At 43.6% G+C, this 144,179-nt stretch overlaps 3 protein-coding genes across 5 annotated transcripts; 2 read left to right on the top strand and 1 right to left on the bottom strand.

The window, feature by feature from the left end:
- Positions 1-46,056: 46,056 nt before the first annotated feature.
- On the top strand, positions 46,057-64,558 carry LOC130385532 (glycogenin-2-like). Of its 2 annotated transcripts, none has more exons than XM_056594054.1 (5): positions 46,057-46,383; positions 46,970-47,108; positions 47,741-47,915; positions 63,109-63,243; positions 64,232-64,558. In XM_056594054.1, the coding sequence occupies exons 1-5, from the start codon at positions 46,377-46,379 to the stop codon at positions 64,556-64,558; spliced, it is 783 nt and encodes a 260-aa protein (XP_056450029.1). In that variant the 5' UTR covers positions 46,057-46,376. The 2 variants fall into 2 exon arrangements, with proteins under 2 accessions (XP_056450029.1, XP_056450028.1); XM_056594053.1 differs by having other exon boundaries at positions 47,741-47,921.
- A 43-nt stretch (positions 64,559-64,601) lies between these two features.
- LOC130385531 (uncharacterized) lies at positions 64,602-82,508 on the top strand. 2 transcript variants are annotated; one of them, XM_056594049.1, is made up of 3 exons: positions 64,602-64,658; positions 72,627-81,145; positions 81,593-82,508. In XM_056594049.1, the coding sequence occupies exons 2-3, from the start codon at positions 80,898-80,900 to the stop codon at positions 82,344-82,346; spliced, it is 1,002 nt and encodes a 333-aa protein (XP_056450024.1). In that variant the 5' UTR covers positions 64,602-64,658; positions 72,627-80,897; the 3' UTR covers positions 82,347-82,508. The 2 variants fall into 2 exon arrangements, with proteins under 2 accessions (XP_056450024.1, XP_056450027.1); XM_056594052.1 differs by lacking the exon at positions 64,602-64,658 and adding an exon at positions 71,868-71,890.
- Positions 82,509-100,516: 18,008 nt separating this feature from the next.
- Positions 100,517-106,077, bottom strand: LOC130386414 (sterile alpha motif domain-containing protein 3-like). Its single transcript, XM_056595328.1, has 5 exons — positions 103,895-106,077; positions 102,623-103,611; positions 102,199-102,360; positions 102,014-102,109; positions 100,517-101,269 (listed from the first exon to the last, which is right to left on the bottom strand). The coding sequence occupies exons 2-5, from the start codon at positions 103,589-103,591 to the stop codon at positions 100,985-100,987; spliced, it is 1,512 nt and encodes a 503-aa protein (XP_056451303.1). The 5' UTR covers positions 103,592-103,611; positions 103,895-106,077; the 3' UTR covers positions 100,517-100,984.
- Between the last annotated feature and the right edge of the window lie 38,102 nt (positions 106,078-144,179).

Below are 144,179 nucleotides of genomic sequence, written 5' to 3'. Positions count from 1 at the left end.
TTCAACAATTACACAGGATCAAAGCCAACTTCATGGCAATTGTAGGTATGCCCGGTGTGGTCGGTGCTATTGACGGGACGCACATTAAAATAATTGCGCCATCAAAAGACGAGGACGTGTTCGTCAATAGGAAGAAAATGCATTCCATCAACACGCAGGTTGTTTTTGATGCAAATGTTAACATAGCCTACTGGATGTTGTTGCAAAGTGGCCTGGATCTTCAGCTACCCATGATTCGCGCATTTTAATGGTGAGCGGTCTGAGGCAGCTTTTTGAGATGTACCAGTTGGGTGTCACTTGCTGGGTGACATGTGACTATCCATGCAATACGTGGCTCTAGACACCCTCTGTCATGTCACGCAAAGTTTGTTAATTCTGTTGAGCCAAGTTAAAATCACTCATGTCTTGTCATTCACTTTCTGTTTTATTTTGTAGTTCCCTTTTCCCTCTCGTTTCAGGCACTTGACTTTCTCAACTGTGATTGCCTCCCCGGTCTCTGATTCGTCTCACCTGTGTTCCCCTCCCTCATGTATAAATAGCCCTTGTTTTCCTTTGTCTAATGTCAGTTCGTCTTGCGTCCCCAGCGTATTGTCAAGCCTCAGGATTTGTTAGTTTTTGACACTTGCAGATACTACTGTATTTAACTGTGTTTTGTATACTCCTAAGCGAGCACCTTTTGGTTATAGTTTTGTGTCCTCCATGAGAGCGTTTTTTGTTACCTTTTTCTAGTAAAGCGTTTTTGGTTTAAACATACTGCCGTCTTCTGAGTTTTGCTTCTGAGTCCTTGTCCCTGAGTCAAGTCGTGACACCCTACCTCAATCCACAACCGAGAGCACAGTTAAAGTATAACATGTAAGTGATTACACCTATTATGCTTAGTCCTATGCTTAAAACACATCGTATTGGCTCTTTCACACCTTTTATTTGTTGAATCCATAATTATTATTGTTTACTGATTCCTTCCATAAATGCTAGAGCACACAAACATACACGAAATGTTGTGGAGAGAGGAATTGGGCAGATGAAACGTCGGTTTCATGTCCTCCATGGCGAAATACGCCTCACCCCAGAGGGCAAGCACAGTAATCACTGTATGTGCCATTCTACACAACCTCTGCAAGCGGAGGAACATTCCACAGCCAGACGATGATGATGATGGCGATCAACATGACAAGGAATTTGGCCGTGTGGAACCGAGTGGACAGGCATTTAGGGATCACTTTGAAAAACACATTTTAGGTAAACACCTTGGCACCAATCAGTCAACACTTGGGTAGTTCATAACAATTATTTTCTTTAAAATTGTACCTATTTTTATTGTTTGCTTTCTCTCTCTCTTGAACGTGCAGGCTACAACGTCATTATCGTGGTCTGCACAAAATTGTCATCATGTGTGTATTCTGCTAACTGCACTAACTACTTAATAGGAATTCATTTCTAGCCTAGGCTAGTTCCTTGTTTTTCGGTGATTCAGTGGCCTCGTCTGAACAACCAATCACTGACCGCTTCTAAACTCGTGCACGAGAATTGACGTAATCCATAGCAACGGCGCGTCACTCTTAGTTCACTCTTTGTGATTTATCCTTAGTAAGAGTGGGTCTCAGCGGCTTTGTGAATAACTTTTAAGAAAAAACTCCTACGTAAGATGTTTTAGCGCGAGTTAGGAGCACTCCTAGCGGTAAGATAAAATGCTTTGTGAATACGGCCCCTGATCTTTAATTCATTATAACAAATATACATTTGTTATCTAGTTTAGTTAAGCAATTACGTATTGAACTAATATCTCATGACTTTTACAGATGACAAAACCGAAGACTATTGGAGAATGTCCCATTTGCAGGAAAGTATTATCTTTTGTGGCAAAGCATCTCATCTCCTTTGCGTGGAGAAACACCTGAGGACTCATTCAGAGCTTCCCAAGGTAAACGTGGATCGGGAGATCAAGGCCCTCAAGCGCACTACAGCCATTAACCAGCTGGCGGCCTTGAGGGCCACTGATCCCCATCCACCCATGGTCAGCACACTCGACCAGCCAGTGGACCAGGCGCAGCAGTCTGACCCGGAGGCGGGAGTAAGCATGTGCAAGAAGCGCACTTGTGTCAATGCCCGCCTCCGGGTCCGTGAGCTCGAAAGGGAGCTGGCAGACCTCCGTACTGTGAGTGAAAGAAAAATACATGGCAATTATGCATTCTTTCCATGATCAATTTATTTCAATAACTCAATCATTACAGTGTCATTAATTTGCTGTCCTGTTCTGTTCTCTTGCCGTTAGTTTTTTCCCTGAGCAGAGGTTGGTCCAGCTCCAGGCCAAGCGCCGGCCTCGACGTGAGTGAATGAAAAATACATAGCACTTGTACATTCTTTCCGTGATCTATTTATTTCAATAAATTACATTACAGTGTCATTAATTTGCTGTCCTTTTTTCTCTTGCTGTTTGTTTTTTCTCGCTGCAGAGGCAGCCCCAATACCGGCCCCGGAGGAGGAGGAGGAGGAGCCTTTGTCCCTGGAGGAGGAGGAGCCTTCGACCCCGGAGGAGGAAGCCCCGGCCACAGCCACGGAGGAGGAGGAAGCCCCGGCCCCGGGCACAGCCAATGAGGATGAGGAAGCTCCGGCCCCGGCCGGAGCCACAGCCACGGAGGAGGAGGATGCCCCGGCCCCGGCCACAGCCACAGCCACGGCCACGGAGGAGGACGAAGCCCCGGCCACGGCCACGGAGGAGGAGGAAGCCCCGGCCACGGAGGAGGACGAAGCCACAGCCACGGCCACGGAGGAGGAGCAGGAGAAGCAGCAAACCGTGAAAGCGGTCAAGTGGAAACTCCCATTTGGCACTGCTGGGGTGAGAAGATAATTGATTAGTGTAATACATAATCATTTTGCCCAAGGCTAAAGTATGTAACTTAATCAGGTCTTGTTATTGTTTTTCTCTCTACCCAGAAAAAAAGCAAGCTGCAAAAGCAATCTGCTGCTGCTAAGGAGGAGGAGGAGGAAGAGAAGGATGGAGGAGGAGGAGGCACCAGGGATGTGGTGAGTGGGATGGATTAGTTCATCAATAATTTTACAAATCTTTACCAAGTGTAGAACCAATGAGGAAATGCGGTCATGCAAAAGTGGCGTTAATTATGTTTGTTTTTCGCGCAGTCTGCCTCACGGGTGTTGTCGTCCCTCCTAAAAGGGAAGAGCAGGGGCTCAACGCTGAGGAATATAAAGTTTGGGACCTCCATGGGTAAGAAATAATACATTGTGAATTTGTGCAGGTGTGTCAAGTGTTTTCACGCTACATTCCGCATCATGTGTTGCATCTTTACAGACACTTACCTTGAGGAGTATCGCAACTACCTCTTCTGCCCGGAAGGAACGATGAAGATGAAAGAGAATGGTGTGTCGAAGGCCAGCCGAGCAAAGCTGTTTCTCAAATTCTTTTCGCTCGGCTGGCCTTCCATAAAATATTGGACTTGGCAATTCCTTTTTAATGTCCCCCTAATAAAGACGTAAGTAGTTAATTTTTGATGATGATAATGATGAAGTAGTACTCAAAACATATGACTGAGACTAATTACAGCCTGGTCTTTCTACAGCTACCCTGCTGAGAGCGGCTGGCCTGGCCCCGACCACAATCGTTTTGTATGTGGGACAGGCAATCTCCTTCATGGAGTACTTTCGTGATACCCCGGCTAAATACTCTTGGGTGACCAACGGCCAGCTGGTCATGGTCACCCGGGAGTTGAGTAAACTCATGAATGATCTCAACAGGAACGTCCTTGGCCACCAGTCCCTGGTGAAGCAGGGCAAACAGTTGAGACTGGTGGCCAAGGAGGACCTGGCCAAGTGCCAGCTCCTGGCCAAGGAAAAGTCTCTCTCTCTCTCTCTCTCTCTCTCTCTCTCTCACTCTCACTCTCACTCTCATTGAGCGGAAGGTGCGTGATTTTCGGAGCAGAGCGGAGCGTGTGTGAGAGCGATATTGAGAAGTTTATGTGAACTTTTTTCATTGGTTTTTTTCGGTAAATGTTGTATATATGGTTGGGTGAAGGTTTTGCGAGTTGTTTGGTGGTTTTTGGTGCTACTTTGGGGTGTTTTTTCGCGATCGACCAGCGGCCGCTGGTCGGTGCGCCGAGAATATGGCGGCGTTCGAGGGGCTCAGCCGCAAGCATGGTTTCAAGATCTCCACCACCTTCCCGTGTTCAGTGGAGGACTGCAGTCATGGAGTGGCAGACGTTGTCGGGCACAGCAGCATCAAGTCCGCGGCCCGGATGAACGGAGGGGTCGTTATTTTTGTGGACAGCGTGGCCAAGGCATACCAAGTGGTAGAATCTGGGATCGTTGTGAATGATTTGTTTGTGTCCGTGTCTCCGCTTACAACGCCGGCAGCGAGGATTACTATTTCTAACATCCCTCCGTTCATCGGCGACGAGGTTCTGGTTCGGGAACTATCGAGGCACGGGAAAATAGTGTCTCCAATCAGGAAGCTGCCGTCAGGCTGCAAGTCTCCCCTGCTGCGGCATGTAGTGTCGCATAGACGGCAAGTGCACATGATTCTGAACAAGAAGGACAGTGAACTGAGTTTAGTTTTTCAATTAAGGGTGGATGATTTTGACTATGCTGTGTTTGTAAATTCTGGAACTCTGAAGTGTTTTGCCTGCGGGAAAGAAGAGCATTTAGTCAGAGCTTGCCCGGAAATAGCCCCCAAAAATCGGCCTGGGCCTAGTGAGGCGCCAGCAGGCCCCTCCAAAGATGTGGAAGCTGCAAAACAGCAGGCTGCAAGCATTGAGATCACAGAAGAAAATGTTGTAACTACAAAGCAGTGTGGGGAAAATCCAGAAAAGGCTTTTCTATTATGTGTTGACAATGAAAAAAAGAATGAGTGTGTTGTTCAGGAGAAGGGGGACAATGTTACAGAACCAGCAGAGAGTGTAGAGGCTGGGCCCAGCTCTGCTGCAGTAGAGCAGAGGGACAGTGAGGGTGGGTTGATGGAGGAGGAAAAAGGTAGGTGTAAGGCTCCCCTTCTTAAAAGGAAACAGACCAGTGAAACCTGTGGCTCTAAAGCCAAGGAAACAGCAGAAGGGGAGGAGAAGGAGGTGCAGACAGAGTCTAGTGGTGAAGAGACAGAGTCCAGTGAGGAGGAGATGGTGGACTGTGTAACAGACAGCCAGCCCCTCACTGACTCACCACTGGCTTCTGCTTCACAGCTGGATGGGATGTACTCAGTACATAGTATACAGGTGTTCTTGAAAAGAACAAAAAATATGAAGAATGTCCAATATGATAAACATTTTGCAGACAAAAAAATGCTGTTGCTATCTGTAAAATCTCAGATGAACATCAGAGGGGAGGGAGGTTTCACTGAGAAGGAGTATTACAGATTGAAAAAAATTGGGCAGAGACTAGCAAAAGAGCTAAGCAATGTTGAAGATGCAGAGGGTATATAAAGCATTGTGCCTGCTGTCCCTCATAACGTCAGCTTGAACGAGTCACTTTACACCAGGGGTGTCAAACTCATTTTCGCTCAGGGGCCACATGGAGGATAATCTATTCCCAAGTGGGCCGGACCGGTAAAAATATGGCATAATTAAAAATAACGACAATTTCAGATTGTTTTCTTTGTTTTAATTTCGTACAAAATAGTAGCACATTCAGAAAATGTATACATAACAAATAATCCCATTGCAAAAACACTTCAAATAAGTTGAAAATGGTGCAAAGTGTGCAATTTCAAGAACAATACCTCAGCGATTGGAACTTGTAGCCTACTTCGTCTCAGTGTATCTACAAAGGCACACAACTTTGAGTCTCAGCCTATCTGAGATTGAACAAAAAACAAAAATCTCTTCTAGGTATCAAATTAATTTAGTCATTTCCACATATTAATCCTGGGCTAACCAAACCATACAAACGGAGGTAGAAACTATTCAATAAGGTTGATTTACTCCTTGCCTTGTAGGCTACACTTTATTGATAGAAAAATAAAAGCTGTGCAATGCATGAAAAATGTCAATCAACCAAACTTATGAACTGAAGTGACTGACATTAGTATAGTAAATCCCACACGATACACTTTCATTAAATCTCCACAGAAGACATTCATGTTCACATTTATATCAGGGTGCAGTGTCTCATGCAGCAATTTTAAGTGGCGTTACCCACTGTTTATTTTACTCCTGAAACCTGGCATCTTTTAGCTTTCACAAGTGCATCAATATCAGGCGTCACATCCTGAGTGGCAGTTTCAGAATTTCATTCAAGTGCTTGTGCGTGAGCTTTGAGCGCAGCTTTGTTTTATTGATGCTCATTACAGAGAACACTTGCTCACAAAGATATGTGGTTCCAAACATGCACAACACCTTTGCAGCAAGGGCTGTCAAGTTGGGGTAACCGGGCAAGAGATTCTGATAGAATGTGTCCAAGCCAGCTGCGGCAAATTTGCCTTTCAAATCGGAATCACACTGCAAGTCTATTATTTCAAGTTGAGTGTTGACGGGCAGATCTGCGGCATTCGCGGTGAATGGTGAGCAAAAAACTTTGAAGTCTTTTTCCAGTTCACCAAAAATCTGAAAGCGTTGTTCAAACTCCCGCAATAGTCCTGTTATTTTGTCTTTGAACCGCTTCATGTTTGCAGCATGTTGGGTCGCGCATACATCTTTCAGACAAGGAAAATGAGAAGCGTCACCACCCGCGAGTTGTATCTCCCACAATGACAGCTTCAACTTGAACGCACATATACTGTCATAATACTGTGTGACAACTCTGTTGCGCCCTTGCATCGATTTATTCAAGTTATTTGCGTGATGTGTGATATCCACCATAAAGGCAAGGTCCTGTATCCATTCTGTGGACTGAAATTCTACCACTGGTTTTCCCTTTTTTTCCATGAACTCTTGAATTTCCCCCCGTAAATCAAAGAAACGCCTCAGCACAGCACCTCGGCTTAACCATCTTACCTCGGTGTGGTATGGCAGGCCATGGTTGTGGTCGTTCTCCCTGAGAAGGCTGTCAAACTGACGGTGATTCAGGCCTCTCGATCGGATGAAATTAACAGTTTGGACGACCACCTTCATGACGTTATCCATCTTTAATGACTTGCAACACAATGCCTCCTGATGCAAAATGCAGGGAAAAGTCCAAAAATCACGTCCTCCATTTGCAGTCTGCACTTTCTCTTTGAATTTTGTCACAACACCCGCTTTTTTCCCAATCATTGACGGAGCACCATCTGTAGCCAGGCTGACAGCACGGGACCAGTCCACTCCGACCCTGTCCAATGCTCCGATGAGGGCGGTGAAAATATCAGCCGCTGTTGTGGTATCCATCATTGGCACCAACTCCACAAACTCCTCTGTGACGGTCAAAGTGTCATCAACTCCGCGAATGAATATGGCCAGTTGCGCAACATCTGTAATGTCCGTGCTTTCATCAATTGCAACTGAAAACGCAATAAATGATTTTACTTTGTGCTTCAATTGTTTGTCCAAATCCGCCGAAAGATCAAAATCCTGTCTGCAACTGTGTTTCTTGTCAGGCTGATATTTGCAAAAGCCTGACGCTTTTCAGGGCACACGAGCTCTGCAGCCTTCAGCATGCATGTCTTCACAAATTCACCATCAGAAAAGGGTTTTGAAGTCGTTGCAATTTCATAAGCAATAAGGTAGCTGGCTTTCACTGCAGCATCATTGATTTCTCTGCTGTGACTAAACACAGACTGCTGTTTCTTCAGAGAGGCTAACAGTTCATTAACTTTATTTATTCTCTGTTGTCCTTGCAAGTGGTGGTATTTGTCAGCATGAAGGGTCTCATAGTGGCGCCGAATGTTGTATTCTTTCAGCACTGAAACATGCTGTGAGCACACCAAACACACTGGTTTCCCATTTACCTCCGTGAACAAAAAGGACGATGTCCATTTTTCTTTGAAAGCTCTGCACTCTGTGTCCACTTTTCGTCTTTTGGACAGAGACATTTTGGGGCAATGAGAGTTCCAAAGCGCGACAAGGTATCTCCGGGCTAGCTGCACTAACTGTTTACACTTGCTCCCTGCTCAGCCCAGGCATAAATAATTGCTATTGCGACATCTAGTGGACACATTAAGAACAGCAGTTTCTTTCATTGAAAAATAGCAGCTCATTTTACGTTACATTCCAAAGCGACTTCCAGTTACACACAATTGTCCAGTAGTTCAATGTACAAAAAATTAATCAGTGCCAGTCAATGCAATCCATGTAATGCTAGGAAGGATTTTTATAAAAAAAATATTATTATAATTTTTTTTTTTTCTCTCTCCATAAATATATTCCCATATTCATTCATTCAAGATCCATCTGTTTCAAATGATAACAATTTTGGCAGCTACTTATTCAGCCAATGGTGCAAGTATAATTGTCACATTTCCCTAGTCAATAGCTGGAGATTGTATATTTCATTCCAATATTTGAGGTATTTAGTTTGATTTTGATTTAAATATCAATATCTAGATCATAACTACAGTTTCCGCACGCGCATTAAGTGCCCTCATCCTCTACGTATCATTAAATCCTTAGCAATAAGTTGGAAACCATCGGAAATGACACTAGTTTCTGAGCACATAATATTTTGGCTATAATTTTGTAACTAATAGAATTCAACATCTTTGGGAGAATAATATTCATGTATACATGTGGTAATATCTGTAAATCCACTTTTTTTGTACAAACATATTACTTTTGGGCAACATACGAAAAGGTTGTTCCACAGTTTCAATATGGAATATTGAAAAGTAATTACAATCTTGTAACTCTTGCTCTCTCTAGCTCACACTCTCTCTCTCTCTCTTGCTCTCCCACTCTCTCTCTCTAGAGATATGTTCTATCTCTCTCTCTCTCTCCACGCACACACTTATTGAAGGCAACAAGTGTCATTTTGGCCTGGGTGCTCCTGGCTGTTTGGTAAGGCAATGGTAGCCTTCACAACGGGACCCACGGTGTGTTATATCCGTCTGTCTGTCTGTCTGTCTGTCTGTCTGTCTGTCTGTCTGTCTGTCTGTCTGTCTGTCTGTCTGTCTACCTGCCTGTCTAAAGGTAGGCCCTCCCTCACCCCCCTCATGAAGACACCTTCCCATCTGCGTTACAACCCCCCCCCCCCCCCCACAGAATAGCTTTGTCTTTCATGCCCCACTCTGGCGTCGTTTTGAGTACTCGTCGTTAACGATTGTTTATGGTTAAAGGTGGGAGGCAACCCAGACAGCAAAAGAGCGTTGAATCAACGGTGAATCAACCTCCGCATTTTCAACCAAAACATGTTGAATCAGCGTTGAGACCGGGCGTCGATTCAACGTCAGTTTGCTCATACTGTCCACCGTCGATTCAACGTTGAATGGGAGGCGACCGACGACGGCGCGTCGATCCCTTTTCAACCTTTATTCAACGATTATGGTCGAATTTTGGTCGATTCAACGGCAGTTTGCTCATACTGTTCCAGGTCGATTCAACGTTGAATGGAAGGCGACCGACGACGGCACGTCAATCCCTTTTCAACCTTTATTCAATTAATGATTATGGTTGAATATTGTGGTCGATGTTGGTTCTTCACTCACTGATTTATTTAAAGGACATCATGATATGACTCTACAATTAAATTAGGATTTTAAGGTTACTGAATCTCCTTCAAGGCTCTAATGAATATATGAATACACAGAACATAGGCTATTGTTGTCAAACATATTGTAGCGGCGGCCAAGAAACGCACAGTCAGGCTTTATTTAACTAGTTCTGTGCCCCGTACACCCCTCGACGCAGACTACTTTTATTAAAATCCTCTCACATAGAGCACCCAACAAACAAACATGACACAACAACGGTGGCGACAATAATGAACAACACAACGTGATAACCGAACACGAACAACCCAAACCCAATTAACCCTACTTATTCTAACGAATATACCGTATTTTCCGGACTATAAGTCGCGGTTTTTTTGTAGTTTGGCTTGCCCTGCGACTTATATTTCGAAGCGACTTATATGCCAAAATTGTGCGTACATAATCTTCGGCCGCAAGATGGCACCGTCATTCATTAGGCCTACAACTGAACGCTGCAAGCCTACTGCACCACCGAATAAATTATATTCTCGTCGTCATCGTCCTCAATGTCCTCCGGTTCAACCAAAGCTACCCCAGCCTTAGCTGCAATGTTGTGCAACATAGCTGTCACACATATCACAGCGCATGACTTGGCCGGCGAAAACTGGAGCCCTCCGCTGGACTTGTGAAGGCATCTAAAGCGCAACTTCCACCTTCCGATCGTGCCCTCAGGTTTAGGACCGCGGCGCATACGCGTCCGATGGAATCCCGGTGTCACTGAATTCGGTATAGTCTCAGAACTACGAGTGGGACCGACACACCTATATTGCTATTGCAATTTTATTCAGTCTCTCCAGACTAAACGTTCTTGTTTAAATGTTTAAAAATAAATGCGACTTATACACCGATGCGACGTATTTATGTTTTTTTCCTCGTCATGGAGCATTTTTGGACTGATGCGACTAATACTCGGGAGCGACGTATAGTCCGGAAAATACGGTAATTATTATTCACACACACACATTCATTCATGGTCGAGGATCCTGCGGCGCCTGAAAATAAATAGAGGAATATTAACATAAGCGGTATACAAAATGAGTCCAGCAATACGACTGAATGAGGTTTGTTTCAAACTACGCCATGCGCCCGTGACTTGCATTGTATGGAGCCAGTTTCCTGCCATAATTCAAACCTGAAACCTGGGTTTGAAAAACTCAACACCTTGTAAAAAAGGTTTTGCAACATTGAAAAAAGACATTATGACCTGAAAAAAATTCAACATGTTTTCAAAGTTCAAACAATATCACCAGCGCATTTGCAGAGTTTCAAATCTGGCACTGTTCTAACAGTGTATTTCATTGTTTCCCGGTTTTGAAACCTTGTAAATGGGATTCTGCAAACAGGTGTTCATACATTGAGAAATAAGTTTTGAAAGGTTGAATATTTATTTTTAAAAACTTGTAAAGGTGTACGTTTACGCCATTGCAATGTATTTTTTCAGAAGTGACTTCTCAGCACTGACTTTTCAGAGATTCGACCACACAGGCGCAAGCTTTGAGTCACGTGAATATTGGCAGTGTTCTGTCGCGCATTTGTTTTGAAACTCCTGACAGTCAAAAGTCTGAAGAAAAAAAAACGTTCCTGGGGGCGGGACCATTTAGCTCTAAACCTATTGGTTGCTCTCGGCTGACGAACATTCCAATCACATTCTTTTCATCGGCAGAGCACTGTCAATCACGCACAGGCCGGTGAACGGCACATGTACATCCTTCGTCCCTCCCCATGCGGGTGTTGGCGCGGATGGGGGAGTCTGGGCGGTGGACTGCGACGGTATGATAGTTGTCTGACCGCTTGGAATGTACTGACGTACATTCTAATCACATTCTTGTCATTGGCAGAGCATTGTCAATCACGCACAGGCCGGTGATCAGCACATGTGATTGGAATGTACGTCAGCCGAGAGCAACCAATAGGTTTAGAGCTAAATGGTCCCGCCCCCAGGAACGTTTTATTTTTCTTCAGACTGTCAGGAGTTTCAAAACGAATGCGCGACAGAACGCTGCCAATATTCACGTGACTCAAAGCTTGCGCCTGCATGGTCAAATCTCTGAAAAGTCAGTTCTGAAAAAAGACATTACAATGGCGTAAACGTACACCTTTACATGTTTTTAACACCTGTTCCCATTTACAAGGTTTCAAAACCGGGAAACAATGAAATACACTGTTCGAACAGTGCCAGATTTGAAACTCTGCAAATGCGCTGGTGATATTGTTAGAACTTTGAAAATGTGTTGGTGAAAATGATCAAGATAAAATAGAACACAAAATCATGTTTACAGATTTTGTTATAAGCCTTTGAAACTTTTTTTTTCAGGTTGGAATTATGGCAGGAAACTGGCTCCATAGCATTGCGCTCTCGAAATGCATTTTGGGTCCGTCCGTTCAGACCTGTCCATCCATGGTTCAGAGTCGCAGTCGCGACGCTCATCCGTCGAAGGACGCATGGTGTGTGGAACAAGCGTACATAGGCCTACCTGATCGCGTTCATTTGTTCGCCTCCCTCCACCTCCCTCTCTCTCCGGTGCATATTTAAGCCACTTCTTCAGTGTCCCTGAAAAAACAACATGGGTGGTCCCTGGCAGCTGTTTTTGGAGTGCAGCAGAAAGAAAGAAAGAAAGAAAGAAAGAAAGAAAGAAAGAAAGAAAGAAAGAAAGAAAGAAAGAAAGAAAGAAAGAAAGAAAGAAAGAAAGAAAGAAAGAAAGAAAGAAAGAAAGAAAGAAAGAATGAATGAATTACCAAGATTGCGACGGTAAGCTATAACATGGCCACCATGGCCATTTTTTGCATAGTGCACCAGGCAAAAAGTCAGCAATTTGTTTCCTAACCACAGACCCTTAACGCTGGTGCGCAGTGCAGTGGTTTCACTGTCCTCTCTGTCTTATTTTACTGCACTATGGGTTACCACATCGACTCCATCCCAGTTACTTCTTTGATTACAGAATGCATGCATGCAGGGTTAAATTGGTAGGCTACGGGCATGCATGCCCGTAGCCCGACATACCACGAGTAGCCAAGGCTAGCGGAGTAGCGCGTTGTTACATTCTTATGTGAATGTAGGCTTTCGGTGCAAGATAGCTAGATAGTAAAAGTAAAATAACGTCAAACTAAAGTGTTCTAGTGCTGACGGATAGTCCAAGAGTGCAGTGCAGAATATTGTCAGTGTTAAAAGCATTGCTGCATCTGGACACAAAACTGAGATCGCATAGTAGCCTATAAATGGACTTTTTCTGATTTTACATGAAATAAGCATAGCTCAGGGGTCTCATTTATAAAACTGCGTGGGATCGTTACTAAAAATGTGCGTGCGCCCAGAAGTCAAGTTTTGCGTGCGCCAAAAAATATTCGGATTTATAAAACACTGCGTACGCACACCTGTACGCAATCTTTGCTTTATAAATCACATACTGACTATAATTGTGCGCAGCTGAATCAGCTTCACGTTCCGCCCTCTACACGCCCCTTTTTAACCATAAATGGTCAATGCAAATTACCTCATGAATGCGATCTGCATATAAAACAGACTCAGATGCCGGTATTATGTCTTGTTGGAAACAATGGCAGAAGTACTGAGAAAATCAAAAAAGCGAAATTTCACGGAGGTTGAAGTGGAGACACTTGTGGGTGAGATGGAGGCCCGAAAGGTAGTTTTGTTCGGCGGTCACGGGATTGGAATCGCCAACAACAAAAAGCAGAGTGAGTGGCAACATGTTGCTGCAGCAGTGAACTCTGTCAGTAGCACGGAGCGCACAGTCCCAGAATTAAAAAAGAAGTGGTCTGACATAGAGTTACATATTTTTATGTAGCCTACCAATAAATCGTTATGGTCCCTAAATACCCTCTCCCTCCGAATCCTGCATGGTCCGCCAGAAGTGCCATATGGTACAGCATTACCACGGCGCTCACCTCTGTATTTATAGGGTTACGGTAATAAGACTGACGAGAACGCCTTGGATAATCAGTTTGTAATTACCCACGTAAAATGTTCTTGAACATAACCCCTTTTTAATGCCTGATTTGTCATGAAAAGCATCAAGAGTAACGGACAACGATTGTGATGAGTGTGGCTTGGTTTTTCACACTTGGGATTTAATTGACATTTGATCATGTGTTTACAGTGTCACATAAAAATATTATGTTATTGACACATGTTGGACAGATGCTTTATTCCATGCAGTCGCGCCATCAGTGGACATTATGGAGTGACGGGATTAAATATAGAGAATTTCTTTTTATTTCTATTCTAAGGAGATATTTCTGGAGTTATAACTGAGAAATAACGCAGTGGATTTAAATTATTCTGATTAGGATTTAACGCATGATACGGGTTGAAATTAAATTGATGAAGGGCGATGATGAAACATAATCGTTCTTCTCACTCTGCAATTCTTCGGTCTGACTTCAGTTCACCACCACACCGTCTGTGTCGCCAATTCTCCTTTTCCTCCAAACCATGCGTACGCATGGGTCAGAGTTTGCTTAGGGCTGCGCACATTTTCCCGTCAAGTTGGTTTTTTATAGATCACAACCTTGGCGTGAAAAGTCACGTACGCAACTTTCAGCCCCGTTTTGTGCGTACGCAACGGTTACAAATGAGACCCCAGAAGACTACCCATAGTGCATATTAAAAAATCGACTTGCTGTTTTAAAAGCATTTATTTTAATCAGTGGTATCTGTGTCTAATGCTTGTGTGGTGTGACTGAGTTTTGACAAACATACCGAACAGTACATCACTAAGGACAGTGCTTTTAAAGGCTTCCTTGAAGCCTTTCCCTGCACAGTTGAAGCGACACGCCAGGTTATTGGTTAGGCCACTCTGCAACATCCTTCTTACGGCCTCTTCTGCAGTGTGCCCTCCAATTAGACTGAATGTTAAGATCTGACAAGACATAATAAACCAACAAACAAGTGAAACATTGATAATTATAACATGTATAATTACAATATCTCCCAAAAGTGAATAGGCCTACACCCCTCCCATTTTTGCAAATATTTTATTGTTTCTTTTCATAGGATAACCCTTGGCATGAAACTTTATTATAAGTTAAACTAGTCATTATACATATTGTAGAGAACTATAGATTTATTGTCCTCAGAATATGACTAAAAACACATCCATTAACAACTAAACAGCTGGCCACATAACTGAGTACACTTAATTATGAACATGACCATTGCGCCCATAGTGACAATAAATCTATCGTAATCTACAAACTCTACACTGACTTCTTTAAGTTACATCAAAGTTTCATGTATATGGAGTTATCCCATGAGAAGATACATTAAAACATTTGAAAAAATGGCATAGGGTTTTGTGAGATACTGTATGTACCAATTTAGGTTAGGTGAACTCCTCACTGTTTCACATAATGAGTAATGCGTTAATTTTGTTTTGAAAGATACTTCCTACAAATACTGAGTGATGTAGTGGATGGCTGGAAAGAAGAGGTATGGTTTTATTAATTTACACATATACTTTGACTAGCTTTTGGGTAGTGCAGATTTGTACCTACCATCTTTTGTTTTTTGCAGGGGGTTTCTCTCATAACAGCCTCTGCTAATTGAAACTCCTCCATTGTCCTCAGAGGCAGCTTGATGGACGAAGCGGCAGCTTCTGGTGCTACCGGCCTCACCATCTCTCTCCTAAGCGCCCTCACTTCACTCCCCAGGTTGGTAATTTCCGCTTTCATCAATTTATTTTCTTCCAGCACTTTGGAAAGCAGCTCCACGACTTTAGATATTCCCATATCTGTTCATGTAAGTTACTTATTAGAAATGTTTTCTGGGGTTTGGTGTACTTTCCCATTTCATCTTAATTATAATGTGTATGATAATGATAAACAATGGTTAGAATGTTTGTCTCCTCGATTTACCATGCAATAGCTGGTGGCTTGGTTGGACTGTATCCATATTCAAAAGTCATTGATTAGTGTCAAGTGCCAATGATTATATATTTTTTTCAAAGTAGTGTATTTAAGGAAGAGTTTGTAAGATTTACCTTGTAAGAAATTAATATAAATACATGTTCAATCAATACATGTTGAAATTAGGTGTTCTACTGACGCCAACACTTACCTAGATGTAGTAGCTCAAGTCTCTGGCTGCCATTTGATTGAGCTGGATTAAAAAAAAAAAAAAATCATGTAATTGTGTGTAAGTTAAAATATTTTAAGTTTTACTTGTTCAACCATCAGTTCGCCTGATATCGAGGAAGTTTGGCTTGGTCCTGGGATGCCAACAACAGAGGTGTGTGTGTGTGTGTGTGTGTGTGTGTGTGTGTGTGTGTGTGTGTGTGTGTGTGTGTGTGTGTGTGTGTGTGTGTGTGTGTGTGTGTGTGTGTGTGTGTGTGTGTGTGTGTGTGTGTGTGTGTGTGTGTGTGTGTGTGAGAGAGAGATATTACCTCTTTGGGTGGTCGATGGCCCAAATAGCCACTCACTATTGATGTCTGAAAAAAATGAAACACTTCAAAACTGAATAAGTACGGAGCCCCTCTGGTGACATCTGGGAAAAATATATATATCTGTTTGCCCGACTTAGTGATCTGTTTGCATGACTTGATAATCTGTGGCCACAATTTAATAAATTGCGGGAACGAGATAATTAATTTGTGGCCACAGTTTAATAATTTGTGGGAACAAGATAATTAATTTGTGGCCACAGTTTAATAATTCGTGGGAACAAGATACTTATGTTGTGTTTTATGTTTTGGTTGTCTATTGTTGCAGCAGGGGTTAGACGCATGTCGTTCTATTTTAACCTCGGAATGAATTACAATAACATTCTAAAGTCACTTGCTGTTAGGCAAGGGGTTATAATAAGTAAGAGGCACTTAATTAGGCTGCTAAAAATGCACGGGTACAGCCGAAGACAATATGATGACCTCGGTGACGTGATAGAGGATGGACCTCGTTTTGACAGCTACACCAGCACCAAGTGTCGGGGCGGACCTTAGAAGCCACCGAACTCCTCTAGGCCTCCATAAAGTAGCCTCCAATGACATTTGGATCACTGCTGGTGTATGCCGCTTTAAGCCAAATTATTTTACGGGAAAAGCTGTCTATGCAACCATTGATGCAGATTCCATATGGTTTTCATTTATCATATGAATCGGTATGCCAGATATAATTATAATTTGCAAGGATGCCAAATGATAATTAATAATTTCATGCATTTGCTGTACATCCATCTGTATCCATGCAGGTTTCCATTTCCCTTCAGCTGTTGCATGATAAAGTCTATCTCGTCACCGAGGTCATCATATTGTCTTCGGCTGTACCCGTGCATTTTTAGCAGCCTAATTAAGTGCCTCTTACTTATAATAACTCCTTGCCTAACAGCAAGTGACTTTAGCATGTCATTGTAATTCATTCCGAGGTTAAAATAGAACGATATCTCTTATATCTTGTCCATAGCCGACATGCGTCTAACCCCTGCTGCGACAATAGACAACACAGCCACACTCGAATTATTAAACTGTGGTCGCAAAATAATTATCTTGGTCCTTCAAATTATTAAACTGTGGCCACAAATTAATTATCTTGTTCCCACAAATTATTAAACTGTGGCCACAAATTAATTATCTCGTTCCCGCAATTTATTAAATTGTGGCCACAGATGATCAAGTCATGCAAACAGATCACTAAGTCGGGCAAACAGATTATTTTTTTTTTCCCAGATGTCACCAGAGGGGCTCCGTATAGAGCCAAATGGTATTTCTAACATTTGTGTTAAGCATGGTGTTTTTTCAAATGGTGCTTCAAAGTACCATTTGTACTGGCATTAACCAGTAAACACATACAACATTTTTTAGCCCCTCCTACCTGGCCCTACATCTACAGATTGTCGTGCTGTTTTCCTTAGGGGGGGTGGTGCCTCGTCATCAGTGTCCACACCTTGAAGCATAGTAAGTGCCAGTTTAATTTCAGACTAAATGGGCAGTCAAACAGCCGTTTCTGAAATATTTATATTTTAATTTCTAAAATGTTTCATTGCTGTTCAGTTTAACTCTAAAGGTCTGCACCTTCAAAATAGTGTTGCGGCGGGCCCCTAGTGGTCTGGGCTCTTCCAGCTGGCTCCTGCAGGTAGCGTGAGTTTGGCCTTTGGAACAAAGCAAGGACAGTCATGGCAGTCAGTGGGTAACACCAGAAATATTAACAGAGAATATATACGTTTATGCATTTAGCAGATGCTTTGAGCTGAAGCGATTTACAACAAGAGGACTAACATTTAAGCTACAACACTATTTTTAACACCTTGCTAAGAGTGCCAAAAAGTGCCACTAGTCACCTGAACACTGTCTGAAGTTTAAGTGCAATAGAAAGATGGAAGAGTGCATTGAAAGTTGAAAAGTGTTAGGACAAGAGTCATTCTAGGAAGAGCTGAGTTTTCAGGAGCTTTTCGAAGGTAGTGAGGGATGATAAGTTGCCTGTGGATGGTTCAGAGAACTGCCTGCTATTAGCAGCCACTTTGTCAGTAAAGAATGAAGCATAAGGGTCTGCTGTGAGGTTTGTAGCAAGATGGGAAAGGTTTAGTATTTGAAAGTAGAGAACAGTTTCCGGGTGTCAGTTGTATTGTGAATCTTGTCATTGTAACAAGAATTTTTCGCTGCTGTGACATTGTAAGCAAAAGATGATAATAGTTACTGGTATTGTGTTAAATCTGATAGGTTGTTAGTTTTATGCCATTCTCTCTCAGCAGCCCATGAGGTTAGAGCGCATCGATTGAAGGGAGTCGTTTATCCAAGGAAGGGGCTTAGAGGGTTGGGAGGGTCTGATGGATAGCGGGAATGTGTGGCCCAATTCACCTCTGGAGAGGAGAATTTTTTTTGTTTTTTACCTTTTTTTCCTTCTGATAGGGTCTTCAGCCTCTGACTGTATGTCTGATGTTAAACACAGTAAGGACTTTTTCAGGTAGTCCTTTGCCTTAACATATGTTGCTGAAAGTGAATGGCATGCATCAGTGAAATTTAGCAAGTTGAATCTTATAGAAACGTTTTCATATGCAGCATTTTTCCTTACCACAGCTAACCAAGACCCTCACGTCACCGTGCACGTCCCACGCTGCACCTGGAGGAAGGTGGTGCGCGACTGCCTTCTGGAGGCGGTTATGATCGTAAGAACTAGGAGGCCAGAAACAATTCCATGACTCCCCTGCCTCCTCCAACCAGCTGCTTGGCACTATGGTAGTGCTCCTATCTTTGAATTCGACGACCTTCCACACCTGTGCCATCTGTCAATGAGGTGAATGAAAGAAAATAAAAAATCGCTGTGTTTTGAGTGTGAAAAATAAGCCTTAGAAATATATTTGGCCTATATATCAGTCATTGTTGTTATATATAACATAGTGTGTATGTTGCAAGATCAACAGTGATCACAGTTGATCACAGTCTCAGAAATATTTGGCCTGTTAAGCCCTTTGAGACTGTAATGGTGATTAAGGGCTATACAAATAAAATTTCATTGAAAATTGAATCACTATCATAAGTGGTGAGAGAACTGCATACACCAGCTTAACTTGGGTGAAGACGTACTCTGAAACCTGTCGTCTCTAACTACTATCTAAGCCTAACTATCTACAACCTAACTATCTTCAAAGGCTTGCCAGGCTCGAGGCAAATGCCCCCTCCCCAGAATTACCTTCTCAAAAACCAAAAAAATAGAAAGAAAAAAAAAACACTTCGCAGGAAGAGTATACAATGCTACTCAGCTGAAGCACTCTAACTACTCAGATCATTCACAGCTGATTTACAGCAGTTTGTCACCACTCAGATATATATTTTTTGGCTATTTGTCGTTTTTTTTTTTTTTTTTCATTCATTAATTCGATTTTAGGACTGGTGTATTTTATATAAAGAAAAAGTTCAATAACAAAAAAATCTTTTTTTTTTTCTTTTTTGGATTGCAGAAGACAAGGAATTAGGATTGGTGAAGAAGAGGGATGGCAACATAATGGTCTTGGTCTGGAAAAAGCACACATTTTCTGCTGACATCCCCAAGGAGCTGTTACGTATTTTAAGAATCTAAGCTACCCACACATAGACCAAAATGAAGCAGGACCAAACATATAAGCCGTAAATACTATACATAGCCACAAGGGGAGCAAGACCTTATTAGAGGCTGCTCCAGCCACAGATGGCAGCGCCTTTTAAATATATGAAGAAGCCGAAGCCATTACGGCACCCCGGCCACGCCCACTAGGCCACACCCACTTGGCGGTCTCTACCTGAGGACACGACGTGGGGATCGCCAGAGATTTTCAGCAACACCCGCGAAGGGTGGCCCATAGTAGCCAGAGTTATTATCTCTCACACGTGTTCTACACGATTCCTAGAATTCCCTCCGTATAGCTTCACTTACCATGCCGAAACATGCCGACGACTTTATAATAAATGAAGTGAGTTCAAAGCAACCCGGGATTGGACAACTTTCTTCAAGAATATGCAATAGAGCTCAACCTCAAGATCATCTACCAACGTATGGACCTGAAAACAGCCTATTCGAGAGGAGGGGCAGGGATATGTGAAATGGGATTCCTTGTACCCAAATCGTCTGTAGATGATGAAGACTGAACCAGAGGATAGCACAATGTTTTGGACCAGTCCAATATCCTGTCCTACTGCTATGCAGTTGTTCCCAGTCTTTGTTGACAGGCAGACATCTGTTGTTACTACCTTTCTGTACTGTTTGGCAGTACTGAATTGCAGAGGCAAAGGACCATCCTGGTGCATTTCGTACAAAAGGGGCTGCTTACTTGGAGGTGGAGTAACAGTTTGAGGCACCTCTGACAGTCTCTTGACTACCTGTTGTAATGGTAGTTGAGGCTTTCGCAACATTTTTTTTACTTTTCCAAGGAAGTTTTCATAAGGAAATGCAGAGACACGGTCAAGGGCACCAAACTGTTTGTACACATCAGCTAGATGTATCACCTGATGAACTGTAAATACAATTTCTCCTTGACCATATAAATCTCCAAAGCTTTTAACAAATGCTGTTAGGACTCGATTGGCAAAATCAATCATGGGTGCAGAGAGGTTGGGGCTGAGTAATAAGAACACACCCACGGAAAACAACAGGAAGTTCTCAAAAATCTCTTCTGGTAGATTGTGCTTTAGGACCACAGGTCCACTGTAAATCATGAACTGCCTTAGTTGTAGCCTTCCATCTTTCGATCTCTGTCAGCTCTCGTGGTTTTCGGGCAAATTCAGATGGAATATGGGGACGGAGAGCAATCAGTTTAGATGATATAGCTGAGATGACATTAGATGGCTGTCTTATGGCCAGGTTTTTGCCCTTCATCCAGAAAAGAATGAGTTTTTTTGTTACACCCAAACAGCAGAGGTGCATGTAATCAATGGGAAACTGGGTTACCATCTGAACAATGCCAGTAAGGGGACTAGGTCGCAGGTGGTGATCTGTGTCTGACATTAAAGCAAAGTCTTCGTCTGATCTAAGCCTGGCATTTATTTCAGGATATGTCATTTTATTTTGCCACACGCCAACTTGATTGCACTTGTCACACCCAGAGTACCCATTGTGGGACTTCATCTGTTTCACAAAAGCACTTGCTGGAGCATCACAAATGAAGGAGCACACCATCACCTTTAGAGGTTTACCTCTGAAGGTCAATCCATTCCTCAGTAGCTGGGTAAGGTCATTGACAAATTCTTTGAGGTAGTCATACACACTAGATGGTTTTCCACTTCCACAAAACAAACCAATAATAAAAGTTTTTTTTGTGTAATCACAATCAAGCATCGCAAGAATTGGCCAAAACTGAACGTTTTAACTCTTAAAAATGGGTAAACCGTCGATGTTGAATTGTAACCGAATTGTCTGAAGGCAGCTAGGCAAATGGATTGAATTCAATTTTGATAAAATTCCCTTAGCCAATCCAAAATGGTGATATTCACCCCCACCTAATGCATGCACAGCTATTTTCTTTTGTGTGCCAAGAAGTGTCCTGGCATCTTTAGGCAGCTCAGAGTGGTGTACTCTCAATATTGATAGAAGAGCGGTAACTGCAACAAGAGTAATGCCAAAAGTTGATGCCCATTGCTTTAGTTTAGCTTGTAAACTCATTTCCTCAGGCTCACTTTCATCAGAGCTGGATAACCCACTAAAATCCTCTCTTTCACTGGCATCACTGTCTGTAGTGTTTTGGTCAGGACTGTTCTCGAATTCTGAAGTTGTCCCACACAGTGCTAGATCTGGTAAGCTAGGGGGGGCATTTTCAGCCTGATTAACTGTACTTAAATGTAATTGCTGCAAAATCTCGTTCTCTGTCTCCCTTGCGTTGGACAAGACTCGCCTCCTTTTACTCCAATAAGAGGCCATCTCTGTGTGTATCGGATACAATTATGAAATGCAAGTTTGATACCTTTTCTGCCGTGAGCTTTGAATGGTCTTCAGTGTCCCATAAATATGCAAATGAAGAAGAAAAAAAACACAAAGTTAGTTTTGATGGCATAGTGTGACAACAATGAATAGTTGCATTTAACCCTTTCACATGCAAGTGAAGAATCCCCCTTCTAATAATGTATAGCCTATTAAGGACCTATTTCAGGATAAATATACAAATACATTCACTTTGAAGTGTAGAAGGTCCTACAGGCAGCTGTAATAAACTAAGATATACTATTTATGAGATGGCTTGCAGTGTGCTTATCTGACAGGATTAAAACCGTGCATTCTGTGTGAATGTGTATTTGAATGTTAACATTTAATAATGTTACGTATTTTAAGAATCTAAGCTACCCACACATAGACCAAAATGAAGCAGGACCAAACATATAAGCCGTAAATACTATACATAGCCACAAGGGGAGCAAGACCTTATTGGAGGCTGCTCCAGCCACAGATGGCAGCACTTTTATATATACGAAGAAGCTGAAGCCATTACGGCACCCCGGCCACGCCCACTTGGCGGTCTCTACCTGAGGACAAGGGGTGAATAGTGGCCAGAGATTTTCAGCGACACCCGCGAAGGGTCACGGGCCTCTGCCCGTGGCCCATAGTAGCCAGAGTTATTATCTCTGACACGTGTTCTACACGATTCCTAGAATTCCCTCCGTATAGCTTCACTTACCATGCCGAAACATGCCGACGACTTTATAATAAATGAAGTGAGTTCAAAGCAACCCGGGATTGGACAACTTTCTTCGAGAATATGCAATAATAACATGTCGTTTTTAGTTATGTAATCATTTGAAAGTCCCTTCAAGTTGAAAAAGTACATGCATTCTTATTATGGCCACACCTGGCGTACTAGTAAATCAACTGTGATCAGATTGGTTAAAAAAATAGAGGCTGCGTGTGATTTCAGTTCCGGTTCAATGCATTTGTAATGAGGGGGCGCACTTCTGTGCAGTGTGCAGATAAGTCGTCGTTGCCAGCAGGCTGCACCCGACAGCCAAGGGATTTACATGTGGCATAGCAAGGTAAGCAGCAGAATTGTTTCCAAATTAAGCGTAATTTAGAAATGGAGTTGAGTATTATGGTTTCATGAAAGCAAGGACAGCACTCGGTTGCTTTCGAAACTTTGAATCGCCAACAACGGACGTTTCGGGCCGCGCGCCCTTCAGCGTGTTATGGCTTCTTCACGGCCATTACACGCTGAAAAAGGGAAACGTCCGTTGTTGGCGATTAAAAGTTTTGAATGCAACAGTGCTGTCCTTTCTTTCAGGAAATAATATTACGATACGTTGGATTCAGCACGCTTAAGTTAAGTTATATAAAGAAGTCTAGTTAGTGTGAGCGCGTTACTGCATATATTCGATTTTTTTTCTTGCCCTTGTGGAGGCTTGGGTGAAGGGGGTCATTAATATTTGGTTTTATTTAGTATTATGGTACAATATGTAGCTGGGCCGACATGTCCACGGGTCGATTTCCCGTAGTATATTGATCATTTTTAATGATTTGGATTTCCCCGCGACGGTTTCGCGGGATTCAGCTGCTAGTCTGGGACGCAGCGCGTGACCGTGACAACGTTATTTATTGGGAAATGGGACTAAAACGAATATAATGGATGACATTCATAGTATTATTGGTATAAAAATTCCATTACTTGTAGTACAGCAAACGAACAATTTTGTAAACATGAAATCGTTAATAATTTATCAATGTCCTTCTAGAATCTGTCATGAACTTTGATAATCAAATCAAACGATGTCTCGAGCGCTATAGATGTCTCTGATATAACGGACATTTAGCTGCTATTCTTTGGCAATTTGACATTTTAAGTTGGCCATATGAGCAATGTTGTTTCTTAATGTTACTCATATATGAACGTAGTCTAATATAAACATAGACTACGTTAATGTGAAGTAAATATACACAGCTGTGATAACCGCAATAACTTATCCTGGCATAGCAGTAGCCATAAGCAATTTGGCACAGAGTTTAGCTGAATGTCATTGATGATAAAGCTAACGTTAGTTAGTATATCTAGTTAGTCATCTATGAACGAATATGGTCGAACTAAAGTTGCTAACAGACCGACAGTCAAACATGATCGCTATTCGTGTTATTCTACTTACCAAGAGTTGTATATAATATGAAATAATTAATAGGTTATTGCTGTAAATGTCAGTACGACCGTAGTTGCCAACTACATCAACGGAAGATGAGCATCTTCCCTGGGGAGGCTCGTGCGCCTGGTTCAGGAGCAGTGTATAGCTCGAGCAGTCAACTGCTCTTGAACCTGGCGCTCGAGGCTCCCCAGAAACTGGAACGTCAAGGTTAATGTTAGTTTTACCTTATTTGTGTATTTTGCTTGGGTGCCATTTTTATGTTTTTGCCAGGATCAATTCATGTACCCGTCATTTCAAGGTTATTTTCCCTCACAAAAGCTTGGGCAATTTAGTTGTGCAGTACTTTATACATTGTAAAAAGCCTGTAGTAAGAGAGAAAATAAAAGACATGATTATGTGTACTGTGGTCAAGACACCCAAGTGGTTCGACATATTTGGTGTAACTGATGTTTTTCTTTTACTCTTGCAACTTTCCCTTTTAGTCTCTGAAGCAGTGTCTCACACTCGAGTCCTGACCGAGGGCCTTGAAACTGGCATGCCTGTTCAAAACATCTCCAGGACAACAAGGTTATTTTGTGTTGACGTGTATTGAATTCTTAAGGGCAAAGGTAACTCTTAACAGGCAAATTCTGTAGAAACTCCATAAAAAGAAATATTAACTCACTAAGACCATTCATGAAACATCAGTAAGCTGCAGTTTGCATAGCCAGTCAGTAATATTTTAGTTCTTGCAATTGCGACTGCTTGTAAAAAAAAAAATGCAATGATGCCACCAACAATAACAATACAATGTTGTGCCAGATAACCTCAAATATAATTAGCCTACTTCCTATTTGTGCAAACCCATCAGATACCTTTGAAAAAAACAAAAGTGCAAAGATGCTTTGTCTGAAATTAGTTCCCTTACCGTTTAATTTGGAGCAAGTGAAACAATCACGGGCTTGTGTTATCTGTAGGGTCTCCGTTGTTGTCAACTGCTTCTCGGAGAGCTGGATGGAGAGGGTTTGCAGCGTCTGTATTCCAATTGGTTGTCAGGGTTTTTGCATTGGAAATGCATCAGTGAACAAATCGCCTGCTTGTGCCATCCGTAAGGTCTTCGTTGTCAACTTCTTGTTGGAGAGCTGGATGTAGAGGTTTTGCGACGTCTGTATTCAGATTAGGGCTGCACGATATGATCACGATATCATATCCCGATATTTTTTGGCTGACTGGCGATATACCATATATATCTCAATATTTTCTATAGAGTGGGATAGATGGCTTTGTCGCATTGTCCTGCGTACTACGGTGAGGGTTTCACTGCGCCCTAACTTTAATCCCCCGCCCCCTCCCTTCTCCGTTCCATTTGGGAACATGTTTGGTTTAATTTCGCTTGTTTCGTATATTTTAATTAATTAAGGGCGCCTCCAGAGGGCGCCCCCAACACATTGGATCGGCCCTCCGCTTTGGGGCCGACGTGTATTAACTGTTGATAGTCTACTGTGGTCCATTATCCCTTACTTGTTGCAAGACACAGTAGTCTACACATACATCTATACATAAGGTTTCTGAGAACAGCAGGACAAGTTGGCACATCAACATTCACAAACGGAAGGCTTGCGCTACTCCATCTAGGCACTTTGAGTTGTAGCCTCATACCATAATTGAATGCCGCTTATTTTGTAGCAAGAAGCAGCAAGTGTTATTTTCACAAAAGATGAACACATACCAAATTTTCTGATAAGCATATTAGCTTGTGCATACATCATACGATACTGCCTGCAAATTTCACGGTCATTAGACTGGTCGTCAGTTATGTAATGTTATACGTTTTTAGCCTCATTACATATGTTAAGGACTGTGCCAGGAAAGGAGAAATCAGTAGTTATCAGTTTCTTATCTGCCTTACTTCATGAGCATCAGCTGTATGTGGCCTTAGTGCCTATGTGACCGGTTCGTTCTGCGTTGTGTTTCTTTCTAGCAATGAATGACGTGACCCACGATGTGTCTGGACTCGGGCACTCCGACGTCCATTTATTCGATCTGAATACACACATATACAAATAGCTTCCTTAGCCCTTGTGCCCTTACTCCAACTCTCTTCCCAAGGGTATCGCAACAAAGGGCCACATACAATATTACAACAGAAATGATTGAAATAAAAGGAATAAAAGACATACCTGAATACACACATATACAAATAGCTTCCTTAGCCCTTGTGCCCTTACTCCAACTCTACGAAACACACAGGGGGGGGGAAAGGGGAACTAGCATGACTACACGAGGGTCAGTTATATGCTAGTACATCGCAACAAAACACAAAGTTCCCCATAACACAGAAATCTATCTAACAACTATGGATAGATTATAAACCCCAGACTTCCAATTAAACAATCTATAATCAAAATAACTAATATAAATAATGATAAATTATAAGATGGTCAAAGATTTGATTACAATATAAATGTACACACCTCTTCCCAAGGGTATCGCAACAAAGGGAAGAGGGCAGGGGGCGCGGGAAACTTATCGGGTACTCTGGAATGTGGGCGGGAGTATAGAAGGAGGTGGAGCCAAATAAAATAAATAAATAAAATAGAGCTTAAGGCGGCATGGAAAGCTAAACTTCAGGTAATACAGAAAAACAAAGGCAATTGTGTAATTATAATTTAAAGGATATAACACACCCTGTTACACTCACCCCCCAGAATTACACAAACATTTGAACCATAAATAAAACTTGCCCAGACCGGACTGTAAACCGACCACCAGAAAACCACGACTTCGGCAATAGGTGCCACCCAATAAAGAGTTAAGAGCACCCAGAGGTTAGCTAAGCCCCTGGGAACACTATAGACAACGTGAAGTGCCATTTACACCACACATACATAGGCCATACTCGGACCGGGCAAATAAAACAAATAAACAAATAAATAAAAACACTAATAATTCACTCGCCATGAGTAATACCAGGAGACACCTGTCACATAAGCTCAAACATGGATCACAGTGGATACTGGCCGAACACCCAGAATCGTTTCCAGTTGTGCCATGGACTCCATCAACCTAAAGACCGGCTTGATAACTCTCCCAAATCTTGAAGTGAGGCGATCACTTGTCTGAGAACCCTGAGGATGAGCATCAATTACCGGAGACACATGGGGCTCAGAGGAGGGGGATGACAACGGGGTAACACTAACAGCACCAGCAAGCCCATCCAATGCAGGAGGGACCATCAGAATGGTTAAGTCACGACTGCCATTGTCATCCTCATCCCTGACTGGGGACTGTTCACGGACCCACGAAGCTGTACGGTCATCACTACCGTCACTGACCCAGGAGAGCGAATCAGCCATAGTGGGATCAGCTGCACCACAGTCCGTCTCAATTGCTGATTCCTCACACTCAGGTAAGTCTGACTTGGGGCAGCCATCATTCAGACTGCCGACGCCCAGGGCATCCAGACTCTCATCCAAGGGGAGGAAGCTGACCTGGAGCAGGAGATTCCGGTGCACCACCCTCTCATGTCCGACTCAATCCCTGATCTTATAGACGTGGAGAGAAGGCTTGGAGGCCACAACCGTGTGAACAACCGGCTCCCATTTGTCAGCAAGCTTACGCTTCCCTCTGCCACCCTTGTTTGCTACAAGAACCTGGTCACCGACGGAGACCCTTAACCTTTTTGTTATACTGGTCAGACTGGTGTTTCTGCTCAATAGCAGAGTTCTTCTGAGCCAGGAGTATAGCAGAGTGGAGGTCGCTCGCCAGAGACTTCACATAGGCATCATAGTCACAGACTGTCTCGTCACGGAGGACATTCTTGAACAGGAGGTCAACCGGCAGCCGGGGGACCCTCCCAAACATCAAATAGAATGGCGCAAAGCCAGTTGTCTCATGTGCTGTGCAATTATAGACAAACGTCATCGTCTGGACCATTTGGGGCCACTTCTGTTTGGATCTGGGAGGGAGAGACCGTAGCATGTTGCCCAGAGTGCGGTTGAACCTCTCTGTGCCGCCGTTCCCCATGGGATGGTATGGGGAGGTCCGAGACTTGTTGACACCAGCCAGCTCCAGAAGCTCAGCGATGAGCTCGCTCTCAAAGTTCGCACCCTGGTCAGAGTGGAGACGCTGAGGGAGGCCGTAGACACAGAAGAAGTTGTCCCAGAGCTTCTTCGCCACTTTCCTCGCCGTCTGGTCCTTGCAGGGGAAAGCATGTGCTAATTTGGTGAAATGGTCAGTGACCACTAGCACATCCACAGACTTGTTGTTACTGTCCTCGGCTGACCAGAAGTCAATGCAAACAAGCTCTAGAGGGGCAGTGGTCTTAATGCTCTCCAGAGGGGCTCTTGCTGCGGGCTCCGGGGTTTTGCTGAGAACACATCTGTGGCAGTTACGGACATGATCGCGTACATCCTTCTCCATATTACCCCAGAAGAACCTTTGACGGGCGAGAGAGAGAGAACGAGGCTGACCCTGGTGACCAGCCAGGTCATGAACACCAGACAATGCCTGTGACTTCAGGGACTCAGGCAGGATGTATTGGAACCTCTTGTGTTTTGTCAGTAGATCCCTGGTAACCCTGTAGAGGACTCCATGCAGTATAGTGAGTTTTTCCCACTGTTTCAGAACCCTCAGAGTACACTGGCTCTCGTTGCAGCGCTCACACCTGGAGGGTCTCTGCTTCCTATCTACATAGCTGAATACTCTCGAAACGACCGAATCCTGCTGCTGATGGTTTTGCAGGTCTGCCAGTGAGAGAGAGGAGAACAAATCCTGGCCAGGAGGGATCAATGAGCTCAAGCGGTCACTCATAGAAGCAGCCCTCTGCCTCGGTGCTGAGTCCCAGTCATCACAAGAGGAGAGGAGAGAGGAGACGTCATCCTCTGACATGGACACATCGACGGCCGCACTAGGAGCAACGCTCCCTAATGATTGAGGCTGACATGTCAGGCGGAATGAGTCCTGCACACATCCCTCCTCCACTTCACACACCTGTTCCAGCAGCCCGGAGTATGGCTCAGACAGAAGACGTTGGCTCAGAGGCTTCACAAAGGGGTCCCTGCTGAGGGCATCAGCCACCACATTCAGTCTCCCTGGAATATGTTTGATCTCGAAAGAGTATGGTGCAAGCTTAGAGACCCAGCGCTGCTCGCAGGCGTCTAGCTTCGGTTTGGTCATGATGTACGTGAGAGGATTGTTATCAGTCCAGACAGTGAACTTGTGACCTTTGAGCCAGTGGCTGAACTTGTCACACACAGACCACTTCAGAGCCAAGAATTCTAGTCGATGGGCAGGATAATTTGCTTGGCTGCGACTGAGGGACTTGCTGGCAAACGCTATGGGCCTGGCCTTCTCCTCGCCAGCAGGAACTTGCGAAAGGACTGCACCTAGGCCATCCAATGAAGCATCGGTGGAGAGGATGAATGGCCTATCGAAATCTGGGTGAGCCAACACCACACAATCGAGGAGCACCCTCTTCAAATCATCAAACGCCTTCTCACAGACAGGGGTCCAGTCCTGTGGAGTCAGCTCACGGAAGGTGCCAGCTCTCCTGGTACCACCAGTGCCTCTCCCCTTGCGTTTCTGGCCCGCTGTCAGGGCAAAAAGGGGCTTTGCGATGGAGGAACACCCAGGGATTAAGCGTTGGTAGTACAATACCATTCCGAGGAAAGATCTCACCCTCTTCTGTGATGGTGTGCAGCCATCAGCTTTCATCAGATCTTCCCTACTGAAACCAGAGATAACTCTGACTTTCTCCTGGTCAACTGAGACGCCACTGCTGTCCACCATATGGCCAAGAAATTTCACAGACTTCCTTAGAAAGTGACACTTCTTTTGAGCCAGTTTCAGATTGTTGGCCCTCAGCCGGGAGAAGACCTCCCCCAGACGACTCAGGGCCTCGCCTTCAGAGGGAGCAACGACTAACAGGTCATCCAGGTAACAAAGGAGGCTGGAGAAGTTCAGGTCCCCGAAGATGCTAAGCATCATCCGCATGAAGGACGCTGGACTGTTGCACAGGCCCTGGGGGAGCCTATTGTATTCATACAAGCCCAGAGGTGTCGTAAAGGCTGTGAATCTCCTGTCAGACTCATGGAGAGGGACGTTATAGAACCCTGATGTCAGATCCATGGTACTGAAAAAGGCATTTCCCCCAAGGGTGGCAAGGCAGTCGGCCTGATGGGGCAGTGGGTGGGCGTCCTTGACGGTCTTTGCATTGAGCAAGCGAAAGTCAGTGCAGATTCTCAGGTCCCCGTTCTTCTTCCACACCATGACTAGTGGAGAGGCGTACTCACTCAGAGACTTGCTGATGATACCTTTCATCTCCATCTCAGACAGTACTTCTCTCAGGTGGTGGTAATGAGCAGGAGGGACTCTACGGTAGGGCAGTCGGAAGGGGCGGTCGTCAGAAAGGTGGATACGGTGGACGAAGTCTTTTGCCTCCCCACAGTCTAGCTTGCCCTTGGAAAAGACATCCTGAAATTTTAACAACAGCTCAGCCAGCTCCTTCTTCCAATCAGCAGACACTTCACAGCCACCAATGTCTATGTCTGCTAACCCATGATCCTTCAGCAGCTGCACAGGATCAAGCATGGACTTCGAAGGAGTAGGAGAACCACAAACATCAGACTGTGTCTCGCACAGACCTTGAGTGATGGGCAGGTCCTCAACAGCCAGACAGGGAGAGAAGTCAGCCAGCTTGGCATTGCGGCGGAGCGTCACAGGGCTGTGTGTGGGGTTCAGGACCTTGACAGGAATCCAACGATCCCCCCACATGGGTGTCACGAGACGCCCCACCAGAATGTTCTTTGGGGTTGACCGCGCCGAGGTGGGCTCCACAATCACAGTGCTCCCTGGGGACACAGGAGCGTTGCTCGGCAACTTCCCCCAGACCACATACTCCTGCTGAGGAAGGAGAGTGACGGCCTGCCTCAGCCTCACTGTGCCTATCTTACTCGGCAGCTCAGGGCCCGACCACCGTGAAACGCAGCTCAGGAGCTGGAGGAATTGCTCACACTCTGGGTCACTGCTACTGGAGGAGATGAGCTCCCAGTACCTCTCAGTGGACTTCATCTCCTGTATGATAGGTCTGATTACATTGCTCCCAAGTATGAACTCATCTCTCTGTCCAGGAACAACGAATGACGGCACAATGAACTTAAATCCATAGACATCAACATCCAGATCGTAGATACACTTTGGCCGTGTACTGAGGCCACCACAACCGATCAGCACCACATTACCAGGCACAGGATGAGGACAAGGGAGAACACCGGCAGCTCTCAATTTGGATTCTGCCTCCTCATTAAGCGTGCATGACATGCTGCCCGAATCTAACATTCCTTTCAATATAGACTGGCCACCGACTGACACTGGAGCATGAAACAACTCACTAGCTCTGTCCACTCTCTGCGACCCCACCATTATGACCGTCTTGTCCTCAGAAAGCTGGCTGCAACTATTTACATAGACAGATTGCAAATCTCGTTCTCCAATGAGGGTTACTCCATCACTGCCCACGCTATCCCTCTCTCTACGTGGGCTGGCTAGTTTAAAGGTGCGCTGGAAGGACGGCTTGTCGACACAGCTGGAGATTGGGAGGCATTGGGGCATTCATGCCTGAAGTGACCCGGTCTGAAGCAGTTGAGACACAGCCTATGAAACCTGCAGTGCGCATTGGTTGTGTGATCCCCAGAGCTACATACTCTACACAGAGAACTCTGCTGATTCTGTGGCCGGGCGTTCTGACGAGGACCCCTCTGACCAGTGGCAAGAGAAGCAGTACACATAGAGAGGACTCTGTCAAACATAGCGACCACCTGCTGAGGACCAAGCTCAACACCAGAGGAACTGGCAGTGACGGGAACAGGGACAGTAGCTGGAGCAGGATAGAGGGGGGACACAGGAGGGGCCTGGGGCGGGTTCATTATCATGTGGGCTGACTGAGGCTGGCAATGGGCAGAGACAGGAGCGATAGAGATAGGATGAGGCAGTGATTGGTGTATCACCGAAGGGGCCTGATGTGGTTCACTATGCTGGGGACGATGAGAAGACACAGCCACAGGACTCTGGCTGCACACCGACACATTCACTGCATTTTGGGCATGAGCTGAATTTCTTCTCAGACTCGTCATGTGATCATCCAGTCTCTCCTGAACCTCCGCTGCGGTCCACAGTTCAGGGGACTTCAACTTAAACGACATGGCGAGACCGGGGTCAGAGCAGTGGGTAATGAACATCATGACCACCTCAGTACTAGGGTCCTCAACGCCCTTTCCACGCCTACGGAGGCACTCATCAGCGACATCAACAGCCTTGTTAAGGCGGATCCAGTAATCCATCATGTCCTCACCAGCCCTCGGGGCAGTGCTGTAAAAGTCTTTCATAGGGAGGCTTGAGAAAGTAAGCTCACTGAAGTTGCGCTTTAGAATGTCAAATACAGCTGTCGGGAATTCACTAGAATCTAACTCAGGGTGGCTGCGAAGAGATACCTTCACCACGTCTCTCGCTTTACCAGTCAGTCTCGCCATAATCAAATCAACCACCTCAGTGCGCGTATTGCACTTCATCCTACCCAGATAACACTTCATCATGTCTTCCCATTCATGAATGGAGAATGTATCCGTGTGGTCACCCCTGAAGTATGGTGGAGCTCTAGGGTCTGACTGAACAATCACCTTCAGCTGTGATGGATCAGTAATGCCAAGGGATTGGTGGCCCGGGGACTGGGGCAGAGTACTACTGGGCTGGTGCATGGTGTTGAGGCTGGCTATAATGCTATCGCCTATCTGTTTGGCCAAATCAGCTACTAGGCCACCCAATGACTCTACGGTAACAACCTGGGTAGGCTGAGGGGCTATGGGTGCCATGGGTGTAGAGCTGGCGGTGGGACCTACTGGTAAACTAAACTCTGACTGGTCAACAGAGTACTCCTGATTACCAGGGGCTACCGGCCTACCCCTCCCAAACCCAAATGGAGTGGCCCCTCCCCAACCCAAAAGTGACGTTACGCCCAACAGGGCCCTGACCAGCCAAAATATCTGCACTGAAAGAATCCCCACTGGACATCTTACAAAACGAGATATTTGACCCTCTGACAAAAAAAATAAATAAAATAAATCTAACAGAAAATAATAGTCTTGGTGACTAAAACAACTGCACAAAACACATAACAAAATAAAAATAAAAACCTCTACAATCAATACCCTTCCCCAATACACACAGTAAGAGAGACTAAACACGACAATACACTTCCAAAGAATAACCCCAATGTAAAACAGAAGACAGAAAAAAATAAATATATTAAAAAAAATATATATATATATAATTATTTATTTCTTACGAACCCAACTATAGCAAAATAGCGCAGTATTTTCTTCCCCTTTAAGCACTCTTAACGACTACCGTGTACCTCACGTGCACTCAGCGCTTATAATACCAGGGGCAGGGGCAGGGCAGACAGCGGCGAACACGGCGAGGAGACGAAGGAGATAGGGCCGAGCAGCAGAGCAGGGCAGGCAGCGACGGGCGCACCCCGACGACCAGGCAGGCGATGATGGTCGGCGATCCGGGTCACGGCACCAAGTGTGACCGGTTCGTTCTGCGTTGTGTTTCTTTCTAGCAATGAATGACGTGACCCACGATGTGTCTGGACTCGGGCACTCCGACGTCCATTTATTCGATCTGAATACACACATATACAAATAGCTTCCTTAGCCCTTGTGCCCTTACTCCAACTCTCTTCCCAAGGGTATCGCAACAAAGGGCCACATACAATATTACAACAGAAATGATTGAAATAAAAGGAATAAAAGACATACCTGAATACACACATATACAAATAGCTTCCTTAGCCCTTGTGCCCTTACTCCAACTCTACGAAACACACAGGGGGGGGGAAAGGGGAACTAGCATGACTACACGAGGGTCAGTTATATGCTAGTACATCGCAACAAAACACAAAGTTCCCCATAACACAGAAATCTATCTAACAACTATGGATAGATTATAAACCCCAGACTTCCAATTAAACAATCTATAATCAAAATAACTAATATAAATAATGATAAATTATAAGATGGTCAAAGATTTGATTACAATATAAATGTACACACCTCTTCCCAAGGGTATCGCAACAAAGGGAAGAGGGCAGGGGGCGCGGGAAACTTATCGGGTACTCTGGAATGTGGGCGGGAGTATAGAAGGAGGTGGAGCCTAATAAAATAGAGCTTAAGGCGGCATGGAAAGCTAAACTTCAGGTAATACAGAAAAACAAAGGCAATTGTGTAATTATAATTTAAAGGATATAACACACCCTGTTACACCTAGATTTAATATGACAACCGCCACTGTTGTTTGGACAGGCGGGTAGACGTAAACTGGCAGATAAATCTTAAGTGTTATGATTTCTCTCATTCATTTCTTATGTTTGCATTTGTGTCTTGCAGAAGATGAAGGAGAATGCGTGCAGTGGGCTGAATGGAGAATTCGTGAATCAAAGGCAACACCATCAAATGCATTATGAAATTAAGCACTTTCAGGTTGTCAAGGCTGTAGCTCAGCGGGTACATGGTCCTGGATACCTGATTATTATTTATTTTTTTAACTATTTATATATGGAATCTGAATGCACTCTCCAAGAAATGCTGCAGTTTTTTGTGCCACAAGAGGCCAAGAAGCTCTACTACAAGAAGTTGAGGCAGAAGATGAAGATTATTACAAATTATCCAAGTCAGTTCCGACCAAGTAATTTGATTGGACAAGGGGCATTCCAGTGCTGATATAGAGTATAACAGCACTGGGTCTTTTAACTATCCACGTATCGCTCCGCTTTACGGGTGTTCTCATAACCGTTAATGTTATTAACAATCTTTTTGTAGCTTAGATTGCAGCTGAATTAAGTTGAATTAAGAATGGTCGCCAGAAGAGGAACAAGGGAACCTAATGTAATGCTAATGTGTTTGTGTTGCTTGGCAACAGTTCAGTCCAGTTGCGGATCTATTTGTGTTGGCGGAGCCAAATAAATCATTAATGAACCAAAGAAATCTGATCATAATATGTTGTTAATTATTATTGTTAACTAATGATTGGTGCTTGTAGAACTGTTGGATAAAAGCAATATCACTCAGGAGTGAGTGCTGTTGTACTACGGCTGGGAAGAGAATCACAGCCGTGCTGATATTCAGTACAACAGCACTCCCTCTCGTGTGATATTGCTTAATTATTCTGTTCCAAAATTCCATAAAAAGTCTGATTACTAAGAAATATTGATGTATAGTTACTTTTGTCAGTTTCAAGTTTTTGTTTTAACACGGGGGTACCAACAATGTGTATGATGTATGACTACCTTAAAGCATTTGTCGATGATATCACCCAGCTGCTGAACCTTCAGAGGTAAACCTCTAAGGTGTGCTCCTTTATAAGCGATGCTCCAGCATGTGCTTTTCTCCAAAACAGTGTGCTATCCTCTGGTTCAGTCTTTATCATCTACAGTTGATTTAGGTACAAAAAAAGCCCATTTCACATATCCCATCGATTAAATGCACCTCTGCTGTTTGGGTGTAAATTTTGCCATCACTATTTCTTGTTACGTAGATGAAGACAACTACTTGTCTCTTTCATGCATCTCCTTTGTCCACATCTATGTTTGGGGAATGTAATTTGAAGCCATTCCGTAAGTGTTTGCTATGCCTCATTGTTTATTTTACTGCATACTACATTGGCACACTTGGGATTTTATTTTTATTTTATTCAATTTCTTCCCTTCTACAATGCGGCAGCATAAACATTACTACAGATTTATTTCCCCCACTTTATTCTGTTTTTTGGGCATTTCCTACCAGTGCAAAGATGTTTAAATTAGTCACTGAAAGCAGTGTTCTGAAATGATATAAAAAATAGTTGTGGCCTGTATATGTAAGCATGGACTTCACATATTTTTTGTAAAGCTGTACATGTCTTTAAAGATATTGATGCGGATGTTTCCACATTTACACTTCTCAGTGCAAATGGTTTTTTGAATAAGTTTCTGAAAGTAGTGCTTTGAGATGTTTGAGATAACAAACATTTAATGTGTTGGAAATATTTTTGGTCGCTGTGTCATAATTCAGCTTAATATTTAATACATTGTTTCTTATGGCATATTAACGAGAAAATGTCAAACTGGCACTGAATGTTGAAAAGGTTGACCCCTGGTTACTGTATTCCCTCTCCTGCTCCATTACATGTATGTTTGTTTATTTCAAGTTAACTTGTTTTTCTGTGTTATTACAACCTTGCAACACATTTCCATTAATGTAGTTTGTTTATTCCTTAACAGTTTTCAAAAAACACAATCAAATGGGTACTAAAACCTTAATCTTTGTCAAGCCAAACTCTTGAGTAATTATTTCAAAGAATAGGGGCGTGGAAATCAATAAGGTAAGTGAGCTTTGGGGCATATCTTATGACTAACTTTGGATCTGAACTAATGTGAATCGTGAGTAGATCTCATGGTGTTTACATCGCTTTACTAGGATTTCTAAATTGCGGCTTCTGTGTTTTAACCCCTCTCAAATGCTACTGTTGTAATGGGGTTTTCTTAACCAGTGATCTTTATTGCATTTGTGAAAGCTGTTTGTGTGAGCTTGCTAAAAGTATATAGACCAGTTTTCCAGCCAGAAATAGTTGTAGCTGCGACATTCATTGGCCATACCTGCAGATTATCTACAAGGATAAGCATTAATTGATCTCATTACAAAATGACAATCGAAATATCAGGAAAATTGCTAATATGCGTTACAACCTCAATTCAACGCCATTTCGACGTGTGGTAAATGACGTTGAAAATTGGCACGCAAATCATCGTTGAAACAACGTAGTATTTTCGACATTCTCCGACCGTCGAGATAACGACTATCCACCACGTTGATTCAACGGTGAATTTTAGTCGTCTGACGGAAACCGACTATTTTAACCAACAATGAACCCGTTTTCAACGCCCCATTGCTGTCTGGGAAGGTCCTCCACTATCGGTCTCTGTGAAGATCGAGCCACAATAGAACATTAACGAGAGTTTCAATCCTTATTATCTTTCACTTCTCCCATTCTTCTGAACTTTCCTGAAGCCGGCACGGTCTGTGTTCCTAAGCAGTAGCTCCATAGCGGACGTTCAGAGTAAATACCATCCTATCTGCTGATCCGCTAATACCATCCAAGACTGCATGCTTACATTTTACATTCAAGTCTGTTGGTATTTTGTTATTAAAGACGATGAATTATTAATCTACGAGTCCCTCCTAACCCTTTACACTCGTAAAGTCCCCACCACCCCCCTCCAGGCCCAGTCTAACACCCCGTCCCCTCACTGGCCTTCCATCTCTCTCTCTCTCTCCAACCCCGTCTCTCTCCGCTTCTCCTCCTCCACTGTCTTAATGAACCCCCCACCACCAATCTTCCTCACGCCAAACCCTCCTCGTAAATCCAACCCCCAGCCTCTCCCACGACACATCTCTCTCTCTCTGTCGCTATTTTTAACAACGATAACTTCTATTTGTAGTTCCCCTTATCATCCAAGGATCTCATAGGGCTATCTGTGTACATATAAATGTACACACAGCGCAGAGACAGAGTGTACTGAGAACACAAATTGCGGTTAAGCGGTTGCCTTATGCCATAAGGTACCACAGTTTTCAGCCGGACAGATAGAACTCAGAGAAGTTTCTGTAGTCGGCTGATACGTATGTAGTTTGCCCCGCCGCCATATTTGAAGTTCTTGGTAGTGAATCCAACACCCCCCTCTCCCCCCTCCCTCCGCATGCCCCTGGTAATCTACCCCTCTTACACCTCCCTCCCCTTGAAACCCTTTCATCTCCCTCTTCAGATCCCGTCCAACACCCCCCTCCCCTCCTTCCGCACCCCCTTCATGAATGCCTTCAAACACTCTCTTCCCCTCACTTCCTTATTCATATTGCTGAAAGAAGAAGGCCACACGCCTTTCTATTTGATAGTTGAATTGAAGTTATTTTCCACCTCCTCTCATCTATCTTAGTGAACCCCCGACAAACACTCTTCCTCCAGCAAAACCTCCTCGTAAAGACCCCCCCACCCCTCCCACGACACCTCTCTCTCTCTCTCTCTGTGTGGCTGTTTAAAACTAACGATAACTTCTGTTTGTAGTTCCCCTTTTCATCCGAGGATCTCATAGGACTATCTGTGTATATATAAATGTACACACAGTGCGGAGAAAGAGTCTACTGAGACCCCCTGCTTTCCAAGAAGCCGATCTACTGTTTTCCCCCCATCCAGCTCAAGAATCCCCTTAATTGTCTGCCCCCACCAGACGAGACCAAATTTTCCTTGCAACAATAGGGTAACGCATTAAACAGCCGTTCAAAACCCCTCTTGACTTTAACATTCATACTGAATCAGAGGGATCTAATACATTTCTATACACCCCCTATGCCACATCAACTTGATAGACAAAGACCTATTGATTTCCCTGCAGATCACACAGCCCTGCAACTTAAAGATGAACACACCTAGGCTGTACCTTCAAACGCTCTCTACCACACACTCCCTTTTTCATATTGCTTAAAGAAGGAGGCTAAACCCCTTCCTATTGTCAGTTAAATTGAAGTCTTATCTTATTGTTCTTTCTCCCCCTTGCCCCCTCCCACCCTAGTCACGTATTTGTGTAGGTTGTAATCAATGTATTTTGATTCACTAGCATTAATAGTATAAACGATCTATAAATGTCTTGCAATTGTACTAAATTTGTTCTCTTTTCTCGTCAGGCCTTTGCAACCCGAGCAGTAATGGATGCCCGACATTCATCATTTTAATTTTTTACATTACTTAAAATATTCTCTTTTCTAATCAGGAAGTGGCAACACAACGACCAGTTGCCCATGATCATCATTTTACTTCTGTGCATTGATCTTAATTCTCTTTTCTCTTCAGGAGGTGGCAACACAAGCATTACAAGTTGCCAAACACTCATCTTTTTACTTCTCTGCATTGGTCTTAATTCTCTCTCTCTCTCCAGGAAATGGCAGTATAAGCAGGAAAGAATGCCAAACAATGACAGTAATTATTATTTTTTCCAGGTTGCTGAGCCCTTCTGTCTATTTTCATGCATTTTGTGTAGCAAGACAGGTAGAGAACCAGGCTGGTTCAAATAGACACAGGGTTCAACTGCTAGAATAATATGTCTAATTAATAGATGGTGCACATGGTTTTAAACGGTGCCCAAGGAGGGAGTTAGCTCAACTGCTGTAGCCACAATTACAAAACATTTTTTGCGAATATTAAATCTACATGGGTTAAATTCTGCAGTAATCAGCTACTACATACAAATAAACTGAATAACACTGCGTGAGATGTTCAAAGGTCAACTATTGCTTCCATTGGAGCGATTGCAATAGATATAATATCGTACCACCAATATGCATGCATTATCTTGTATTCAATAATTAGGAAAGCCGGATTCCAGAACCGAAAGAAGTCCTACAAAAGGACACCAACCCAGGGGTCTTACATCAAACCAGATCCCTGTACGACAGTTACACAGTGATCTTAAGATAGGAATAATTATCTAGACTCCACATCATGAACGGTTAGCCTTTAAAGTTGTCCATAGCATGCATACCGCTCGTCCACAGAAGTCCGGGGATTATCCAGGCCTGGGGATTCTTATTAGGAGAGTTCTGGGATAACCTGCCTCGTAGGAGAGCAGAAGAGTCCCCCCCAAATAGAGGATTCTGAGGACAAGCGGTAGAAATGCATAGTTCAACAGACCTGACGGTCCAGAGTACCAAAATAAGAAAGAATAAAATATATATTTCCTTACAAATTATGAAAATAACAACATTTCAATAAAAGTCTTTACGTAATCTATGGTTAATAATTGGCAATATTTACAATTAAATTACATAAATAGAATAAAATGTAATCCATAATTCATCCTAATTCATCTCATCTCATCTCATTTTCGTCCGCTTATCCGGGGTCGGGTCGCGGGGGGAGCAGCTCATGCAGGGGGCCCCAGACTTCCCTTTCCCGGGCCACATTGACCAACTCTGACAGGGGGATCCCGAGGCGTTCCCAGGCCAGTGTTGAGATATAATCTCTCCAACTAGTCCTGGGTCTTCCCCGAGGTCTCCTCCCCACTGGACGTGCCTGAAACACCTCCCAAGGAAGGCGCCCAGTGGGCATCCTTACCAGATACCCGAACCACCTCAGCTGACTCCTTTCTAAGTAAAGGAGCAGCGGCTCTAATCCGAGTTAGGGAGACGCCAGCCACCCTTCTGAGAAAACTCATCTCGGCCGCTTGTACCCGCGATCTCGTCCTTTCGGTCATCACCCAGCCCTCATGACCATACGTGAGGATAGGAACGTAGATCGACCGGTAGATCGAGAGCTTTGCCTTGCGGCTCAGCTCTCTTTTCGTCACAACGGTGCGGTAAAGCGAACGCAATACCGCCCCCGCTGCTCCGATTCTCTGGCCAATCTCACGCTCCATAGTACCCTCACTTGCGAACAAGACCCCGAGGTACTTGAACTCCTTCATTTGGGCACTCATTTCCTACCCGGAGTAAGCAATCCGCTGATTTCTCCTAACATCTTTTGTCCGTAAATAAATTCATGCCCGTACGTAAAACACTAGCGACTCCTTCCGTAAATTTACGGAAGCACGGACGCGAAAAACATACGTATGTGGAAACGAGGCGTTAGGCCTCGAGGGTGTTCTTTCACCACGCAACGAGCCTAGTTTATCTTATTCTCATTTACCTTTTTCCTCTGGGTGCCACTCATGCCCCAGGCATACCGTTTCCTCTGCAAAGGGACTCTAACCCTGATAAAGGACTCTAACCTTCTTACCACATAGAATTATTTAATACACAAACAAAGAAGGGGACTCTAACCCCACCCGAGGGACTCTAACCCCCTTTAAGACACAGGTGTATTTATTACACATCCATTACTTGGCCATCGGTAGTCTTGTATCACTATTCCCGATTCTTATAGGCCCTATGGTCTCGTGGGTATTCCTTCACCATGCAACGAGCCTAGTTTATCTTATTCTCATTTACCTTTTTCCTCTGGGTGCCACTCATGCCCCAGGCATACCGTTTCCTCTGCAAAGGGACTCTAACCCTGATAAAGGACTCTAACCATCTTACCACATAGAATTATTTAATACACAAACAAAGAAGGGGACTAACCCCACCCGAGGGACTCTAACCCCCTTCAAGACACAGGTGTATTTATTACACATCCATTACTTGGCCATCGGTAGTCTTGTATCACTATGCCCGATTCTTATAGGCCCTATGGTCTCGTGGGTATTCCTTCACCATGCAACGAGCCTATATTCGATGTGTCACGCGTTCAGGGTCAATCGGGTTTATGGGGAAATGCTGGGATGCAGTCCTATTTGTCCCCACGAGATATCCCGTAGCGAACCGCTCTCACAGTCTCACCTCCTAATGTGGTTCCTATATAACTATGCAGAGTTTGGATTTTATCAACAGGTTCTGCCTACCTTTTGTTGGGCGCGCGCGAGGTGAGACTGCAGGAATCGGTCCGGTGCTCCGGGGTCCCGAGGTCGTGCCGCTCTCCGTCTCTCGTTTCCCAGTTGTGGTTCAATTCAGAAAAAATCACGTCGGGGTCACCAATTTGAGGGGAAAAACGGTCTGTCTAGTTACTGGACCAGATGAAATGAGACGGAGAGGTAATAAAGTCTGTCGGCACGAGGACCTTGGATTTATTAAGTAAAGTGGCAACGGTTATACAGAGTCATAAAGCGTGAGAGATCGAATATGTCTAAGTCCCTAATCAGCGCTGATGGTTCGTCCAGAGCTTCGCCTCCGTGGAAGGTCTGCTTCAGAAGAAGATGAAGAGTCCCTGTGTGATACAGTCTTATGCTGTATCCTCCTCTCGATGAGGTGTGTGTGTTTGAGGTGTGTGTGGTTCTGTGTGTTTTTGCTTGACCTTGGCTCTCAGGCCCTGGTATATGCATGTGTGTCTCTTGTGTTCCTCCTAACGGGGGAGAGCTCCTCGAAGTGTCTCCTGTGTGATAAATTAATGTGGCTCTCAGGCCCTGGTATATGCATGTGTATCTCTTGTGTTCCTCCTAACGGGGGAGAGCTCCTCGAAGTGTCTCCTGTGTGATAAATGAATGTGGCTCTCCCGTTCTTGAGGATGACTGGTGCATTGTCTGAGTGTCCACCATTTGCCTGGTTGGGAAATGGGGCCTTCGGCTCCGGCCTTGACCTGACTATATTATCATGTTTGTGTTATGTGTTCGTTGGGTTAGAGCAAGAGTTGACTATATTGTAATGTGCCTGCCATGTGATGTGCTCATCAGGCTAGGGTAGGAGTTAGCTATATTTGTAATGTACATGTGCAGGTTATTTTGCCCAACAACTGCCAAGAAGGGGGTCTGTTTATAAAAGAGCATCAACTCTCTTAGGCCATGACGTTCACCCAGCCCTTCCTCTGGAGCAACCGCTGCCCTGTGAATAAGAGCCGATGGAGGAAATCGCAGCTTCGGTGGTGATGACAGAACATGATTTCGGTTCTGCTCCTAAACCAGTTTTGTCAGTGTTTGTTAGTGTTCTGAAATATTGGCCTACTATTACCCCATACTGTTCTTAAACCACCTACCTGACAGGATGTGCTACCTATGGTTTAATCACAGAATGGGCTCTTAGTAGGTTATACCGAGGAGGTAGGTCAACTTTTCAGAACTCGGGCACAAAATGTTTAGTCTTATTAATGTCCCAGCATTTGACCAAACCACAATGTGAAAAGCTTCATCACAAGTACAAATGTTGCATTTTATATCTTACTTAATTAATTGTAAAGGTGAATATTGAGCTATAAAAAGCACATTTTAAAAGCAATATTGAGCTACAAAAAGCAATTTCTTTAGAGGTCCAAACTGCTTCCAATATGCAAGTCACAGCCAAAATCTGGGTTAGATGTTTTAATCTATATTCCTCATCTCATACAGGTGCACTGGATGCTGCTGCTGTACACATACAGCAATTGGAAGAAACAGTCAAGGAGCTGATGAGAGCAGTCACAGCTGAAAGTGGTTCAAGTGCCTTTTCACAGATTTTGTGTCTCAGACGAGGACATCCTTTTTTACACCAGATTCACGTCAAGAGATGTTTTTTGTGACTTCTGGGAGGTTATTCAACCATCTGCCTCCATGTTGGTTTATTGGTCGAAAGCTCAGAAAAAGAAACAAACATTTGAACCCATTTCTCCCAGTCCAACGTGTAGACTGCAACTGGTTGAGTTTTTTCTCTTCTGCTGCCGGGTTGCTGCAGGCCTGCAAGAGAAGGTGCTGGCTGACATGTTTCAGGTCAGTGTGTCCACTGTCTCCCATGTTGTTATACCGTGGGCCAACTACCGTTACCTGCTCCTTGGCTCCCTCCCCTGCTCCTTGGCTCCCTCCCCATCTGGATGAGTAAACAGCAAGTCAAGAACACCATGCCAAGCAAATTTGTGCAGTACAGTCCAGATGTTCGGGTACGAACATCATCTTACAAGAACACAACAACCTTTAAGGCCTTGATTGGGATTGCCCCTTGTAGTGCTGTGACTTTTGTGTCAAGTCTCTTCACCGGCTCCATCTCCGACCCAGAGCTGACTGAACGAAGAGGACTGCTGGATTTACTGGAGCCAGGAGATGGCTGCATGGCAGACAAGGGTTTCACCATCGAGAAGCCACTAGCTGATCGTGGGGCAACGTTGATTATACCACCCTTCAAGATGACAGGTAGGCATGAAAGGAATGAACATTTCAAATTAAAACTTTGACCCAAATGTGACCATTAAGATATGTAGACAAATGTTTAAGATGGACTGAAGCACTCACAATAATATTACTAATTAATTTATCTCTAACCACTGCGCAGTTCACTGAAGAGGATGCTCTGAAAACACAAGCAATCGCTCGACTTCGAATCCTCGTAGAAAGAGCAATAGGCAGAGTCAAGGAATAACGCATCTGGGAACGCACTGTCCTCTCACCTTGTCTGCGACAGTCAATCAGCTGTGGACCGTCTGCTGTGTGATGACCAACTTCCAGAGACCACTTGATTTAAAAGGCTACATCCCTGTTGAATAGTGTTTCTACTCAAACATGTACCTATAAATATTAAATATAATATGTAAATATTAAAACGAGAGGCACTGAACATTTGGAGTGGTCCCTTCATTTTTTCCGGAGCTGTAATTTTGTACACTGAACATTGTATATATTGAATGACATGTATTTAATTGAATGAGAAGTCTTTCATCTATAATCAATTTTAAAGTCCAGTCAGTCCATCCTGAAAGTATTCAAAATAATGTTAATATATAATGTAGTAAATGATGTACTCAGAAAAAGGGAATGAATTAAATCCTTTTATTCTTTCAGTTCCTTTATTCATTCAGTTCATTTCACATTCATTTCACTTTCTGCTGAAGATACACATTCATATATGTACCAAAGAAGTACAAGTCTACCTTATTTTTCATCTCATCATTTCATCCCTCCAGACTGAGCTGACGCCAAACTGACGTTAGCATAAGCCAACCTACGTAGCGTAAGCTAGCTAGCAGACACTCACATTCGTAGTCGATATATTTCTCGAAAAATAAACAATCCCTTGTCCAGTTTGGAGCGGGCTGTTATGGAGTGTTGTTCGGTAAGTCTGAGAACTTCAGAAAACGTGACTTTGGGTACATTTACCAGGGATGTCGTGAAAGTGAACTGCCGGTCCTCCATCATCAGTTCGACAGAGTGATGAGTGATTCACCGGATGTCACAGTGCACAATGAACACCGAATGCGGAAGTACTACGTATCAGCGTGATAATCCCCCATTCCCTCCCTTTTGCTTCATAGTTGCCATACCGAAATAGGCCTACTTTAACAAATAAAGGATTGGACTACTTTCTTCAGAAAAAACCCAACAGTATATATGTGTAAGTGTATGTGGGTATATATATTATTATTATTAGTTAGGGTTATTAGTTAGGGATTGTTAGGGTTGGATGTTTATGGGTTTATAAAAATGTAAGTTGTTAAAATGCTGTAATTCTTGTTACATTGTCGCCAAAAGAAATGCAACCAGTGTGAAATATTACAACCTGTGTGACATTGTACATCTTCTACCAAACAATAAAAATACATTTAAAAAAAAAGAAAAGGTGAAGTACAGTTACAAAATAAAAAGGTTGTATATTAAGCCGTGAAGAGTTTATACTGAAAAGTTATTGTTTCAGGGGTCGAAAGAGAGAGAGAGAGAGAGATCTTAAACGTTTACTGGTTTATCATGCTATACAGGACCAACCCTCGGGCTGGTCCGGGCCGAGGCTTACGGGGCGGGATGCCACTGTGTGTGTGTGTGTGTGTGTGTGTGTATTTATACGTGTGTGTGTTTATTCCGTATTCATGTGTATTCACCCCAGACAGAGAGAGAGAGATTAGAGGGGGGAGGTAGATAGAGAGAGACAGTGACAGAGAGTGGGGGGAAATGAAGAGAGAAAAGGAGAGGGAGAGCGTGAGAGACTTAATGTTACTGTAGACCTAGAGAGAGAGAGAGAGAGAGAGAGAGAGAGACAGACATGATGTAGGAATGACCTCTGGCCACACTTGTTGTTTACCTCTCTGAGGCCAACTAGGCCAACCCGGTGGGGGGGGGGGGGGGGGGGGGAGAGACAGAGAGAGACAGATAGCTTAGTGAAACAGTAACACATTAGGGCAAGTTTAACTATTAACTGTTAGAAATATGCATGTTTAACTGTTAACTCCTAGACATAGGCAAAGAGAGAGAGAGATAATGTGACTGTGTAGAGAGAGAGAGAGAGAAAAAGACAGAGAGAGTCAATGAGAGAGAGAGAGAGAGACAGAGAGAGTCAATGAGAGAGAGAGACAGAGAGTCAATGAGAGAGAGAGAGGCCCACCCCTCTCTCCACCTGGTGTTGAGCTGGGCTCTCTGCTGGTTCAATGACCAGTTGTTGTCTGACCGCTCAAGTAGGTCCACCTCCTGTCCCCCATAGCACTCATTCCCCACTTTGACCTCTAACTTTCAGTTCCTGGATTCCATATTGCTCTGAAAATCCAACAGCAAAGTCGGATTCGAGATCTGATAAAAAAAACGACTTGCCTACTACTCCTCTGTGATTGGTTGAATCGGTCGACAATACAACAATAAGGATTGAAGAGTTTAGTTTTGGTGAAAACATACACATTTCATAAGAATTCCCCGGATTTGAGATCCTCGGATACCAAAAATGTCAGGTAGGTCATTTGCAAGTAAAGTTTTATACTATCTTATCTTGTGTTTTCTATCAGATCTTGCGATTATCACTTTGTATTTACCATTAGATTAGTTTGAAGTGTGAATACACTTAAACAAAACACAATGTTGGTCTTCAGTCAAGATTAACTGTTTGCTGTAACACATGTTTAACTATTAACTGTTAAAAATAAGCCAGTTTAACTGCTGTTAAAAATATGCAGCTTAAAATGTGCCCCAAACACATAAAGATAATCAAAACATTGCACTGAATAGATCATGCAAAAACAATGGCCTTTTTTTAAGGTTCAACTTAATCTATTGATTATCTTTTCCTGTTTAAAGAATCTGAGTGACATTAAAGGCCATTTACCCAGGCTTAATTCATGTACAGATGTTTAAATCATTGTCATTCATGTGTGTTGTAGTCAACGGCAACCGACTCTCACCCTGATCTCTGATGGATGGCGAGGCCGTTTCTGACACATGTCACTCAAAGGACGGCTATTAAATCTCACCTTCAGTCGCTTTGTATGGGCACCGCTTCTCTCCTCATCTGAACCCTCACCTCCTCCTCTTCCTCTCCAGCGGACGAGGCCTTCGTTACCTTGGCGACCACGGATGAGTACTGCATGGGCGCGGCGGTGGTGGCGCGCAGCCTGCGGCGCCACGGGACGTCCCGCAGCATCTTGGTGCTGATCACCCCCGGGGTCTCCGCCGAGTCAAGGTGAGAGACCTCACAGCTGCGCTGCAGAGTACGGGCGACGCGTGCCCCAACGCACGCAGAAGCACATCAACGCATGCACGTATAAACACATAAAGACACTCACCCAGAAATACATGAGCACACGTGCGCAAGCAAGCAGGCACGAAGAAAGAAATTAACAAACACGTAGCACGCACACATAGACATACAAACACACACAGGCAGAAGCACATGAACGCACGCACGCAGAAACACACACGCACGTACGCAGAAACGCACGCACGCAGAAACACGCACGCACTCACACACGCACACGCAGAAACACACTCATGCACGCAGAAATACACGCACGCAGAAACCCATGAAGGCACGCAGAAACATACTCACGCAGAAACACATTGACGCATGCAGAAATGCATGAAGGCATGCACGCAGAAACCCATGAAGGCACTCACGCATGCACGCAGAAACACACGCACGCACGCAGAAACACACGCACGCAGAAATGCACGCACGCACACAACCGTTTTTTTCCAGATACAGTTCAACCGTTTTTTTGCGGTACTTTTACGCTGTCTTCCAAACATGTTTGGATCTCCCCTCCCCCTCCTCCCTCGGTGCCTCCCCCCCTCCCACCCCCACCCCCACCCCAGGCGGACCCTTGAGCAGGTCTTTGACCGGGTGGTCCTGGTGGACGTTCTGGACAGCCGGGCCCGGGCCCACCTCTCCTGGCTGGGCCGTCCCGAGCTGGGAGTGACCTTCACTAAGCTCCACGCCTGGACCCTCACCCGCTACCACAAGTGTGTGTTCCTGGACGCAGACACCCTGGTGCGTGTGAGTGTGTGTGCGTGAGTGTGGGGGGGGTCTGTGTGTGTGTGTGTTTGTGTGTGTGTAGATGTATGTGTGTGTGTGTGTGTGTGTAAGAGAGTGATTATATAACTTGGGAGAGAGAGAGACAGAGACAGAGTATGTGTTTGTATGCATGTGCATATGTATGTGGGTGTCCGTGTGTGCATGTATGTATGTGTGTGTATGTGTATTTGTTTTTGAGTGTGTTGGTGTGTATGTATATGTGTGTTTTTGTATGTTTCTTTGAGTATGTATGCGTGTATCTGTGTGTCTGTGTGTGTATGTTTGTGTATGGGCATGCACATGTGTGTTACACTAAAAAAAACACAAATCCTTTGCAGGGTAACACTTTACAATAAGGTACGCAAAAACGTGGGTAGTTACTGAGGAACGAATGATGAACGACCAGGGGGCCCTGACAGGGCCCTAACAGGGCCCTAAGTGAGTTACTCAGTAACTACTGAGGAGTTACTGGTAAACAGACTAGGGGATACTGTATTCGTTACTGAGTAAAGAATGATGAACAACCAGGGCCCTAACAGGGCCCTAAGTGAGTTACTCAGTAACTACTGAGGAGTTACTGGTAAACCGACTAGAGGATACTGTATTAATTCATCATTCTGTGAATTAGCAAACTGACCAATTGATTATGAAAGCAACTGAATTTTCCTGGGATTTCACAATTAGTAATTAAATTAACTGGACACAGACGGGATGATTGTCATATATTAATAAAGATATTCACAATACATACACACAGTACATACATTAATATTCACATTAAAGGTTTATTATGTGGCATTAGTAATGCTGAAGGCTTAAAAGCAATTGTCCACCGCTGCAGGGCACGCTTTAAACCTGCCGCCCTTGGTTTCAAGCGCTGTCGAGGGATGGCTTGGGTCCCACACTGGATCGACTGGTGGAGCTGGATCTGACTGAAGATGAGTTGTTACTCATTCGCGAACCATTGGTTCACCAGTAGTTAAGCTTTTTGAACCATTCGTTCACCAGTAGTGAAGCTTTTTGTGTCCCTTCATGTAAAGTAATGCATCATACTGAGTTGTTACTCTTTCGCGAACCATTCGTTCACCGGTAGTTAAGCTTTTTCAACCATTCGTTTACCAGTAGCGAAGCTTTTTGAATCATTCGTTTACCAGTAGTGAAGCTTTTTGTGTACCTTCATGTAAAGTAATGCATCATACTGAGTTGTTACTCTTTCGCGAACCATTCGTTCACCAGTAGTTAAGCTTTTTCAACCATTCGTTTACCAGTAGTGAAGCTTTTTGAATCATTTGTTTACCAGTAGTGAAGCTTTTTGTGTACCTTCATGTAAAGTAATGCATCATACTGAGTTGTTACTCTTTCGCGAACCATTCGTTCACCAGTAGTTAAGCTTTTTCAACCATTCGTTTACCAGTAGCGAAGCTTTTTCAACCATTCGTTTACCAGTAGTGAAGCTTTTTGTGTACCTTCATGTAAAGTAATGCATCATACTGAGTTGTTACTCTTTCGCGAACCATTCGTTCACCAGTAGTTAAGCTTTTTCAACCATTCGTTTACCAGTAGCGAAGCTTTTTCAATCATTTGTTTACCAGTAGTGAAGCTTTTTGTGTACCTTCATGTAAAGTAATGCATCATACTGAGTTGTTACTCTTTCGCGAACCATTCGTTCACCAGTAGTTAAGCTTTTTCAACCATTCGTTTCCCAGTAGCAAAGCTTTTTCAACCATTCGTTTACCAGTACTGAAGCTTTTTGTGTACCTTCATGTAAAGTAATGCATCATACTGAGTTGTTACTCTTTCGCGAACCATTCGTTCACCAGTAGTTAAGCTTTTTCAACCATTCGTTTACCAGTAGCGAAGCTTTTTCAACCATTCGTTTACCAGTAGTGAAGCTTTTTGTGTACCTTCATGTAAAGTAATGCATCATACTGAGTTGTTACTCTTTCGCGAACCATTCGTTCACCAGTAGTTACGCTTTTTCAACCATTCGTTTACCAGTAGCGAAGCTTTTTTAATCATTTGTTTACCAGTAGTGAAGCTTTTTGTGTACCTTCATGTAAAGTAGTGCATCATACTGAGTTGTTACTCTTTCGCGAACCATTCGTTCACCAGTAGTTAAGCTTTTTCAACCATTCGTTTACCAGTAGCGAAGCTTTTTGAATCATTCGTTTACCAGTAGTGAAGCACTTTAGGGTTAGTTATAAAACGCCAAACCACTGTTGATGACAATGAGGGAACTACAGACACTTAAGTTAAACATTTATAACATAATAATAACATAATAACGGGGTAATACAGAAAATATTAACAATTTAAAACAAAAACAGAAACAAAAAAAGGCATTTTAAATTGGAACAAAAACAAATGCTGCACTTTTAACAAGGCATTTCTCGATGTCACTGAACAAATCAACCAAAAAAAAGGGCATTTTAAAATGGAACAAAAAAAAGGCACCCTAAAAACAAAACAAAAACCTGCTCTCTTCTTTACTATGCACTTTAAAGATAAAGTGTCCCTCCCTTGGATATTGATGCCCTCAGCTGGTCATACAGGTCTTTGTCAACAGCGTGTAGCTCCGAAATGGCGGCCGTTGCTGCTACCGTTTTTCGGTCAACCCCGACTTTGACGTATGCCTCAGTTTTTGTCATGCCCTTTTTCACTGCTACAAAGACGCGCCTGTAGCGATCCATGGACTCTTCTGGGGTGAGGACTGAAACAAAGAAAATTATAAACATGTGTTAACTGTAATTAACAGTAGTATTTTGTCAGGATGATGGTGCAGTTGGTTAGGGGTTTACTAGTATTAATACTATTCTTGTATTAGTGTTATATAGTGTACAGTAGGGGTGCACCGAAAATTCGGCAACCGAAAAAATTCGGCCGAAAACGCAAAAAAAGACACATTCGGCCGAAAGCCAAATGAGTGGCCGAATCGGAGGCCGAAAGTGGTGGTGGCGCAAAATTATACAATCTTGTCTGATTACACAAGCAAGGAGCACAGGCCATGTAACAATTACGCCACCCCCTCTAGCTTTTTATAGGTTGTGAGTTGTTTTGTTTATCTCGCCATGAACCGCGGGAATGTTTAATCTAACGTTCGTAAGCTAGTGAATGAGCGCTGGCTCAACCTGTCAAAATGTCACTAGTGTGGAAATATTTAAAAATCCACGAAGGGGAAAGTAGATATGCCGTTTGTGACGAGTGCAACAGCAAAGTCTCGAGAGGGGGGCTCACTGCAAAGACGTTCAGCACGTCAGGGCTCATCCATCATTTAAAGTCGAACCATCCGTCAAAATATGATGAGTACCAAAGGGAGACAAAAAGAAAAACTACCACAGCTACAGCTAGCACCCCATCAGTTGCTGAAATGTTCGAGAAGAACAAGAAATTCACCAAGGACAGCGCAAAGGCAAAGGGGATAACAGACAAGGTAATGGAGTACATGGCTTTGGATGACCTCTCCTGGAACCGTCACCTTATCGTGGTGGAGAGGTTTGCGTGTCCCTGTGAACCTGAGAGCTGTGTTGTCTGGAGCCTTGTGCTCCTGGTAGGGTCTCTCATGGCAGAGTGGTCTCAGGTGAGGGGCCAGACTAAGAATGGTTCAAAAAACTCCAATGAAGAACGAAAAAAGAGGAGATGTGACCCGGCCCGGAGGAAGCCCGGGGCCCCCGTCTGGAGCCAGGCCCAGACGGAGGGCTCGATGGCGAGCGCCTGGTGGCCGGGTTTGCCACGGAGCCCGGTCGGGCACAGCCCGAACAAACTACGTGGCACCCCCCCTCTCTTCATCCCATGGGCCCACCACCTGTGGGAAGACCCGTTGGGGTCGGGTGCGCAGCCACATGGGTGGCAGCGAAGGTCAGGGGTCTCGACGGACCAGACCCGGGCGGCAGAAGCTGGCTCTGGGGACGTGGAACGTCACCTCGCTGTGGGGAAAGGAACCGGAGCTTGTGAGGGAGGTGGAGCGCTATCAGTTAGATCTGGTGGGGCTTACCTCCACGCACAGTCTCAGCTCTGGTACCGTACTCCTGGATAAGGGTTGGACTCTATTCTTCTCCGGAGTTGCCGAGGGCGTGAGGCGCCGGGCGGGTGTGGGGATACTCATAAATCCCCGGCTGAGCGCCGCGGTGTTGGAGTTTACCCCGGTAGACGAGAGGGTCGCCTCCCTGCGCCTAAGGGTTGTAGGGGGGAAAACTTTGACTGTTGTTTGTGCGTATGCACCAAACAGCAGCTCAGAGTACTCGGCCTTCTTGGAGACCCTGAATGGAGTCCTGTATGGGGCTCCAGTAGGGGACTCCGTAGTTCTGCTGGGAGACTTCAACGCCCACGTGGGCAACGATGGAGACACCTGGAGAGGCGTGGTGGGGAGGAACGGCCTCCCTGATCTAAACCCGAGCGGTCGTTTGTTATTGGACTTCTGTGCTAGTCATGGATTATCCATAACAAACACCATGTTCGAACATAAGGGTGCTCATAAGTGTACCCGGTACCAGAGTACCCTAGGCCGAAGATCGATGATCGATTTCGTGATCGTGTCATCTGATCTGAGGCCGCATGTTTTGGACACTCGGGTAAAGAGAGGGGCGGAACTGTCAACCGACCACCATCTGGTTGTGAGTTGGATCAGGGAATGGGGGAAATTTCCGGATAGACCTGGTAAGCCCAAACGAGTAGTGCGGGTGAACTGGGAACGTCTGGAGGAGGCCCCCGTCCTAGGTATCTTCAACTCACACCTCCGGCGGAGCTTTTCTGGCATTCCTGTGGAGGTTGGGGGCATTGAGCCGGAGTGGGCGGTGTTCAAAGCCTCCATTGCTGAAGCTGCGGTGGCTAGCTGTGGCCTCAGGGTCTTAGGCTCCTCAAGGGGCGGTAACCCTCGGACACCGTGGTGGACACCGGTGGTCAGGGAAGCCGTCCGACTGAAGAAGGAGGCCTTCCGGGATATGATATCCTGGAGGACTCCTGACTCGGTTGCAGGGTTGCGACAGGCTCGAAGGGCTGCAGCGGCTGCCGTGTCGGAGGCTAAGCAGCGGGTGTGGGAGAAGTTCGGAGAGGCCATGGAGAAGGACTTTCGGTCGGCACCAAAGTGTTTCTGGAAGACTATCCGGCACCTCAGGAGGGGGAAACGGGGAACCATCCAAGCTGTGTACAGTAAGGATGGGACTCTGTTGACCTCAACTGAGGAGGTCGTCGGACGTTGGAAGGAACACTTTGAGGAACTCCTGAATCCGAATAACACGCCCTCTATGTTGGAGGCAGAGCTCGAGGTTGATGGTGTTTCGTCGTCAATTTCCCTGGTGGAGGTCACTGAGGTAGTCAAACATCTCCGCAGTGGCAAAGCCCCAGGGATTGATGAGATCCAGCCAGAAATGCTAAAGGCTCTGGGTGTTGAGGGGCTGTCATGGTTGACACGCCTATTCAACATCGCGTGGGAGTCGGGTACAGTGCCAAAGGAGTGGCAAACCGGGGTGGTGGTTCCCCTGTTCAAAAAGGGGGACCAGAGAGTGTGTGCCAATTACCGGGGTATCACACTTCTCAGCCTCCCTGGTAAAGTCTACTCCAAGGTGCTGGAAAGGAGGGTTCGGCCGATCGTCGAACCTCAGATTGAAGAGGAACAATGCGGTTTTCGCCCCGGACGTGGAACTACGGACCAGCTCTTCACTCTCGCAAGGATCCTGGAGGGGGCCTGGGAGTATGCCCATCCGGTCTACATGTGTTTTGTGGATCTGGAGAAGGCGTATGACCGGGTCCCCCGGGAGAAACTGTGGGAGGTGCTGCGGGAGTATGGGGTAAGGGGGTCTATCCTCAGGGCCATCCAATCTTTGTACTCCCAAAGCGAGAGCTGTGTTCGTGTTCTCGGCAGCCAGTCAGTTTCGTTCTCAGTGGGTGCTGGTCTCCGCCAGGGCTGCGCCTTGTCACCAATCGTGGTGGGGAGGGGCTGCAGTTCGGTGGTCTGAGGATCTCGTCACTGCTTTTTGCAGATGATGTGGTCCTCATTGGATCATCGGCCTGTGACCTTCAGCACTCACTGGATCGGCTGGCGGCCGAGTGTGAAGCGGCTGGGATGAGGATCAGCACCGCTAAATCTGAGGCCATGACTCTTAGCAGGAAACCGGTGGATTGCTTACTCCGGGTAGGTAATGAGTCCTTAGCCCAAGTGAAGGAGTTCAAGTACCTCGGGGTCTTGTTCGCGAGTGAGGGTACTATGGAGCGTGAGATTGGCCGGAGAATCGGAGCAGCGGGGGCGGTATTGCGTTCGCTTTACCGCACCGTTGTAACGAAAAGAGAGCTGAGCCGCAAGGCAAAGCTCTCGATCTACCGGTTGATCTTCGTTCCTATCCTCACCTATGGTCATGAGGGCTGGGTGATGACCGAAAGGACGAGATCGCGGGTACAAGCGGCCGAGATGAGTTTTCTCAGAAGGGTGGCTGGCGTCTCCCTTAGGGATAGGGTGAGAAGCTCAGCCATCCGTGAGGAACTCGGATTAGAGCCGCTGCTCCTTTACTTAGAAAGGAGTCAGCTGAGGTGGTTCGGGCATCTGGTAAGGATGCCCACTGGGCGCCTTCCTTGGGAGGTGTTTCAGGCACGTCCAGTGGGGAGGAGACCTCGGGGAAGACCCAGGACTAGGTGGAGAGATTATATCTCAACACTGGCCTGGGAACGCCTCGGGATCCCCCCGTCAGAGCTGGTCAATGTGGCCCGGGAAAGGGAAGTCTGGGGCCCCCTGCTTGAGCTGCTCCCCCCGCGACCCGACCCCGGATAAGCGGATGACGATGAGGATGATGATGAGGCTTTGGATGACCAGCCTTTCAGTGTTGTGGAGGATGTGGGGTTTAGAAGACTAATGCAACACATCGAGCCCCGCTACACTTTACCTAGTAGACGGCACTTCTCCGATGTCTGTCTTCCAGAGCTGTACAACAGCATCGCTAGTCGTGTTCGCGAGCTCTTGGGCACAGAAGACAGCAGCGACCTACCTTACATTAGCTTCACCACTGATATATGGAGCTCCGACGTCAGCCCAACAAGTATGTTGAGCATGACGGCGCAATGGGTGGATGAAAACTTCCAGCTTAAGCGTGTAGTACTCCAGTGCCAGGAATTCAAAGGCTCCCATACCTCAGCTGCAATAAAGGATGCGTTTAGCAGCATGTTTGAGCGCTGGGGAATAGACCGCACTAGGGTACACGCAGTTGTCAGCGACAACGCTCGTAATATGATTAAAGCCATGGATGATAGCGACCTGAGAGGAATACGATGCGTGGCCCATACTTTGCAACTTGCTGTCAATGAAGGTGTTTTGAGCCAACGGAGCATTGTTGACATAGTATCCACAGGGAGAAAAATCGTAGGCCACTTTAAACATTCCCCTCTGGCATATTCTCGCCTCCAGGCTATCCAGGAACAATTCGGCATGTATCCTAAACGTTTCCAGCAAGATGTCAGCACTAGATGGAATAGTACGTTCTATATGTTACAGAGCCTTCTGGATCAAAAGCGAACCCTGGCAACCTACATTGCAGATTACGATCTGCCAGCGACATTCACCCCTTACCATTGGCTATTAATTGAGAATGTTCTCTCTCTCCTCGCACCATTTGAACAGCTGACGCGAGAAATTAGTTCAGCCAAAGCATCCGCTGCAGATGTCATCCCCTCACTTGCAGCACTGATGCGTCTGCTGAAAAAAGAAGTGGAAACCGACCACGGGTCAAAACAATGAAGACAGCACTTTTAGAAGCGCTGGACAGACGTTTTAGCCAGACGGACACAGACCCCCTGTTCTGCATAGCAAGTGTGCTTGACCCCCGATACAAGGATAATTTCTTTGATGGTGACAAGAAACAAGGAATGAGGGAAATGGTTCGTGCAGAATTGGACTCGGTGGCAGACGGTGAAGTGACGAACAGAGAAGGGGCCGCACCGAGACCGATGCGCACCGAGGCCGAGTCTGCCCCCTCACTCTCAAACATGTTTGACGAAATCGTCCAAGAGAACGATCCAGATCCTAGGCAGACGAGTGCCACTGCTCAGCAACTGGACTGTTACCTGTCAGAAGCCCTCATCCCCAGGAGTGATGATCCTCTAATATATTGGAGGACCAATCGAGGGCGCTTTCCTGAGTTGGCACGGATGGCACGCAGGTAATTAGTTATTCTAAACCTGATTGTTGAAATCCTTGATTGTGATTGGCTAAAAGCCGTTGTAAAATCCAGCATTACCTTACAATTTGACCTGATTACATTCCATATTATTGCGCAGCAAATGGCAAGGCATTCATATAGCGCATTTCATACCCAGTGTTCCATCTGGCTGTTGCGTTGCTTCAAGGGTTGCGTGGCAACGCGTCGTGCCTAACAACTCCCCTTACCTGTTCTAAAATCAGCGCAAAGCACGGCCTCTTGGGGCCAGGGACGCTGGAAGTAATTCACAGTTGGGGGGGCTGAGAAACGTTCCGATGACGTCATAATGCGAAAGGTCAAACATAAATAAATAACGTTCTCGATAGGGTGTTACACTTGGTTATTTATATGCCTAGTAATCATGTGATAAAGGCTATAATGAGATGTCATCACAACCAACCTGTATTAGACCAGAGGTTTTAGAAATACACCATAAGGCCAACTTGTGAATGTGCTTCATTGAATCACACATGAAATGCAAGTATTTCTCAGAATATGTCTTTAATTAAGACCTCAAATATTTAATTACACGCACAAGGTACTGATATTATGCATTAGACAGTGTTATGAACAAGTAACATAGCCTAGATGAGGCTAACTGATTTGATAGTTTTAACAAACTTAACGTTAAGAAAAAAAACTCCTTCCTCCGAACTCCGAAGCAAACGCACGCATGCAAGCACGCACACAGTGGTGAACTACAAACCATCCTCCTCTTGCGCCCATTCAAAGAACTACAGAAGAACACACACAAAAAATAAGTAAATTAGTTCTATTAGCCAAAAGGTCTAGCAACAACATTTTTTTTCCAACTAATCCAGCTGCACGGCCACTACATAATGAGAACACAAACCAACCATCTGATATCGCTAATCAAGGGCCCACACCGATATGCAGTTAAAAGACATTTTCTTACCTTAAGTAGATGGTAGGACTCCAAAGGTGGTCTTTCGTTCTGGGGTGGTGCTGATGAATTCCGTCATCAGAGCAGGGACGTCCAGTGTATCCAGAATATCCTGGTGCATATGTAGAAGGGCCAGGTGAGTGAGTCTTCTCTGTACGACGGTGTTGCGCAGCCAGGTCTTCAAGCGGCGCAGTGCAGAGAATGACCTCTCTGATGAGGCCACGGAGATGGGCAAGGAAAGAGCGAGATGGAGTAGATTTCCTACGTCCTTGAAAATACCTCTTGTTTGGGCGTGCAGGGAAGAGCGTTCCAAATTTCTCCTGCCGTGTAAGCCCCACCAGCATCCAAAGTTGCATATGCAGACCAGGCACATCAATATTACCCGGCAGCTTGAGAGAGACCAGGGGCCCTATCTTGCATCCGGCGCAAGTGACTTAGTCACTGGCGCATGTGTCGTTGCTAGTTTACAACTGGCGCAGAGCGTTCTTTTCCCACCAGCGCCACTCGCCGGTAAATTAGGGATTGATCATGCGCCCCAAGGGGTGGTTCGGCGGAAGGAGGAGGCGTGTTCTGGCGCAAACGGTATTTTGCCGTCTCTGAATACCATTGCGCTACCGACCAGGAAATACCTGGTTTAAAGTCAGTGGCGCGTTGTTCAGATGCTATTTTAAGGGCGCATGCATACATGCGCATGCGATGCTGCATACGGATTGCTTGTGCACCTCGCGCATACACTTTGCTTCTCTCATCTACCAAGCCGCACATTCTTGGTAAATTATTTGGGAAAGAACAATGCATCTGCAAACACCGTACAGCAAACACATATTTTCTTGACACAGACATCGTGTAGGCCTACATGCCCATAACTTTTAGGATTGATGAGTACTATTTGATCGTGAAAAACATTATTTTACCGTGAGTGAGTGTTAAAAAGAATGAATGAATGCGGGCGCGCGTGTGTGCTCTGTTTAAACACACGCAAACTAAACACTCTCATCATCATCTCATCTTCGTCCGCTTATCCGGGGTCGGGTCGCGGGGGGAGCAGCTCAAGCAGGGTAAATGATGCTAAGTACTGTTTTTAAGTCCCAGGACGTACAAACATACGATAAGTGCATAAGAGGGGTGTTTTTAGTAGGGTAATGAAGGACAATGGGTGATGGGGTGTAAGGGGGGAGGCTGTGCAGAGTCCAGGTGAACTGTGAGCACCCGAACACTATTTAAAACAATTCAGACAGCCCTTGAGACAAGGCCACTCTGTACGTTGACATACCTCTCAAAAAACTATTTTAAAAACTTTTTTTTTTTTCATTTGTGACCACCCAGGTATGGCCATAACGCCAGGATCATCCATTTCCTGGGGGCCTTCAAGCCGTGGCATTCCGGCCAGGGGAGTGAGGGCCCGGGGAGTGAGGGCCCGGGGGCCACCGGCAGGGATGAGTTTGTCACCCTCTGGTGGAGAGAATACCTACAGCAGGCGGCGCCCGTTAAGCACAGCACACTCTCCAGGAGCATGCATGCCATGATGGTTTTACTGTTTTGATGTCTTGATTGTGATAATTTGAGGGCAAAATTACAAACGTTATTAACGTATGTAAATTTTTGCACTTATTGTATGCTGTACGTCCTGGCACTTAATGTGCGCACTTATTGTCTGTTTGTTATGGGGACAGGACGAGAGGACCCAAACGCTTGACACAGGGAGGCAGAGAGGGGGTTGAAAGGAAATGGGGTTTGTTGGAACAAGGGGTAACGACAAGCCGGGGCTAGGCAAGCGGTGGTCAGGCAGGCGAGGGTTCGGTCACAGGCAGTCAGGCAGGCAGGGGCTTGGCGGTAGGCGGGTAGTCAGGCAGGCGAGGATTCGGCAACGGGTGAACAGGGTGACGATCGGAGAACTACAGAAGAGGGAAAAGGGTTACTGGAGGACAGGGAAAACGGCCTGGACTTAGTTTAACGCTGGTAGGACCGATACTGACTGAGGTGTAGTAAACGATGAACTGGCGCCGGCTGATTGGAGATCCCCGGCTGAAGTAGGGAACGGCGATTGCAGATTGCAGACAGGTGTGTTGAGAGAGTGAAGACCAGTGGCGCCAAGCGGCCACTAGACGGGGGTGTTGGGCCGTGTAGCAGGACGTGGCGTAACGGTACCCCCCCCTCTACGGACGGCCAACCACAGACGGGTGATCTCGATGGTAGTCCCGGATGAGCGAGGCATCCAGAATACGACTCCGGGGAACCCAGGAGCGCTCCTCAGGACCGTACCCCTCCCAGTCTACAAGGTACTGGTGGCCCCGGCCGCGGCGCCGCACATCCAGGAGGCGACGAACCGTCCACGCCGGGTGGTTGTCAATGATCCTGTGAGGAGGTGGAGGCGGGGCGGGGGGAGACAACGGGCTGGTGGAGACGGGCTTGACCTGGGAGACATGGAAGTTTGGATGCACACGGAGGGATGGGGGGAGTCTGAGACGAACGGCACAGGGGTTAATGATAGTCTCGATCTTGAAGGGGCCGATGAAACCGGGGGAGAGTTTGGGGGGAGCTCCCTTCAAGGGAAGATCCTTTGCCCGAAGCAAAACCCTCTGTCCGGGAGTGTACTGGGGGGCAGGTAGACAACGCTTATTGGCCTGCAACTGGGAGCGGGAGGATGTGCGGAGCAGCGCAGCACGTGTACGTTTCCAAGTGCGCCGGCACCTGCACAGGTGGGTCTGGACGGGACCGCTATCTCGTCCTCCAATTCAGCTCGGCTCGCTCGGATTGTCCATAAGACTGGGGGTGAAATCCGGCTCTTGGTGTGGCACCAAGAGCCTTACAGAACGCCCGCTAGACTGCAGACTGTATATTCCGAAATAAACAAGCCTCCGCCGACGGAGGAAGTCCAAGGTGCGGGTGATACCTGGGTGGCAGGTGAGCCCGGAGGAATGCGCCAAGGCCAGTACCCTGGACCGTGCAGAGTCTTGGTTGAACAATCGGTTAGGGGGACCGGTTAAGGGGTCTAGCTGCTGCCCCTGCGCAAGACGTACCGCGGACTCCACCTCCCAGGTGAGAGTGGCGATCAGACAAGTCCTCGGGGCAGTACAGGCGAGACAGGGCATCCGGCTTGACGTTCTGGGAGCTGGGACGGTAGCTGAGGGAGAAGTTGAACCGACCAAAGTAGAGGGCCCACCTGGCCTGTCGGGAGTTCAGCCTCTTTGCTGACTGGATATAGGCCAGCTTGCGGTGGTCGGTCCAAACGATAAACGGATGCTCCGCACCCAACCAATGTCGCCACTCCTCCAAGGCAAGCTTGACAGCCAAGAGCTTGCGGTTGCCAACGTCATAATTTCGCTCAGGCGGGGACAACCTTTGGGAGAAGAAGGAACCGGGGTGGAGCTTGTGGTCGGGGGAGGAAAGCTGGGAGAGCACCGCGGCCACTCTGGTGTCAGAGGCGTCGGCCTCCGCCACGAACTGGAGAGTGGGGTCAGGTTGAATGAGGATGGGCGCGGATATGAAGCGCCGTTTGAGGCCCTGAAAGGCGGTCTCAGATTCCGGCGTCCACGCGAAGGTGCTCTTGGTGGGGGGAATACTCGATTCTGATTGGCTGCAGGGTGTCCATTCATCCCTGATATATGGACACCTACTCGCAGTTGATCATTTGTTTGTGAACGTTTTGTTGGGGTTTGTGGGTTCTTCAATAACGACACATTAGTTACTTAAAGAGATAGAACTCTACTGTTATATATGACGTGAGCCTCATTCATGCTACAGATAAAGCATCTCCATCAGCCTTCGGCTTCAGCAGCTTACTTGACTCATCTAACTGGAACGCCCCCTGCTGTCAGCACATGATAAGATATACTAAATGTGTTCTTATCGTTACGATTTGGGGTCAATGACATGGCTGCTTAGCTAGCTATTCTTGTTGTTAAACCTACTGTCAAATTATATTTACTGTTTGTCAACCGTACGCAGTGTTATTGACTTTGAATCTTGCTAGCATAACGTTACGTTCTCTGGCTCATAGCTGGGCGGACTAGAATGTCTCCCGTTGCCAAGTCGTATCTAAGGTCCGTCCTACTTACTGGAGGATTGAACAACGTTTCCGTTGCCTAAGAACCTTACGGGAGGGTAATGATTGTTCCAGGTATTACTCAAACCCTCAGGCGTTACCAGGGAAACTAAATTATGGCTTGTGAAAAACTTTATATTTTGATTGGAAAACGCATGAAAATATTAATAAATGGTCTTAATTTTTTTCTTTGGCAAGTGACCATGGTATAAGCGGGATAATGCCCTTCAAGGTGTCCACAATCTGGAATTAATCGACTTTGCCTGAGGCAAGTGTAACAGATAGATTTTTATTGATTTTATAAGAAATCTATTATTGTAATATTGTAAGCACAATAAGCAATTAAAACGGTTAAAAGAGCATTTAAAATAGAATTTACTCATAAATAGTTCATAGCTATAATGGTTAAAAAGTGCTTTTTCAAACGTGTCCTTTATGAGAGCTTTAAATGTTATGAAAAGGTTAAAATATTAATGTTCAAATACGTGTTTAAAGAGTATTGAGATAAAGATTAGATCTGTGATCGACTCATTATTCTATTTTGAGTACCATTGATTGGTTAGCTATGCCTACCGAGTTCGGAAAGGGAAGCACTCGGCCACGATGCTACTGTACATTCTAGGGATGGGAATTTCGGGTCTATTCAGGGAGCCGGATCATTTGGATCAGCTCACCAACAAGAGCCGGCTCTTTCAGCTCCCAAACGGCTCTTCATATTACCACTTATACCTTCCATAATTCAGCCAAATGTAGCCAGTTTTGACTTATGATTCGTATATATGTAGGCTTATATATCTCTTAAATTATCAATCAATACATCCTAGTAGTATTCAAAAGTGAAAAGTAAATGTTCTAATATCAATTAGAAATGCGCGTCCCCGCCCCGTGCTGCTTGCTTAATGGTATGATCCTTGTCTATCCCCACTTTATTGGTTGTATTAATGAACCTGACAGTCAGTCACTGCACTCATGCATAGCATGCACGGAGCACCCGTAGAGCGGAGATCTTCATATCATTCTGCCTAGGCAAACTTTATAAATTAAAAAAAATAAACGGCTCGCGGTCGGGAACCAACTCCCGTTGTTCACTTAAAAGAGCTGACTCTTGGAACCGGCTCGTTGTCAACCGACCCATCACTACTACATGCTTGTCGAAGGTATGACAGAGAGAGCACCGTGTCGAGCGTGATTATTTACTTCTCCCCTTTTCAGGTATGAAGATGAGTATTAATGGTCTTAACTTTTAGAATATGTTTGCGTGTTTGCTAACGTGTTTCGATTGTGTTTTGTCAACATTATGACTGAATTTAGAGGTTGAAAGCATTGTTAGAAGCTTTTTGAGAAGTTGCTGTATTAATTAGTGTAAATTCAGTTAAACCGCTATTCCGCCATGTCCAGTAGAGTGCGCCATGAGACATGTGTGAGACCATGTTTGAGTTTGGTTAAAGTGTGACACATTGTGCATACGTAAGGTTGTAAGCTATTAGTGTGTATTTAGGCCAGAGTATGGATTTGTTTGATTCACAATGTAACTCTTTAAGAGAGGGAATAATAGGAATAGCGTGAGTGGAATGACTACAAGTGCAATATTTGGTTTGAGTTTACTTAATAGGTGAGAACATTTTAAAGTTAAGAAGACTAGTTTAACGGACTGTGAAGTTAATATTTGAATGGGAAGAAATTGTATATTTTCTACCTTTAATACTTTTATTTTGAAGAACATTGCACATCTAAATACTTTTGAAATAGTAATACATTCTTGTCGAAGGCACGACAGAGAGAGCACCGTGTCGAGGGTGATTATTTACCTCTCCCCTTTTCAGGGTGTTACACAACCGTCCTCCGCTGCTTCTCGGACGGTTCTAAGGCCCCCGCGTCGTCCATTAATTCCTTATTATGGACACCTCGTCGGGCATTATCCCTTACATAGACAGTGTATATATACAATTCACCCATTTGATGATATTTGTTTCTTTGATGGTCTAAATCATTTCCTTCCCTCAGAGTTAACCGAACTCCAACTCTGTTTCTCCTGAACTCCAGACGAGAGCCCCTGAAATTCCATCTGGAGCAAAGTTCAGCCCCTCAAGCTCTGCCCCAATACACCAACGGTCAAGTCTAGAGGAGGAGATGGGGAAGCCGTCAGACACAGTGATGGAGGAGGAGGTCACAGAGAAGGTGAAACCATCCCCCACCACCACACTGTAGAACCTCATACGCCCCGTGACGCATGCAACGTGTAAATCCAAAGCCGATCAATTTACGACGTGGAGTGGGGGGATATACTATTATTCACTGAGTCGGACCACCTCTGTTTTCGGAATCTAAACAAATGCGTGGAGAAGGAAATAAAAAGGGAAATGTACGCCACCTGGTGGTTGTAATGAAAGTCGTTCCACTGTTCCAAATCAAAAGATGTCGGAGATCCATAGCGATACCGAGCCCTCACGGACAGAGATTTCGTCCTTTTTTTGTTTTAGGGTTTTTGTGAAATGCATCGTCATTTAGAAGTTTAGCATTTAGCATTTAGCTCTTTAAAAACTAAAGCTGGATGCATTATCATTTAGCAGTTGAGCATTTAGCTCTTTAAAAACAAATGTGACTTACAAATGGAGGCTGAGGAAAAATCAGAGTGGAATTGGAGTCGTTTCATTTTATCATCGATTTTTATATATTTGTTTGTCCTGCCTCTTTTGAAGACCAAAGGACAGCGGATGAAGGACAATAACGTGTCGTAAACACACAGACACACACGCAGACTCTTCTTTTGGGATGACAATAATTTTATCTCAGGACTATGAAGGTCTCTGCAGAATATATAGAGGGTCTTGGGTTCAGCTGGGGATAATTGATGCATAGTTCAGGTTTTGATGCGATTCTCAAACTCAGACTCGGCGGTAGAAGACTCAATGCAGTGTGTTAAATCTAAATTCCCTGGCTGCCGAGCGATCTCTCGCTCGTATATTATCGCTAAGTGAAGACTTTTATGTTTGCTTTAGCTTTCTGCTAAATCTTAAATACAGTGCATTTGCACTACAATGCAGTTTTTATACTTTGCCTTTGTTTTCTATTGCTTTTCGATGCTATTTTATTACTTAATTACATTGTATGTCTCTCTCTGTAGTAATCTTACTGCCGTACTCTTCCTGAAATTATCTTTTTGTAGTTTTCCAGGACAGTGGCTGTGACCAAGGCCACGACGGAGGCCGAGACGGAGGCTGGAACCGAGACAAAGGCTGAAGCGATGGCCGAAACTGAGGCTAAAATGGAGATAGCGATGGACGCTACAATGAAGGCCGCGACAGGGGCTAAGAAAGAGGCTGCGACAGAGGCTAAGACCGAGGCCGAAGCGAAGGCTCCAACGGAGGCGGAGGCCGTGGCAGCGGCCCCGCAGCAGGAGCAACGGCAGCAGTGGGAGGCCGGCCGCCCAGACTACCTCGGCCAGGACGCCTTCCACAAAATCCAGTGGAAGCTGGACCGCTTCCTGCAGTAGCGTCGGACGACCACAAGGGGGAGACAAACCCAGCAGACCGTACCGGCAGAACACAGATCCGTACTAACAAAACTCAACGGCCAACTTTTAAACTGGACGGGTGTGTAGGAATTCGTACTGGGAATGGAGGGCAATCCAAGTATGAGTTGCTTTCATATTTTTGTGCTATTTGGTGACTCTTGTTTATCTCCGATTATTACAATAGAAACACGTTTTTGGTCATTTTCTGTTTTTGCGAAATCCCTCGTCATTTAGCAGTTTTGCATTTAGCTCTTTAAAAAAGCAAGTAAAGCAACTTCCAACTCGCTCTCTCACCCTCTCCACCCTCTCTCTCTCCCTCTGGAGAAAGAAAGGGCCCCTTTTTCTGAAACAGGGGCCATTAAGGGGCCACATGCTACATTCAGGGGCCGTGCCGGCCTTGCGCGGAGTTGTTGACGGGCAAGGGGGGGGGGGTGACCTCAGCAGGTCCGCTTCTTCTCCTAAGTTGCATTGAAACATTACTGCCCCCAATAGTTTGGGTCTGGAACTGCATCTGTGATTGTTAAATTCTCAGGTAGTTCAGCTCGTCAATTGATTGAGGGAACAGGGGCCAATCAGATTCCAGCGGGGGCTAGGGCCCCTGTGGCCCCGCCCCTAGAACTGCCCCTGGGTATAAACATCATAAATCATGCGGCTGGTGACAGCGTGAGGTCAGAACCAAATTGGCAGGAGAACTCAAGGTACAAAACGGGTTCAGACAGGACAGTCAACGGAAAACTTTAAAAACTGGTCTGATCGGTGGGAACTCATACTGGGATTGCTTTCGTAGCGGGAGCGTTAATCCGCAACTAAAACTGTATTAATGTGAGTGCTACTGAGACCCTCCACTTCTCTCTTTGTTACCTGTGTAACCTAATTAATGAAGACACTCACTAAGGCCAGTTTTTGAGGTCCCGAATGCCAAATGCAGAGAACATTTATTATTCTTCCGAGTATGCATTTAATAAGATATTGACCGGCTTCCGGTTGAGACACCGACACGATGGCAGCATAGAGTAACAGCTCCCGAGTATTTAAAATTCTCCATGCTCCATAAACATCGAATTACATTTAAGAACTGAAAATATTGAGTTAGAGGGGCAAGGATGTCAGCTAGGGGTAAAAAATAAAGAAAATAAATAAAAAAAACAGGGCAAACTGGGACTCAAAGTGGAAATGCTGACGCGGCTAGTCCTGACGGAGAACCTACGGCTAACCTAGCTTTGATCCTCCAAGAATTAAGAGACTTTCGACAGGACAATAAATTCCAACTGGAGGAAATCAAAGGAGAAATAACAAAAACCAACAATAGACTGGAGGAGGCCGAAGACCGAATCGAAAAGGCAGAAGAAAGATTACTAAATGTCGAGGGTGTTCTGTCAGAAATGTTAAAACTCCATGCTCAAATGGAGACCAAATTAACCGAACAGGAGAGCCGCTCACGACGAGTAAATATCTGCCTATATGGGATTTCAGAAGGGGCCGAAAAGGATAGTGCATCAGTGACTGAGTTTGTAGAACAACTGCTGGGAAATAACCTCGACATTGCTGATACAACAACTCTACAAATCGAGAGAGCCCATCGCTCACTTGGACCTAAGCCACCGCCACACGCACAGCCAAGATCTATCGTTGTCAAATTCGCCAGCTTCCGAACCAAAGAGATGGTACTTCGCAAAGCATGGCAAAAGAAGGGCTTGATGTTGGAAGAAACACGTATTAATGTTGACAATGATTACCCGCCACGCATTCTGCAAAGGCGAAAATAATATACCGAAGTAAGAAAAGCTCTCAAGGAGCGAGACATTAAGTTTCAAACGTTGTTTCCTGCCCGGCTGAAAGTGAAATTCCGGGAAGGAGAGAAGATATACGACACCGTGGAAGAGGCAACGAAAGATTTGTCTAAGAAGGGATTCAACGTCGTGCCTGTCAAGCAACCTGAGACAATGATGGAGCGCCTACACAAACTAAGTTGGCAGAGAAGTGGACGTGCGCGACAAGTGGAAAGCACTAGCTCTGGAACCTCTCACTACAAAGAGCGGCTGCAAGCCTTCCGAAGAGATGATCCACCCCGGAACGTGGACAGTGGATAGTACCCTGATGCAAACAGATTATCCAACTGATTCAATCTCCCGCCCTGTTTTGGTGAGTTTGATTATGTGACTGTTTAGCCCATAATAGAGCAATGTGACTATTTATGACCTAGCGACTAAGCTATATTTCTAAGAATCGGGACTATGGACATGGAACTCTGCTACATGGCCACCTCTGAGGGCCCTCCCACTTACCGAGAGGGGGGCTTTCCCTCAACGCCACCTTTTACCATCTGGTGGAGGGTCACAAACAAGACCCATACCGTGGAAGACGTTTTTATGTTTTTCTTTTTTCTTTACTTTGTTAAATGTTCAAATGTTGTTTGTTTACAGTTGTTCTTTACTGTAAAGGGGAAGTTTTTCACGCAAATGCAGGACATGACTATTGAAGTAAGCCTTAATGCAAAGTATAAGATTAGCCACATATAATGTTAATGGTTTAAATAACCCAGTCAAAAGAGGGAAAATTTTGTCAAAGCTCAAAAAAGACAAAGTCCAAATAGCCTATCTCCAAGAAACTCATCTAAATGCCACTGAACATGCCAAACTAAACAGAATGGGTATTAAACATGTATTTTCATCATCTGACAAATCAGGACATAAAAGAGGGGTAGCTATACTGCTAGCAAGAGGAGTTAATTATGAACATATGTCAGAACTCACTGATACAGAAGGCAGGTATGTGATGATAATAGGTAAACAAGAAGGAACAATTGTAAGTTTCCTAAATGTGTATGCACCTCCAGGCAGTGGATGGCTGTTTTATAGGAAAATATTTGATTTGATGGCAACAAAAGCACAAGGGGTTGTTATCTGCGGCGGGGACTTTAACATACATCTAAATCCAAAACTAGATGTTTCATCTGGTAAGTCTGAGACTAAACCTATAAGTAGGAGAATGATTGTTTTAATGACAGAATTGGGCATTGTAGACGTATGGAGAGAATTATATCCCAATAGCCGAGATTATACTTATTACTCCTCTCCACATGCAGTATACACTAGAATAGATTACTTTTTCACTTTCAGTAGAGACCTACACAAAATTGAGAGGTGTGACATAGGCCCAATCACTCTTTCAGACCATAGTCCTGTATTTATTGCCCTGTCCTTGAACAGAGAGCAACGATCTACATTATGGAGACTGAATTCAAATATATTGAACAATCCAGACACCAAGGAATTTTTATCAGCAGAAATTATCACATTCTTCGAACTAAATGATAATGGGGAGGTAACACCAGTTATCCTCTGGGATACACTCAAAGCAGTTATGAGGGGTAGAATTATTGCCATTACTTCTTCGCTGAAAAAAATTAGAAGACAAAAGTTACAAGACCTTGAGACCAAATTAAAGCATTTACAAAGGGTTCACAGTGTTACTTTAGATGAAAAGGAGAAACAAGATATAAAAGAGATAAGGAATGAAATAGAGGAAATGAGCACACAGGAAATACAAAAGAAATTTATATTTCTAAAACAACGTTACTATGAGGTTGGAGGTAAGGCAATGAAGCTTCTGGCATACAAACTAAAAAAGCAGCAAGCAGACAATACAATCTCTAAGATAAAAAACCCAGATTCTGGGGAAATTGAACACAGACTCGAAAAAATCCAGCAAAGCTTTGAAAAGTTCTACAAAAAACTCTATTCTCAGCAACATATTGATAATTCTCCTCACATTGATGCATTTTTGGCCTCACTTGACTTACCCTCGATTTCTGAAGAACAAAATGTACGATTAGCATCAGAAATAACAACTGAGGAATTAAACGCAGCCATCTCTAGGTTGAAAGCGAATCGTTCTTGTGGCCCAGATGGCTTTAGTGCGGAATGGTACAAATCCCTGCGAGAGCAGTTAGTCCCAAGACTACTAGACACATTTAACTGGGTCCTAAAGAAAAATAAAATCCCTCCCTCCTGGAAAGAAGCAACAATTTCACTAATCCCCAAGGAAGGGAAAGACAAGCTTGAGTGTGGCAGTTTTCGCCCTATTAGTGTACTAAACGTAGACTATAAATTATTTACATCAATACTGGCACATAGAATTAACAAGATTCTACCTAATTTAATACATGCAGACCAGACTGGTTTTATAAGGGAAAGGCAAACACAAGACAATTTGAGAAGAACCCTTCACATTATTAATCACATCATACAAAATGGCACAGAGGCAATGCTTATAAGTCTAGATGCAGAAAAGGCCTTCGACTCTGTCAGGTGGTCTTTTCTGTATAAAGTATTAGAAAAGTTTGGCTTTCATAAATCTATCATTGACACATTTCAAGCCCTTTATGACAGTCCTTCTGCCAGGATTAAAGTTAATGGTGCCCTTTCAAAGGCATTCACCTTGGAACATGGAACAAGACAGGGATGTCCAGCCTCACCCCTGCTTTTTGCATTATTTATTGAACCACTCAGCCAATGGATACGACAGAATTGTGAAATTAAAGGATTAAATTTACATTTTGAGGAACATAAATTAGCATTATTTGCTGATGATGTATTAGTCTACCTAACACAGCCTTCTCTGTCATTCCCTAAACTAATGACTGTTTTAGAAAAATATGGTGCTCTATCAGGATATAAACTAAATGTTCAAAAGACACAAGTGCTTACTTTTAATTATGATCCACCTAGTTCCTTGAGAGAGAAGTACCAACTGACATGGGAGGCAGAACATATACGATACCTTGGTGTTAATCTCCCAAAAGATATTTCAAAACTCTCCACCTTGAATTACGGGCCGTTAAACAATAACATTAAATCTGACACACAGAGATGGAGCCTCATTCCATTTTTAGGCCTTCATTCCAGAGTAGAATCCATAAGAATGAATGTGCTGCCGAGATTGTTATACCTTTTCCAAAGTCTCCCAGTGGAAATACCCATGAAACAGTTTATCGAATGGGATAAAATGATATCAAGATTTCTGTGGCAAAGTAAGAAACCTAGGATAAGGTATAAAACTCTCCAGTTACACAAAGATTGTGGTGGACTAGGCCTTCCTTGTCTGCGTGACTATAACTATGCAGCCCAATTAAGACCTCTGGTATGCTGGTGCAACCCATCATATTCTGCGAGATGGAAAGATATAGAGAGCAATATGTCCCATCAGATTCCTTTAGCAGCTGTTATGGCAGACAATAGATTAATGAACAACATGATGGTTAAAAATAACCCCTGGATTAACACCACTTTGAAAACATGGCAGAAGACAATAAAACTCTGTGATTTGGAAAATACACTAAAAATACTAAGATGGTGTGCTTTTGACACAGATTTCTCTCCTAATAGTCTGGACTCCAGATTTAAGACTTGGATCAATGGGGGGCTTACGACTTACTACAGTTTTTTTAAATAAAGGAACACTTAAGAGCTTTGAATTGTTGCAACAAGAGCATGGACTACAACGCCAAGATTTCTATAGGTATCTCCAGGTTAGACACTACTTTCAGGAAAATATAACCAGAGCAATAGAAGGGCAAAAGACAGGTATTTTGGAAGTACTCAAAGGAGCAATCAATTCATCAATATGCAAGAAGATTGTGTCTAGACTATATCAAGGGTTGCGTCAAGCCAGTCCAGACAACACTCTATATATTAAGGAGAAATGGGAAAAGGAAGGTGGTCTTTTAATATCTGAAGAAGATTGGGAATGCTTATGCAGACTACAATGGAGAACAACATCCTCAAATACTTGGCGAGAATATAGCTGGAAAAATGTGTCCAGATTTTTTATAACACCACTACAACAACGGACCCAATTACCTAGTATAGCCTGCTGGAGGGCCTGTGGAGCAAATGAGGCCAATCATTTTCATATCTTCTGGGATTGCCCAGTACTAACTTCATACTGGCGAGACATACACTTCCATTTGGAAGCAATCTTTAAAGTTATCATCCCATGTAGGTTTGACACTTTATACATAGGAAACATCTAATTTGACTCATGGGATTACAGAGATAAAATTTTGTTACTTATACTTCAGGTGGCAAGCAAAAAAGCAATCTCAAGAAGGTGGTTAAAACAAGACTCTCCTACCATAGGAGAATGGTTGGAGGTGGTTCATGTTATATATAAAATGGAAAAGTTAACCTACTCCCTCCGAATTCAGACTGACACATTCTCTAGGATATGGTCTAAATGGACTGGGTATATTGAACATATAGGCTTACGATCAGTTTCTGTCTGAAGCATTCTTTTTTTTTGGCTGTATTTGTTTATATCTATATATATATATGCTTGTCCTTTTTCTTTTTATTTAATCTCTCTTAGAGAGGCATAGTGAAACTCCCCCTTGTCTGAACGGTTCTTATTGTTAAAAAAATAATAATAATGGGCCTGGAAAGAAAACAGTTATTGATATGAGGTAATGACACGGATGAAAAATCCTTGTAGTTATATTTTTGTATTTGGTTTTCTTTCCTTTTTATTGTATTTTGTTTTTCCTATATATCAGGAATCTGTAAATCATAAGAGAAACTATGTAAAAGGAAAAGTATCCTACAATGTTTGAAACTTGGTGGCCTCAATAAAGATACAATTTAAAAAAAAAAGTAAGATATTGACCAATATGAAATATAAAAAAATAGATAAAAAGCAATTCAGTGGACTTACTCAAAATATTTCCTTAAATCAGTGGTTCTCAAACTTTTTACACTGAGTACCACCACAGATAATATTTGTCTACCCAAGTACCACCATTATGACAGATGTTATAAAATATAACAACATACAGTAGCGTAGGACTGTGGCCCTATTCTGCTACGCACATCTCATGCAGGAGGTACATTTGTACTTAAAAATAATATTATTTATTGTTAGCTGCTGTCAGCTGTACAAAGATGAAGCACTAGAACAGAGACACATGCCGTGTTCCAATATCTCTACTTACTAGCCTAAGTTTGAGCAGGGCGTTCCGATTCAGATCGGGCGAAAATAAGTGTACTGAAAGGACCCGGATGGTGTACTCAAAACGGTCAAGTGTGTGGCGATGTACACTTTTCATTCTCAACGGCAGCCATCTTAGCTACGTAGCGGAAGAGGGCGGAGCCAGGCTGAGCCAAAGTCGGCGCATTTTCCACATAGCCTGCATTAAAAGTCATTTTGTAGTTTTTATAGCTTTTTATAGCTGCTCGGCTTAAAGAGTGCACCGATCAAAGCGGAATGTTTATTGCGGGGGAGGAGCCGCGGCGGCAGTCGTGATCGTAATTTACGGTTAGTGCACCACGGAGTATTCGATTTGGATCAACACTGACATCTGAAAATTAGCGCACTTAGTGAGTGCGGATAGTGTACTTTGTTTAAGTGTACTCATGGAAGTATGGATATCGGAACACGGCAACGGAAACACATACACACACAGCAAGTGAGAACATGATCTCATGGTAAATTTATTTCCATTCATACAGTGGAGGCTGTTGGTTTTTAAAGTGAGGGAGGAATGACTGCGTGCCTTGTTGCCATTGGCCTGCTTGCACTGTTAGTGGCATATGGTGGCATAAGTATGTGAGACTCAAGTTGTTTCAGGGTGTTTTGGGGAACTACAAAGTAGCAGGGAGGGATAATTATGAGTGAAGGTGGCAGGTGGAGTGGAGGTGGCAGGTGGAGGGGAGGTGGCAGCAGGTGGAGTGGAGGTGGCAGGTAGAGTGGAGGTGGCAGGTGGAGTGGAGGTGGCAGCAGGTGGAGTGGAGGTAATGGAAGAGGCTGGTGGAAATCTTAACCTCCGAGGAATACTTGGGGTTGGGGTATTGTTCAGCTTCAGGTGATCAGTGTTGACCTTGTGGATAGATTTTCCTGAACTATCCCCAAGGGCAACACTTTTTTCTTCAATGTTCACCACTGTGAACGGCCCAAGAAACTCAGGATCGAGCTTTCCCCCTTTTCGCTGCAGGCTACGGACATTATTCCTCCACACCATGTCCCCCACCTTAAAGCTCTTTCTCTTTCGCAGGGATTGCAGTCTCCCTCTGGTTCTCTCCTGAACCTTCTCCAGCTTTTGCTGGACAATGTTGACAACTTTGTCCTGTCGCTCGATGTCCATTGCTACCTCCTCTTCATTGAACTGCTCCTCAAAGGACCCATCGACCTGTAAAAAAACAAATTGGTTATTTAATTTGATTACAGTTCATAACTAACGTCATTCAATAATTGTTCAAAACTGTTTTTTGAAGAACAAGAGAATATAAATAAACATTCCAACTAACCTCATAGTTTTCCTGCACCTGAGATGGATACCTTGCTTCCCTCCCAAACATCAGGAAAAATGGAGAGAAGCGGATTGTGAGCTGCCTTTTGGTGCACAAACCAAACATGACAGCATCCAGGTATCCATCCCATATGTTGGGTTTTTCTCTTGCGAGCTTCTCCAGAGCTCTAGACAGTTTAAAAAAGTTTAATGTTACCCTTTTATTTGAGTATGTTAAATGCTGTTTCTTCGATTAATAACAAGGTAATTTTATCAATTGATCTAGTTATAAAATACATCTTTTAACCTCTGTATAGTGCCATTTAATCTCTCCACCAACCCATTCGTCTGGGGGTGGTATGGGGAACAGAGACTCCTTATCCCCAAAATTTGGCACACTTTGATCTGTATGAATGGTGCAGAGAACAAATTAACCCCATTGTAACATTGAATAAATAAAACATAATAATTTGAAAGGTCAAATGTTTGCTAAAATAGCGATAAAAATACATACTTGGTTGACAAATTCTCTTCCTTGGTCAGTGAGTATTCTCTGTGGCACCTCGAATTGATAGACAATTTCAGAATGCACTTTGTGACCTCGGCGGCAGATTTGGATTTGATGGCATAGGCCTGTGGCTGTGACTATCGTGTAAAGTAGTTTACCATTACACAAATGTACGGATTTCCCTGATCAGTTATCACAAGTTTGCCAACCAGGTCCATGCCTATTAGTTCAAAAGGAACTTTGGTCTATTTGAAAAGAAAGAAAGACAGAGAAAGAGGTAATTGCTATGTCATTCACACATGAAATATGATGAATGAATGAAATGTTTACCTTTATTGGTTTATACTCTGTGCCAAGCTTGAGGTCATGTCGATTTTGCCGACACACAGTGCATTCTGATACCTAAGATATTTTCATGTGATTTGCCGTTTCTTGTGATGAATAAAGTAGAAAATTGTTAAATATGAAAGCAAAAACAAACCCAATTATCAATGTCGTGGGCATGCAAGGCCAGTAGAACCTTTGTGAAATCCCTGTCCTGGTACGAATTTGGCCGCAGTGTGCACCAATGTTGCTGCAGTGAAATTCTTTAAATAAGGCATCGGCTCAGCTGCCCCACAGACTACTTTCAACTTTTCCTCCTTGTCCGAGCCCCTGTGTCTGACATAAAACAATTCGCCGTCTAGAAGAGGATGGCAATTGTTGAGAACCCTTTAAGCCTGTTTTTTGTCAGTTTCATTGGGAAATTCTCCATTGATGAGAATCTCCCTCAACTCCTCAAACATTTGTTTCTCCATAATATAGCCTATATTATACAAATGCGCTCTTGAAACTGCTGCTGAAAAAGTGTACGTTAACTTTCTGATAACGGTTGTCAATCTATTTATGTTACGGAATTCAAATTGGAACTAATCAGACACATCCGACGTCATCGTTGTTTACAAAATGAGGCAGGTAGGTTAATTGACAGCAATGCCTCTTTTTGGATAACCCACCAGCTATCATGGATTGTGACCCATCGTGGATTGCGACCTGCTGCTTGTGGACTCTTTGATGATCGCAGACATGAATAACTGTTTACTCATACAGATATGAGGACGACAAATGACCTGAAAACATTTGGTTTGGGTTTGACTACTTTTCCCGCATGTACAGTGGGGTCGCAGAATTCGACAGTCCGATGTGATTGATTGTGACCCATCGTTGATTGCGACCTGCGCTGCTTGTGGGCTCTGTGATGATTGCGGACATGAATAATCTGGCATTAGTTCATATTTATTTCATAAATGGCAGTAAAAAAATGATAACGGTGGGCATAAAAATAAAAACGGTGGGCATTATAACAAAAACATAAATAAATAATTTATTAAGCACACCGTATGTGCTTGGCATTCATTGGCGTTTCACAGACCCATAGTATGGATAGGGAGTTTACGGTCCATCACCGTTGCTTCTTTCCCCATAAGATGCTACAGTCAGTAAGACGCTATTAGACTTGCCAACCGTCCCGTAAAAAACGGAATCGTCCCTTATTTGGAAACTAAAAGACGTGTTCCGTAATGAACTGATACGGGACGCAGTTTGTCCCGTATTTCGGGTCGTGGATGAATGAGAGTGATTCTTCTCTTCTGTCACTCACTGTGCAGACTTGCCAACCATCCCGTAAAAAACGGAATCGGTTGTCATGAGTACCGACCAATGGCAGCAGATTTGTGTGGTTGCTAGAATACATCCTTCACAGTGATTGTCTCTGCTGCTGCCTGAAGCGATCTCGCCCGACTTCATTCAACTGAAAAAACCAACAAGAATGGCTCCCCATGCTGCAGCTACCTCGTCCTCGAGTGAAGACGACGACTGTCTACCTCCTCCTCCCGGCACGCCAAAACGAAAAAAACGAAAAAGAAAAGCAAAATACAGAAAAGAGTGGGAAAGGGACTTTAAATGGATAGACAGTGTTCGAGAAGATGAGTTCAAGGCGAACTGTACAGTAGGCAAACGTACATTTTTGGTAAGCCACGGTGGTCTGACAGACGTAGAACAACATGCTTCTGGTGAAGCACACAAGAAGAACAAGACCCAGACGAGAAGTCAGGGAGCTCTGACACAGTTCCTTGTCCGACAAGCAACTCCCGAGGCTAACATGGTATGTCAAATAACTAAGCATGTTTGTTGTATGCTAGTAGTAGCCTAGACTAGTGGATACTAGTGTGAGAACAGTCAGCACCTGCGTGAGCAGAAAAAGACTCACTAGTGTATGTCTTTGTAAAATGGAAATGGTCTGAAATGAGGTCAAGTAGAAGTATAGGCTATATGATTTGACTATTTGACATTTAAGGCTTAATAAAGGGGATAGCGACATTTTAGGCCTGCACAGATCCAAGTAATGTATACTTAACATTTCAGACTATTTTCCAAATCATACCTTTATTCACACTTTGTGTTGTCAATTCATGCTGCTAAATGTTCAATATAATTAAGTATAGGGATGCACCGATACCAGGCTTGTGTGTGTGAAAGTTGGCGACATGTTAACGGTCACATGTTAAATCATGTCGGCGATTTGGGAACATTTTAAGATAAAGGATGATGACAGGAGTAAGGCAGAGTGTAAGATCTGTAATGCTACGGTGTCTAGAGGCGGAAAGGAAAGTACTTATTTTAATACCAGCAATGTGATAAAACATCTGAAGACGCACCATCCCAGCTAACACACGATGTGGCATCCCGCCCCTTAAACCTCGGCCCGGACGGGCCCGAGGGTTTGTGTTGGATGGCATATACCACCGCCATCCACTAACCGGCGACAAAGAGCCTCCCTTAGGGCTCGCTAAGGGACGAGAGTGCGAACAGCTGGCCGGGGGAAGGACGAAACCCGGAAGCCACGGCATAAGGAGCCGGCATGCGGAAAACAGGAGGAGAAGACGATCGACAGCGACCTGGAGAGGACAGCCGAACCAGCGCACCATTTAGAGGCTCACGGTGACCCTAAAGTCGTGTGCATGAGTTATTCTGCTTTGTGAAACATTAAATGCCGAGTGCGGCTTCATCAGTACGAGACTAAGTGATTTATTCCGGGAATCTGACCCACGGGGAAACGGGATCCCACAACGACCATACGGCAACGTTGCCTATAAGTCGCCATTTGGTCATGGCAACATTACCTCCTGGCAACGTTGTGGCAACAACGCCACGACGTTGCCTACAGGAAGTTGCCATAAAGTAAACAAATAACATTGCCGCGACGTTGTGGCTTGGTCATTTGCTTACGTTGCCGCTTGGTACTGTTAAAAACGTTGCAGCGACGTAGTGGTGTGGTCATTTGCTTACGTTGCCGCTTGGTAAAGCAAGTAATGTTGCGGCAACGTAGTGGTGTGGTAATTTGCTAACGTTGCTACTTGGTAACGCAAGTAATGTCGCGGTGACGTAGTGGTGTGGTCATTTGCTAACGTTGCCACTTGGTAACGCAAGTAATGTTCCGGCGACGTAGTGGTGTGGTCATTTACTTACTGTGATGTAAAACTTCAGAATTACACAGGCTGTTTGTGTCCAGCGCAAAGGTTAGCTTCAATCAGAAAATGTCGCTACTTGTATAGTTTATTTACCACTTAGTGATGACTCAATTCCCACAGCAAATATTTGTGCTCAACTAGGATTAATGTTGACCATCCAGAACTACATAACAATTCTCATTGCCACAAACTCTGATCCAGTTGTACAATATAAATGAAATATATTCATATACTGCATTGATGAATCATTTATTTTAAATGCATATACAGGGACCAAATCATGACAAATGTTAACACAACATTTTAAGTAAACTTCATGCGTTTCACGGATTCAAGTGAAAAAAAACACATTGAAGGTATAAATTGGTCAACCAGGACATAGCATAAAGGGCAAGGCTTTGGAGAGGCTGAGGTGGAGAGTATAGCTAAAACAGTGACTGCTAATCAGAATCCATCCAAACTAATGTTATTGCTGTCCAGTGCAATTTTAAGTTAATTGTATAATAATTCCACAGAACCAATATGTTGTATGGAATTGCATGAGAAAATAACCATACATTATTACAATTATTGCATTTAACAAATTATTCAATCAAAAAGTCATTAAGTGGTCCCAATCCAACATCAGTTCATTACGGAGCCCCCCAAGGGACATGGAGGAAAAAAAAATATATATCTGGTTTGCGAGATCTCGCAAAAGGCTTTGCGAGATATCGCAAAAGACTTTGCGAGATATCGCAAACCAACTTCCGGGTCAGAATTGAACTTCCGGGTCAGAGGAAAACCTCAACGATGGAGTTCGGGAGATTCATCAATGTTTATTTTGAGCTTGGCCTCAAATATTCGGACATCAAATCCATACTTGCCAGTAGGCACGCTTTCCAGATAAGTGAGAGACATCTCAAGAGGATACTGCGAGATAGGGGACACTCTCGCCGCAAGGCGTACTCTGACCTGTCGGTCCTGGTTGATTTTATTAGCCACCAACTGCAGTACTCCGGACAGCTTCACGGGTACCGATGGATGTACGCTAAATGCAGGGAGCATGGACTGCGTGTGAGGAAAGAGGATGTGTGGTTGTTGTTAAAAGAGCTCGATCCAAGAGGAGTGTCAAGAAGGCTAGCGAGACGTCTCAGACGACGAAACTACTTCTCTAAAGGGCCGAACTTCATATGGCACATTGACTCTTATGATAAACTTAAGCCATATGGCATTTGTATCAATGGAAGTATTGATGGCTTCTCAAGGAAAATGATTTGGCTCAATGCTTACACAACAAGCAGTGACCCAAAGTTGATCGGAGGGTATTACATAGAAGCAGTGCAGCGTTTGGGTGGCTGTCCCAGAGTTGTGCACGGCGATTTTGGAACCGAAAATGGCTACGTCAGAGGCTTTCAGCGTTTCCTCGTCCCCATCCAGCCAGACTGCACCATTGACAGTTACTTGGAGGGAGCCAGCACCGCCAATCAAAGGATTGAATATTGGTGGGGTTTTCTCCGTAGGGAGTGCGTGGAGTTCTGGTTAACTTTGTTTGCAGACCTCAGAGACAACGGTTTCTTTGATGGTGGGTTTCTGGATAAAGGTCTCCTTCAGTTTTGTTGCATGGGACTCATCCAGGTGAGTAAATGAATTATATACATGTGTATATATATGTAGCTTATGTGAGTGAGATATGAGGGGTAGGATTAGAGGAAGAAGAGGAAAAGTAGAAAAGGGAGAGATAAACAGAGGAGTTGACAGAGAGGGACATGAAAGGAAGAGACAGGTTGGGGGGGATGAGGGTGAATGCTACAATGTTGTGCTTGATTTAATTTGGTAGGCTAATCGCACTAGTGCGACAGGTTGTTAATGAACAGATGCTGTCTTTGAGACACAGAGAGGATGATGCACGCCACTGCTTAGAGGGCTCAAAATTAACAATCACCAAACTGGGTAAAGTAGTCGTTGTTGAGTCCAGCCGCCACTTTTGCTGGACACATCTTGTCCTTCAGCTGCAGAGAGCTGAGAGCAGTCAACAGTAGCCTATAGACACATTTTGAAATAAGCCATTGAAGAACTACTCCGAAAACATTCACAACAACCTATTTAATTTATCCTAAATTGCAGAAATATGTTTACTAATTAATGAAATAGGCAGTGTTCAATGTAGAAAGTTTGGTTTTAATTAAAAGGAAATGTTCTAAAAATGTTTATCATTAATATAATAATCATACATAAACAATATACAGTTATAGACATTCATATTATGGTTCTATGGGGGGGGAAACAATTCTGAATCAGCAAAAGTTGCTATTGGCAGGTTAGACTCTTGTCCAAATAAGTGCAGCCCTATTAATTTTTTCTACAATTATTACTGCACACAAGGATATAATATTGATTGTGAATCTCAAATGTATTGTTATGCTACTGAATTTTTGTGCTTGCTGGCACCAGTGCTACCACTTAAAAAAAATCTGCGAACAGCCCTGGATATGCATTTATAGTTCTTCCTTAATGTATTTACTATTTTTATATTCTTGCTTTTAACAGGATGAGTTGGATGACACGGCACATGTTTGGAACACACACACTATCAGGCCATCGAAAAATCCTAACGTCCCCAGCGGTCGGCCGAACGTGATGTTTGCAGTACCTGAACTCTATGGGACAAGAGACTTCCTTTCCCCAATACATAGTTTTCAGTCACGTGACTGACGCTGCCCCCTGGAGGGCAAAAAAACGGTTCCAAGATGACGGCTAACACTGGAAACGCTGGAGAACAACAACGCAAACCTGTCAATTTCCAAACGGTTTCAAGCCACGAATATTTAAATCATCTCTCCAAAGAACAAAATACCAGGTATATGTTTAAACTGCAAGTTTTGGGCACTTGCGACCCATACACTGCACCCGCCGCCGTATTTCAGCCGTTAAAAACAGCCAAGTCCCTGCCAGACCTCCAATTCGGAGATGTTTACATTTATCTTGTGGAGAATCCCTCCCCTTACACAGCCGTCAGGATGAGAGCATACAAAAGTACGGACAGTTATATGTATTTTCAATCTGGATGGGTCAATAATGCTGCCGTTTGGGAGGTGAAGGACAAGACATTTTTCATTGTCAAAGCGAAGGTGAGTGTTAATTAGCGTTATCTAACTTTGATCTGGGTTGTTAGTATCAGTTCACTTTTTCAGTCAGCATTCTATGGCAGTAGTGACAATGCATGAATATTTTGGTTAGGTTGACACAGTCCCCATATAAAAACGTTCTCCCTCCCAAATGTCAGGTAAACCATTCCTACAGGTTAAATGACTCCCAGTTGACAGCTTGGGTTGCTGTGGAGAAAGAGGGATTGGTGCGATTTGGCCACTGCACATGTATGGCCGGTTTAGGGGAAGTGTGTTCACATGTAGGTGCCATACTCTACGCTTTGCTAGCAGCTGTGAACAAACTGAGTGGCACTGCATGCACTGATAAAGCCTGTAGCTGGAACGAGCCTAGTATGGCAGCCATAAAGACAGTAGGGTATGCAGAAGGGAGCCAGATAGGTTTCACAAAGGCCTAGAGAAAGAGATCTGCTGATGGTTGTGATGACCTCCCCCCGGTCAAGATTCCACCTCCAACCCAAGATGAATGCACAGCACTCTACAGTATGCTACATTCATCAGAAAGCACTGAAAAGCAACCGGTCAGAAGTTCAATTTTGTCTGTTATCCCTGGCCATGCAAAGAGGTATATACCTCGAGCAGTGCAACTGAACATCCCAGCACCCTTAAGCCAGATGTACAAGCCCCAGCACAGGTCACTGTCACACCAAGAACTGCAGGCAAAGAGTGAGGAAGTGTTCACAGGGTTAAGCATAACAGAAGAACAGGTACAATTTTACATCAGTCAGTAAATGTGATTGAAGATATGGATGTCAGGAATGTCTAAGGCAGTAACTATGATAGCTCAAGTGCAGAAAACGTTCTCCTCAGAATTCAATAGTCACTTTTTTTTTAAATATTTTTTGTCAATAAAAGTTAATACATCACTGTTTAGATGTCACATATCACTAACTTGCTACTCTACCTTGCTACCTTTTTCAAGTGCCGTGTCATAGAAATTGAGACAAGACCACAGGCAAAATGTGCCATGTGGTTTGACCAGAAGGCAGGAAGGGTGACTGCGTCAAACATCCGAGCAGCCTGCCACACGGACCCAGACAAACCAGCTGTTTCCCTGCTGAAGAAACTGTGCTATCCAGTGGCCTACAAGGACCCAAACAACAACACACCACACTCTCTCAGGTATCCATATCCCCTTAACACTGGATAAAAGCAACACACAAAAAAAGTGGAAATCAGGATTTTCAAATAGGGCAAAAGCAACCCCAAAAGAGCTGGTGAGGGAAAGCATGACAAGTGGCAGTAAAGTTTTTAATGCAGCCATAGTCATCTTTCACAACATTGTAGGCTTATAAAAAAACACAACACATCAAATCTTCATGCAACTTGTGTGGTCTGCATGTAGATTTAAAATGTTTTTTTATAAGCCCACAATGTTGTGAAAGATGACTACGGCTGTATTAAAAACTTTTCTGCCAATTGTCGTGCTTTCCCTCACCAGCACTTTTGTGATTAACATTTACTTACCTTAACATTTACTTACCTTATCACCTTGCTGGTAAAACACAAATGATCAAGATAAATAACACATAATTTAGAATGACATTGTGTACATTTTTCTGTTTTTAGATGGGGCACTGAACACGAGGGAACAGCAGTTGAGGAGTACACCAAAACAATGGAGAGCCACCACACCAACCTCACTGTCAGGAAGGGAGGCCTGGTCATCAACCCTCAATATCCATGGTTAGGGGCATCCCCAGACGGCATATTAACATGTGACTGCCATGAAATGGGTGTGTTGGAAGTATTGGCACCCAGCAGTCTTGATAATAGCACATTGGGGGAGAAAAGTAAACAGGACAGCACGTTCTGTCTCAAAGAGGTTGGCGGTAAACTTTTCTTAAAGAGGGACCATCAATACTTCTATGAGGTGCAGACACAAATTCATCTGACACAAGCAAGCTACTGTGACTTTGCTGTCTGGGGACCGGGGAAAGGAGGGAATGGGGAAATGCACATTGAGAGGATTCTGCCCGATACTGACTTTTTTGAGTCCATGTGTGAAAAGGTTAGCAAATTTGTGCAGAAATGTGTCATCCCAGAGCTTGTAGCAAAGGTGTTCACAGCTCCTATTCTAACATCACATGACAAAAAAACATCTGAAGGCAAGGGCTGTTACTGTGGGGTCCCTGTACTGCACAATGAAGACAGACTTGAGTGTAAGTCAGGAATCTGTAAAAGACAACTCATTCATAGAAGTTGCTTAAAGTTTGACACCACACATTTAAAAATATCAAGTTGGAAATGCAGTGACTGTATACGTGAAATAGCTAAAGAGAAGAGGGATAACAAAAAACAGAACAATCTGAACAAAGTGTAAGTGTTTTATTCAACATAGGTGTGTATAGAAAATATTTAGATAGATGTATATAGACAGATAGATATATAGTACAGTTTTGTATATAGATGTATATAATTACATATATACATACACACAGTACAGTTTTGTATATAGATGTATATAGTTACATATATACATACGCACAGTAGTTTTGTATATAGATGTATATAGTTACATATTTACATACACACAGTAAAGTTTTGTATATAGATGTATAGTTACATATATACACACACACAGTACAGTTTTGTATATAGATGTATATAGTTACATATATACATACGCACAGTAGTTTTGTATATAGATGTATATAGTTACATATTTACATACACACAGTAAAGTTTTGTATATAGATGTATAGTTACATATATACATACACACAGTAGTTTTGTATATAGATGTATATAGTTAGTTACATATATACATACACACACAGTACAGTTTTGTATATAGATGTATATAGTTATTTACAGGGTTGCCACTCTTTTGGAATGTTACATTTCAAGGATTTTTCAATCACTTTACAAAAACAAATTATTTATTACATCGGGACCAATAATTCATAGAAACATTTTGTAAAAAGGTAATAAAACACTAAAATATTAAAAGTATGAATTCATTTTTGTCACTCCTTATTTCATTGATGGAAATAACAGTGACTTCACTGTTATTAAAGTTTCTTCTCATGTTCAACCCAAAGGAATAATTGAAGGAGCCAAATTTGTCAGTGCACAGCACACACAGACTATTTTATCTAGAGGTGTAAGACCTTCAGGATGCTCAGCTTCACACATTTGAATCCCAATTGTACTTTGAAGTATGGTGTACCGATTCCTTGCCTCACCGATAACTCTTTCCACATGTATCCTAACTAGGGATGTGTCGGTCGCGACTGATTCGTTACAACGAACGAATCCCGAACGTGAACGACAAGAACTGGTTCCCCAAAACAAGAAGAACTGGTTCTTTGATTCTTTTTTCAAGAAAAAAAAGATTCAGCCAATGAGAGGTAGCAATGGTGTTGGAATGGCACCTGGGTAAACCAATGACAAGGCGGTACCGTCGAATATACGCGCTTTCTCTCTCTGACGTATCTTGGGTCATACCATTCGACTCATATATCCCCCTAAATTTTTTCGAAAATAGACTTGACCTCCATCTGTTTATTGGATAAACGCATTTCCCAATCCCAGGAGTCTTTGCTCCATTCTACGTCAATTTAAGAACAAACAAAGAAATTAAACTGAAGTTCGTATTTTTTATTTATGACCATGCAAGTTCTGTAATGCCTGAACAATGAAGAATTAAATGTAAAGTAAAATAAAATTATAAATGTAAAACCATGAATGAAATATAGAGAGTAAGCAAGTGGTATAAATATTGGTGGGACGTTCGACATACTATATAGCAGGCATCTCCAAACGGCGGACTGCGGTCTTGACGGTCCTATCCGGACCCACAACCAATCAAAAAAATATATATATATAATTTTTTTTTTTTTTTTTTAAGATGTAATCTGACGTAACGAACGAATCAAAACGAACAAATCAAATAAACGAATCGTTATAGTGAACTGAACTGAAAGAACTAGTTCCCGGAAAATAATAATTTTGCCCATCCCTAATCCTAACTGATGCAAGTCCTCGTGTGGACTCTAATTCCATTGGACCCAACTGCTTTTTGCCTCTAGTGAAAGCTGGGATCTTAAGCTCAGCATTGTACAGACCAACTGAGTCTGCCACATCAAACCCTCTATCAGCTAGTATGACATCACCTGGGTTGAGGTGATCCAAAAATCCACTTCTTTCAGTCAAGTGTTTGTCTGATGTTCTCCCACCCCATCCCTTTGATATAAAATAAACTGTTCCTTGTTGTGTAATGCCAATTAGATATTTCATGGTATGGTGATGTTTGTATTTTGAGTATGTCTGTGCTCGTGCTCTTAGGTTTCTAGGCCTTTCAATAAAAATTTCAAAGCAGTCAATAATACAAGCACATTTACGAAAAACCTGTCTAAATATCATAGGTATTGACAACTGAAGCTCCTCTCGATTTGGCCAAAACAAAAGTGCTGGAGCAAGTCTTGCATTCAGCACTTCAATGGTGCCTCTAAATGTTCTGCTGGCAGTGGGAATTGAGATCTTAAACATACAACCAAGCAATGACAGGGGAAGGTTCATTTTCAGCCTCATAAGAGTTAACAGAATTTGTTGGAAGGGAGAGAGGTTTGTACCAGTCTTCAGAAATGAAAACACAAATGTTAAAACTACTTGTAACTTTGAATATGAGGGGATTCCAGTCATTGCCTTCACTTTTTCATCATCTTTTTCAAAAGCCAGTTCATCAAATGTTCCTGATTTAATAATTTCTTTCAGTTTACGGTTTTCCTCTCTGAGGTCATTACACTCCCTTTGTAATCTTGCAATATTTTCCTTGCATGGCTTGTTGTCACACTGTTGTTCATCCACAGCAGGTGGCGCAGGTCCAGCATCTGGTACTGATGACAGGTCAAGGAGGACATCCACTGCATCTTTCTTCTTTTTCTCCTCCACCCTCTTGTTCTTCATTCTGCTGTGCTGCTCATACCTTTCCATGTCTTTCTCCCTTTTCCTCTTCTTGGTGGCTGGAATGTGTGAGAAGATGGATGGAACCCAGTCAGGGGACAAAGGGTCGTCACATTTGGCACCTATAATGACACAAGAGGGTTTATGTCCCACATATGCCAACAAGTTATTAGTAACATCAAGAACATTGTCATATCATTCCAATTTTGTTTTTGTAAATGTTTAAAGTAGGTAGTGGAACAGTTTTAATTAAAGTCAAATTGTATTCCATGTTTTAGTCATTATGTTCTCAAACAGTTTCATGATACTGTAATGGATTTTGCTAAATGATATTTCTCCTGGCTGTAAGAGAAAAAAAGAGAAATAAGTAACGTTATCCTGAGCTAGCTGTTTAGACTTTAGACATCTAAGCTACGTGTTTGTTACAGTACTTCATTCATATAACTAACGTTACCATAATAATTTATTCATGAAATAAAATGACGTAAACGAATAATATCATCTGAATTTTCGGAAAATTTACACTGCATGCAAATTGGTAAAACCCTCTCCCCTTCCTACATCTGACTGTTATCTTTTCAGACTGAAAATGATCAGCAAGGCCGCTGGAGTTGGGTGCATAGGTCCACTTAAGCGAACCATGTCAGAACGAATACGTAAATATATAATGACTGACAGTACAATAATTAAAATACTGTGTTGACTAACGAGCTTAACCTTACCTTTGATGAAATGTTCAAAACAAAGACGTGTGTACTTGGATGGTTGCCATTGTTTGTTTTCCCCAGGGACGGAGGCACGTCTCAAGGCACATATCCACAACCTCCTCCTCTCTGGGTTTTCTTTCTCAGACGGGATTCTGTAAAAGCACAACCCAGGCTTGTCTCCTCGTCGATTTGTGCAGCCAATTGCACAACAACTATCTGGCATTTTGGTAAAAGTTAAGCCAAAGCTAGCAAAGAAAAGTAGCTGGCGGGCAGTGGACCGGCAGTTGAAATAGTGTCTTTTGCCCTCCAAGTGGGCTCCCACAAGGGCGTGACGTCACGTGAAAACTATGTATTGAAGATGGTGAATTTCAACTGTGCAAAAACGAATGCATCTTTCGCCAGACCAAACCGTGTGATCCAGATCTGTATGAACTATGCAACATCTTTTTGGCTGAGTCCAATCTCACCCTAGCAACAGATCCATATCAGGCAGTGAACTTGTACATGCACCTCAGAGAGGCCATCAGGGCATGTGTGTAGGTCAGACGTATTTTGTGGTCACATATGTAAAAAAATTCACCTTGCTGTTCTTTTCCTTTTATAAGTTTCTGGTCACATATGTAAATAATTCACCTTGCTGTTCTTTTCCTTTTATAAGTTTCCTTTAAAGGTCCCATGACATGAAAATCTCACTTTATGAGGTTTTCTAACATAAATTTGAGTTCCCCTAGCCTGCCTATGGTCCCCCAGTGGCTAAAACTTGCATTTGGTGTAAAACGAGCACTAGCTGTTCTGCTCGCCTTTGAAAAAACGAGGCTCAAGCGCACTGATTTGGAATGTCTTTATTTATGTCGTCATAAAGCATCTAAGCTCCTCCCCTTACTTTGCCTGGCCCACCCAGAGACGTTGGCCCACCAATGAGACACAACCGTGCGAGCGCAACATGTGTGTGAATACACACACTGTAACGCAAGTGTTTCTTGTCGGTGCTTTGACGTCTCTTGTATTTCCACAACGAGACTGTCGTGGGGGTTATCTGAGCCATGGTTGAGAAGGACTTGATAGAATATCATTCGATTTCAAATGATGGGACCAAAAAATGGATGTATCTATCTTACTCTGAACTTCTGATGGCCAATCAGTACAAATATTGACATGTTACCGACAGAAAAGCATTTTGAAATTATCTGTGCATTTACAACCTGTAGTTTCAAATACTGAGAGAGGGGTTAAAAACGACAATACACGCTATTCATGTTTTGTTGAGACTGGAACATTTTTTATTACTGTAACTATATTGCTATCCCCTATTTAATCCTGGTGTGGAACTCTGAATAAACAAAAAATTGCCAAACAAGTTTAGTGCTGTTTCCTGGTATTTTCAGGACACATCTTACACTGGCCACATTAGCTAGATGAAAAACTTAGCAATGAATTAATAATTGTACTTGTTCAAGAACAATTGACTTAATTGTTCTTGTAATCAGACTAGTATTACCTCTCATACCATGACAAGTTCCTGCAGTCTTCTTCTTAATGTCACATGATGTTGCTGTGGTGTCAAGACAGCTGATTGTACACAGCAGGGGGTGCGGTCATCCTGCCGGTTCAAGTAGGATGGCCTGAAACCTGTATAAAATCAGCTGTCTTGACACCAGAGCAACAACATGTGACATTTCAACCCGGTATCACGCCAAGGCGTAAAATAGACACGTTTGTCCACATCGCAAGGCGTGTTCAGCCCTGAATACGCCTTCTTCTCCATTCGAAATGAATGGGGGAATAGCACCAACAGGGGGCGATACGTTCTCCTAGCATTTGGTGAAATTGTTACATAGCCTATATTAATCTTTATCTGAATGGGAAATGCAATATTTTAGGACAGATACACCATTAAACGTGTTTCTAATGACATTTCTAGCGAGAAATGTACATTTTCCTTGCATAATCTTCAGTCAGTGAATGTGTATGATCTTTATTAATCTTTATTATCTGAATGGGAAATGCAATATTTTAGGACCGATTCACCGTTAAACATGTTTCTAATAACATTTCTAGCGGGAAATATACTTTTTACTTAATATATATAATTTACTTACTTAATAATTTTCAGTCAGTGATTGTGTCTGATCTTTAGTTTTATAGTTATTAGGAAGATTTCATCGGCTCGCTCGCATGTTTCAACGACGTCAGGTTGCTAGGGACGCTGCTTTCGCTAAACTAGCAGCTCACGTGTTTCCTGCGTTTGTGTTATAAACCCGTTTCTTTATGTAACTTTTAATGAAGTCATCTTGTTAGAAACACGTTTATCTGAGAGCGAACCCAGTCGCCAAAAGCATACGTTGACAGTGTACGTTTTCGTGAACACTGGATCACGTCGCATTTCAACATAAAATAGTGTGTGTGTGTGTTAAGCACAGACACACACACACACACACACACACACACACACACACACACAATGCATTTCGCTGCTAAAACAACAGCAAAAAATATTCCCTCAAATATTATTTCTTTCAAAACATTGGCGAAAATCGAATATCTTTTTTTATTTGGGCTGCCTATAGGACATTTTGGGTGGATTTTGAACAGTATGTGGGCAGGAACATTAACAATCAAAACATGTCAGGTTATGAAAAGTAATACTAGTCTGATCACAAGAACAATTGAGTCAATTAACAATTAACAATTTCTAACAAATTAGAAAATGTGGCGAAGAAAAAAAAAGGCAGTGAGGCACACGGATTAAGTATGTCTTAAGTATTAAGTGTATGCGCACTGCATCCTAAATAGATTATTTTTATGATCAGATGTCTGTAGAATAGATAAAAATAAAGAGTATGCGATTTGGAACGCAGCGAACACATGTAGCTCGCAGGTAAGTGACTGTTAATTCAAACAGAACTGGTAAAACGATAAAACACACAGTCAATGACGAACCAATTTTTTTTTTTAATGAAATTTAAATAATATTACAACTCTTATTATCAAGCCAGTTAAGACTGTCCAAAAGTTTAAAGTATATCCATATTCAAGTAGTTGCTGGACAGTATGTTGTCAAACTCAGTGCGAAATTCAGTGCGAAATTCGGGGTATGAACTGTAAGTACACGGTAGTTCAAGGGTAGCTCCACAGGTATGACCAATGGGCCTTCTGCTGAGCCCGGTTTCAGCGTTGAAGCAAACCAATATTTTGCCAACACATATTACAGAAGACCCAGTGCAGAAACGCAGGATTTTTTCTGCTTGGGTTGGTTCAGCATTTTTCACATACCATTTCAGGTGGTTAAAGGTTGTCTCTTCTCTCTGAGACAGCACCACGTTGGAAGTTTCCAACAGTTGAAACACTCTTTTGCCTGTGGCCTTCTTTGACTCATACAGAGACAACACACTTTGCTTGTTTGACAACCTCATCTGTACAAGTGCCATGGATGTGGAGAAGCAATCGAGTATATATTTTGGCTCTTGGAGAATGGCTTTGTGAGCCATTATTTTGATGGCAGGCTCCATGTTTTTCTTTGGAGGTAGGATATGGGAACCCATCCTTGTGAAAAAGTCAAGCAATTCCTCTTCATCACTTTCCTCCATTGTGCCCTGGAGAGCTTTTTCAACAGCTGATCTCTCAACAGAAGAGAGGTATTCGAGAAATGAGCTCATCAGGATGTCAGTATCAACTGAGACAATTCCATGGATGCAGGCTAAAATGAAAGCCTTTGAAAGCCTCACTGGCATGACACCATGTTCCAGGAATCATTTCACCCAGATTCGACCAACTGCTTGCCATTTAACCTCAGAGAAATCTGGCCTCAGCTTTGGAACTCGCTCCGATTCCCCTTCACACTGTTCAAGAAACTGCTCCCAGAATGCAGTGTAAACTTCCCTTGACACTCCGACGTCACCAATAGCTTTTTCATTGACAAAGTCCATCGTCAGACTCAAATTCAAAATGCTGCTGTCCATAAATACAGCCACAAGATCGTCAACCACATTTATCCTGCAAATTGATGCTTGTCGTGGACTCTCTTGATTTCCGGATTTGCCAGCTGAGGTTGATGAGAAAGGTCTGTATGAACTTGACGGGAAATCTTGTGGGGTGAAAGTCCATCCACTGTCCTGCGAGAAGAAGACAATAACAATTGTGGAAAAAGAGTGGTCAATGAGTGAAGGAAAGACCCAAATGTCAATAATTTTTTGTTTGTGTGAGAATAGTGTATTTTGGATTAGTACACACCCCTACAGATATTCTATTTTCTGAAGTCCTTATTTTTGCCTTATTTAGTTTAACAGTTATTCTTCTTGATATTTGTATAATTTTGAAGTAGACTTTGTGTTCCAATTATCAGGCATAGAATATGATTCATGTACTACCTCATTTCCGCCACAGGGTGGATTTGACCTGTTATTGCACTCTCTGTCCTCCTGTGAAACCTACACATGTGTTTATTATTTAATTTGTTTGACCTCATAGAATTGATTGACAACAATAAAGGGCTGTCTAGCGCATTATTTTTTTCTCCACCTATTACAACTAGGGATGGGTATCGTTTGGGTTTTATCCGATACCGGTGCCTACTCGGTACTTTTCAAACGGTTCCGGTGCTAAAACGGTTCTCAAACCGGTACTTAAAAAAACTAAATGACACACACTTGCATTAAGCAGAAAGTCAGCGGACACTGAGTTGAATGGCAACGGTGTTTGCTAGCCTACTTGATATGCAAGATTTACGGTTGGCATCAATTACTCGACTTACCCGAAGAGGCTGCTGTGATTGCTGTGACTGATACATATCTTTTTAAAATTACAAATAATTGTAATTACTCACTGAAAGCAGGCACGCACGCATCATGGCGCAACATTACTGCCAAAGTCATATTAAGTAATATAACTCATGTGCGCAAGGCAGCCACAGGAGAGTTTTGGAAAGAAGAAGTATTTGAAGCGAATAACGACTCTGTTTTTGATTTGTTTATTTTGTTTTTGAACAGCAAGTTTTGGATGCATGCATCGGCTTTGAGTTTGTTTGTTTGTTTGTTACTTTAAAATTACATTCGCTCGCAACACACACACACACAGACGCACATGTTCATTCACGTTCACCCACTACAACCTGCCGATCTTCAATCAAAACAACATCAAGTAAGCGATGCCACAGCGCGTTGACAAGTCCGTCCCGAGTCTCGAGGCGCCCATAGGCTTTATGGTTCATATGTTTGAAAGCCGTGACACACTCTTTTACCAGTTGGCCTGAAATACCACGCCTCGCAGTCATGGACCTATAATGAAAGTCGTAGTCGTACCATGCTTGTTTACCGCAACATTGAGAAGGGTCCCGTCTGAAACAGAGTCGCGCAGCGCTGCGTTCCGAACGTTGTGTAATCAAATACACCGGTATGGCGGTAGGCTATATAAAAAAATCATATCCTAACGAAAATACACACCGTTATTCAGTGAGAACCGGTATAGCGCCCAGCACTAACGCAAGTTGACGCAGCAACACCATGGGGGCGGGGCAGGGGGCGTTAAAAAACGTCAGGCACCGTTATGAGGAACCAAAATGTGTGTTCTTATTCGATCTTGTTACAACCGTTTACGTCGGAACCGGTTCCCTACTGGAACAGAGTTTCGTTGCTCAACCCTAATTACAACCCCTATGTGAAACACCCTGTTGCTTAGAATTTTGAGGCATAACATATGTAAAGCGCATTAGGAGAAGGTAAAAACGGAAAAGCATAATAGGACCCCTCTAAAAAATGTGTCACTATGTCGGTGTATATTACAGATAATCTATTAAAATAAACAACTCTATATAAATAGAACTCTTCGAGGCGCTCTTGAGTTTGATTATTCAAGTGTGCTACCTTGTGTCAAAGTACAAATAATGTTGGAATGCTATTTCTACTAATGAAGCTCGAAAGCTTCCCTTCATTGCCCTCAAACAGCACACCGTCAGTTTATAACGCAGGCTATCACATTTCTATATCCAAATATGAGTATGTGAATGTATTTTGAAGATGGATTTGAAAGACAATGAATCTACTGTTGAACATGATCACCCTGCTTTTATCCTTTTATACCATCCAGATACACAATTGTATCACATCTTAACAGTTCTCTATAATATTACACTAGTTTAAATTATGTGTTCAGGGATTCTTGTAGTGCTTAATCTTACTTGTGCAGTTTGCAATGCTTCCTCGTGTATGGACTGCACATTTGGTGTAGGCAGGCCATAAGCTGGAGACAACCGGAGTGGTATATCCTGAATAGGTTCTCCACTCAGGTCGACACTCTGAAGGATAAATTAAGAATACAGTAATATTTGACAGCAGACATTTTGACCCTACATATATAATATGTAATTGCAGATTGCAATCTATAGAACAGTTTCTAAACGAGTCTTCTTCATTCCAGTGTTCCGTTGAAATCCAGGGACACTGGTGAGATGGTAAAAATTCCACTTACATTTTTATATAAAGTTCAAAAGTTCAAAGTACTTTATTTGTCATTGCCATAAAGACAACGAGACAGTAGAGGCAACCAGACTTACACAGCTAAATAATAATAAATAACAATTAATAAATAGATTCATAAATATCATACATAAAATAATAATAAAAATAATAATAATAAAAGCAATATATCTCCATATCTCCATATTAAGGTGCATCAAGTCTTAGAGTGCAGTCCATGGGGGGCAGGGAGGGCTGGGCCGGGGGCGGGGGGAGATGAAGGGGGGTGGGGAGTGGGGTGGTCAAGCTGTTGAGGAGCCTTATTGCACAGGGATAGAAGCTCTTTGCCATCCTGGAGGTGCGTGCCTTTTTTGATCTGAACCTTTTCCCTGACGGGAGTAACAGGAACAGATGATGGGCAGGATGAGAAGGGTCTGTGAGGATGCGTTTAGAGCGCTGCAGGCAACGGGAGGAGGAGATGGACAAGATGTCGGGCAGCTCTACTCCAATGATCCTTCCCGCTGTTTTAATCAGCCTCTGGATGGCTGCCTGCTCCGCCTTTGTACAGCCGAGTCAGCTGTTCTGTCGGCCCGGTAGACGGTGCGGCCTGCTAGCTGGATAGCTGCGTCTGGTGTGGTGCTGTCTAACCACGTCTCGGTGAAGATCATGCAGCAGCAGCTAGTCAAAGTCCTCTGTGCTGTGAGTCGAAGTCTAATCTCGTCCAGTTTATTCCGTATTGAGCGAACATTGGCTAGGAAGATTGAAGGAAGCGGTGGTTTGGATGGGTTAGCCTTTAGCCGAGCTCGTACACCGGCCCGCTTCCTTGCTTCTGCTTCCGCTCACAGCGTCTCCTCTGCCGGCCTGTTGAGGCAGAGCTTTCGCTGGCTAATCTGCAGATCTCGGGAGGGATGGATATCTCGCTTGACAGTCAATGTACATCACGATTTATGACCAGGAGCTCAGCACGGCTATACTGTTTTGCCAGTGGAGGGCACATTAGTGTTAAAATTAAAGCCGTTGCCATGGCTGCGCGCACGGACGCTGCGGCTCGGAGCTCTCTACCCCAGTGCTTTTTTTTTTTTTTTTTTTTTTTGTTGAATGTGTGGCTTTTGTGTGTGTGAAGTAACATGTGTGAGTGGGTTAAGACTTGCATACACCTGTGCAGAGTTGATGAACATTGGATTTGCGTCAAATCGACATTACACCAGACTTTTTCTCTATTTACTATTTTGTATCTTTTTAGTATTTTGGTAGTCATGGCGATGGCGGAGCGCACGGACGCTGCGGCTCGGAGCTCTCTACCTCAGTGTTTTACATATACCTGTGCAGATTTGATGAACATCGGATTTGCGTGTCAAATCGACAATACACCGGATTTTCAGCAGTCTCACAACATACCGCCAGACATAGCCAGACCACCGTGCTCTGCCTGGACTGTTGTCGGGCCTGGGAGGCGACGCAGGCGGCGTAGGGAACGGAAGCAGAAACGGGGATGCAGAGCGGGTCTACTAGTTAGGCTGAGGAAACAGCCCTTGAGACCGGCTCTGCCGAGCATCTTCTTGAGCAACGCCAGATCCATGGTCAACAAAACAGACGAATTGGAGTTATTGATGGCGGAGAATCGGCACACTCGGGACTGTTGCGTGACGATAATCACGGAAACTTGGCTTCACTCTTTCGTTCCGGACGCAGCAGTGCAGCTGACTAGTCGCACCATGCACCGCTTTGACAGAACCAGCAGCTCTCTTAAGAAAAAGGGAGGAGGTTTGTGTATTTACATTCATCAAGGCTGGTGTATGGACAGCAGAGTTATAAACACCCACTGCTCTCCCGAACTGGAGACAATGACTGTTCTGTGCAGACCGTTTTATCTTCCAAGAGAACTAACAGTGGTACTAGTTACTGCTGTATATGTCCCCCCGGATGCCAACGTCAGCACGGCTGTCTCCCAGCTCCACGAATTGATAAGCAGACAACAGAAGGCTCATCCTGAGGGAGCTTTTATTGTTGCTGGGGATTTTAATCAGGCCTGTCTAAAGAGTGTGCTTCCCAAGTTTGTGCAGTATGTCCAGGGTCCCACCAGAGGTAAAAACACATTAGATCGGCTTTACTCAAATCTTAAGAAAGCATACAGGACAATACCCCTCCCCCACCTGGGCAGGTCGGATCATATTTCCCTGCTCAGTGTCCCAGCTTACATACCCCTCAGGAGGAGAATAAAACCAGCCAAAAGAATTGTACAAATCTGGCCCGAGGGAGCACTCAGCCAGCTACAGGACTGCTTTTACCACACCGAATGGGCTGTTTTTGATCAACTGGAGCTAAATGACCGCACTGAGTCTGTTTTGTTTTATATTAAGACCTGCACGGGCAATGTTACAGTGAACAAACAAATCACAGTTTTCAATAATCTGAAACCATGGATGACAGCTGAGGTGAGGACACTGCTGAAAGCCCGAGACTTAGCCTTCAAGGCTGGCGACCAGGACCAGTACAGGATGGCAAGAGCAAACCTGAGGAGAGGGATCAAAGCAGCCAAAGTGGACTACAAGAGGAAGGTGGAGAACCATCTGGCTGACAACAACCTGAGGAAAGTGTGGCAGGGTCTACAACACCTGACGAACTACAAGGGCACCCCTTCGGATGCAGTAACTGCCAACACTTCGCTGGTGGAAGAACTGAATAACTTTTTCACCCGTTTTGAAGTTCAAAAACCCCACCTTGCTCCTGCTCCTCCTCCTCCTCCTCTGTCCTCCCAGCCCCTGAGCACCCACCAGCTTGAGCTGCAGGAACATCAGGTGAGAAGAGTCCTGAAGGCCGTAAACCCACACAAGGCAGCAGGACCAGACGGAGTACTGGGAAAAGTACTGAAGGCCTGCGCGGACCAACTGTCAGGGGTCCTAACAAGGATATTCAACACCTCTCTGGAACAGGCTATGGTCCCACCCTGCCTCAAAGCAGCCACCATTGTCCCAGTTCCAAAGAAATCCACCATAGGCAGCCTAAATGACTATAGACCAGTGGCACTAACATCTGTCGTCATGAAGTGCTTCGAGAAGCTCGTCCTCCCCCACCTTAAGTCCTGCATCCCTCAAAACTTTGACCAGCATCAGTTTGCTTATAAAGCAAACAGGTCGACAGCTGATGCAATCGCCACTGTCCACCACACTGCAGCAAGTCACCTGGAAAAACAGGGGAATTATGTCAGGATGCTTTTTGTTGACTTTAGTTCGGCGTTTAACACAATCTTGCCGAACATTCTCATCAGGAAGCTGACTGACCTGGATTTCCCTGCCCCAACCTGTAAATGGATTTACAGCTTCCTGACGGACCGTCCACAGACAGTGAGGATGGGGACACAAACATCTTCCACCCTGACACTCAGCACGGGCTCCCCTCAGGGCTGTGTGCTGAGCCCCTTCCTGTATTCTCTTTACACGCATGACTGCGTCCCCGCCCATCACTCCAATGTCATCGTCAAATTTGCGGATGACACTACAGTGATGGGTCTCATCTCCAACGGTGACGAGACAGCATACAGGGAGGAAGTCCAGAGGCTCACAGCCTGGTGTTCAGCTAATAACCTTTTGCTGAACGCCAGCAAAACCAAGGAGATGATATTTGACTGGAGCGCGACGAGAGTTGACCTCACCCCACTCCAGATAGACGGGGTCTGCGTGGAGAAGGTCTCCTCCTTCAAGTTTCTGGGGATGCAGGTCAGTAAGGACCTAACCTGGCACACCAACACGGTTGCGGTGGTCGGAAAAGCTCAGCAGAGGCTATTTTTTCTAAGACTGCTGAGGAAATGCCAGGTGGGGACAAAGCTGCTGCAGACCTTTTACCACTCTGCTGTTGAAAGTGTACTGGTGTATGGCATTACGGTGTGGTACGCAAACTGCACAGCCAAAGACAGGAAAACCCTGCAGGGGGTTATTAAGATGGCAGGAAAAATCATCGGCTGCCCCCTGCCCTCCCTGGAGAACATTGCCACCTCCCGGGGGCTGAATAGGGCAAAAAGAATTATGAGTGACCCATCACACCCCGGCCATGGCTTCTTCCAACTCCTCCCTTCGGGTAGGAGATACAGGTCCCTTGGGAGCCGGACAAACAGGCTGAGGAATACCTTCTACCCCTGGGCAATTCGTCTACTTAACGCCTGACCCCCCCCCCCCCCCCCCCAATGGACATGTGAAATCCTCTACCATATTTATTTATTTTAAAAAAAAGACACTTATATGTTATGACTGCATATTTATATTTATTGTGCCTATTGCTGTTGTTTGTGTTTGTATTTTTGCACTGTTTTATTTTGCACTATGGGTAGTGAGCACCACCCCCAATTTCATTGTACAAGTTTGCACAATGACAATAAAGTATGAATCTATCTATCTATCTATCTAAAAAATATATATATATTAATAAACAAAAACGTTTAGCCTGGAGAGCTGTGTATCCATCGCCATGGCAACCCAAGTAAACAATTACACTAAAACTATAACTAAACTATTACTAACAAAAATCTATGGTCAGGAGACCCCCAAGATGATTGCGTGGCAACAACTTCACAATTAAACTAAGACTACAACTAAACATTTACTAACAAAACCTAAAAGTCTGGAGAGCCCCAAGCCGCTGCGTGTGTACGCGCCGCCGTGGTTACGGACCACAGCATTTCACGGCATTTCATTCATATAATGAAGAAAACAGAAAAAATAACAAAAGAAAACATAGGCCCAGAGGCGGAGTGGCCGTCGGGACGATCGGGAGATTTCCCGGTCGGCCGGCAGGCCGGCGAGGTCAGGTGGACCGGCCCGCAATTGTGTAGCGGCCTGCGAAGTCAGTTGGACCGGCCCACAGTTGTGAGCGGCCACGAAGCGTCTGCAAGCCGGCCCTGAGCATAATTTATTCCCCGTAAAGACGCCGCGAAAATCCCCGAAATAAACAATATATATCTTGTGAACATCCAACCAATATTTATACCACTTGCTTACTCTCTATGTCTCATTCATGTTTTTTTTTTTACATCATTTCTTTTTACTTCATTTAATTCTTCATTATTCAGGCGTTACAGAACTTTCATAGCCATAAATAAATAATACGAACTACAGTTTACTTTAATTTGTTTGTTCTTGAATTGACTCCTTGGATTGGGAAATGCGTTTATCCAATAAACAGCTTGCAGGGCAAGTCCATTTTCGGAAATGTAGGGGGATATATGAGCGGCCCCACGTCTAATGGAATGACCCTAAAGACACGTCAGACAGAGAAGGCGAGCAAGTTCGTGGTTGCTTGCTTTTGTTTACTGGCGTTGCTATGGTTACCGGTCTTGTAAGGAAGTGCGTCAATTCTCGGAGTGCCAATTCTCTTCCGCACAGAGCAGAACTGTGGCCTATTTTACACATTTTTATTTTCTTAATTATAATTATATCATTCATTTTTACCGATTTCTTTTTTTATTACTGAAAAAAAAAAAACGTTTTTGGCGGGGGGGGGGGGAGGGCCGGACCGGGGAGGATTCTCCCGGTGGCTATTAATGTCCCACATCACGGAAACACGCCGATTTCCGTGATGTGGCCACGGAATTCGCTCCAATGCAAGTTAATTACGCTGATGTTCCGTGGCTCACACACGGATCCCCGTTTCAATGAGCGAGTCGACCACGGGGGCTAAACTCAAAATCCGTGGTGGTCTGATGGAATCACTTCAATTGTCCGTGATGTGGCCACGGAATTTGCTCCAATGCAAGTAAATGACACTGTTATTCCGTGGCTCACACACAGATATCGGCGTGTTTCCGTGATGTGGCCACGGATTTCGAGTTAAGCGTCCGACCGTAGTCATTTCACGGATTCCTGTGAGACCATGTTGGCTGAGGACGCCATGTTGCACCGTCATTCTTCTGCTGTATCACAGAATGGACAAACATTGGACAAACTTCCTTTTTTCTGGTTTTACTATTTCTACTTCCTTTGCTTATTTTAATCAAATTACCTGTGTGATATCCTCATTGTTGCCAGACTTCAATGTTATGACATCTGTCATCAATCATCATATGCTCCACGAGGGTCATCTTCTGGATCCCATTCAACAGTGTCTGGCTCATCAGAGTAAGACTCCGATTGTGGAACTGCACTGGTCAGATCAATAGTTTCAAAGCAGGAGTCAGGCAAATCAGAGGAAGGCTCGAGATGATTCAAAACATCATCATCACTTGAATCAGTATCCTGCCCCTGTCCGATGTGGGCTTTTGTATTGTCTTTTGGAGTTGAATGAGTGCGATGGGATTTTGTTGAAGCTTGTGCAGTCACAATCTCGGATGTGCCCCTATGTTTTTTGGACTTTGGTTGCTTCTGGAAAAGCAGCTTCTTTGATGGAAGAAATCATGTTTAATTTTTTTGAAAGCGGTTATTTCAAATATGGCAAGGTGAAACACGTTTTCACAATGTATATTCAATAGTAATAAAAAAAGTATTGCTCAAGAAAGCTCCATTACTCTATTAAGCATAATATTTGAAGATTTTTCAGATGTAATTCATACACACACACACCCACATATATATCACAGGTACAACAATCGATTTCCATCGGTCTCTGTCATTATTACTACTTTATTTTTATGGCGACACATTAGTGCCATAATTCACTAATGTGATAAAAGATGCATTCGGGCGTATTATATTATTCCACACGGGTAGATATTAACTGCGAGCGCGCAAATGATCTATGCGCGCGCAAATTACCTCTGCACGCGCAAAACAGCCTTTCGCGCGTAACAGCCTCTCGCGAATGATGTTCTGCTCTCGCGCGCAAATTTAGTTTTGGCACTATGGGGGAGGGAACCAAGGCAGGGTGGGCTTTCCTATGATTGGCCGTTTCTGAAGCGCGAAATTTTGATTGACAGCCCTCCTCACATTCCATTCTGAATTGTACAGTAAATGGCCATTTACTGTACAATTCAGAATTGAATGAGAACATCATTCGCGAGAGGCTGTTACGCGCGAGAGGCTGTGTTGCGTGCGCAGAGGTAATTTGCGCGTGCGAGAGGCTGTTTTGCGCGCGCAGAGGTAATTTGCGCGCGCGCAGAGATCATTTGCGCGCTCGCAGTTAATATCTACGCGTGTGGAATAATATAATACGCCCGAATGCATCTTTTATCACATTAGTGAATTATGGCACTAATGTGTCGCCATATATTTTTTGCAAATATTTTTTAGGGCCACAAACCTGATCAGTGATGTCGCTGCGTGATGAAGGCACAGGCTCCAGGTCATCAGTAAATGCTTCATCTGCATCAATGGGAGTGATGGCAGATACATCCTCATCTGAAGTGGATAAACACTGTTGAGAATCCTCATCTAAGGACTGATCTGTTAAAGCTGCTTGTTCTTTGGTGCAGATGTAAAATCTAAGCAGCTTTAACTTAGTTTGTTTGTAAAGACTGCCGATAGATTCATTTAAAGCAATCTCCTTTCTTTTGAAATCGCAGACAACAAAGTCAAAGTCTTCTGCTCGGCCCTTTGTCGAGGCTCCGTCTGGGAAAAATAGCTGCTTTCCCAGTTCGAGGATCAGAGACACCATTGAAGCTTTCTCCATTGTCGCGTGCCTTGTCCCCCCCCCTATTTTGGGTCCAAACTTGATGGTAATCGATGCCAGTAAAATGAAGCCATCCGATTTCGATCTTTCTACACTGTAAAACCTGACAAGTTAGTTCAACTTAAACTATTTGAGGAAACCGATTGCCTTGAACTATTTAAGTTTACTAACTCAAATAAATTAAGTACCAGCAATTATTTTATGCGAGTAAAGATAACTCATATCTAGAGTTAGTGACATGTGTAATATGAGTTAGCATTACTAATTCCATTTACTGAAGTGAAATGTAAAGAATTAGCTTTTTACACTTAAATGCAGCAATTCATTCAACGTATATAACATGTGTTCATTAAATGTATGTGAATTAAATGTATGTGAATTAAATACAAGAGGCATTAAATGCCTCTTGTATTGCTAAATCTTTTTACTTAAGTATAATCAACTTCATCTTCCAACTGAAATAACTTATTACATTCTAGTTGTGACAACTTAAAATTACATTTTGTCTACTCAATTCATTTGAGGAAACCGATTGCCTTAAATCAATCAAGTTAAATGAACACAATGAATTCACCAATCTCTGATCCAACTTAAATTATTTATTAAGCTGAATGCTGAACATTCATAACATTTCCATGTTCATTTCAAGTAGTCATTTAAACAGCTTTACTAATTATTATTATTTTTAAACATGCCATTTCTTTATGGCAATATAATACAAGAAACACACTAAACTAAAACACATTCTTCCCTTCCTTGAAGGGAAGAATGTTGCCGGGACGGCCTTGAGTATAAAGCTGTTTTGCCTAACATTCTTCCCTTCAAGGAAGGGAAGAATGTTAGGCAAAACAGCTTTATACTCAAGGCCGTCCCGTCCATCGAAACATGTTAACACGGCTCAACAACAGTACAGCCAGCGTGACTCGAGCAGACAATTAAACTTCCTGCACACTTGCTTTAAAAAACACAATTTTTAAAGGGGACTTATTATACCACCAGGTGTGAGTGTGATTAGCCTTACAAGCCGTTTCGAAAATCGGCCTAATATGTCATCATTAGTGGGTGTGTCCACCTAGATCTGTGCTGGATAGATGAGCAATGTTTACTTCAGTCCACTGGGTAGGCTGGTCGATAGATCTATCCAGCACAGATCTAGGTGGACACACCCACTAGTGATGTCATATTAGGCAGATTTTCGAAACGGCTTGTAAGGCTAATCACACTCACACCTGGTGGTATAATAAGTCCCCTTTAAGAACCACTTATCAGGAACAATAAAAAACAAAACAAAGATCTCTCTAAATTTACTCCAGCCCATTTCTCAATGCCTGCAACTTTGGTTTGAGCAGCTTTCTCCCTTCATCAAGATTTAGGAGGACAACCTGGATGAACTCAAAGAAGCCACTTAGCTTTTCGGGATAGCTCAAATGTAGAAGTGAGTCAGTCCATGATCTTGTAGACATCACCACCTGGCCTTCCAGGATGATGGACACATGCTGCGGGTCAAAAGGAACTCCTGTCAGCCCCTCATCTTCAGCGACCACTGCCACCAAAGCCACAGCTTCCTCCTGGGACACCTCAGACTCGTCCTGGTGAAGAAGTATCTATTTAGTATGTGTTAGGAAGAATGTAAAGGGTTGATGAAAACACAGACCTAAAGAGTGAAAGGACATAAACAGTGATAACTAGTCTCTGCTGATTTTGTATCTAGGGTGCTCTTCGTGAACTGATGTGGTTTTCCTTTAATGTTGTCCACTACCTAGAAATTAACATTCTTTCTGGTGTAGATCATTTAATATCCACTTGTCGACTGCGACGGGTTCTCCGACTCTCGGGTAATTCCACAACAAAAGACTCGTAGTAGGGTTTATGTCGCTCATGGAGAATATGGATATGAATTTGGGGAAATTAACTTTTGCTCTGACTCTCTACTGTCCAGATTGAAACGAATGGAGGAGAAAGCGATGTTACAGCAGAAAGCTGTCAGTTCACTTCGGGTCCATATCATTTCTCCGACGCTCCATTGTTCTGACCTCTCGGTCGTATGCGGAATCCTCGGGCTGCTCTGCCGGCGGAGGTGTCCGCATACGACCAAGAGGTCTGAACAATGGAGCGTGGGAGAAATGATATGGACCCGAAGTGAACTAACAGCTGTCTACTGAAAACATCTTTCTCGAATGGCGCCTGACTATGTTTTTGTTGCTGGTGACCTAAGCAAGGGAACTGCTATAAACAAAGCCAATTGGGCACACCGTATAAGGCAGTTTCAATTAACTCTGTTCAGTGATGTTTCAGTTTCAAGTTTTGATGCATGCAGGAGAATAAAGAATTACCGTGCAAGTCTTGAATATGTCTGAAGAATCCTCTTTCAGGTACAGTGGTAGGCCGGCAAGGGCTGCTGTTCTGGCTGCAGTGATGTTGTTCTTGTCCTTTTGAACAAAGACATAGATACATTAGCTGATGCTCAAGTCAGCTGTTCACATAAATGGTCAATGTTATGTAATAAAAATGTGTTTACCTGTTCTTCGTATGCTGTCACAACTTGCTGCAGCTTCTCTCCAAATCTTCCAGTCGTCTTCTTTTTGTACAATTTCAGAAGCTGTGATGTGTATTTATCCAACTCAGAAAAAAAGGAATGTGCCAGATTTTGATTGGTGATCCTATGGAATTCCAAGTAGAGCTGCACAGAGAAACAAACACACCAATTACTATAATTACCTTGATATGATAATAATCACAACTGTAAACTGATTCAGGTATTGTTGTATAAAACTTTTAAGACAGAAATATCTAAAACATCAGATATTTATGATTTATTAATGATTTTTCTGTCTTAAAAGTAAGTTTTATACAATACCTGACTCAGTTTACAGCTGTTGCAATGATAATTGTGTTCACGTGTCTTGTCAGCTTTTTAAGTGATTATTTTATTTTCTACTCACCTGGGGTTCACAAAAAAGTGCAGGCCATCTATCCCTTAGTACATCAATCGGAGGAGCAGAATTTACCATTTCTTCACGCCTTAGTGAAAAGGTACGCTGCATTTGTTGGTTGACAAGAAGCATGTCTCTTTCAGCCGTGGTCTTCTTGAACTCCTCCACCATGTTAAGCCTCTGCATCTCCAGTGTGTCCTTTGTTTCACCAGAGGGATAATTGGGAAGGAAGTTCACTTCTCCTCTTCTTGGTCTTTTGATGTTTGCCCTGGAAGCTGTGCCATCTGGATTGATCCTGCTACGCTTGCCTCCATTCACAGCCACATCTTTTATACCAGCTCTGCAAAGTTTGGTCCGGTAGTTGCCCATCTTAAAGCGAAGGCTGTTTTTCCAACCCTCACATCCAGTTCTGGAACCATGTTCTTTGAGGCAGGGGTGTTTACTGACTAAAGCCTCTGCAGCCTTGCCAATCTGCAATGTACTAGGATAAGCTTTGTGCTTGTAGATTTCAGCAGACATGACATCAAGTATGTTGTGTTTTTGATCTCTGGTCAATCGGAGACCTCTCCCTTCTCTCTCAAGTACAGAGTTGCCCTCTCTCAGACAATACTCCACCTCATATGAGAATATTGGAACAATGAAGACTTCTGGCCACCGGCAAAGACGCTCAGGTGAAACAGTATTGTCAGACAGTAACACGGTATCATCCGTGCTCGTAGAGGACAAATCTGCCTCAATGAGTCTTACTACTTGAATAGTTGCCTTGGATGGCAGGTCCTCTATGTTTACTAAATTGCATAAACCATTGTCAAATTCTGGATCTTGAAACTGAAGCCGGAATTCATACGACAGGTTCAGTTTGTTTTTCACCTCAGATATGAGGGCATTTATAGTCTCAGGACGAGAGGGCAAAATCAGCCTCTCAACATTGACATCGTCAAGGACGACCCTTAGTTTGAGGACGTCAGAATCTTCCATTTACACTGTGTAAGAGGAACCTGTAACAAAAAACAAAACTGTATTCCCTTGCTCTTTGTTTTTATAAGCTGCCTACATGGACAACACATTACATTTTGTTACTTGGAGACTGAGCAAAGGTAGCATTACAGTCCTGCGCAAAGCTTAAAAACGAACTGCATTTTTTACCTCAAATTTACAGACTAGAGACTGATTCGATTTTATCTTCACATAATGGCAAACGATTTATTTCACTGGTACTGGTTTACATATTGAGAACCGATCATTGTGTGTGAGAAAAGCAAACGTGTAAACTGACATTACCTTACAATGTGTTGTCCTGGGTGTCAAGGTGATGGAATAGAGCTGGAATAGAGTTGGAATAGAGTTAATAGATAAAAAGAAATAGAAAGGGTCTGAGATCTCCCTTAGGTCCCAGGGGGAAGAGGAGGATGTCCTCTGGGGTGATGTGGCTATCACTCTGTGACTGGAATATGATGTTTAGTTGTTATAAATAGCTTGCCATAGACTTTGTAGGCAAACTGTGGCATTTGGTCAGCCAACTGGAACAAAGATTTCACTGTATGGCCCTTGCTTTCTTTTAGATTATACGCGCGCAGATGCTCAGTGTATTCGGTGTCATAGTCTTTCAGTAAAAAGAAGATATCATTCTGGATTAGGAATATGCTTCTTATCTCCTTAAACTCAGGCAAGGCAGCATGTGTCCCGGTGCAAACAAACATGCCAGTCACAAAAGTTGTGCCCTCAATGGTTACCTGTTTTGTGCGATAAACACTGCTGCTGTCCGTCATGCTGGATATTAACACATGTGTAACGACAGGCAATGAATCGACATAGACTGACTCAACTTTTGAAGTTTGTACTGAAGGCTTAAAAAAACGTGGTGAAGACAAATAGAAAGCCATCATGCTCTGGTGTCTCTCTGCTAAAGTTTTTAACACATTTTTGTAGTTATTAGTGTCACGAATAATTTTCTTGAAGATTTTGTGCTTTCCCTCAAATCTCATTGTCCAGAGATGCACCAGTGGACCAAAACATTTTATGAGATGTGGATAATGCTCAATAAAATGGTGCTTTGGTCTTAATCTTAAACTGGGCAAGACTTCTTGTAGCAACTGCCTGTGATCTAAAATCTTGCAAGCCATGTACTGAATAGTTTCGTCAGTAAAGCTATGAGACACAGCCAGTTCCACAATATCTTTTAAGTCCATTAGGATTTGTCTCCTTCTGGGACTCTGGAGCCAATGAGAAGAGGAAGCAGCCTGAGGAGAGTGTGATTCTCATGTCCATTCCCACCAATTGTTCCTCGACTGACAAAAGTTTGAGGAATTGGGTGAGGGCGGTCAACCTTATCAGAATGTTGATAAGGAAAAAACAATATTGCTCTATTCAGCTCCTCCAAAGTGAAATATTTTTCTGCAATCATGCTTTTCAAACAATGTGCCAACTCAACAGGAACCACACCTTCAAACAAGTCATGCAGGACATCAGGTGGAAATCCTGTGAGAGGATGGAAATATTTGAGATGGTCAGAGAGAACACAACTGCGTTTTACCCCATAACACTGTTCAGCGTCACCTTTCTGAATTTCTTGAACAAGGCTGTCATGCAGATCTTTGGTTCTCAGGTTAACACCAGTGACTGCATCAGATACTTGCATTTCAGTCTGAGTAGTAAGACAAAATCGACAGAAATATGTCGACCTGAAACTCATTGAAGCCAGCTAGCGCATGGGCAGCAAGGTTATCAGCTGCAACTGAGAAGACTGTTCCTTTGACACAGTCACCAAAGGCCTCGATATAGACGCCCACCTCTTCAAGAGTTCTTAGGTCCTTTAAGAGGGGTGCAAAGACTTTTGAAAATCCAAATTCCCGCACATCATTAGAATTGCACAAAAGGGCAAGTTGAATTGAATGGAGAGCTGAACGGTACTTTGCTGGCAGGTTAGCTAATGTCCAATAAACTGCGCATACTTTGTGTATTTTTCGTGATGTTCCTAGGGGGTTTGCGATTTCAAAATCATCAACATAAAGAATTAATGTGAATTTCTGACCCTCATCTGAGAGAAGCGCATTTTCCTGGCAGTAGGAGCCATCACAGTGTGACAAATACTGTCCAGGCAACTTAGAAGGGGTTTCTTTGACTTTCTCAAGTACATCCGTTTTTTTTAACAACTGTTGCAAAGTACTGAGAATAGGTACATACATAAAGGTATGCTGTGACGACTCAATCAGGTATTCGACAGGCCTAATAAGTGGAAACTTTTCTTCATAATATGTTTTCCTCCTTTTGGCAGTTGAAAGGTGTCCTTCAGCTGTAACTGACTTATGCAAAACATTACTCTCCGACACTGCCTGGACTATCTCAGTCACAAGTGTGTCAGTAAAGGGGCAATTTTTTTTTTCCATTATTTCTATTACAGAATCCCTGACAACAAGGTTCTGACAGTAAAAACAACTGATCAACATGTTCAATGATTTCCTGTGTTGCCCTCTGTGACACATGGAGAACAGTATGCATTTTTAAGAAAAAGGCAGCCAGATTGAATTGTAACTGCTCTGCTAACTTCTCATTGCTACCTCCTGCTACAGGGGTAGTTTCATTTTCATCTGTCAGTTCACCTGGATCCTGTTCAATAGGATTATTTTGTATTTTGAGTATTTTGATGTTCTCTGCATCTGTGTGCATTGAACGTGGAGTACACATTTGTTTTAAACGTGCAGGCACCGAATGGACAGGGAACGGTTTCTTTTTTCCTTAAATGCCCCCGGAGATGTATAAACATTTCTCTCTCAGCAAATGGCTGTTCAAAATCACAAACAGGGCAATGAAATGCCCTTTTCACAATCAAACCAGTCGTGTCACCATCTACCTTTCTTTTCCCTGCATGTATTCTTGACAAATGTACCTTGAATTAATTAAAAGTACTAAATGTACACATGCAGCTGTTGTAGAGGCACGGTAAAGGTGAAACTGTTGAATACTGACCATGGTAAAGTCTGTAATGTCTCAGTAACTGTATTTTTAAGTTACTAGAAAAAACGCACAATTTACATTTCCACATTATATGTTCCTGACAAAACTGGTGTAGGGTAAAAACGCCACAAAAACGGATCAATTGCCAGGCTAATACAACCCGACTTTGACGAAAACATGCCCAAAAGACGTAGAGCTGAAGACGTGATTTTAGGCGCTAAAACATCCTTGAAAAAATACGAACGTTTACGATGGTAACTGTGACTTAGTAAAGAATAAAACACACATAAAACTCACCCTTCGTTAGTTAACAAGACATGCAGTTATTAAAAATTGTGTTTTCTTTCGAATAACTAAAGTTTTTATAGAACTTGCAACCTAGCAGCAGTTGCTAACACTATCATATACTACATGCAAGGTAAAGCACAACCGAGCAACATTACCTCAAGTAGACAATAAAACTGTTCGCCGGCTGGGTAATGTGTCGAAAGTTTGTCGGCGAAAATGTCGGCGAAAAAGCAAGTGTCCGCTGTCCCGGAGTTGATGCTAACGATGAAAAGATGTCCAAAAATAGTCTGATCCGTCGTCGCTGTGCGCGTGAAGAGAAGACCACGAGTTGAAACTGAAGTTCACTGCTCACGTTGAAAAAAAATAGCCAGTAAACTTGGTTTCCCAACCAAAAACAGAGGGCTAGTTGCAATCACCGTGCGCATCTGCGCAATGACCACAACGTGAACTGGCAGATGAATCCGAATACTTAGTACATACTATTTCTGTTCAGCGTCTACTTGACGGTACTACACTTGACAGTGTAGTACGGTCTACAGCTATGCGTAGAACGCCTCCGAACGCTTCCGAACATCGCCGAAACTCCACCGGATGTTTGGAGATGACGTATCTCCCCTCGGATGCCGGCAAAATGACCTTGATAAGTTACCTGTTTTGTCATCGTTGCTATTAAATTAAAAATGTCTCTTTTTACTTAATTACTTACTTTACTATTTTACGCCGCTTTCTACGACGTCTTTCTGTTGTTGTCGGGTCAGCCATCTCTTCTTCGTTCGTTACCAGACTCCGGTTGCATTGTGGGATAGCGTAGTGAACTCCGTGGTTTACTTTGGCGGTAGCACGCATTCGGAAACGTCTTCCGTACTTCACAATGCGTACTGAGCATTCGGACGCGCTATATTTTTTGGCGTACTACAAAATTCATACTATATAGTGGTCAAGTATGAGTATTCGGATTCAGCCGTTTTTGATAATGGGTTTCCCAAATATAAAGAGCTAGCGCCTGTTAAAAGACACACAAGCTGTTTGAGACACAATCAAAAAAAGTTGAACGAAAATGTGTGTCATAAGCTTATTTATTTATGCCAATATTCTGTGATTAACTTTAAATCTTTACACTGTGATCATTGAAATTATGTCACAGTAATTATTTGTTTTAATTGGGCATTGCATAATAATCAGAAATAATTATAAATAATAGAGATAGCAATAAAAACTAATTACACAAAGTGTAGCTTATATAGTCTGATGAAAATGATATAGCTACACTTAAGTTAAATAAGTCAATGGAACACACTGGAATAAATAAATTCGACTTAAAATGTTCTATATTTGAGCAGCACTCAAAACAAAAGAGTTATTACATCAATTATTGATTCTTAAGTTCTGTTCATTCAGGTGAATGAGTAACCCCAACGATTTTTGAGATTTAAGTTACGTCTACTTTGTTCTTTTAATAAGATGTACTGTTAGGTTAAAACACAGAGATAAAACACACATAGCCCCTCATAAAGAAAACTAAAAGATATCTGAAGCTAATTTACAACATCTACAGCGTTGGACTAGCATAACTCAGAGCAGGGAAACTAGTCCAACTTCTGTTAAATTAAATTCCTGCCCACCTTGTCTCTTTGCATTCGCATGATGTCCTCTCTTGGGACCCCTCTGGACTGAAGGAAATGCTCTAAATCCTCCATGATTATTTTCTGGTGTACGGTTTATCATAGATTAATAGATATGACTGTTGCATGGACCGTTGGTGAGTGAGGGCTGCGGAAGTTGGTTTGCGATATAACGCAAAGTCTTTTGCGAGATCTCGCAAAGTCTTTGCGAGATATCGCAAACCATTTGCGAGATCTCGCAAAACATTATTTATTTATTTATTTTTATTGCTCCGTAGTTAATGCGTCAATTATGTGATGCAGGGGAAATCCTCAAACAAGAGTAATGTCTATCACAATTTGAATGCTGTAAAATAGATATGCAACTGCCTGAAAAATGAAAAAGTGTGCGAGGACAGCTATACAAGAACAATTGTGTCTGGTTGACTGAGTTTGACCAAATGGGTCTTGATTTTATGCCAGTAGCTCACAGCTATGAGGAGGGACCAAGTAATCTCCATGCCCTCTGCAGCCTGTGCAATACTTGGCACAGAGAAGACCAAACATTGTTAATGCAAGTGTGGCAGCACGAGCTATGGAGTGATGCCCCTTTTCTTAAGGCAGTATCGGTAGCATTAATTATTGCCAGACAACGCCACCCTGGGAATTTCACCCAGAGATTTATTTTAAGTGGACTAGCACAAATGAAGGAAAGGCACTGAGGTCCGTTATGCAATGAGGCAGAGACGGCAGTTCGATCATACAAAAATACTTTTATTTACACAAAATGTCTGTTCTTAAAACTAGAGAATTACTCACTAAGGAGGGAAATTGGGTGCTGAGATCCAATCAGTGCTGAGACCTACTGTGAACACCTGCATCCAAAGGAAAGGGGGTACCAGGAACACCACACGTAAAACAAATGAAAAATAAACCAAATGCAAACACAATACAAAAGGGACACCGTGACCAGGACACCAGTCCACCACCGTAGGCTCAGCACCTGAATTGAGGGGGATCGCAGAGCAACCAGTTAGAAAACATAATGGAAACAAAATAATAATAAGAGAAATTAATTAAATAAACAAAATCTATAATAAGTAAACACAAGGAGAAATCAGCAAAAACTCTTACATAACATAACATACACACTTTAAGATGTAGTGGCACCAACTAAACAAAAGAGACACAACAGGAAAAGGAACAAACTATCGCTAGCCGAATGAACGGCAAAGCGATCGGGTCCGAGCTGGCCCTGGCAAGGCGGTAATAACGTGGAAGCAAAGCAGCAGTGGTTTTTATAGGTGGATTGGCCGCTGCTGCGCCGCTACTGTCGGCCGCCCAATCGGGCAGTCCCGGCCAACGTGGCGTGGAGCAGGGAACGGGACGCTATACCAAAGCGACAGTTCAGTAGGCGGCATCGGCTATGTATCGATGAGCAGCGCGCAGCCAGCAGCAACATCCAAGTGAGCCCTTTACAACACAATAACTAAAATTAGCACTGGAAAGGCAACGTATAAGAGAGATGCAGCCGTGACCGGCAGCTCACCTATCACTGCACAGAAGCGGAAATAGACGCACAGGAGCTACGTGACCCAGCCTCCGGCAAGCAAGAGCCTTTACAAAACAATAACTAAAATTAGTACTGGATGGGCAACATGCGCGTTTGATGACGTCGCGAGTACAGCGCGAGGCTCTGCATCTCCCCAGTTTGTGCAAATTAATGAGTGTTTGTTTGTTTTTGGTTGCGATCTTCCCACGTTACTATGGGAACATATTGTACAGTAGACAAGAACTTTTGGATATCCATGCTTCCTGCACAAGCGACTTATACCAAGTTTTTCAAGATTTTCAGCTTCCAACGGATATAGCCAGAGCACCGTGGTCCAGCATACCAGCTCTCCCGGAAAAGAGGGCCCGGAGGCGGCGTCGGGAACGTAAACAGAAGCGGGGGAAGAGGGGTGGTTTACGAGCTAGGCTAAGGCTAACCCCGCATAAGCTACCACTACCAAGCTTGTTCCTAGCCAATGTGCGTTCACTGGCGAATAAACTGGATGAAATACGGCTCTGGACTACCTCTCATAAACGGATTATGGACTGCAATATAATGATCTACATTGAAACATGGTTGAACAACCGCATCCCGGACACTGCAATTGAACTACAGGGGCGGACTATGTTCAGAGCTGACAGATCAACTGAAGATTCCGGTAAGACCAGAGGCGGTGGTTTATGCATTTATATCAACAACGCATGGTGCATAAACACTGTCACGATCGGGAGTCACTGTTCTGAGAACCTGGAATATCTGTCTGTTAAATGCCGGCCTTTTTACCTACCCAGAGAACACTCATGCATTGTTATTATGGCCGTTTACGTACCCCCTGATGCTAATGCCAAACTAGCAATGAAAGAGCTACATTCTGCTATTAGCACACAACAAACTGCTCACCCAGAAGGGGTATTTATTGCTGCAGGGGATTTTTACCATTCAAACCTGAAGTCAGTACTCCCCAAGTTCCACCAACATGTCTCCTGCCCGACCAGAGGGGACAGAATGTTGGACAAAGTGTATACAAACATCCCCGATGCCTACAAGGCTATACCACTCTCCCACCTGGGTCAATCTGACCATATTTCCCTGCTGCTGCTGCCCAGATACACAGCCCTCATTAGCCGGGTGAAACCCACAGTGAGGACTGTGAAGATCAGGCCCGAGGGTGCAGATGCCGCTCTACAGCTTGGGTTTCAGCGCACAGACTGGAGTCTGTTCGCCACCAATGCCACCTCTGACTCTCAGCTGGACATTGAGACATATACCTCCTCTGTTCTGGAATATATTAATAAAGGCGTAATTGATGTCACAACTCTCATAAGCAGATCAAGATATAGCCTTGGATGAACAAGGACGTCCGTCTACTGTTAAAGGCCCGCAACATTGCTTTTTGATCCGGCAACGAAGAAGCCTACAGCACATCCAGGGCTAACCTGAAAAGGGGAATACGGACCGCCCAACACAGCCACAAACTACGGATTGAAGAACACTTCAATAACTCAGACCCCCAACGTATGTGGCAAGGAATACAGGCCATCACAGACTACAGAAGAGCAAACTCAACCCCCCTTACCACCACTACCGACTTTGCTAACGAGCTTAATCACTTTTATGCCCGCTTTGACCGTGACAACAGCACTACGCCTGTCAAAACTACCCCACCACCTGGCGAACAACCCCTCAGATTCACTGCCTCTGACGTGCAGTCAGTGCTGAGCAGGGTGAATGTAAGGAAGGCAGCTGGCCCGGATGGCATCCCTGGGCGCGTGTGGAGAACGTGCGCTGAGCAACTATCTGGAGTCTTCACCAACATATTTAACCTGTCACTGGCCCAGGCTGTTGTTCCCGTGTGCCTCAAGACCACCACCATCGTCCCCGTGCCCAAGCAATCTAACCCAGCGTGTCTGAATGACTATCGACCAGTAGCATTGACCCCCATCATCACCAAGTGTCTTGAGAAGCTAATCTTAGCTCACCTCAAGCCCAGCCTTCCTCCTGCATTAGACCCCCACCAGTATGCATACCGTGCCAACAGATCGACTGAGGATGCCATATCCACAGCCCTTCACTCTGCCCTCACCCACCTGGACAATAGCAATTCCTATGCTAGGTTGCTATTCATCGACTTCAGCTCAGCTTTCAACACAATCATACCATCTGATCTGATCATGAAATTAAATAAGCTTGGCATCAGCATATCCACCTGCAACTGGATACTGGACTTTCTGATCAACAGACCACAGACGGTGAGGTTAAACAACCTCTCCTCCACTACACTGCCTCTACATACTGGTGTGCCACAAGGGTGCGTGCTTAGCCCCTTACTGTACACCCTCTTCACCTATGACTGCTCCCCCATTCACAACTCCAACTCCATCATCAAATTCGCAGACGACACAACAGTGCTCGGCCTGATCAGGAATAATGATGAATCAGCCTACAGGGAGGAAGTCCTGCACTTGGCAGCTTGGTGCGCTAGTAACAATCTTGTGCTCAACACCACCAAAACCAAAGAACTGATTGTTGACTTTCGGAAATCAAAGGCAAGCATACACTCACCCATTCACATCAACGGGGCTGAAGTGGAACGGGTCACCAACTTCAAGTTTCTGGGTGTCCATATTTCACAAGACCTCTCCTGGTCACTCAACACCTCCACTCTGATCAAGAAAGCTCAACAACGCCTCTTCTTCCTCAGAAAACTGAAAAAAGCTGGATTCTCCCCTCAGATCCTCCGGAACTTCTACCGCTGCACCGTTGAGAGCATCCTCACCAACTGCTTCACGGTGTGGTATGGCTGATAGGAAAGCCCTACAGCGAGTCGTTAAAACTGCTCAGAAAATAATTGGCACATCACTCCCTGCCCTCACTGATCTTCATCATTCACGGTGTCTGCAACGTGCAAACAAAATCATCAAGGACCACACACACCCCAGTCATGCCCTGTTCTCTCTCCTCCCGTCCGGGAGACGTTACAGGAGCCTCAGGAGTCGCACCAGCAGGCTCAGAAACAGCTTTTTCCACAACACTACAACACTGCTCAACACAAAGACCCTACACTAGCCCCCCCCCCCCCGTTCTTGAACATGGACTATGGTCAGTCTGACTACCTCAAACCACCTATGCACTTTACCTATGCACTTTACTATTAATGAGGATCAACTGTATTAACTGTATTAACCATTTATGTATTACTGCACTTTATATTCAGCTGCTATCTGCTATCTGTGTTCTATGTATTATTATTATTCTTATAGCGCTGCTTTAACAAAAACGTTTTATTGATTGCACTACTGGTTAGAGGCTAAACTGCATTTCGTTGTACTGGTTGTCCTTACTTGTGCAATGACAATAAAGTTGAATCTAATCTAATCTAATTTAATGCAGCCTTGACCGGCAGCTCACCTGCCACCGCACGGAAGCGGAAATGGACGCCCAGGCGCAACGTGACCCAGCCTACGGCAAGCAAGAGGCCGACAGGTGCTCTACGCCCGCCTTTATAGATAGTCTCCCACCGTGATTGGCTGGGACTGCCGCACAGCTGACAGTCACCATGACAACAAACTACTTGTTGCCACACAAGCTTTCCTTTTCGATATAACATTTGATTAAGAGTCGATTGTCGATGCTTACCTAAATCTTATTTTGCTTTAAAAAAAAGTCGATGGCACCATTTCCACACTCTATTGTTATAATTTGTGACACCATTAAAGGTTGGGTATGGAATTCGCTTTTTTGGCCATTTTTGCAAAATTACTTGAAATCCTTATCATAACCCACTTACAGCCACTGAGTTAGAAGTACTGACAGGAAAATTAAATAAGTCAATCATCTGTGGAATGTGCAGGGCTCGAAAAACTCCAGCCAATGATTTGCAGAGCCACCGAGTTGCATTGGACAGTAACGCCCCGTGCCCACTACCTCCGTCAGTTGACCGTTGCCCATTGACTTTGAATGGGGACGGACGCGCAATGCATTGTGGATCCGTCCGTTCAGTTGGAGCGTTCGCCACCGTCAGAAAGTTGAAAAATTTTCAACTTTTTCGGCAGCGACGGTTCCGTCATCCAATCAGATCGCGTATGCAAATTTAAGCACTGTGACGCGACTCGGGCTCTGACGATACTGGAAAGCGGGTAATCTTGCATCGCAACAAGCAGGAAGAAGCGGGAAGAACCCGGCGAAGCGATTTGATTGGCTGACGGATGCCTCTGCAAAGACTACTCCCCCATCCGTCAGCCACGCCTTCCCACGTCCGTTGACTGACGGTGCAGTGGGCACGAGGCGTTAGTACGTCAATCAAACGGTCGTACTGCACTCCCCCTCCCCCGCGCGACCCCTTCGTGCAGTACTCGTGACCCAGAGCAAGCTCCTGTTTGTTGTTATCCTGCGGTAGCTACTGGAACTAGTTAATCCACATTTGGACCTAGCAGTAGAAGACAATTCCATTCGCCATGTTGTTAAACGAAAACCTACGCTAGCCTGGCTCGCTCTCGCGCATCTGTGTTCGCGCTCGTGCATGATTGCGCGTCCAGGTACTTGGAATGGGTGGAGTCAGAGTCAGCGTTGAAGGAGAGGGGGTAGGACCATTTGAGTTGTGTATTTTCAAAATCTGCTGGCATTTCGCAAATCCCATACCCAACCTTTAAAAGCACATGAAAAAAATGATATCCCTAAAACATGACCTGTGGTAATCGTAAGTTACAGAAAGCTGCCTTTAAGATTTGTATACAGTATGACACAGGAAATAAGAATCTCAATGTCAACGTTTAATTTTAATTTTAATATTTGTATTTACACAGTACATTGCAATATGATGGTCTATTCTGTGTGGTTGAATTGACCAAAAACGAAATTGAATAACAGAATGACAAAAGTGACGCAAAAGGAACAATGGAACAGAAACAAGGTTGAAACGCTGGCTCAAACCCTCCGTTTCTGTCCCTTCCCGTTTACTCACTGTTGGTATGCCATAAAAACCAAGTGATGATTTTGTATTGCTGTTAGATCAGCAATACAAAACTTATTTCCCAGAATCTGGGAAATAATTTGTGCAAGAAATAGCGCTGGCAAGGTAGCGTGTGTCGCGTTTGTAGAACTATAGAACCAGGCCTCAGAGGTCTCTTGCGATAAAGACAGTTAAATACCAAGTACTCCCAAAGTTAGAGCTCTCGTGAAATAAAGACGGTTAAATACCCAGTACTACGAAATTTGCCTTTGTTGGTTTTGAGAGAAGAGAGATAGAAGACAGAAGAATTTCTTAAAAAAATTACTAGAATTATTAATTATTAGGTAAGGTAAGTCAATTTGAAGTAGCTATTTATTTTCAATGTTTGTATTTTTAATTTTAGTAGTATAGACTATTCTGATATCGATAACATTCGATAAATCTTAAATTAGCTATAGTACTATCGTGACAACGATATCCAGGCATTAGCTAATGAGCCAATAGCTAATGAACTAGCTGGTTAAACACAAATGTAACTCAAATTATATGTGCTTATAGGCAGAGGCAAATTACACTTAACACTCAAGTCTAGTAATTGTTTAATTCAACACCACGAAGTATGATGAAGACAGCAAGAATAGTGCAAACTTTAGCAGGCTACTTGGCTAACTCAACAGGCCAACGGGGCTATCGGCCTTGCTATAAAATGCCATTGTGAGCCAGCTGTAGCTTCTGTAACTTGATGTCACATTTAACCTTTCATTCAGAGTAGATTATGTTTAATGGGCTTTTACAATTTTAAGATTGCATTAATTTCGCTTGCCTTTGGATGTGCAATGACTACAACCTGCTAATATCGACGAAATCGGGCGGGAATCAACAAAGATGTCGCGTGCAGTCCCAACATTGCATTTATCTGTTAACTATAATGCTGTTGCACGAGCTTGCAATGGTAGTGCTAGCACTACAAGGCGCGAGAAATCAACTTTGTCTAAACAAAGGATAGCTTCATACCGTAGCTTTCCGTTCCTCGCCATGCCTTCTTTTACTCCGTCGAGCTGGGTGTTCTGCCAATTTCTGCTACCTATCATATTGTGCTACCTACTTTGTTCCGCGCATGATTACTATTGATCCGTGGTGTGGTATAAAATACACATACTGTACCCCTGAAATCTCAAATAAAGATGTTATAATAATACAGTATCAAATTATGCTCCCCATATCCTTACAGTGTACATGGAGTGTGTAGTGGTGTACAATAACGTATTTCTGTAGTGGGAGCATCGTTTGATAGAGGCAGTTGGTCTATAGATTAAATACGCTTCCTGACACATAAGAATATTGGGAGCATAATTTGATGCTGTATTAAAACGTCTTTATTGGAGATTTCAGGGGTACAATGGGTTTTACAATTTTACACGTCATCATGCGCCTGCGCAGAACCACTGAATCTGATAGGTATAAGCCCGGGGGCTTGAAGTAGATCACGGTATTTTCCTCTCCACGCGTTAGATACAATTCCCTCCCTTAAGCTTCATAGTTACCATACCGAAACATGACTACTTTATAACAAATAAAGTGAGTTAAAAGCAACCCGGGATTGGACAACTTTCTTCAAGAATGCTGCAATCATTTGGTGACCCACAACGTTTGGAAGAAAGTCCCGAGAATCCCGGCGGGCTTCTCGGGACTAAAACAACTTCAACAGGCCACACACGTCTGAGGTAAGTAGAACTCATTGTTTTAAAGATTAAATCTGAAAAAGGATTGGTTATAAGAACATTTAGGTGTTTATTAAGTTTATTTTAGCCACCGTCCGATCGTGCTGCTCCAGAGGCCTAGCATAACAACACGTGTAGATCAACGGTTGCAAGGAACTCTGAAGGCCCTCCCTCCCCCCTTCTTTACACTTGAGTTGTTTTGAGTACTCGTCGTTAAATCGTTCTTGGTTGAGAGGTGAAGTCCTCCACTATCGGTCTCTGTATAGATCGGGCCAAAATAGTATATTAACGAGAGTTATCTTTCACTTCTCCGATTCCTCTGACCTTTCCTGAGGCCGGCACGATCTGTGTTCCTAAGCAGTAGCTCCATAGCGGACGTTCGGAGTGAATACCATCTTATATGCCGATCCTCTAAACTAATACCACCCATGCTTACATTTTACATTCAAGTCTGTTGGTATTTTGTTATTAAAGACGATGAATTATTAAGGTAAAAGACCCCCTGATCCCCTACGCTCGTAAAGTCCCCTCCAGGCCCCCTACACACGAGTACCCCCCCACCCCACCCCTCTAACGCCTCCCTCCCCTTGAAACCTTTTCATCTCCCTCTTAAGATCCCGTCCAACACCCCACTTCCCCCCCTCCGCACCCCCTTCGTGGATCTACCTTCAAACACTCTCTTCCCCTCACTTCCTTATTCATATTGCTGTAAGAAGAAGGCTATTGCAGTATTCTTCGAAGAAAATTGCTTTTAACTCAATTTATTTGTTATAAAGTAGGCATGTTTCGGTATGGTAAATTATGAAGCTTAAGGGAGGGAATTGTATCTAACGCGTGGAGAGGAAAATACCGTGATCTACTTCAAGCCCCTGGGCTTAGGCCCGTTGGCTCTCCGCCGTCTACCTATTGATCTCTGGGCTCTTCACTTCGAATCATCGGATAGAGGACGTCAAGTGGGCGTGGCCTATGCAGTGGGCGTGGCCGGGGTGACGTAATGGCTTCGGCTTCTTCACCTATCTAAAGGTGCTGCCTTCTGTAGAGGGAGCAGCCTTCAATAAGGTATTGCTCCCCTTGTGGCTATGTGAGGGTAATGCAGCTTCTTAAAATACTTAACAAGGCCACTCGCCTTTCTATTGTTAGTTAAATTGAAGTTATTTTCATATTGTTCTTTCTCCCCCTTGCCCCCTCCCACCCCTAACACCTAGTCATGTTTTGGAACCAGAATGTAAATTTAGTATATTTGTTTGTATATTTGGGGGTCTGTGTGTCTGGGTGCTGAAATACAGGGAGCCAGTCCCTAGTTGATATCGGCAAAACATGCAAATATTTGTGTAGGTTGTAATCAATGTTTTTTGATTCACCAACATTAATAGTTTAAACGATCTGTAAATGTTTACATTTGTACTAAATTTGTTCTTTCTCTTCAGGCCTTTTCAACCCAAGCAGTGATGGATGCCCGGCATTCATCATTCTAATTGTTTACATTACTACAAACTACGCCAATCTTAATATTCTCTCTCTCTCTCTTCAGGAAATAGCAGTTTATGCAATAACGAATGCCTAACACTCAGACATTATGTTTTTCAAGGTTGCTGGGCCCTTCTGTCTGTTTTCATGTGTTTTGTGTATCAAAACAGGAGTGCAATAGACACGGGTTGTGTCATGCACATTGATATTAGAGAACCAGGATGGTTCAAATAGACACGGGGTTCAACTGCTAAAATAATATGTTTAATTAATAAATGATGCACATGGTTTTAACCGGTGCACAAGGCGGGAGTTAGCTCAACTGCTCTAGTTCAATTGCAATAACATTTGTTTCAACCGATAACTTCACTGTTCATGTAATGGTATAGTTAGGTCTGGGACCTGCGTAGCTAAAAAAACTGTTTTGGAAATAGTAATGGACGTGTCCGGGACATTATCCCGCTTATACCACGGTCACTTACCAACGGTGACCAAATTAAGACCATTAATTTATATTTTCATGCGTTTTACAATCCGAATATAAAGTTTTCCACAAAACATACACATACCTGGTTACGCCTGAGGGTCCGACTAATACCCGGAACTACCATTACACGCCCGTTGGGTTCTCATGCAACGGAAACGTTGTTCCCTCCTCCAGTAATTAGGACGGACCATAGCTACGACTTTAGAACGCGAGGTAGCGGGAGGTATTATTGTCCGCTGAGCTTTGTTTTGTTTCCCGTTGCTATGGTTAATACTATTTTAGAGACGATACGCCAGCTAGCGCATTAATTGAGAACGGTAAACAGACAATTTGACGGAACTACTTGTCCAGGTGTCCGTATATCAGGAGTTAATGCACACCCTGCATCCAATCAGAATCGAGTATTCCCGCAGACCGTGGTATAAGTAAAGATAAAACTGGGTTTTACTTTACTTCACTTTGCTAAGACATATGCACGTTTGATGTGGTATGCAAAAGATGGCACAATAGGATGTTGTGCAGAGAATAAGGCGTATGCACGTTTGATGTGGTATGCGATGTACATAGGAGTGAATCAAAGTGTGGACAACATCAAATGCGAGCAATATGTAGAATAAATGAAGATTAGGTCATCCAATATACATAGTTAGTGTAGGACAATCGGGTAGTATGATGAAGGTAACTGTTATTATGAAATACGGTTAACACACAAGTGATATTGAACATGCAAATTTAAACATTGTTATTTCCCTTTTACATCTTTTTGGTTATAGATAAGAAATGGATTAGCGATACATCTGCTGGGAAGGAAACCCATAGGCTAGGGTTCTAAATTTTGAGCTTCCCCCAAATGCGCTGTTTTGGTGTCTGTAGCTATAATGCAAATGAGAAGCTCAATGTGCGACTGGCTCGGAGTGGCTGTAACTCTGCACCACGGCTGAATTTCGGGAACGTCTTTGAATACTGTGTTAGTTGCCCACTAATACCTATATCAAAGAATACATGAAATAGCATGTCATGGGACCTTTAAGGTGTGTAGACACAGCTGGCCTCTGGCCATGGTTTTGGAGTCTGGGGTCAAAAGGTCAAAAGGAGCCGGCACCACGCCGTTTATGAGATAACAAAAAGTTAATGTGTATTTCTCTCATAACTTTTTGTCATTATTAAAGAGAGGCCTGATTCTCAGATATGCATGTTGGATGGCTATAGGTGTTGTTCTTGGAAGAACTTCTGGCCAAAATCTTTCAAGCGAGCCGCTGGGTGAGGTGCAACGAGATTGAGCACTTGCTGAGTCATTTCCTGTAGGGCTGGAGCCACAGGTTGAAGCGTATGCGTCCTTTGAGACCCCCTTTGATATCTAAGAGACTCCAAGGTACAGCTTACTTAAAGGTTCTCGACTCAGTCAACTATTGCATCACTTTCTTTAGGGCTTCGGCCTCCTAATTGATCATTGTAGTATAATTGAATGCCCTCTTTCATATATATGATACCTCCACCACTGGGACGTGGCAACGATTCTCCAAATCCATATGGGGAGGGGGGGGGATGCTTGTGGACAGTAGGGGTGTACACTAGACATAAATAGGAAGCAAACTCAGGAGAAGGAATGACCTCTCACAAATATTTATTCAATAAATTGTTTCAAATAACCCTGCCTCGTCATCAATGAGCTTGGTGTTTTGCTTTCAAAAATAGGTTATAGAAGAAGTCTAAACTGCAGAAAATAAAAATATCCAAGCTGCCTTTTAAGGATACCTTGGATATTTTTTAACCATCGGACCCTAGTTTACGACAAAAACAACAAAATTGACGGCAGCTCCTTTGCCGCGTGGTTTTTAAAGCCATGTAAGGATTAGAGGGGGCGGTCGATAGCAACCACCATAGCAACCATGACGGTCAAGCAGGCGCGGTTTTAGGTACGGGCGAACCGGGCAATCGCCCGGGGCGGCATTTTTGCATGAAGCAAGGGGGCGGCACAAGCACTTTAAAAAAATAAAATCATCTGCATCGCGAAGCGGTTTTCTATATCATGTACTGTGACGGGATTGGAATTGGCAATTGGCGCCCACTGCAGCTGCAGGAGCGGCGAGGCGCTCCTGCTTGCTGTAAAGGTGCCGTGCAGTAGTCTGCACAGAAGCTTTGAGAGAAGAGGAAAGGGGAGGGGCGCAGTGACAGTTCACTTCTGGTATGGGTGGGTCTCCAAAATGTACGACAAGGGGGGGGGGGGGGAATCCACTGTAGAGCAATACTCGAAAATAACAACAAAAAAAACGCCCATTTCCTTCATAAATATGTAAGGGATAATGTATAGAACGCCGGTCATTATCGAGAAAATAATCCCAGATAGGGCGAACAGGACACCGACGCGCAGCGGAGGTGTCTTGCTCCGCCATGAAGGGGCTTATATTTCAATAATGACTGGCGTCGTTCTATACATTATCCCGCTTATTACACGGCTACTTGCCGAAACGAAACAATTTATTTGTTACCAGCATTCGTAGTGTTGATCAGCAGAGAAATAGTCAGCCCAAGACGTGGATGTCGTCGCTTAGCAACCGACGACGCTAGGGTTGATACATATCCCGCTTATTACATTGACAAGTTACCGGACTACGTGCGGAGTGATACCATAGACGTCATTAGAGGCAAAAAATATATACACGTCGTTGGTCTTTCATTTTTTCCAATTTCTGCACGTTATTGTTTTTTGGAATTGTGTGAAATGGCTAATGAAAATAATTAATACTAATACAAAACGATTATGTGGCCACCAAGGTGAATTGGTTTGGTCTACACAATTTCAAATTCAATGTTCAAATCCGTCGATTGTCGAGTGCCAAATAAACAGAAATGGAAAGGAAAAGGTCAAAGCCATCAGGTGCCCAATTCAGGAAAAAAAGAAAAGAAGAAGAGGAGAAACGAGCAAAAGATAAAGGTATAATGCAACTATCATAGACATCTTATAGATAGACGGAGCATTGGCTGCTGGGACGCGAGAAATACGGCCGCCATCTTGGAGTGGTCAACCGGGAGCAGCAACAGCAGCAGAAACAGGATGCCGGGCTGTTGTTCAGCGTATTCCTGCTCAAATCGGCGGACAATCCACAATAGGAATCGGGGGATTACTTTTCACAAGCAAGATTTAACATTACCGTACTATTGGTATAATTAGTATTGAATAATAAAACACGCCAAACCATGTGGCCTTTATTATAGCTACACGTATGACAAAAAAACGCATGAAAATCAGTGGTATTCAGTGAGGTATGATTAATTAAATGCGCTGACAGTTCATTGCTCCAGCCAAACGGATTACACTGAGTGGAGCGTATGACCACTCCAAGATGGCGGCCCCGCGTCTCGTCAGCGCCAGTAGGCGGTTGCATTCGATGCTCCGTCTATCATATAAAATGTCTATGGCAACTATGTTCTCTCTATATTATTACGGCTTGCTAGTTGCTATGTTTAGACAACAATGATTTGGGCTTAACTCAAAATACACAAGATCTAATAAGATTGTGCTTTGCAACAAAACTGTTAAGCTCCGTTATTATTTATTTCAATCATTTGGGTTAATGTTGGGCCCTGTAAAAAAAAAAAAAACGTCAAGACAAACATTTGCCATTTGCTACAACTCTATTTGATGACAAAGTATAGTTAACCAGTCATGACTAAAAGTATGCCAGGCATAGAGTTTGAGGCAGTAAGCAAGGAGCTAATAGTTCCTACCTGAAAGACAGATTCATACAGCTTATACTAATGACAGACATGTAGCAAGGACATGTTTATTTAAATGTGCAATTCATGGATGTTTTGTATAATATAAAACATTAAACTGTTGGGGGGTCGCCGCTGCACGTCGGGGCCGGACAACGCCCCTTAACAGTGGTATAATGAGCACATACCACAGCCTGGCGTGATCTATTGCTTAAATATATATAAAGTCGTGTGTGTATAGCTCATACACATGACAGGACACGCATATCTTTTCAATTTGTATTCATTCAGAATATTTACATAGCCTACTATTTGAAAATGAAAGAGGCTGGGATTTTGTTTTATATCATTTGTTTATATTGTTCAGTAGTATATGCCTAAATGAGGCCGAAGCACAGTTAACGGACGAGCAGAGGTGGTGACGTCATCGAGTCGGCTGCTGTTCCAATAGGCTACTTGCACAAGCACTTCCTGATTCGCCGTAATACAGCTCATCAGCTTCCGGTTCCAAGATGGCAACGTTCTACACCCGGGCTGCATCCGAATACTCGTACTTGCATACTATATAGTATGCATTTTGTAGTATGCGAAAAATCTAGCGCGTCCGAATACTCTAGTATGCATTCTGTAGTACGGAAGTCGTTTCCGAATGCATACTACCGCCAAAGTGAACCACGGACCACACTACGCTATCCCACAATGCAACCGGAGTCTGGTAACAAACGAAGAAGAGATGGCTGACCCGACACCATCAACAGCGGCTTTTTATTTGTGTGTGTGTGTGTGTGTGTGTGTGTGTGTGTTCAATAAAAAAGGAAAAATTAACTTCAATCGTCTTTTTCACGGAGTAACAAATAACTGTAAATGTATTATTATTATTCCAAAAAAATGACTTACCAAATGTCCACATATATACAACATAACCTGCCGGTAAGTCGCTCTACGAGATGACCGACGACGACGCCTTCTAGCAGAGATATCCATTTCAAGAGCCATTCGCGTAGAAAGAGACTTTTTTATTTAATAGCAACGATAACAAGACGGAAAACAGGTACATTTTGCCGCCATCTGGGGGGAGATACGTCATCTCCAAACATCCGGTGGAGTTTCGGCGGCGTTCTACGCATGTCTGTAGACCGTTCTACACAGTCAAGTGTAGTATGGTCAAGTAGTAGACACTAGACAGAAATAGTATGTACTAGGTATTCGGATGCAGCGCCGGTGTTTACAGGAGCTGCCGGCAATAAATATCAAAGATGTGCACCGTTTATGTCGGGAAAGAAAAACTCAGACAAATTGGAGAAGGGGTTTAGGTTGTATGCTGCAACCTACATTCACAGCTACGAAGGTAAGAAAACTACTTCTAACAGACGCTAGCTAGTAGCTACTGTCAAAGGCTAGTCTGTCAGTTAACTGTCACTTTCTAACGTGTCTTACGATGCAGTAACAGCAAATTCTAACAAGATTTCTTAACCAGTGTTTTATATCAGCCTTGATGTTTTTGCCTGTTGTGTTGAGTAATATTTGTTTAATTTATAGCCACAGTTTTGCGCATACAAAAGTAACGTTATGTAGCTAACTAACCTTACTTTCCATGTAGTCACTTGTTACAGATAGTGATGATGCGTAACCCAGTACAATTGAAGCTTAATGAATTTGTATGTTATTTCATTCAGTGTCCAATAAAGACAAGCTAACAGGGCAGGTCAGCGTGAGAGCCTTGTGCTACAGGTCGATGAGGAAGAGCGAGGCACCACACAGTTTGAGTGTAGGCAGGATGCTGTGTTCATCCCTGTTCAGTGGGGTTTGTTCGGTTGAGCAGTAGCTAAGTGTAGTCCTCAAGGGCCACCAACTTGAATGTTTATCATGCCTCCCTTTTTTCCGCACACAATTTAATTTAGTCAAGGTAATGAGTACAAGACTACAACTTTTCAATATTCAAGATATTTATTGTCGTTTGCAAAGCAGAAGTACAGGTACAGTGGAATAATTGTGTGATTCTTGGAGTCTGCTTTAAAAACAATCACATCTTTATTTTAAGAGGGAGAGAATATAACAGTAAGCATTCAGGATGGTAGGCTTTTTCTAGCACAGTTCAAGTGCTTACCTTCATAACAACCAATTGGTTGTTTACACCCATGATGCTGAGGTTATAATTTCTAATGATTTACCTTTTTCTCTTAGATCAAGCTTTGTGATTCATCCCCAGTGATGCTAAGTCACCACCGCTGCTCCTGTGTGGCTGGCACTGTTCTGTGCAACCATTTAGCAGCATTATTGTTTCAGACAGCACACTATTCATTGTTGAATATTCCTGTCGTGCCCCCTGTGCAAAGCTGTACGGAGTCAGAGCAGCAATGGCACAAGCCGCGAACAATGGTAAGTTAAACTTTAATTACATTTTTTAATAGTCTTGATTTAAAGTGACCCCTCCATCAAGCATTTATTTTCTCAGGGAGTAAAGCCTGGACCAGTAAATACCATGGTTTTTACCAAACCTGTCCCAAATCAGATGGTCCAGACTGGAGTTAGGTAATTTGCTTTGTTAAATGTAGTTTCCTGTGTTGCAAATACATGTTGCAATTTGTTAATTTCTTTGTAGGAGTGGATTCTACAGAGGCATGGTTGGAGAATTGCCAGATCCCTGCCTACTTCGCGTAGAGGAGGCCTATGCGAAATTTAACCTGGAGGACAAGCCTCTTGTTTCTACAATGAACATGGGACCTGGCAAGCCCATGGTAGAAACAGCCTTTGGGTTAGTGCAGAAGGGTAGCATGTTGTCATATCAGCAGCCTCCTGTGAAATCCCACTTTATCACACCCCACCACAATACATCACCAACACCCCGTCTGCCTCTGGAGGGTTATGACATCTTACTGTCCCAATGTCCATTTGTGTGCTCAGAAGAAGAGCTGCTAAATCTGCAAAGTCTTTCTGTCACCATGGCAATGGCCCACAAAATTGAGGAGGCTACACGTGAGCAAAGCTCCTGCTCCGAGTGGCACCTGCTCCGCTGACCCAGAGTGACCACCTCTAGGTTTCGTGAGGTGTGCCATGTCAGAGGCCAGAGCTCTGCAGAGGCATTAGCAGAGCGCATCATTAAGGGCACACGGCAGACAGCAGACATGAGGAGAGGTGCTGAGATGGAGCCTGCAGTAGCAGCTGAGTACAGTCAGCTGATGAACGTCAACTACTCACCCTGTGGTCTTGTCATTCATCCGTCTAACCCCTGGTTTGCTTCCTCCCTGGATGGAATTGTTTTTGACCCCAACGAATACCCTCAATTTGGCCTTGTTGAATTTAAATGCCCCAATGTCCACAACTTTGTGGACTGCAAATATTTGAAAATGGAGGGTGGTTCGCCACAACTTAAAAAGAGCCACTCTTATTATTGGCAGTCCAAGGCCAGCTGCTCATAACTGGAATGCAGTGGTGCGACTTTGTTGTGTGGGCGCAGGAAGACTACGTAGTGCAGAGAATCTATGTTGAGCCAGAAGTGCAGAGCGCAATTCGAGAAAAGGCAGACCATTTCTTTTTCTACTATTACATGCCTAGCTACCTGCGTCTTAAGAAAATGTAAAAAACATTACCCAAGATTAGATTAGCTTAAATCAGTTAACTCACAAGCAGTCTCATCTCACCTTCACCAGCAGTCTTACCTCACATTGGCCAGCAACTCACCGTCAACCAAACAACCAGAAGTGCCGTTTCTTCCTGGAAATGTCAATGAGACCATGTAATCACCATAAATATATTTTATTCTCAGCAATTGCATTATTTATTTTTGTAAAATGGGAAATCAAATGCATATGAAAATCCAAACATTAACTGCACGTAATTCAAGTGTTCTGAACATTTAAACAGTCAATCTTTACTTACTTCCTAGCAGACAGATCTACTGCATTTTCATGAAAGGCAATAATATTGTCTTTATTTAATCACTTAACCCATTTTTTGACGAGTGCCTTGTTTTGGTAATTTGACAGCAGACAGGCAACTGCAAATATTTCATTGATATTGTACGCATGTGACAGGGTGATGGTGCCATCAAAAAGCCGGTTCTCCTTTATCCTCCGAATGACACTCTCTACGTGCACCCGCAATCTGGCTATGGCCTGTGTCTCCTTCACCTGGCATGCTGGCATCTGTTTGTTTTTTGACAGAAAGGGTGGGCAGTAAACTTTGCTTTTGCAGCAATCACTGATTACGAAGCCTTTATCGACCATTACTGCCATGTTTTCTGTCAGCAATTCAGCGATTCCTGACTGTTTGAACATTTCCTTGTCGCAAACTGAACCACCATTCAATCCGGAAATGAATGTCACTGCACCATGTGGGGCTATTCCAACCAAGCCTTTCATGGTGCAGTGGGATTTGTACGTAGAGTACATCTCACTTTGAAGGAGGGGTGAGGATGGGGTTTGGCATCTAAGCTCTGTGCAATCAAGAATTACCTGGGTGTCCGGGTAATCACGGAATTTCTCCGGGAGGTAAGCCTGTACCTCTGCAGGTGTGAGCCAAATACAAATAGACCCTAGTGCTGTGGCCAGAAAACAAGTCCATGTGGCAATGATGCGGCTCACTGTGGACTGGTGAATTCTAAAGCGATTTGCCAGGTCCTCTTCAATCCAGCCGAAAGATAGTTCAGAAAAAGAAAGAGTTCATCTATGGGCTGGAGCAGCTGTCTCTGAGAGGAAAATAAAAAAGGATAGCTCAAACAAATACAAATGCAATGAAATCACGTATAATTACATCTGTAACTACTTATAAAGTACCGTTGATGCACGTGCAGGTGCGACCACTTCTTCTTTTTTCTGGGCAGCTGATTTGGCTCTGGATACACAGACCATCTTGTATAGACAAGGCTCGATCAAAGACCAAAATGCCATCAGGTGGTCGTAGCTGGCAAATCTATTCACAAAAGACACCGCATAATTTTTTTTAAAATCTTGAAAAGTATACATTGTTACCAAAATAATGTCAACAGTAACTACTAAGATTACGATTTTATCATATATATATATATATATATATGTGTGTGTTTGAGTGGCAGGGTGACCTGTATTTCACCCATATACCTGTTTCAGCCTCAGTCACCTCACTTTAACCTGTATTGTGACTTGGGCCAGTACGCAACGGTTGCTCTACCGGATGGCACCGTAACTAATCCCTGGCACTCGGCTGACAGAAAGGTTTGTTTAGTTTCCTCTTTGGGTGCATTTTAATAACTGCCCCAACTTCCTTTAAGACGACCTGATGTGTCTGGATATCCAATGCCCTAATGTGGTCTCTGTGCTCTTTCTTTTTAGAGTAGTGTTCCTGTCGGGGATGTATCATTGGGAGGCGCTGTTTGGTGGTTTGCTGTGCACTTGCATGCAGATAAGTAGGGTGTTACCTGCTCAATTCATACATTTTTACAATTATTTAATAGTATTTTTGTTCTAGGACCCGCATTGGTGGAGCTGGAGACGGTCACATTCTGGCGCTGTCGCTTCAGTGCTCCCATTTTCCTCTCCTCTCTGACTTTTTCCAATTATTTAAAAATAAACTTTTGTAGACTTTAACTGGCAACGTCTCTGTAAGTCTTTACACAAATCTGTATTATAAATGTTTTTTTCTGAACTATTGATGCGGTCACATTCAAATATATAAATTCTGATAAGACATGGACATTCCCAACTCCTGTCCTGAATTACACCATCTCTCAACATGACACTACTTGTGTGCTATTTATCATTCACATAGACCTATTAAGAAGTAATTTGGTACAGTACTATAAATTAATCTAACATAAAGCTATTGTCCCTGCATGGCACATATCCCCGTCACTTAGGGACAAAGCTAATATCACATAGGCTAATATCACATAGGCTAATACAAAAAATGGAAATGACTTCCCTGGTGTAAAATCGTATGTCTGCGTCGGAGCCAGCAAACCGTTGCAGTCCAAAATCTCGCTGGAGACGTAACTCCTGTAGCTCCTTTCTCAGCTCCTCTACTTCATTTGTGACGCTTTCAGCAGCGGATGCTGCCATATCCATGGCAGCCGGTTCTGGGACAGAGCAGTAGTCGTGATCTTTGAAACGTTGATCAACTTCATCTTCCGGAGGGGCAGCCTCGACGAACCGATCCACTCTATCCCACACGCCGCGCCTTGGGGTTGCGACTGTATATTGGTTCCACTCAAAAAGGGTTGGTACGGCACCTTTTGCAAGTCTCCTTCTACCCTGAGGAGTAGTTGGCTCAATCAACTTGTCGGGACTAAAGTGTCTGCTACAGACCTTGGAGTGAGTGGTGATGACATATGCATCCCGGCGTATGTTCACAATCCATCGACTCCTCACGTCAGTTTGGCTCGGGAAGCCAAAAAAACTTAATACCCTGTTGAATTTTGCTGACGCTGTACAGTGGGGGACACAGCAGTGCTCTGCGTAGGTTGTCTCCTGCCTCTGAAAAGGTCCATTTGTTAGATGTTTGCGGTCTTGATCCATGTTTACAGTATCAAAGTCAGCAGGCTAGCGCGATAAACACACAGACCGGAAGCAACCAAGCTGTATTATTTGAAACAGGAAGTACGTCACACAGCTTAGTGCATACACCCTATTGCAGGTACGTACTCACGTGCTCGCAAGTCTGTGCTTGAAGTACGGACTTGCCAAGTACGTGCTTGCAAGTCATGGAGTCCGTAGTACGCGTGCTAGGAATTGAGAAACGGCCAAAGTCTGAACACTACAAACGCTAGGAAGCACTCGAGCTAGCACTCTATTCTCATCTCCATAGGACGCAACTAGCAAGGATGCGTCCTAGCAAGGCTGCAGCCTTCACTTTGGGAAACAGCCGCGAGCCACCTCCGATGCATGCTCGGTGAAACGGCGAGATCGAGCATGCATCAAGAACACTTCCGGGTTTTACGACAGTACTCGCATGATGCGTGCTTCGAATTGGAACAGTGCTCGGGCAACGACTGATGACGTTTCACGAGTCCACAAGCACACGAGCACGCACAAGTACGCGAATTGAGAAACGGCCACAGTTTCTGTTGTGTTTTATTTGTCGTTCCGTAATCCCATTGAAACGGAAACCGGAGCCGGAAGCGGATATGTTTATATTTGGTTGTAGTCTTATCGCTCGGTTCTCCGGATCAACAGTAGGGCTAGAACCGAGTGAAAAGACTACAACCAACCTCCCTTGATATATTTGATTTAGCCTATTTCACAGATTTGAGTTGAAATTGACTTAAACTTGAAACACTTTTTGTAATTTATGTTAAGTGTCTGGTTACCATGAATATTGGCAAATTTGATATAAAACTTTGTCAAGATATTTTGATTTGTGATCGTTATTGTGATTTATGGTCCAAACTTTTTCATAGATGCAAGTTGTAAAAGTAGCCTAAAACTAACACTGTTAGTAACTTGTGTTTGTTATGGATGCCCTTTAACTTGTTGAAGAAACAATGTATTTCAAAGTTTTGGTAAATAAAGAAAGAAATAACTTTTTCATATTCACAGTGTTTAAATGTTCTTCAGTATACAAAATCATCATAGAAACTTGTTTTTATACCAATGTCGATATCGGTAAATATCGGTTATCGGCCGTGACAGCAATTTTAATATCGGATATCGGTATCGGTCAAAATGTTCATATCGGTGCATCCCTAGAACCCAGGGTGACGCTCACTTCCGGGTTGGCCAACATACGTCATCCCTCCACCACTCTATACTGTAAAAACACATGTTCAAGTTGAAGGATAATGCATGAATTTATTCTTTACTCTGCCATTTATACATTTATACAGGCATACAAGTCTTTTGGCCATGGTGGATCCAGATCTGTTCAGGGCCCCGTTTCCCGATATCGATGGATATTCGCTTGTAAGATCATTCTCTCGATGGATCTTTCGAACCATCGATAATTTCTTTGGAGCGTTTCCCGAAACTGCTCTTAACGTAAACGCGCATTCGCTGCACTCACGACGATCGTAGGATTGTACCTGTCCACTGACATGGTGCTGAAACGGGCTATGACGCAGGGGGAGACGCAGGAATGTCGGAGGAAAATGGGGTTAAAAAGGCTTAAAATATCTCCCCATCAAGGCCAACAGAGTAGCCTACGAAAAGAATAGATTGCAATAATATGAATGCTAAAGATATTAAAACACAATTGATTAAGCCTAGGCCGACATATATATCAGTCCTAATCCTGAGCGCACGATCGGGAGGTGGAAGTTGCGCTTTAGATGCCTTCACAAGTCCAGCGGAGGGCTCCAGTTTTCGCCGGCCAAGTCATGCGCTGTGATATGTGTGAAAGCTATGTTGCACAACATTCCAGCTAAGGCTGGGGTAGCTTTGGTTGAACCGGAGGACATTGAGGACGATGGCGACGAGGAAGATCGGTGTGAGGACGGCCTCCCTCATAACTACGCGGCTGGTTTTCATACACGTCGAAGAGTGATTGAGACTTTTTTTTAACCCCCTCCACCCTCCCACATGTCACTAAACATTCCCGTCAACGTGAACAATCCCCACCATATCCCAGCCTTTTGCCCTTTGCATTTTTTTAATATTTTTATAATTAATATTTATTATTTTTTTATTTTATTTTTTTTTACATTATTTTAGGCTACGTTTTATGAGTAGCCTATGTCAGTCTGCACAAACCCCCCCGACTTCCTCTCACACATTTTAAGTGCCCTGCCTGCTCAAACATTTCCTGGACTGTCTCTCTCAAACTAAGAACATAATGGCCCACATTAGGCTCAGACGCACGTGATACACCATTACCAATGTGTTATAATAAAACGCATCCAATACTATGTCCGCTGGTTACGCCACTGAGGCTATAGTAGGCTAACGAGGCTCTTAGCGTACTACGAGTACCCTGGAGCACTCATTAGCTACGAGCGTTTTCAAGACGTTCGTTACCAAAGATGCTTTCGGGAAACTGTGAAAACTGTACGATGCTCGTACGACCCACTCTGCGATCCACTTACGCTAAAGATGCTTTCAGGAAACGGGGCCCAGGAGCATTTCAGCACCTCAGGCAACAGCGCAGGGTTGCCAGGTCCTGCAAAAAACGTCCTGCCCACATACCGTTCAAAATCCACCCAAAATGTCTAGAAGCAGCCCAAATAAAAAAGATATTCCATTTTGGCCAATGTTTTGAGAGTAATAATATTTGAGGAAATATTTTTTGTTGTTGTTTTAGCAGCGAAATGCATTGTGTGTGTGTGTGTGTGTGTGTGTGTGTGTGTGTGTGTGTGTGTGTGTGTTAGGGCTGTCACTTTTTCCAAAAATGAAATTCGAACGAATTTCGAATGTCCATAATTAATTCGAATACATTCGACCCCCCCCCCCCCCCCCCCCTAGAACTATAAAAAAAAAAAGAAAAAAAGAAACACGACAACAACTGTTGTCGTGTTTCTTTTTATTTCTTGTGGAAATCACGTATACCTACTGAATTCATAACAGCACAGGATAAAAACACATCTTTGATAACACATTTGTAAACACAACAAGAGGAAGCTCCGACACACAAGTGCGGCTGTCTTTTACGCATTAACAATAACTGCTCGGAGCGCGATATGCGGAGCGCATGTCATCCATGGCACACACAGCCTATATAAACGAACAATCTGTGAGGCCGACCTCCAACACGGCATGCTGCTCTTTTTATTCCTTACGGAAAGAAAATTACAAGTAGTCTCGCAGCTCTCCGTTACCGCTGCAGCTGCTTCTGTCAGCCGTGCTGTATAAGTCCCCAAACAGGCTGCCCATCGCGCCCAGCGCAGCAGCGGACTTTTCTCCCTGTCGTGTGCGATCAGTGTCGGTCTCCGTTTCAATGAGCTCGTGTGAGAGGCTTTCAGTCACGAGATGTTTCTGTGCAGGGGAAAGGTGGACTAACCGGGAGAAGCGGGGATCCAAGAGGGCCGCTTTATTGAGGAAAAGCCACTCGCCGCTCTCTTCTTTATAGCGCATTTTTACAGTTCGAATGGAGAATTACACTTCGAATTCGAACTTTTCACCCCACCTTCGAACGAATATTCGAACTTCGAATAAAAAGTGACAGCCCTAGTGTGTGTGTGTGTGTGTGTGTGTGTGTGTGTCCCAATCCCATTACAACTGGGTATAAAAACGGGCTGCCCGTGGAGCGTGGTGAACTTTGTGCTGGCAATCAATGGATGGATACGGTGGATGTGCCAGTGTGCGCCCCTTAACACCTACTCCCCCAACCCCGTGCAGGGGTACGCAGACGATGTGGTCGTATGCTCCCGACACGAAGGCGTTATAAAATACATGCTTTCCAGGACTGACTCTTTTTTAGAGTGGTCTGGACTACCGGTGAAACAATCAAAATGTGCTGTCTTTTACGAGAGGAGGAGTGGCGGCAATCGCTGGTATCATGCCAAATCAGACACAATCCCAACATTCACAATAAACAATGTACCAATCAGAGTCTTTGCGCGCCACAAAACATACAGCTACCTCGGCCATAAATTCAATATCGCAGGGGAGTGGACAGCGCAAGTAGACGAGATTGTCACAGACTACATGGCCAGGCTGGACATGATACACTCCTCTCCTCTCCCTCTGGTTATGAAACTGGAGGCGATCGGGCAGATTGCTCTGGCCAAAATACACCATCTCTTCTCCAATGTTCACATACCAAAGAAGGTACTGTACGAACTCAACAACAAAACTGTACAACGAGTGAGAGAGTGGTTTGGCATGAGCACACACACAACCCCTGACTTCATTTTTCATAGTAAGCGGGAGGGGGGGCTGGGGATAACAGACATTGAATGGACATATATTTCCACACGCCTTGCCCATTTATTAAACATGCTTAACAGCGACGATAAGGCAGTCAGAGAGATCGCCAGAGCCTCGCTCATTCTCGACCTGGAGCGGCGCAAGGTCCTGAAAACGAGCGACCTCCCCAGCTTCCTTGGGTTTAAAAAGAAGCCCAGTGGTAAACTAGACACCAATGCACCAGGGTTTGGCGTAAACTCTGACTGGCCCGATCTGAACGACCTGTGTGACTGGACTGGTGTTTCCCTGGAGTGGAAAAGAGCGGACAACGAGACGGTGAGCGTCTCCAAGTCTGTGATCACGGACCTGTCAATAAATGTGCGCGCAACAGTGAGCCGCGACGGAACATCCAGCGTGCTCCCCACCATCGGCACGCGCGCGCGCGCACCTTCTAACGCTCAGAGAGCAAGAGAGAAAGGAGCGCTGGACAGGACTGAGGCTGCAAGGGAAGCTTGCCTGCCTCCAGTCAGCTGATCACTCTGTGTCCCACTCAATTCTAAAAAATGCAGCTATCGTTGAGGAAATCCTAATCTTTACGATAAAGGCTCGCCTCCAGGTGCTGCCAACTAAACTGAATCTGTCCATCTGGTATCCCAATATTCATGACTCTCACTGTCTACACCATGGACAGCGTCAGACCATAGAGTCTATGTCCCACATTTTAAACGGTTGTAATGTTTACCAAGGACTATACATAGCCAGGCATGACAGGATTGTTGACATTATCACCAAAGATGTGTCACCCATGTTTTATTCCTCTGTTTTGTTCTACAAACATTCATGTGTGAAACCAGAAATGTTCCAATGCAATGACCCCCATGTATTTAAAGGTATAACAGCAAATACACCGGATGTCATTGTGATTGATGAGAATAACAGAGAGGTTTTCCTATGGGAAGTTGGTTGCACTTTTGACTCAAGTTTAGAGGAAGCTTTCCTTAGTAAACAAGTTCAATACCAACCATTAGTGCAAGCTATCATACATTTAGGCTATAAATGCCAGCTCATCGTTTTTATTTTCGGCAGCCTAGGTCATGTCCACAGGCTGGTGGTCAGAGGCTTGAGAATTATGAGGTTGTCCAAATGTAAAGCCAAGCAGCTTGCAACATATTGCTCAATCTCCTCCATTATAGGCTAAGGCTGTTTTAGTGATGTGGTTGACATGGTGTGAATGAGAGGAGGGATAAGGCTGTGTTAGTGATGTGGTTGACATGGTGTGAATGAGAGGAGGGATAAGGCTGTTTTAGTGATGTGGTTGACATGGTGTGAATGAGAGGAGGGATAAGGCTGTTTTAGTGATGTGGTTGACTTGATGTGGTTGTCTGATCTTGTTTATCTAGGAGAGTCCGGCAGCAGAGAGCAGACTCCCCTGGACCCAGCTGTATCTCCATGAAGAGTGACCAATCTATGAATCATCCTCCTCTCCTTAAAGATGGACGCCCCTCCAGAGAGGAGAGGTAGGAGTATTAAACAGACGATGACAACAGAACAGTTGGCTGTTATCAGAGTCTACTGATACTCTCTCTCACAATCAATCATTAACTAACTGAAGAGGATTACTGGTTTACCTGTACTCCTTACACACACACACACACACACACACACACACACACACACACACACACACACACACACACACACACACACACACACACACACACACACACACACACACACACACACACACACACAAAGCCATTTACCAATAAATCATCCACAAGCAGATAAGATACATTCAACTTTTTGAATCCAAGACGGGGGGAATCACTTGCAGCTCAAGATTAAAAAATACAGCGAAAGAGAAATTAAGTGACAAATAAAAATGCAAAATACATAAAGAAAATGTAATAAAGATAGAAAACGTTGAATAATAACTAAATAAATACAATTACACAGAATACTTTCGCAGTATCATTTTAAACATAATTGCAGACAATAATATTCTCTCTCTCTCTCTCCCTCTATCTCCTCCCCTTGTATGTTTACTGTGTGTGTTTATGTTTACTGTGAAAAAAACAGAAAACCAGACCAGAGGCCTGTTTCAGGTAGCTGGTTTAACATACTCTGAGTTTAATCCTGCGCTCTGAGTTGGTTGACTCAGAGTTCAGGGTTGAAAAGCAACTCTGGGTTTTCGGTTTCAGAACAGGTGATCAGCGTTGGGTTAATCAACTCTGAGTATGTTCACTCTGGGTTGAGGGCGTGCCTGTTGACTATGAAGAGCCATCATCAATGGAACTCTGATAACATGATCAAACATGGACCAAAAGCGTAGATCCACTTACTTTTCCCCCACGTAATTGGAAATTCGAATGAACGTGTATGCCGAGCAGTTACCCATTTTAACAAAAAAAAGCAATACCGCCGCGGCAGCGAGAGAGAGCTTGGCAGGAAATAGCTGAACAAGTCAATGCGTGAGTCAAATAAATTAGTAAAATAAAATAAAATAAGAGGAAAGTTTAATATCTTCCACTTATTCAATATGTAAATTGTGTGTGTGTGTGTGTGTGTGTGTGTGTGTGTGTGTGTGTGTGTGTGTGTGTGTGTGTGTGTGTGTGTGTGTGTGTGTGTGTGTGTGTGTGTCAATTTACGCAACCCCGAGTTGCCCCACGAGGACTTGGCAGCAAATGAAGTACAAAAATATAGTTTAAACGGGTAAACTAATGTTTAATTGAAATCAAATCAATTGTGCTGTTTTGCCTGCTCTACCTAATTTAACAGCTATGTTCAACATGTATTATATATTTGTATACTATATTTAAGCAGTAAATGTAAGTAGTAGGCCTACATTTCCCAGCCTACCCAACACTGCCAATATTTAATAGGATTTAGATATATTAGAAGGCTACACCTAGGCAAAATGCATTATAAATATATATGTGTCTTCAAAATAGCGCTTACTGAATATTAGGGTAACATTTTCCTCCATGTTAGCAAATCGAAAAAATGCAGAGGCCCGGCAGACTGGAGGGGGTCCACCACCTGCAGCCCTCACAGAGGCTGAGGAGATGGCCCTCAGCCAACAGAGTATGCGTCCTGTGGCTGAGGGCATCCCTGGGGGGAGCTCCTCTGATCCCCCCCACCTCCCAGGATAGAAGTGCCTTTACAGTATAAGAGGTTGGTTATTCAAAATAATTAAATATGTACACGCAACCCAGCGCGTTGCAAATTAGATGGGGCAATATTCTGGCTCAAGTAATAATTGCACTGTCTAATCATCTGCTTCCAGTTACTGATGGCGTCATCGCCCTACTTGAACCAGATGCCCTCACCAACCTCCATGCAATTGTAACAATTCAAAAGATGCAAAAGGATGCTTTGGAGATCCAAATTTTGGAATATAAGTTATAGGTGGGTGAGGTGCAAACTGGGATAGGCTAATGTTCCCTGCTCTAAAAACATACCCAATATAAATTGGGTCAAAGACGTGACAAGCCTTTTTTGGGATCCGGATACATTAAATTAATATAAAAGAGAATTAAATACATAAATTGTATATAAAGTGAATCTTCAATATCTACTTTATTATTTCAGAGAGATTTAATGAAAATAAATTGTAAATATATATATTAAATAATGTCATGAAGTGCAAAATTGTCATTCAGTGTAATGGTCCGGACTTCAATTTGACTAATACATCTTTAAATAATATATAAAATACCAAACAAAATTATATTTAAACTTTCTTGGCACATTTTTATGAGTGATAAGATTGAGATATTAAAAGGACATTGAGTTATTGTTATGTTTTGATATTGAAATCGTTAGGGGACTTTTGTCCCAAATAGTCAGTTCATTAGAGGTCATTCAGTGTAATGAGATCAAGAAGCTAGGTCAGAAACTGATGTCATGTGACAATCTGTGACATCATCAAGAGGACCCCTGGAGACCCCTGAGGTGACACAGCAAGGTAAGTTATTGTTAGATATTCCTCTAAACAAGTGTATTTAGTAAATAACTGTTATAAACTTTGTAGGTCAAGGTCATTGTTTGATATAGGTGGCTAACTGTTTGCCTGTAAAACATGTTTACTTATTAAAATGTCATTCAGTGTAATGGATGTCATTCAGTGTAATAATTAGGATTCATATAATGAGTAATACTAATGTAGTAATACCCGATGCCCTGATCAGCATTTCTGGGCCCGATCACTGATTACCGATCACCAAAATCATGATCTGCCAATTGCCGATCACTGCCTATGAAAAATATGGAATATATATATAAAAAACATATCTATAATTTTTTTTTTTTTTTTTTTTTTTAATATATTTGGTGGCATTTTACTCAGCATTGTGCAAGCACAATGTAAAATGCTGCTTTCAGCTTTAATTATTATTGTTATTATTGTTATACATATTTATTAAGTTAATGAAAAATATTAACCTTATAGTATCTTTAATTTACATTTTTGTAAACAATGTATTTAAAGTTATTAATAATAAAATGTTTTATTGATTTTCTAGATGCCTTCCAACAAATCAGCAGTCGCAAAGCACAGAGAGAAAATTAACAAAGATCCAATAGCACGTGCACAGCTACTAGCAAGGAGAAGAGAAAGGTATTTAGGATTTCAATATTAACTTGATTATAAATTAAATTATGTGAATTAAGAATGTTGTTATAATGTGTTCACATCAGTAATTGCATCAAATCTGCATTCCAGCTATCAGAGAAGAAAGCAAGCCAACCTCGGTGCAAATCCTGATCATCCTCCAATTAGGAGTTTATCAGCTGCTGAAGTGAAGAAGAAGAGAGAACAGTGGCGGGAAACTCAAAAACAGCACAGGGCTGCAGAAAAACGTCTGAGGGCAGTCCTGGATATTACACCGGAGTCCTCTGAGGAGCCTTCTGAAGAAATGCTTGCAAGACCCCATCCAGCAGTGCCCATTCCATGGTCTGATTCTCCACCAGCAGTCATTCCACGCTCTCAGTCTCCACCAGCAGTCATTCCACCGACTCAGTCTCCACCAGCAGTCATTCCACCGACTGGGTGTGCACGAGCCAGTGAGCCACTGGCCTCCTCCACCCCAAAACAAGAAAGGAAAACACAAAGACTCAAAAACAAAAATGTTGCACTGAAGAGAGAACTTTTCCAACTTAAAAAACAATTGGCTCAAGCACAAAGAAGGAGTGAAAACCTAAGGAAGGGTTTGCAAAGGGAGAAGAAAAAGCTCCAACCAAAAAAGAAGAATATGAAGAAAGTGAATCTGAAAAAAAAGGTTACTCGGCGAGAGAAGGTCTCTGCTTTTCTAAGCAGAGACGAGAACAGCAGACAGCTCGCAGGTAAGAAGGATACCATCACGAGAAACAAGGTCAAACTTCAGAGACGCATTCTCTGCAGAACACTGAAGGAACTCCATGGTGTCTACAACACAGAGGTGGCCAAAGAGGACTCCATATCCTACAGGCAGTTCTTACGCCTCAGACCGTTCCATATAACCGAGCCGAAAGCAAGTGATCGGAACACATGCGCTTGCATACACCACGAGAACATGGGCCTCCTGGTGGAAAGACTCAGGCAAAAGGGATTGCTCAAAACCTCAAGCATCTCTCAACTTCTAGCAGCTATAGTGTGTGATCCCAAAGAAAAAAAATGCATGTACCGCCTGTGCCCCAAGTGCTGCTACGAGGAGCTTGAAGTTCAGCTGCCAGAAGAACCTCAGGAAATTGTATGGGAACAGTGGGAGAGGGAGACAACAAATGATCGGGGTAAGATTTCAACTAAATTTGCCAAAAAGAGGAAATCTGGGACTTGGAGTGATCTTGTCAAAGTCTTTAACAGCAAGCTTGACAACCTAGCAAGACACCAGTATAACTGGATCCATCAAACCAAAAAGTGTAGACACCTAAAGGAGACTGTCTGAGGAGGAGGTTGTTGTCCACATGGACTTTTCAGAAAATTATGCATGCAAGTTGGCCACGGAAATCCAGGCATTTCATTTTGGGTCCAGCCGGAAGCAAGCCACAATTCACACCATCGTTGTGTATACTTCTGGCAGCCATCAGTCGTATGCTACCATATCGGATTCCTTACGCCACGATGAGCGTGCAGTCTGGGCTCATCTCAAGCCAGTTCTGGATGACCTGAAGAAGGAGAATCCCTTGATCACCACACTGCACTGCATGAGCGATGGTCCAGTGACTCAATACAGAAATAAACGGAATTTTTATTTGATGAGCACCATTCCATTTATGCTCGGGTTCAAGAAAATGACATGGAACTTCTCAGAAGCATCTCATGGTAAAGGGGCACCAGATGGCGTTGGGGGTGCTGTCAAGAGGCTCGCAGATGAGCATGTAAAGAAGGGAGGCGACATTCAGAAGCCAGAGGACCTCTACCAACTCCTCCAAAGCACAGCATCAAACATCCGGTACTTTTGGGTCAGTGATGAGAGTGATGTGAGCCGGTATGATGAGAGTGTGCCAGACAATTTGCCACCTGTTAAGGGCACATTCCAAATCCATCAAATTGAATCAACTGAACCAGGGAAGATCCAACATCGGAAAGTGTCCTGCTTCTGCAGTAGGAATGAAACAGCATGTGAATGTGGACCATCGGTGGACATCCAATTTGGAGAGTCAGCTGAGATGTTTAAGAATGCTGAGGATGACGACCTAACAGGGAAATTTGTTGTTGTCATGTATGACAGCAAGCCCTTTGTTGGGCAAGTTGAGCAGGTAGTTGCAGGGGAGGTAGAAGTCAACTGCATGCACCAGAGTGCACCTGGAAAAAATGCATTTGTCTGGCCAGACATGGCAGACAAAGTCTTCTATTTCAAAGAGGACATCAAGGCTGTTGTGTCTGAGCCAGAACCCCTTACAACGAGGCAGTCCAAGCTTAGCCATGGAGACTGGGAGAAGTTTTCAAAATAATCTGACAATGTTTATCTAATGTTCATCTAATTTTAAATGTTCCTTTGGCTTTGTCCATTCCCATAGGCACTGTTCGGCTCTCTCTCCTGTTGGACTTGTTCAAACCGAACAACAGACATGAAAAACATTATCTAATATATTATCCCATAGTTAATTATTCCTGTTTAATCTTAGAGACAATTATTAGTAAAAACTGTTAATTAGATGCAAGAATCATATACAATAATCACATCATTCTAACTTTATATCGTATTTAGTTTCCACAAATTGAACAATCCTGTATCTATATTGCTGTTTGTGAAATAGAGAAAAAAATAATAAATATATATAGATGCAGTATATAATTGAACTGGTTTAGGTTTGTTCAGGTACTTAAAAATGCAATGTTTACACATTTTCTTTCATGCACTGCTGAAATACTTTGCACATTACTTTTGCAGGAAAGCCACTTCTCTGCATTGAATGTTCATCTAATTTTAAATGTTCCTTTGTTAAGTTTAAGTGTTCAATAAAAAATGCTTATTCTTTGGCAATATCTGCTGCTGCATCATTTACTCAGGATTGTGACTAGTTTGGTCTAATGATAAGTAACAATAGTAGTGCTAATAGTGGCATTGCATGACACCTTTTTGACAAAACGTCATTCAGAGTAATCAATTGGTCATTCAGTGTAATGCATATATTGTATAAAAAAATGAATAAAATGCTAATAATGACTTTTGTTTCATAAAATATACATACAATTATACAACTAAACTAAATATTATTGTATTTTAAACAGAAATCACCTTGCTCTAAAAACTTATTCCTGGTGAACTGTTAAAACTTGCTGGTTGAAATAATATTTGCAGAGTGTAAAGATTTCAAATTACAATTAATTAGTATTTTGGAATGGCAAGGCAGTCCTTGCATATAGTGTTTTAATATATCATACACCTCCTCTTAATCTTCTTATGCCTGCCAAGATTTTTTTGTATTTTAAATTTGATTACACTGAATGACGTTTTAAGGTTTGTTTTCTAGAAATCAGAGTAAAAAGGTAATTTGTCTACTATTTTCTGCTCAGAAAATATTTGAATTACATAATATACACTATGATGTCCAGAAAGAACAACAAGTTTTTCGTTCTTGAATACTTTTCTCTTTTGGAGGCTTGAAAACCCAGTTTTGTCTTTGACCCAATTACTTTTTTTTTTGTTGTGCTTTCAGGAAATAAAAAAATCCTCATAATAAGTAGATTGTCATTATTAGAACACGGGCTGTGGTGGGACAAGTTATTTTGTTGAACAGTTTACTCAAAGGGTTTGACTTCAGTGAACAATGCAGACGATTATGCTGAGCATGTGCATGTAGAGAAGAACAGCATCTGGTTAAAAGCAGTACCAGGGTCTTTTCTGCCTTGCATTCTTAAAATGAGTTTCTTGACTTGCAGCAGTTATAGGTCCGTGGTTAGTCAGCTACTCTGATCATGGGAAAGCCACAACGTTGAAGTGACTGTAGTAGCCTACAGAGCGGATGGGATGCACGGGGCGGATCATTCTGCACATGCGTTAATTGCGATAAAAATAAATAAAAATAAACTTAAAGCATGCCCCCGGTGCGTTTGACAGTTAACATGGGGGCTGAGAAGGTGGTCTAAATAAATGATAGATTGCGCTGAAAAACGATAGCGCTCGTGAAGAAAATGATCAGGAAAATAAAGTATATCCAACCGGGGTCTTAATAATCGTTCCTCACGGAGATTCCTTCTGAGGATCGCAGCCTCTACGTCCACAGGCTCTCGTAGAAAAGGACATGCCATTTCTAACACTTCCTTCTGTCGGAGAGCTGCCTTCAGCCTTATAGACAACAAACTCAGAGTAGGTCTAACCACCTCCCGAGCAGGTTAGGTCCACGGCGTATGTTGCCGCAGCAACTAAAGGCGGCTGCATGCTTCAGCGTTGGTGTTACGTTGTTGCGCAAAATTTACTCAAAGCAATTCATGCTCCCTTTTAGGTTGCGCGTGTTGCGCGTGTTGCCAAGCAATTTACCGCCAGAACAGTAGGTGGAGTAATATGTGGAGGAAAGTTTTTCGTTGAAGACGACCTCGAGAATGACGTCTTTGACTGTGGGAGTCGTTGGTTTGTTTATGTGCCAGATCGTGTTCTCCCCATACACAGTGAATGATGGCAACAGACAGAGGAACAGGGGTGATGAAGTTGTTGATCATTGGGGTTGTATAAATGTGCATATCTCTCTACATTTTAAAACGACATAATGTGTTGGCAGCAAAGTTAACTTCACTTCAGGTTAATGCTTTTGTATATGAGCCTGCCGGGTGATACTCCAGACAGGAAGTAGTAACCAGACCAGCAAACCAATCACAGCCTTGCAGGCTGGGCGGCTCGCGTAAAAGCTTACGTAAAAAATGACGCAAGTCTAGAAAAATCGCCCGACGCACGCAAGACGTGAGAAGTCGCGCAAGGGGGGCGCAAGGGCGCGCAAGGGCCTCTTGCGCTTGCGCTTACGCTTACGTAACCGAGCATAAACCAGCCTTAACTCTCGGTTGCGCTGAACCTGCTTCCTGAAACGGAAAACCCAGAGTTTCCACTAACTCAGAGCGAACAAACTCGGGGTTGCCTCAAAACCAGCTACCTGAAACAGGGCTCAGGGGCCTGTACCACGTAGCTTGCTGAACATAGCGGAAATCCTAGCGGAAAACCTGGCTCGAGAGAGCCGCAACTCGCAATCAGAGTTAAACGGTACCACGACGCTCACTTTAGATTCAATTAGTCTAACCAGGTTTTCCACTTTGGGTTCAGTGCGCATTCACTTGAAAGGGGCGTTTTTTGCGTCATTTTTCTCACCTTTACGATAGATCAAGCCGTCTATATGCGTATAAGTGAAAAGATTCGGCCTATTGTCTATAAAATAACTATGCCAAATGCAGAATTGTTCGCCATTAATCCAAATAGAATGATGATGATTTAAAAATGCATAAGCAACGTCCATCCTGCCTTATTCTATAATTTAGGGAATTCACTTTAAATACACCGTAGAAATGTATTGCATGTTTTCAACCGCTGAGAGGTAGCGGCTGTAGCGTAGTGGATTAGTATAAGACCCGAACGCCAGCGACCGGGGTTCAAATTCGCCGGTCTATCATCATGCAATTTACCACCATAGATGTGGTGCCAGCACGGCCTTGAAAATATGGGTTCAAGTTCGAAATAAGCACAAAAATATAATTCCATAAGCTTTAGTGGATAAGTATTCCATATGCATGAGAATTGGGACTGTTTAAGCTTCACATAAATTCGGGTCATTTGGGAGTCGAACCCCCCGCAAAGAAATTCAAGACTGATGCGCTACCTCCACTCTAGCACTCTGTGACGGAGACACAATGCGCAACAGTAAGCATTGTCTACATAAGGTCCAACAAGGACGATCAAATATCGAACACCCTTTGATGAGAATCTGTAACTCTCGTGAAGAACCACAATTTCGTTGTTTGCACAATGACAATAAAGTCTGGAATCTGAATATCGTCAGACAATGCCAAGGGATCGGTTCTGTCCCGTAAAACCCTCTGTCTCCGGAGAGACGCCTGTACGAGAAGTGCGCCGAGGTCCACGGGAACACCCACAAATGGTGACGCCACTGTCAGAGGAGGGGCTAGAAAGCTGTGCATGCCGATTTAAGTAGCCGATCTCCGGCTAGACTAAGCCGAAAAACTGCTCCCGACCAGGTTTGGTTGCGAGCATAAGTCACCATGGTGATACAGCGACGCTAAAAGAGATCGACTTTCGTGGTACAACTAACCCAGGCTTTGAGCTCAACATACCTCGCTAATCCTCTAAGCGAGCTTCGTGGTACAGGCCCCAGGACTGATGTCAAAGAGCCGTCCTCGGTGGACGTGCTGCTGACAAACCTCATCAGGGGCAACCTGCTTCCCTCCGCTCGCATCTGGATAACCACACGCCCTGCGGCAGCCAATCGGATCCCTGCTGAGTGTGTTGACATGGTGACAGAGGTGAGGGGTTTCACCGATCCACAGAAGGAGGAGTACTTCAGGAAAAGATTCAGAGAGGAGACGCTGGCCAACACAATCATCTCCCACGTCAAGACATCACGAAGCCTCCACATCATGTGTCACATCCCAGTCTTC

Source organism: Gadus chalcogrammus, chromosome 7, assembly GCF_026213295.1.
Source record: "Gadus chalcogrammus isolate NIFS_2021 chromosome 7, NIFS_Gcha_1.0, whole genome shotgun sequence".
NCBI classification, from domain to species: domain Eukaryota; kingdom Metazoa; phylum Chordata; class Actinopteri; order Gadiformes; family Gadidae; genus Gadus; species Gadus chalcogrammus.
Note: the sequence above shows the minus strand (reverse complement) of the source record. Positions and strands in the feature narration are given on the sequence as shown.

Coding starts and splice junctions, on each gene's coding strand:
- LOC130386414 (XM_056595328.1), bottom strand. CDS start 103,591: ATGGAAGATTCTGACGTCCTCAAACTAAGGGTCGTCCTTGACGATGTC. Junction 102,110..102,198: donor TGACAGCATACGAAGAACAG/GTAAACACATTT, acceptor TTTGTTCAAAAG/GACAAGAACAACATCACTGC. Junction 101,270..102,013: donor ACATATTCAAGACTTGCACG/GTAATTCTTTAT, acceptor CTTCTTCACCAG/GACGAGTCTGAGGTGTCCCA.
- LOC130385531 (XM_056594049.1), top strand. CDS start 80,898: ATGTCACATATCACTAACTTGCTACTCTACCTTGCTACCTTTTTCAAG. Junction 81,146..81,592: donor AACACACCACACTCTCTCAG/GTATCCATATCC, acceptor TTCTGTTTTTAG/ATGGGGCACTGAACACGAGG.
- LOC130385532 (XM_056594053.1), top strand. Junction 47,922..63,108: donor ACGCAGACACCCTGGTGCGT/GTGAGTGTGTGT, acceptor CCTGAACTCCAG/ACGAGAGCCCCTGAAATTCC. Junction 63,244..64,231: donor AGGAGGAGGTCACAGAGAAG/GTGAAACCATCC, acceptor ATCTTTTTGTAG/TTTTCCAGGACAGTGGCTGT.